Here is a 143,753-nt window from a genome sequence, read left to right on the forward strand (position 1 = left end):
GCTGGACGTGTGGTACGAGCGCTACCTGGACCGCGCCAGCGTGCCGTACGTTTGGGAGTGGTACAAGTCGAACGTACTGGAGCTCGTGCGGTTGGACCATCTACGCCCGGAGCCGGGCGAGGATCCCACCACTGACCCATCCTGGGTGCCCGACCCGGAGCCCGCGGCGACGCCGATCGACTCCTGGGCGCCCGCGTCCGTGCCGTTCATCAGCAAAGCCGAGCTGGAGCGGCAGGAGAACGCCAGCATGAACGTGCTCAAGGCGCCGCTGCAGTACGACCTCGGTGGGCCGCTGGAGCCGCTCGTGTCCGACTCGACGATCTGCGCGCAGCTCAGCTCGGCGCTCAGCCTGCGCGGCGAGGGGAGGCTGGCACCGGAGCGCGAGCTGAGGCGCTGCATGGACGACTACTCGTCCAGCGACCAGAGCATCGTCACGGCCACGGACAGCTGCGACTGGTGGCGCTGGGCGCAGAGCCGCCGCCTGGACCGGCAGCCGTCGCAGGCCACGTCGTCGGGCGAGGAGGCGGCGCGTCGCGTCACCGACGCCGACGCCGAGCCGCTGCAGGGCGACGACGAGCTCGAGCGCGCCTACCGCGAGTACATCCGCTGGGTGGACCTGGTGGAGTCGGACAATGAGGAGGAGGAGGAGGCAGTCGAAGAGCAGGAGCCGTCCTGCTCCTATCAGGCCGGCGCACGCGTGGACTATGACGGCGAAAGCGTCTGGGAGAAGCCAGCACACGGCGAGCCAGAGACGGAGCCCGATCCGGAGACGGAGTCGGAACCGAAACCGCCACCGGCTGAGCCGTCGCCGCCGCCAACACCGTCGACAGTCATGTCCGAGTGCGGCAGTTGCTGCCGAGCGGCCGACGCTGAGGCGGCCGCGCCACCGGCTGAGCCGGCTGGGTCGGCCGAGCCGCCCGCTCGCTGCCAGCTGCCCGCCATCAAGCAGCTGAACGCGCTGCGGATGTCGCGCTGCTCCGGTCTGCTTGTGCCGCCGTCCTCGTCCTCTCGCTCCTCCGGCGGCGGGGACCAGAGTCTGCCGGCTATTAGCCGTCAGGCGGCGCCGGCCAAGCGCCGTTCGGCCGGCGTGGGGCGCGTGCCCGACGTCGGCCACTACGAGCAGGTGGAGGTAGAATGCTCTGTAGCGGAGCCCGTGAGGCCCGTCGGGAAGAAGACGCTCGCTAGGGGGCGCGTCGGCAGACCGCCCCGCCGTCGGTCGCGGCCGCCGGCGCCAAACAAGCAGTAAGTGCTATGCTGCAGCAGTTGGGAAAGCGGGGTGAAAGAGGAAGAGAAAGAGGAAAGGAGAACGATGAACAGTGTGTTGGACGGGAAAAGCACCAAAGGACGAGGGAAAAGAAGAAACGAGGGAGAGAGGAGCGACAAAAGGGACGAAAGAGAGAGAGAGAGAAAGAGAGAGGCGCATGGCGGAGAGTGCGGGAGAGAGCGAGAGGGAGAGAGTGGAGGAGATGCCTTCGGCCGCACGCTGCGAGTCGGTCGGTTACCGGCAATGTTGCGGTGACGTGGGTGGCAGCAGCGGCCGCGGGGCGCCGCGCTGATGAGTCACGGGCGAGGGCGTGGGACGGCTCCGCAGCCGAGAGGAGCCCGTAGGTATGTGGACCGCCGGCCGCGAGAGGCGTGCCTTAGAACGAACCTACACGGGCTCACAACTTGTCTGGCACGGACGCTGTCCGGCCAGGGCGAGGCAGGGCGAAGATCCGCTGGCGGGCCGGGGAAGACGCTGCGCAATGCTCGGTTTGGGGCTGAAGTGCCACTTGGTGGCGCCCATGACTGGTTGCCAGCTTCTTCAGCTGTAAACTGGCATCCTACTAGACATTAGGCTATCGCCTTTGCCTGCATGACGTGAGAGGAAGTACCACTAGAGCTGGTGAGACGCTCATAAATGTACTGATGTGTTCCGTCGTGACTTATTCTTTGTCGGTCTCTGGTTCAGCATCAGACGCTCCCAAGAAGACCGGATATGGGTTCAGGGTAAGGTGTTAAGCTGCTGTTGGCGACTGGCAAGTCTTCTGTATGTCTGTGTGTCATTTCCGGGCCCAGGCAGGAGTCTGTGGGAGTGCCCATTGCCACCTGGCACCTGAGTTTTGGAGGAGAGCTGAAATTTCAATGTCGGTGTCTATGAATAAAACAGTTCTGTTTGTTATGTGCAGATAGTAGTCAGTGAGCTCACTGGCGTCTGTTGAGCTGATGGACCATGTGTATATATAAATGTTAACAATGACATTTGAGAATCAAATTGTTTACAAGAGGTCTGTGCGAGAGTCCGATGGTTTTTATCCTGTATGGCTGAACGACTATCGTACCAAATGATCACAGACGTGACATCTTCAACGGACGTGTCAATCGGACAGATGCGGAAATGTTTTAAAACAGGAGTTAAACCTGCGAAAGATTTCGAGAGGCTTCTATGCGCAGCCTGGCCTGTATAGACCGTGGCTCTGGCGAGCTGCCCAAATTTTAAGAGCTAACAAACACTGCCTTCATCCCAACAATATGTGCCAGAGCACCGTCCAGCATAGGTATCGATTTAAAAGATGACAATGCTATTTTTCGACAGCCTACTATGCCAAATATATGTTCGTTGATATGTAAAATCGCGGTGTTGTATGCGCAACAGTCTCACCTAGTTTCAATGCCGCTTACGGTAGACTGAATACCGATTTAAGTATCTGTGTTATTCTCCTCAGCAAATCGATCCATCACGCCAAGCAAATGTGGCGAGGGTGCATTTACATATCTGCATACGGTACGGACGCCGCCACTGGGGCTGAGCCGTCAGCATCTCCGACAGGTCGGCCGCGGGATAGCCGCGGGTGACGGGAAGGGAAAGTGTTCGGTCAACCTGGAGGACAAAAGGGAAGGGCATGGTACTTCAGAGGACAATGAAGGCAGTGCGAATCGATAGGTAGCCTTCTTCAGCGTTAAACAGCATTCGTTGGGGATGAAGAAAAAGGATGGCTTCGGTCGTTGTCTCCAAGGCTCTGTGCACCTGCAGCTCTTCCCGCTCCACGACCTCATGCCAAAATCACGGGCATCCTCAAGCTGAAATGGTCCTCGGAGGACCGCTCAAAACAGCAATGCAATCACAACAAAGGCGGCTTTAAGGCACCTTCACGATCTGTTGTTGCAGACTTAATGACTTTTCTCTTCACAGTCATGAACAGTTCGCCCAGAATAACAGCATCCAGCCTCGAGGCAGTTTCCTGCACCCTGTCATTGACGTCAGTTGGAAGTATCCACGCTCCGTCATCACCATTAGTTGAAAGCATCTACACCCCATCACCGCCATCAGCTGTAAGTATCTGCGGTCGTCATCGCCATCAGCTGTAAGCATCTACGCCACATCGCCGCCATCAGCTGTAAGTATCTACGCCCCATCACCGCCACCAGCTGTAAGTATCTACGCCCCATCACCGCCATCAGCTGTAAGTATCTGCGCCCGTCATCGCCATCAGTTGAAAGTATCTACCGTCATCGCCATCAGTTGAAAGCATCTACGCCCCGTCATCGCCATCAGTTGAAAGCATCTACGCCCCGTCATCACCATTAGCTGTGTCTGCGCCCCGTCGTTGCCATCGGTCTATGAAGCGTATGATGTGCTCCGTCACCTCGCCGTTTTCGGCGCAGGCGGCGTGCTCTGTCGTGGCGCGGTGGCGCAATTTGTCCCATTAATGTCATCCGTCTCAGCGCCAGAGATGTGGTCGACTCGAGCTGAATCATCAATCGGCTCGTGAGTCGATCGCTTTGGCGTCAGTTGAGAGCTGAGTCAGCTCGCTAGGAAAAATGCCGCTTTGAGTCATGAGCTGCATTACATTTTCTTTAGTCAATTTCATGGGCTGAATCGTGAGCCGATCATTTCTAACAATGCTGTGCCAGTGAGTCAAATGGCTCAAATGAAAATGCTAGCATGAGGCAGCACAGCACGCCACCGAGACAAATTAACAGGCCATTTCAGAATATTAGAATGAACAGCATGTAACATCAAATGTAAGGCTTTTTACAAAATCAGCATGAAGTTCGTTATTGAAATTTGTATGTTGCAAACACAATATTGTTGATCCTGAACTAAAATTTGCCAAATCTTAGCCAGGAGCCAGAGGATATTGCATGGTACATATATCCTACATTCCAACATCCTATGCTAAAAGCAGTAAAAGATTGTCCGCTGCCTATAAAATGCAAGGGTTGGACACATTTTTCATTGTCAGTCGTCACAATTACGAACTAACCCATTCCCTTTCGATCGCTTCTTCATTACTACTTGATCTGTTGTAAATATGCTATTGTTGAGGCTGTATGAAAACAGTGGCAATGCTGTCCCGTCTCATATACGGATTGCATGTCGCGGAATGTGACCCCCTTGGGATTACATCAAGGGCTATCTCCACGCACCTTGTAGGGGAAAAGTTGGCCTCCAAATTTAGTAGTGTTGGAATGCAGGTAAAGTGGCGCACAACACTCTAATCTCTGCGCTGCGCGGGAGCCTGTTTTGACTTCTAACTCATCATAGAGTGACCTGACGAGATGAGTTTAAAGTATCGTGGTGGAACGATTGTCGGCGCCTGCGTCAGCCTATTTCTAGTTCAGTTGCTCAGCTCGCTTCAGGGGGTGCCGGTGGCTTAGTGGTTAACGTCCGTGCGTTAGCCGCTGCGCGTTTGGGAAACCAGAGGTACGGGGTTTGATTCCGATTACGCCCGTGATATTCGTTAGGTCAGTTGTGTTTTTGATGAAGTTTCGGTCGCAGGCCTTGCTCAGAGAGTTCAAAAAATTTGAATTTTTGACTCTGAGCAAGGCCCGTGACCAAAAATTTATCAAAAATATAACTTACTTAACGAATGTCGCGTATGTGATTTTTGTAAGGACCTCATCTTGGTTTCCTTCTGATGCCAATTAAGTTCAGTTTAATCCTCGCTGACTGGAAGATGTGGGTCAAAAGAATGAATTTCTGCTGGGCTTGTTTGAGAGAAATGCAATTGGAATTCGTAATGCTTATCAGTTAAGTAAGATAAGTTCATGATAAGGATATCTCTCATGATAGTAAATTGCCATTGCAAGAGCTGCAGTCCGATGTTGAATTGTTGACATGCCAGATATGCACGTCAGGCTTAGTGCAGTCTGGTCCACATTACACGCTATATAACTAATGGGTCTGGGTCGTAGGGGAGAGACCTGGCTGGTAACTGACTGCAGGAGAGCTGTTTGCTGCATTGTATTCGCTAGTTTCAAACTGCAAACTTGATGCTAGACTTCTGAGCTACTTTCCATGGTATGTACACACACACACACACACACACACACACACATATATATATATATATATATATATATATATATATATATATATATATATATATATATAAGGCAGCGAGCCAGAACTCAATCAGATCTTTGATTTTGCAAGCCGCGTGCATCAGGAGCGAAATTGCTTAATGCGAGCACTGAGCCTGAACTGTGCTAAATCAATAAATTTGAAACAGTTATGAGTCACGAGCTGAATCGGCTCCCAAAATGTGTGAGCTGGTCCTGGGACAGCTAAAAAAATCGGGTCGAATGCAGGTCTGCTCAGGGCTGTCCACTTCCTCCTTGCTACTCTTTGTCTCAGCGCTGTACTCCGTCTCACCGCTGGTGTGCTTGTCTTACAGCTGGGTCCCGTTTTTGTGGTGTGCTTTGCCTCGGTGCTGCGCTCTGTGCGTAGAGCTCTACCTCAGTGGTGCCCTGAGTATTTGCTGTTTTCTGTCCCCGTGCTGCGCCCTGTCTTTGTGAGATGCCCCTTCTCGGTATTACGCTCTGTGTCCGCAACGCGCTTTATCTCAGTATTACGCCTAGGTGTGCACTGTGCTCTGCCTCAGCGCTGGACTTAACCTCAGCGCTCCACCTCACCTCAGCGCTGAGCTCTACGTTAACGCCGAGCTCTGCCTCAATGCGAGCTTTGCCTCGGCGCCGAGCTCTACCTCAGTGCCGGGCTCTACCTCAACGCCGAGCTTCACCTCAGCGCTGAGCTCTACCTTAATGCCGAGCTCTACTTCAACGCCAAGCTTTGCCTCAGCGCCGAGCTTTACCTCAGTGCCGGGCTCTACCTCAGAGCCGAGCTTTACCTCAGCGCCGGGCTCTACCTCAGCGCTGAGCTCTGACTCAGCGTCGAGTCCTACTTCAGCGCTGAGCCCTACCTCAGCGCCGAGCTCTAACTCAGCGCTAATCTCTGCCTCAGCTCTGAGCACTACCTCGGCGCTGAGCTCTACCACAGCGCTGAGCTCTACCTCGGCGCTGCTACGCTCTGTCGCGTCGCCGGGCGTTGTCGCCGGGCGGTGTCGCCGGGCAGTGTCGCCGGGCGGTGTCGCTGCAGCTCCGATGTCGGGGCGGTCGCACGTCTCCGCCGCGTACCCGCCTGATGGACCGAGATAGCGCCACGATAACAATGGAATCCACTTATTGCCGCTGACACAACATGCGCCCTTTGTTTTCAGATTAAAATACGGCTGAGGGCTTGGCGCCGTCGGCGCGCCGCGCCAAGAATGCCGCTTCGAATTCTATGGGTCGATTTCGAGCAAAACTATGCAGAGACGTCGGGTTTGACTAATTACCTTTTTAGGTTCTGGTGTTGTAGCACAGAGATCGGAAGCGATTGTTCTGGTCACGCATGTCAAAAATGTCATGTGCGAAGGTTTTGTGTATTTAGATAGTTCTAAAAGGTTAAAGCTCGGCCGTAGGCTTTCTCTCAAATGAGTGCATTGTCAAGTGGCTACAGAGTTGGAAGGAAGCACGGTTGACAGAGATGGTGGTAGGATTAAACACTTATCTGTTAATTTATACCATTGCCGTTTTCACGGAGGAATACGGTGCAAACTTTTTAAGCTTTTTGGAAACCTTCCAGCGTTTATTTTCGATCCACACACCTCTCATCAGCAAGTTTCGGCTAGAAATATTTCGCAGGGACTAAAAAGCATGTCAATAATAAGGCATATTTTGATACTATTGCGGTTGGCTTGCTGTAGGCAAGATCATGCTTTTATGGACAGGTTTGATGCCAGATATCTTCCTACCGAAATTTTTCAAAGCGTATTAAAAATATTCGGTGGTGCCCCTGACGCGGACGTGGCAAAACAAACTCATATCCTCGTAGCATCCCAGTACATTGGTATGCAGTACTTACAGAGCTTACATACAGTGCTTACAGAGCTTGCTTACCGTACACGCAGCGCTTACAGGGCATACATGCCTTAACATGATCCAAGATAAATGATCCTTGAATGAAATGACCCTCAAAATCCGCCTTGCTCCACACGGTACCGATGCAAACAACGATTTCGCAGCCGGCATCCAGCACCCTCGACCGATTCACACTGGCGATTGTCAGGCTTAGTATTTTCCTACAGTTTGGTTGAACTGAAGGCATGGGTTATCACATGTCTATATAGCATGGGTTATCACATGTCACATATACACATCACAAAATGTCTATATCGGTTCTGTTTAATATAGCGAGGTCACGCTTCCCTGGATGCACGTCTGTCGCCTATTACGTGTTAACGGAATTGCATGGAAATGACCTTTTCTGGGTCAGAGTGTTAAATATATACTGATGCTTGAAAGCAACGTTCAAAAAACTTTTGGTGCATTCATCTATTGTAAAACAGCTAAAATGTGCAAGGGGTGGGCCATTGGCGCACGTAAAAAATGTTGCCTTTTGTTGTTTATCCCAACGGTCTAGTTATTGCTTTGGCTAATTATTGGTTACTGGTATCGCACTGGTATCATAACCTCTCTAAATTGTTCTCGTTTTGCCCCACACACATGGTAAGCGGATATTAAAATGGGGGTACACGGGCATGGTGGGCGGGTTTCCATGCCCCGAAACGGCGCACATCGCTTCCCAAAGTTATTGCTCTCTCGCAGGTTTTCACTAAAATCTCGTCTACTGTAGCAATTGGGTCTACCGAGAGGAAGGTTTCCAGTGTGTTGGAGTTATGATTCCATTAAAACCACCGCTCCCTCGTTATGCTCAGTGAGGAGGTTCAGACCAGATATGCAGCCGAGTTAACCCATAAACATGTCAGAGCTCACGAGTGGACCATGCCTCGCTAAATGGAGCCAGGGAAGCACCGGTTATGGAATAACGGTGAAACTCTGCTTGTTCAGAGTATCTGTCCGGTCCCTACTTTGGCATTACGAATTCAGAGTGCTAATGGTGACGGCGATCAACCTTCAGGCATCAATATGTCAGGAGGCGCCGACAAGCGATATTATCAAGCAAACATTGGTGGCATTGTCAGCACTCCATGTTTCAAGCTGTGCTCATGTTCGTCATTAATTCTTGGCATATTGAAGGTCGATAAATGTCAGTTTAAGAACTCTGATCTCGTGATGCCGAAAAACAGGATCTTAAGTCCTTTCTTGTTCATATGAAGGGTTTGCTCGGACCTCCATTATTCACGAAAGGACACGGGCCAGGAGAGCGTCTCTCCATTGCGTTTGGTTTATCACAGCATGATGTTTACGTCTCAAAAACATCAATCCAATCTTCCATTGCCGCAAAAGAGCATCACACCCGGAGGTTTATTGACATTCACAGTTATGTTCGTTGTCAGCCAGGGTTTGTGACTGGACCGAGGAAGAACAAGGAGCACTACCAGGACTTGCAACGAGAGGCTAGAGTGTTTTTAGGACCGAGTTTCGGCCCGTTACGCACTTACGCATTGCGAACATACTTAAGACACCATAAATGCTAACAGATTCATAGCAGCATTTAAACATCAATGGTGCACCAATGTTGGTTAATGGTAGTTTCCGCAGGCTGTCTCATAGACGCAAACCTGGTTACAATGTTGGAACGAAATAAGTTTGCTTCTCCAGACTCGGCGTGGCATTGAAAGTTTGCTTCGGCTTTGAGAACAAGGCACTTGAGACTCAAAGTAGGTGGTGAGCGTGGCGACAACACACGTGGAGTTTTACGGTGTTATTTTACAATATTTTCCAGGAGTTATTCAGCTGTTTGGAAGTTTTCACACAGAAAGTTCGGTAAAAGGCAACATAATCTTCTGACTTGCGTTTGTCGCAAAGATATACTTTTTGAGGTGTCTGCACGAATCCCAGTCGAATTCGTAATCTTACTGAGATTCACCTGAAAAGCAAGGAAGTTAGAAATATAAATAACTAGCTAACAATCTACAGAATAATCGCCATTTTCGGGGTATTACTATGCATATTATACAATACATTCGGGGTATTATTATATATATGGTAACGCATTTCAGCAACCAGCCATAGCCATCCAAAGAAATCAGAACTGCATTCATTTTCGCTAGAAGAATTCGGGAAGCTAAGCAGGCGCACTGACCAGCGTTAGCCAGCCTTGAATGGGACGATTTGCTTATATAACGTATACTTTCAGCACACCCACGTCATTTCCAATTCTAAAAATTACATAAAATAATTTAAAAATATATAATTAGAAGCATCTTCTTAACAACAGCTCAGTCACCAGTTGTACCCACAGGCAGTGATAAAACCATCAGCAAGTAATAAATACACCGCGATAGTGATGATAATCACAGCCATGGCGAAAAACCAATGAGCGGTAATAAACGAAGAGTGAAGAAAACAATCAGTACCCTGGCCGCACAGACACTCACTCGTTCCTCGCAAGCTCTGCAAGGTACAAGTCTGAAAATAAAACGTCTGTACGCGCTCCACAACATCACGTCTAAAGCAACTAATCAGCAATGATTGCCTTCAAATTTCCTGTGACGTGGTCGGAGACGCCGCACAGATGGCCGACGTCTCACAGCGTAAAAGAACAGGCAGTTACATGCATAGCTTCGGCATTTGGGCGTTAATGGTAGCAAAATTGATACGGTGTCGCCGGCATTTTTCGAGCTTGATCAACAATAATCTCGTTGCGATATTTGGTGCCAATTTTGTATAGTAGTCGCCAAGAAAAAATAACAGCGATTTATGTTCGCGACTACCGATTCACGAAGACAGAATGCTTGAAACCCCGCCAAACGCCTCGTCCAGACAGCCAGATCAACAATTGTCGACCAAGTTGCCGATCATGCGACTCAAGATTTCACGCAAACTACACTTAACACAGTCACGTTCAACACACCAACCAAACAGATGCAAAACCGGCGAGTCCTGGGCCATCCGGGTTCACCAAGCGCACGTAGAGAACAGCCTGTTCAGGCTTGCAAAAACGTGCAAAAGCTACCACGATAGGCAAAGATAAAGAACACAGTACCTCATGGTTACAGACATAAAAGTGCCAGGTGCCACACATTATTTAAGAGCATTATTCGACATTATCCAGTAGCACGATGCTATCATTCCTTGGTCACGACGGCACGTTTTCCACCGACGACTTCGAGAAAGCCTCCACACTTAAGCGCCACTTTGCATCCCAATCAGACATTGAAGGCGAAGAAACTCCCACAGCACGTGTATGCCACTTGCCCCAATACCTTGCGGGGAACGCATTTGTAACAGCACGGAAGGTTCTTGGAGTATTAAAGCACCTAGACCCAAATCAGTTATGTGCACTTGCAATGCTACTGACCATGAAGGCTGAACTGACTGTCCTACATCGTGTTGAATTGTTCGCTAAGTCAATCTAACATGCGTCTGCTGCCTTAGTGGTCATGTAAAACATCTGTCATAAAACTAACAAAAAGTAAAGTTTCAGCCCAAGCGACCTGGCCTATCCATCACGCGTTTTGAAGGCACCTAGTGTGTTTTTAAGAACAGATGGACGTTCGTGGAACCTTCAGCAACAGACAGCGCACTCATTTAAAAGTTGTGCTATGTAGATCGTTAGGCACTTGCACGCAAACTGTTTGGTCAGGCAGGCTTTCCTGCAACATTGCGAGATCTACGTGATTCCGCGGCCCTTATTTCATGGACATGTAAAATACCAATTTTAAATGCCTAAAACGTTAAAGCACACGAATCGAAACCGGGCGCAGAGCTCGGTAGCTCGGTGTTGCAGCCATTTATCACGGAATAAAAAAAAACGGACGATTATTCTGGCAGTGGTCGATGCGTGCAGACAGACACGCGATCTCGAGCACAAACCATGGACCCACGTGCTTTGATGCGTGTTTTAGTAGTGACGTCAGATCTCAGCAGCCAAATCAGGTGGACGGCTTGGCCGCGCCCCGCGACTACGTACCCTTTCGGCCGGGCCGGAGGCGGACGTTGCTTAGTCGCGCCGCCTGGCGTCGGGATTACGCCTAGAAGTCTCGGGCGTGCGTGTTCTTGATACATGTTCTTACGCGCGAATAAATAAATAAATATATATATATATATATATATATATATATATATATATATATATATATATATGTGTGTGTGTATATATGTATATAAAGAAATATAAATCGCTTTGTAAATAACAATGAGCTGAAGGCAAAAATCGCAAGAACATTTTACGTTGGACGGTGTACAGTAAACAGTGTATAGGTGAATATACTGGCTACAACTCATAAGCAGACGCCAAAGTCGTCTGACCCATAAGTGTGCAGGAAATCAACCGGAAATCGGCCGCCACCTTTCCAAACCCAATCACCAACGCAAGACGCCACAATCTAAGCCGAAAGATATTGGTTCATGCATACTACACGGACATTAAGTCACGCTAATTTTGAATAATAGCCACCTAAGATATCTGCGTTTGCAGCGATACTTTGATCGCGATCGCCAGATCAGTACGCCATTGCAAATTTCGTACACTCGCCGATTTCGTCGAACAGCAATGTAACGTCTGACCAGACGTATGACATGCCATTTTCCAAGCAATGCTTTTTGTGAATAGGCGTGATGATACATCAGTGGGACTTTACCAGTCAAACTGTCTTGCAGCGTATCATCTGCGGAAAATGTGCGGCTACGTTGGCTTAACGTTTGGCACCATCGACTCGATGACAAAACTTTAACATCCGTTATGGTCTTTCTTGTCCCACGCAGCACTAGGTGTTTCACTGATAAGTAGGAGGAAATGCGACGAAGTATATTTGTCTTGAAAAAACGCCGAAGTGCACGCGATTTAAAAAACAAAGGTGAATCGTCAATTAGTACCAGGCATCACCTTTTCAATTCCGTGTATGCCTAGCTGTTCCTTTCAGAAAAATGAACGTCATTCTCATTTGTACATACACGCCATGCAACGTCCCGCTCTCGTGGATGAACAGGAATTAGACGCCACCACATAACTGCAGCTTATACACTAAACTGATAGCCTTTACAAACGTCTCAGAGTAGAGACGACGTTACCGCCATCTGCCTACCCATTTTTAACTACTTCGGAGAGTTATTGCACAAAAAGACCTCACGACAAAACGTGAACATGACTTTGACATTAGAGGCACATTATCGGAATGGTTATTTCAGGCGAAGTTACTGGTCGAGATAATCTTGACGTGGGCTAACCGGACATTGTGGAATGTCCGCACCCCGGTCAGTTACTCCTCTCAAGGGCTAAAATCTTTACAACCACTGGTCTTAACAGCATGAGGTTTTCAGCCACAAATGGCCCGATTCTTGGGACACTGTTGCAAAATTATTAAAGGGAATGTTTCATACTTGAATATGTCGAAGCAAGCATCAGACATGATGGACAAAGCTCACTCATGACTGTCGGTATGCCTTTTTGAAAAAACTCTCTAGAAAGCACAATTCTCTGTCTAGTAAATATGTCATTCAGTGCGTCATGGTTTATTATGTCATCGTACTTCGCACATCATTGCTTGACAGCCAATTGACGGCCGTTATATCTGGAAATCGCCGCTCACGAAGGCCACATGTGCATGCCTCGTCAATTTTCTTTTTTTGCGAGGGGGAGTCCTCATCGCCGTATGGTTTATGGAATGGCAGGATTTGGATAACCTTATTATTATGTCATAAATGCCAGGTGACTTTGAAATACTCTCCCCATTGACGCGTGGGTGGAGCTCACAAAATAGAGGGGTCAAGATTTTGAGAAGGGTTGCGCTGTGAACTGCACCGAATATTCTTCAAGATAGCTATTTCAGTTCAAAACCTCATACAAATGGGGAGTGTTTCCTTTAACGTGCACGGTGCGGCCTGCTTTCTGGCGCCAGCTGACCTTCAGCGTGATCACTGTCACCGGCTGCTGGCCATCCCAGGCACGGCAAACAGCCAGCACCCGAAGATGCAGAGATACCTGAAGACTCTTCAGTGCAGGCTGGATTACTGGGGAGAGCATTTCAGTAAAGTTGCATTGTTACCATAATGCAACTTAAGCGATTTAATTAGTCCATCATGATTTCACCTTCGGCTTTGGTTAGCATGTCAACATAAAGAAATAAGTTAACAAAAAACAAGGCTGTTCGGAAATAGCTCCAGGTTGCGGCGAACAGGCACTGTGACAACATAAGCCTAACTCACAATGATGGAAAAGAACACAAGGGGTAGTGATAGTGTAGTGGTTAAGCTGCGCGCCCTGGGGGGGGGGGGGGGGGCAGGCGACGCCATTTAGTATAGGCACTTAGTACGTCGTAAAACCCCAATGGCAACAACAGAGGAAAACGCGCGCTCTTACCGGTTAAAGCGTGGCTTTACGTGGACAGAATATCACGCGTCATTGTGCGCAAACTACGGATTTGTCTGTTTTGATTTCAGCAACCAGAGTAGAAGATGTGAAAGCAAGTACATAGGTGAGGCAAAAGTGTCGGCTACAACCTAACTGCAGACAAAAAACTGGCCGATGCATAAGTGCACCAGCAATCGACGTGAACGAGGTCACAGATGATAGATGCATCACTCTTACGTAAACTGTTACACATATCACCTTTTATCTATATATTCTATATATTTGCATCCCTGTGTCATTTTTTTACGAAGCCGATCTCGAACATCTGCCAGACGCTGTGACATAAACCTAAAAATGGTTTGTATCACAACCACCAGGCGACTAGCCTTGTACATTGCAATCAATATCAACTGAAGCTTGTGTATTTCGTAACACTATCACAACTGGTAAAACTACATAAGTGCAGCGTTATTTATTTCCCCGATTGAGATTGTCATGTTTGCCGAGGCCGATGTCCAGCCGGTTTAAGGCAACGACGTTCGGGACTTTGTGCGGGGAGCTTAACATCAGTGTGCCCTCGCCTGATGAACTGATGAGATACATTGCAATCATCTGATAATTCTGATCCGCATCGGTTTCCAAAGGGCACATCTTCTTGTCAGCGCGAGGGGCAGGCGACAGGCAGGCGGCGGACAGCTTCGCTCCCTCACGTTTATATACCATCTCCATGGTTGGTGTCAGCAGCAATCATGCCTGTCATCACCCCGCTCGTCACGTGACGCGAAAGGCGTCTCCCTGGTGATACCTCACGGACAGAGCATGACCGGTTACGATACAACGCTCTTCTGACAGAACAAAAGTTGGAAGCTGGATGCCCCCAGCGATCCATGAAGCTGTTGGCTATATATATATATATATATATATATATATATATATATATATATATATATATATATATATGATGTTGTTCACTGGATATGCTGCCGACGGACTGGCATGTGTGATACCCAATGGTGTATTTTTCTTTGCTGACGGCACCTTACCATACTCTCCAGGCCGAAAAAGACAATCTGACAGTTGCAGAGAGACCTTGGCGCTGTTTACAAATTTGTGCACGATTAGGGAATCACACTTAGCGCAACAAAAACAGCCAGCAAATCTTCTGCACCACCGAGTGCGCACACAGCTCAGCTTACACTTCAGGGCCAGCCCTCTCCTGCCAGACTGACACACAAGCGTTTGGTTCCAACTCGTGTACACACGAACCACGCGGTTTCAGAGGTGAGCGAGGCACTCAGTCAGTTATATTCCGCTGCTAATGACGCACTTAGAACATATTTTTGCTCAATTATGTAGGAGGTGCGTGCGCTAATTTCTCGACGATTAGGCTCGATATACATAAAAACAAAGCATTGCATGGTTCGTTGTTTTCATCCTATCAATGATTCCTATTGATATCTGATGGCAGCAGGTTTCCAATTAGTTTAGTGCGATGTGCATCAGGTTATAATATGTTCGATCGTGATAAGACATCGTGATATCGATCGTGATAGGTATTTGCCCAGAGCTTCCAGTGGTGTAGGCAAAAGTTCTATCGTATTTTTACGTCATATATTGGAAAAGAAACATCGCATGTTGAAGGGAATATGCAACATTTGAACAACATAATGAATAAATGAGTGAGAAATGATGAAATAAGCTCACTTCTATCTACTGGCATACTTTTAAGCGGAAAAATGCTCTAGGCGGCGCAATTTCTCTGTTAAGTATACATGCTCTTCAAGCATTCATTGATTTCATTACCGTACCTTGCGCAACGTTAATTAAAAGGCAATTGACGGCTGTTTTATCTAGAGGTCGTGCACACAAACACCGAGTATGAACGACTCGACAGTTATATCTTTCTTGGCCTTGATTCTCCCATGGCTTAAGGAATGTCAGAATTTGAATGACGTCAATATGGCGTCATGGAGGCCTGAGTAACCTTAAAATAGTTTTTCGATAAAGTTTGCACGCCTTTGCGGGCGTGTAGCTCAGAAACTAGAGAGTTGGGTCTTTAAAATGGGCAAGGCTGTGAACTGCACCGAATAATCTTCAAGATGGCAATTTCAGTTCAAACCCCATACAAATGTGGAACAGTCCCTTTAAGGATGGCAGTTGAACTATCTTGGGAACCATCCTTTAAAATTTAGCGCCTGTGTAAGGAATTGAAATTCGACGCCAAACATCAAATTACACTGATAACGGTTAACTTGGTCTCGCAAGCGTACATATCGCCTGTGCAAGGAATGAAATATGGGGCTGCTAAGGTAAGAATTATAGTGCTGTTTCGGAATGCTGAGGGATTAAATTAAAACAAAAGTTAAATCAAATAAAGCTGCTTTTTAATCACATCGGTTCTGCAGTTTCACTGTTCAGTGCTTCAACGAAAAATGGCTTGCCCCGAGTGTCTACCCGAGTGCATTCTTAAAATATGGTACAAATGTCACACACCCCTGGCAGCTGGTATTCCAAACAACTGCCATAAAAGGGCATAAATGTGACAACTGAATGAGAAAGTGAGCTTTTGGTGACATTGAAATGTGACAGGAAGGCACAGCATAATGAAGGAGGTTGCAGGCTTTGTCGATATTACAGCGTAAGTTAGCTGTTGCAATGCTCTAGTTGTTGCAGACATGTTTTAAGACAAAACATGGTCACACCCTTGCCAAAACGCTTTCTAGGAGTATACCAGACGCCAACTGTTTTGTCATTTCCTCCCATCTGTTTGTGTTCGACATAGATAGTTTGGACACAAGACTGACGAAAAGTACTGCAACTGTCAAAGCGTGCAGTAATAGTGCCTTAGATGCATGCCATCAGCCACAGCCAAATAAAAAACACATTACAAGACAATTACCCAATCAGGAAATTGCAACAATTTACCGCGGCAGCGGACTATGCGCTTTCATTAAAACTACGGTAGCATTTCGTGCAATATTTTGGGCATTCCTGATTACGAGCCATAACGCTGGCAGAGGGGGGTCATAAAGTCAATTAACCGGAAATTGTGTTCTTTTAGTGGGCCGGCTCGCCAGCCACGCATTCGACGAGCTTGGCGGGCATCATGTCCTTGAAGAAGTTATGGTAACGACATCGATTTTCGGCCAAAAAGCTTGTTTCGCAATATTTTTCAAATCCTCCAATTGCAAGCTTATGGATCCGACTGATCGGATTGATCGATCAGCTGATTTTCTAGAACGAAAGGTGTCAAACTAATTTGACTTTTACAGCTCGGTTGCCACGAATGGTAAAATTATCGATGGCGATAAAACTGATTAACGCAGCCTGGTCCACACCCTAAAGACGTGCTTTCGTAACAATACAAAGCCGGCACATTTTGACGGATGAAAGAACGAAATGTCGTGATGGCGAACACGTATGTCGATAAGTGCAGCATTTCACACACTTTCAAATGCAGGCTATTGATCGCTTCACGTCAATCTGCCGTCTACAAATCACCGAGCGATCTAAACACCGGTCGAACCAAAGATAAACCGGTAATGGGCCGGGAAGCGGTCAATGTCATCTTTTCCGAAACCGGTCTCGTATGTGAAATGGCATAACGTAAGCCGACGTAGACTGGGCCGTTAACACCGCACGGGCGTAATGCCCGTTGTATTTAACCAACATCCCCCACAATAGCCGTTTTTTCAGTAGCCGTTCCATGGTCGTTGGAGCGAAAAATGGCAAGGATTCATCCGGGGCTTCCTACCACTGAGAGGAACAGCGGCTTTGAAGTAAGAGGCCGAAAGTCACTGTTGTGGGCCTCTCACATTGTCCGTCGCCCCTCGGAGTTAGCGTACTGATCGGTGGACGGGCGAGAGATAAAACGCCTTTGGTTGCCATATTGCATATGAAGCTAAATATAGGTGCTAGAGGTGTTCAAAATGTTGTTTGCATGTGTTGATATCAATATCGTATGGGATTTACTCTAAATGATTGGGATCATGTGAGGAAGTGCGAGTTTTGCGCCGGTAATGATTATGCGAAGATGATGAAGGCCGCCAACGTTTTCAACTGATTATACGATGACGTCACGAAACCAAAAGTGATATTGTTTCAGGTGCTTGTAGAACCATGTTATCGGCAAATGTAGGGCTATATAGGTGCAGTTTTGCACAATGTGTAGAGATGAGGGATGAAAGGGGAGGAGTTGCAGGAAGAGAAATGGCTGAGCCTGCCCCTGAAATGTAATTGAAACATTTTCCTCCCAGATGTGACGCATTTTTCGCAGTTGAGAGCATGGGTGTAGTTTTTCATAGTTAGTTTAGGAGGGCAGAACCCCCCCCCCCCCCTCCCCAAAATATGATGAATGGAAAAATGGATGAAAACCATCATTGAAAACGGAAACTGCATTACTGGCTAGGAGGCACATCCCACCCCTCCCCGTCCAGCTGAACGTTAAATGTGTCTTTATCTCACAATTCTTTTCGGTAAGGGGCGCAGGGAGAAAAGATGGCTTAGCCTGCCTCCGAAATGCACTTAAAAGTTTTCTTCGAAGCTCTGATGCACTTTTCACAGTTGGGAGCAGGGGTGTAGTCTTTAAAATTTGTTTTAGGGGGACAAGCGCAAATATTATTAGGAATGAAAAATAACGGATACAAATGATGCCCAAAAATATGCAAATGCATCCCTGGTTAGGAGGCACAATCCCGCCTCGCCTCCCCCCCCCCCCCCCCCCAACTGAATGGTAAATTACATACGTTTAGGCTGGTTACGTCAGTATGCCTTAATACGATAATTCTATTACTTTAGCCTCAACCATCATTCATTGTTTGATGTCCAGCAAATGAAGCTTAAGTGCAAGTCAGCTCTCGGAACGAAAATGTTTCGTGGTTATACCGCATTGCATATCATATGTCTTTGATGGTTTATCGCCTTTATATATATATTGCAACGGTTTCTGAAAGGTTTGACTCCAGGTGACAACCAAGACGGTTCCAAATTTCGTCAGCGACAAAAAGGGCACTTTTTCATTCCTGCAGACAACATCCTTCGTGAAAAACACCCTAGAAAGCATAAAAAATCGCGTAACTTCGTTTCAAAAAAATTAGAAATTGTTTCTGGCTTCCAGAGGGCTTTTCAAGAACAACTCGGAATGAGTCTTGGACCCTGGAAGATTTTAGGTCCAGGAATAAGAGATCCGAGCCTGGGTCCTCTTTTGAGGTCTGTAGAATAGGCGCAGCTTGTTGGCCAGGCGCATTTTATCTGCAAAAGTATGTAAGCCTTTTGCCAAGTTGTGGTGTAGGCTGTCTGGGCTTTTGGACCGACATGCTCAACCCAAAAACATGTTGGATCAAGTTCATCATCCATTAACGTACTTGATCAAGCAGGTATCCAGTAGGTACTTCAATAAAAGCTCAAAATGGATCCTGAACCCCAAAAGGTCTTTCAACATATTTTCCAACTGGGCACTGGATTCATAGCTCACAGTGCGATCCGGGGATGAACTTCTAGAATTCAAGCACGTTTCGGATGCCTCCAATAAGTGACATTCAACATTTTGCGCACAAGTGTTTGACATCAGGGCATCTTTCCCTGTTAAGTTCATGGAAGATGGACATGCCGATCTTATTTACAAAAAATAATTGTAAAGATCCTTAAAGCTGGCGAGTCATCCATTAGTATGCATAGCAGCACTCCTATGGGCATCAGCTCGCTCGTCTCACGTCGCTTAGCGGCGTCTGCCTGGTTTGGTCTGGAAACGGCCCTTGAGCCGAAAGACCGCATATCAGACCCGCTTCACACAGCAAGCCGGTGTCTTTCTGAACGCAAATGGCCAGGATGATGATCCCGAAGCCTGCAGCAACTCTGCCCAGTTCTTTTCTGCGCCGCAGAGGGCCTTTCGCGAGAGATTTTACAAGCAAACTCCATTGGGAGGCGAAACACTTCTTCAGCTGCGGTGGTGCTCAGGCATGCTCAGCTGAAGCATCAGCGGTAATTTTACAGCCTTCTGTAGAAGCCCATTTATCTAACACATATATCTTGGCAGAACGACGATGGCTCCACTAATGGGTTGGCGTACTTCGTCATAAGCCGCTCTACCGTCTGGGATGGTGCGTCGCCTTGTCTTTATCAAATCGCGCCGCAGTTTGACGTCCGATGTCATTGTTTCAAGCCCTTTTGCGGGAAGCATAGTGCAGACCATTCCCGAAGGCGATATTTTTCGTAGAACCAAAGGGCGGCTTAGATAGGCACAAGCAAAAATACAGCGCCAGTTACTTGCGTCGGGGCTCTCATCAGGAAAGTACACTCTCCCGGGCAAATGGCGGCTATCCGCCCCATCTATGGACAGCATAGCGCGGCAGCTTTGGTGGCATGCAAAGTGCATGCGATGCCGCCAGATGGAGGCGCCGAATCTTACCTCCGCAGACGCTCGTGACGGAAGGCCAGCGAGGCGAGAGCTGCGATCCAAGATGGCCGCCGCCCAGCTGACGACGCCCGCCAGCTGATCGCGTCACGCGAGACAGCAGCGCCTCATCCGGCGGCTAAACGGCCACGATGGCGCGAATTGTTTAGGAACGCCGCGGCTGAGCCGGCAGCGTGATGGCCGTGGAGGCGCGTTCGGCGGCTCCGCGTCACGCGACGGCTAATCTTGCGGGGAGGTGGCGCAGTGGTCAGCAGCGGGGAGCCTGGCCACTCTCCGACTGCGGGGAGCCGACCCTCGCCTCCGCCGAGGGTGGTGTTTGCTCTGGACACCATGAACACGACCGACGGACGGACTGTCGTGTGGGAGTGTTTAGCAACAACCTCGCACTTAGTGTTAAGCAACAGTGGAGAGATGGAGACGAGATCGCATCGAACCATGGTAATACCTTTGAATTCGTTCGAAGACAGAGCGGTGCTTAGCGCTGTGAAAAGGGTGGATGCAGAGTTGTGTTTAGGTGGAGTGGCTCAAGACCCATCTTAAAAGCAAGCACTCTCAACAAAGCAAATTATTTTCATGAAAATATTAAAGCACCACAAGCAGTAAATGATTTAACATAGAAAATTTGAAGTAATTTGAAAGGACACTTTCGAATTTGTGCTTCGATTGGTACCCTCACATCAGTCAAGTAAGCACATTAGAATGTACAGTACATATATTACATAATGTTCGGACTGCCTCTGCTTCGCAAAATAAACGCATCCAAAATAAACCACGTGCTGGGACACACAACCGATTTGGCGAAACTTCACCGCTACTGAGAGACAAAACCACATAAGCCAGCTGCGGAGGGATTGGCGAATGAGACTGAGTTTGATTACTTGGCCTTTTCCTTTTCCTTTCTACAAAAGCGTGAAAGTGCGTTTTGGGACATGTAGGACAGTGAAGCAGGCAGGAACAGTGATGCTTTACATTCTGTCAGGAGTATTCAAGATTGTAAGTGGTCTCGGCAAGTCAAGTTCAGTTGTGTAGCCAGAAATTAAATGCCTGGCATCGGAGGACAGCTGGCGGCCAGCGAGATCCCAGGTATCAACGTTGCATTGCTAACTGATCGGAAATATTGACGCTTCATTGACATTGTCCGCCAGGTCCGGCCTGTTATACATTTGAACAAGCTTATATATTTGCAAGCACGGATCGTACCAGTGTGTACTAGTCATCAACAAGAGGCAAGTTTCTTTAATAGCAATGCCTTAATGCTTCCAACCTATTTGTGTGCAAGCCCTTCGATCAGGGCTGGTTTTCGCACGGCATCGCCACACTACCAAAATGTTAACTCCCCATTTGATTAACATAGGAGATAATCTGTTTGTGGGCTGCAAAAAAACTTGTGAACACTGGTGAAGACTGAGTTAAGAGTATGCTTACTTGGCGACACAGCAACACCAGACCGCGTCGTGGATGGAAGACGGAACGTTTCGTGGATCCGGCATAATCGTTGGTAGAATTGCCCGGTTTGTCAACGGCTCGAACGTGGAAAAAAATGGGTACGTGAGTTTGGGGCTCTTGAGGGAGTAGCATCAGGTCTCCGTATCCAAAGCAGACAGGCGAACGGCTTTCATCAAATTTGTGAGTGCTTGGAGCATAGTTGAACCGATGTACGCGCCAGCAGACAGGGGGGGGGGGGGGGGGCAGGGATGAAAGAGTGCCTTTTTCTGGCACCGACAAAGTTTGAAACCGTCTAAATTTTCACCTGGAGCAATTTTTTTTACAACCATTGCAATATAACTCTGGAGGAAATAAACCACAAAAACGAAGACAAATTAAACGCAATACAGCATGGTCACCAAACCTTTTCTTTTCGGAGCTCACTTTCATTAAAGCATAATTTTCTAGTCATCAAACAGTGAAAGATGATTAAGGCCAAACTAAAAAAATTTCAGATAAAGGGATAACTTAACATAAAGGCATAACTGGCCTAGAGGCGCATAGTTCCCTGTTCACTTGGTGGGGGAGGCTTATACCTCCTAAGCAGGGATGTAGTTTCCTTTGCTTAGGAAATATGTTTACAACGGAAATTTTTAGGAGTTGAGGAGTTTAGGAAATGTGTTTCCCATGTTTATGTAACGTAATCCGTCACTTTTCGTTTGTCATAGGTTTTGGGGTTGTCACCACAAATTAATTGTAAAACTGCATCCGTGTTCTGAACCCTGGAAAGAAAGTGCGTCAAATCTGGGCAGAAACCTGTTTAAAGTGCATCTCGGAGGCAGGCTCAGCCATTTTTCCTTCCTGCCCCCCCCCCCCCCCCCGTCCTCTCCACCTTCCCTCCCTCATCCCAACGTACTTTGCATGCCCGCACGCACCCCTGTAGCCCTACATTTAGCGATAACATGGTTCTACAAGCACCTCAAAACAAGGACACTTTGGGTTTATGAAGTCATGGTACAACCAGCTGGAAGCATTGGCGACCTTCGCTATCTTCGCATAATTGCTACCGGTGCAGAACTCGCACTTCCTAATGTGATCTCAATTATTTAGGACAAAACCCAGCAATATTGGGACCAAAAGATTCAAAAGACATTTTTGAATATCTCTAGCATCTTCATTTAGCTTCATATGCGTTGCGATGGCAATTAAACACGTTTTATCTCACGCCTGTCCGCCAATCGGTGCACTGAGTCTGAAAGGCAACGTGCAATGTAAGAGGCCTACATGAGCGATGATCGGTCTCTTACCTCAAAGCCGCTGCTCCTATGAGCAGCGGGAAGCCCCGGATGAATCCCTGACATGTGTCAAGGATTCCCTTTGTTTACATCTGAAGCTGCAGCTCAGGTATCCACAAACGAAAATCCTCCTAGATCGGCAGGGCCTTTCAACGCTAAAGCCCTTAAAAAAGGACTGGCGATCAGCTACTTTCTTCTAGCCAGTCAGTTTCCCACGACATGAACACAGCCAACAGCATCCCACAGCCTTGCACTGAACCCGACGCATTACCGCATGGGGGGCACACGGGCCCATCTCTCTAACATGGCACGACACCTTAAAACGCCTCATAGCAAACTGATCACGTTCGTCCCAAGATGTCGTGGCCAGCCACGGTTCTTACGACTAGTAATGAGCCTAGTTGTTTGGTATTGTACACTGCTTAGTATGTGAAGGGCATCTTGGCTGAAAAATCTGCGTAAAACACTGACCTGAGGATTATTGGAAAGACATTGTGTCACCACTGATCTGTGACGTCAGCACTGATATAGTATAGTTAATTGTATATTTCTGTCACCTATTGAAAACTATTCTGACCGAAGCTATTACGTTTGGCAGCATCTTCTGGTTCAGTTTGCTCATACAGCGAAACGTCAACGTTTCGACATGTGCTCCGCACATGCTCACACTGCAAGCGTTAGCGAGCACAGAACAATACAAAGTTTTGTCTGGCTAGAGTTTCATCTAGCGGAAATGGCCTGTTGAAATATGATCTGGTCTGTTAAAAATTGTTTTCATCTTCGCAACGTTGTCCTCAGTTGGTCAGGAAAAGTGCCAGTTTTTGCCACCAATCACTTCTGGTAAATCAGAATCTTATTCGCCGCTGGGGGGGGGGGGGGGGAGGGGAGCTGTCCGCTCCCTTTGGAAACGCGCTCCAAGCCACCCGGTGATATGAACTGAGTGCTCTGCGCGCGATCGCAAACATCAAGCATTCAGCCAACTGAACAATATCCACCCGAAAAGATGCGTTGTTTCAAGAGTGCATTGGTCTCATCCATGATCAACATACCTAAAACAAAGCTTATCGATCTCCTCCGCTGAAATGGCGACTCCTGGTCACGTTCATTGTCACACGATTTGAAGCCGCGTTTGCCGTGAAAAAGCACTTGTACAAATACGTCTTGGTACAAAACGTGAATCCAGGGGGAAGGACAACATTGGCAATACCCTCCCCAACTAAATGAAAAGAGATACAATTAGCGTTTTTGTCTACCCTCCCAGTATTATAAAAGTGCCTAAACATTCATGTTACGTCTGCCAAAGAAGGTTTCTTAATTTCCTGCTTATTATTGTTTTCGCCAACATCTTTCCAAGCTGCCAGTTCCATTCTCGTTTGCAGTGGTCACTGCTTCATTGGTTGATCGATGCCGCGCAGTGATCATTTTAAGTATATAACTAGCACATTGGATCCAGCAGCTGGCCCCATTCGTTCCTTCTCCCCATCCCCCAATCCCCACCCCACCCCGCGATCTGGACAACTAGATTCGCCCCTGCTTCGGTAACCCTCTTTGCCTGCTTAAGGACCTCCGAAGGACAAACGTTTCAATACATGGTCAAGGGCCATTAATATGGGTCTCGATACGCATCGCTGTACTGGGCTTTGATATAATATACATAATAATAACTCCAACATCCGTGGTCATCCACCCGTTCGACTCTGTGGCGTCTTATTATTGCTCGTCAATGGGAGTGGCGCACCTTTGGAGCATATTTCAAAAACATGCTCTATTGAAATTTCTGGATTAGTTATGTCAATATTAGCACCTATAGCGCCACTGTGGTACCGTCAAGTTGTAATAAGGATATTGATATTGATTGTTTTGGAGCCCAAATTTCTGTCAACTCTTGGCGACAGCACTACGCTTCTTCCCAGCAGCCGCGACTACCGTCGTCATAACAACTGTGCGCACCTCTGCTGGTGCGAAAAATAAAACGTTTGCAGCTGGCCCAGCGGGCAAGGGCCTGTTACCGAGAGGCTGTTTAGTTGAAGCTTGAGCCAGTACGTCTCGTGGATCATGTGAGATCACGGGGCATGTGAGAGAAGAATTTTGAGAAAACCAGCAGAGATGATCAAACCGTACGTGTCTGATGTAACAATGAGTGGAAAGTACAAAAAGGTGGCACGCTCACTCTAATCCAAGATAACGTTAAAGGCCTTTGGACTGCCCGTGTTGTGCGGCCGCGCTGGGTGGAGGTGCCCGGCGCGTGGAGGCACGAGAGCCGCACGAGCTGCGCAGCACGAGATGTATTGTTGCCGGTGCTGACGGCGGCGGCGGCGGCGGCGGCGGCCGGCTGGATGGCGCGAAGGAGCTCGGGCGCGGGCCGGCTGTTTAGCCCCGTCGATTCCGCAACGTTTGATTGTATCGTCGCACTGTACCGTAGCATTAAGTATTCGAATCGCAATGCGAGTACACTGCCGATGGTTAATTTTTTCCCCATATTTAGACGTGAGAGCTTTTCTGTCTTTTCGCAGGCACATGCATCAAATTCAAGATAGCCAGATATACATATAGGCGCACATGAACACAGAACATCATTTTTCTCTGTTCTTGAAAAAGAAAAGTTATTTTGGTGGGACCAATACCCTTACATGGCTAAATCTAACCCCGGTGGTACCTTCCTCAGTGCCTGCTCTTGCAGTAAACGTATGAGCGTAACGAAGCTGTAAAAATCCCTACGGAGCATGCATAGTGATCACTGACGGAAACTATACACTTATATGGTGTACCACTACATGAAAGCGTGCAGTAAGCAGAAGGGTAAGGTGGCTCGAGAGCATTTGCCATGATTGGGAGGGCGGTAGATACGATATCCTTCCACCATCATCCAAGGTTTCGTTGGTAGCTGTCAGTTGCTCTCAGTGAGGCTGCAAACTGGATGAGTCTTACTAAACTATTAATAATTGTCAACTTCAGCAGGTAGACCTGCTGGAGTCAGCCGTTGCGCTTTTACACGCGGACATCTTCGCATCACCGACTGTCATCCTCATCTGGAGATAATGATGAACGTCATTTGAATAGCTGTAAGAAAAGCATGAACATTTCTGGCTCGATGTAAGAAAAGCATTAACATTTTTGGCTCGAATGGAACGCTCGCAGTGGAAAACGGGACCACATAGCATCGGAATGTTTACTCTTACGTTTGGACAAAGCTATCAGACGCCAAAAACGTTGGATGCGAAGTACATTAAGCGCTGAGAGAAAAGGCAACCCGCATATCCCCGTGTGTGATTTCATTTCACGTGAGCTATCTCCGCACCACACAAAGCTTTCAAGTGTTATCATTGGATATGATCATTCATATTGCTTGGTCCAGAAACGGGCCCTAACAGCACCGTACGAAAACAGATGCGTGCGTTTTTGCAGTGGACAGATGCGTCCATTTGTACGATAGTTTATCAGTTCATTAGACGCCGGAAAACGATGGTGACATCAATTGTTAGGGCTTTATCTCAACACGTCCGATGAATTTGGAACAGCTGGTGAGCGGGCTGGGGGATTAAGCAAGGCAAAGAGGAGGAGCGGGGGAACCGCCCGCACCTTCAGTGATGTTACGCATTGACCTTGCGGCGTTGCATGGAAAGGCGATGCTGACTGGTGATCAACAAAAACAGCTGCTGATGAATTCGGAATCACCTGCATATTATTCAAACCCTGGCTGGGGTTGTTTGAGAAAAATTTGTTATTTGTGAAGTACGAGCGATGTGTGTAGGATACGGATGTTTTAAATCTATAACGAGGACGGGGATCCACTCCTCCCAAAACCCCTGGTCGCGGAATCAACGTGTTGTGTGTCGAGAGAAGACGGATGAATGTTTTCGGAATGTAAAATGGGGCGTGGATGTGAAATTAAACATAATCACAGCGGCGGCACCAAGTCAGTGCAGTTCGATGTTCGTTGTCTTACGCTGGATTTCATGTCTTGTGGTAGGATATGATGAATTTCCGCTCAACCCGATCCAGTTCAGAGTATTTCGCCGACCGCGACTGCATGGGGGGGGGGGGCTATAAGTGCCCCCCCCCCCGCCACACTAAGATCTAATGGTCTAAGCAGCATAAGTCAATGGGCAATCTGTGGCGCCAGCCAATCTCTACCAAATCCAGGAGTCATCTAGGTAACACATAGCATGTGGCTCGCGACCTCGTGGGTCACGCCCAGTGCCTCGAAAGTGACTTCAGGCCTCGGACGAAGCTGGGTTTGTAGAGCATCTCTGGCATACTGATTTATAGCTTCGTAACAGGCACCATACGAAAGTGCACACCATTCCGCTTTCAAATAATTTCTTGTTATTAGCAAAGAGCAAGGGGGAAGTATGAGCGACAATATCTAAGTTGTTCACAGTTTCTTGTGGATGGAAAACTGCTGCTTTGAACTAGACTTTAATTATTGTCAGGAAATTTATAACAAACAAAAATTTTGCAGGTTATTTTTGGGAAAAGCCACAACCAGAATATGTCGGTGATGTCTTTCCCCACGTCTTGAACAATATCTTAACGCGGTGAATTTCTCTCGAAAGCCACGTGAGAGAACCAATTCCCCCGCCCCCTGATGTGTCAAAAGATATCAAACTGATTTTAGCTGTTACATGTCAAACAAAAACTTGCTCTCTGACCTAACTTTTCTTTACACAAAGAGGGTTTGAAGAGCGTGAGTGGTGAACTCATGAATTTAAATAAAGCTAAACTTATTGAACCATCTAAACCAGGCATTCTAAAGACCTGGGTTCTGTGGTGTGCCTGTTAAAAAATGACTCAGGGCGCCAAAGACTGAGCGGGGATGGAGACCACTCAAAGACGTACTGTGGGGAGTGGCATACAGTACATAAGTTAAAATTTTGCGTCACAGTTAGGTAATATTTTGTGACAAAATATACCTGGAATACGCCTTCTACGTAACTGAGGTAAGACACGCCCTAAGCGGTGATGGGAGAGTGGGATGTGGGGTGCCAAGACAGTGACAGTGGAGATATGCACATGAAACCACATTCATAGATTCCACATTCATGAACTTGATACGGCACGACATCCTTGCGGGCATACTTAAACGACTGATTATTAATAAAGTTGACAATTATCTATGTTGACCTGGCATGACATAGGTTCGCCTGTTACGACCTCATGTAACGATTCTGAACCCATGCCACGAGAGGATCGTGGGAGATCGATCATCATCGGGAAGACCAACAAGCGTCCGAATTTGAACATTTCGGTGGTTGCGATAACACTAATGACACCATTTAGCATAACCTAGCATGACCCGGTCCGCCAGGACGTGACAAAAGATAGGTTTGGCGCTTGTTGAGGAAACCGAGAGCTTTCAGGTCGCCGTTACAATTGGTTTCAGCGCTGTGCCAGGAAACCAGTAGTGGAAGAGCATGTCTCCCAGTATCTCGCGGGTTAACCTTCATAATGCTTGAAGAGCCACGTAGTGATGTGGCGTCATACCACTGCTCACCAACGTAACGTTTTGTTTTTTAGAGGATTTTATGACCAACATGTCTGCTATGACCGCCTCGGACTGGTAACGCCTCTGCGCCGCCCTTCGCCAGACGCACCTCTACGCACGGTGGTGTTCCACAACATCCCAAACACTAAAAACTGGCGAGAGGTCAGATGCGACCAGGCCGGGCTCTGGGGCGAAGGTCATCTTACGCACGCCTAGAAGTGGATGAAAGCTGGAACCTGACGGGCAAATGTAGTGTGCGTGGCATGCTCGTTCGGCCGTTTTTACCAGGACTTTTTGGTTTAAGCTGTGCTAACATTAATAAAGATTTGAATGACTTCTGAAGCGTGTTTTGACATAAAAAAACAAATGATGTTGCAAAATCAGCCTCCGAAAAATTGTTGGGAGACTGGGTGCTAGGCCGCAGGCGTTGTTGTCTGGCGATATAGACATCTCCGCAACCCGAGCGTGCCTATTGCACCCGTCTCTGATCCTAGACATTATTTTTCCGATAACAAACTCACCATTTGCCACTGGGAGCAGGCATTCATCATTTGATGTTAATTTTGCGACCTTGAGTCACCCTGATAAAGTCTCCAATGAAAAGGCAGGTACGAAATAATCGTACTGCTCCGCTCTTCAATCATAGAGGTTACCTTAGTTTGGTCATAGCTTTATTGGCGTCAAATGAACTGTACACACTTTTCTTTTGTTCCTCTCGGAGTTTTTTAAACGTCGTTAAAAGACTCCTATGAGTGGTAATAAGAGACAAGGATAGGTAATTTTGCAACGTGCATGACGTAGATTGGTTCCAAAACATAATGGCATGTGCATTAAACAGGAAGAACACTCGAAGAAGCTTCCAGAGCCTCAAACTGCGCGATAGAATGCACGTAGAACGCTGGCTTTCAGTTGATCGAGTCAATAGATGTTCGAATCTAAATGCGTTTATTCCGTCATCATGATAAGATACTTAGCTGCTGCCCTCCGAAAGCGTTATGTCAACATGGTATTTACATCAATCTCGACCAATTTAGCATGCCGTACGGTATACCCCCATCACATGCATCTGTCTCATACCATTATCACCCATTGGACGACGCAAGCGCGCAGCCCTCGTTTATAATCGGGGCGATATAAAAGGGAAGTCATAAAGTTTAAATTGGCACCATAGGCTAAAAAGCGAGCTAATCTGGAATGTGCAATTGGGCTCGGCAGGCAGCCGACAATCATCTATTGTTTATTGCCCTTGGCCTCTTCGTTGCGGGATCCAAGGTGAGCATAATGAGCAGGCCAAATGGGCCCAGTTAAATAGACTACTATCACGGCACTCAGGAGTGCTCTGTGGTGTAATAAAAATATTCTTCTGGACGCCTTTTGTTTGTATATGGTTGCGCAGTGGCTTGAAGGTCATCGCCGTGGCCTTACGTACGCAAAGTCATGCATTATAATGGCACTGAACTTTTGTTTGTAAAGTTATTTCACTTCGGACTTGGACTTGTGTTTCAGGGTGTGAATGTGATGTGAGAACTCCTCGGCCTCACAGTGCATAATGTAAGGGAGGAATGGGTGTTGCGACGTTCACAAACCCCGCGGCGACAACAGCCTCTGCGCAGCAACGCATTATTTTGACCCTGTATCACTTGCGCTTGCGTAAGGAACCGAGTCCACGGTGCTGTGGTGTATCTGTCGTGAGTTCGGCTGGTCGCACGGCCGTCCCGCCCTGACCGGACCAGACCTCGGCCACCTCCACGCGTCCCGTGTGACTGGATGGCCGCGAGCCGGGCAGCTGCGACCGTCCTCGGTCGCAGCAGCATCGGTCGTCCTCCGCCTGCCTCATCGTATACCCATGACGAGGAGTGGGCTAAATAGTTCGTATGGTCAATCAAGATGGAACAGGCACAGCATATCTCAGTCAAGATAACGCTACCAAACACTCGTGCGCATGTGCGTTGTATGCGTGTCTGTCTACGTCGGCATGTGTCCACGCGCGGGCTCACGCGAGCGCGCGGAAGGACGGCCAGGTGCGGACTGCGGTCACCATGAGTTCCGTTGGAGCTTGGGAACGTCAGCGACGCCAGGGCCAGCCGTGCGATACACATATCGGCTCTGGCGACGCCAGATCAACGCCGCATCTGAAGTTCAGCTATTTGAGGACTCTTTCAGCAGACAGATCGCAGCATTGATCAAAGGTCTCGACTTGTGAAGTTCTAAATGTCGTGAAGCCTCACTTCCAGGCCGTCCATCCACGAGAGAACGCGTACCGATGCGAAATGAGAAACTCATTTCGTCTCAGTTTGTGACCATCTTTCAACAGCTCGGCTGCTAAATAGCCTTCGCGATGGTTAACACAGCAATCTAATTTTAGTGACGTATTTCCAAGGCGGACCAAGTGGAATATGCATGGAACGCTTCACGCACGAAATTCACACTAATTGCCAATTTACCGCCATGCATGTAAACGTCGTACCCACTGCTTGTTAAAGAACAAAGCCGCTTCGCACGCCTCGGCGAAGCAGCTGAACTGAACGCATCAATAAAACAGCTCTGGCACCTCATTTTCTTCGGTGGGGCGTGACAGTTACACTTGCGAGCCCCGGATGGGCGGCGGCGACGTCGTGACGCACGGCGCAAGGGGCGGAGTCAACTCCAGCGGGCAAAAGTTAATTGGTCGAGCGCCTTATCAGGCCCGGATTGCAGTCATAATGGCGTGAATTGAGGAAATCCGGCAGGTGGTGTCCGTCGGCGACGGTGCTGGCGCCCGGCGGCGGGCGCGCGCACTAGCGCGGCGCCAGCTCCAGTAGCCGCGCGGTAAATGTCAAAGCTGCGCCAATCCAGAACGGATGGGCCGCGCCGGTCGCAGCAGCCGAGGACGCCCCCCTGATTGGTGGTCCCGCGTCGCCGTAAATTCGCCCGTCGCGGCTGTACGTGCTACCTAACACAGCCGGAGGCCGCCGGCCGGCACCGCTGAGGGCAGGGGCGAGTGATCGACTGGCGACAGGCGGCTTTCGACTACGAGACACAGGCCGGGGCGAAGCCGTAGATCGACGTCAGGGGACTCCCGACGCTGAGAACGGCGCTGAGGTCACAGACCGGCGGCACGGCACATCCGCGACATCCGACGAGGTCAGAATTTGCTGCGCCGGAGCCGCAATACCTTGATGCCAGGCCTTGATGAGCAGGAGTCCCGTGGATCAGTGGCTTTGGTGGGTTTAAAGCGTCCGGTAGCTGATAGATCAGTGGCTGCTGCTGAACTGCCGCGAATGTTGCTCAGTGAGACGAAGTGTTTGCGTCCAAGTTATGCTTGGAAGTGCAGCCAGTCGTACTTGATTCTGGGCTGCCTGTATTTAAATGGCACGGGTTTTAATCAACGACGTTAACACCAATTGACCAATGAATTCAAAATCGAAGCCAATCCTCCGCCAGAACCTGCCGACCTTTAGTTGTGATTACCTGTTGTGACTGAAGAACAGCGACCCAACATTTAATTTTCTGGGTGGCGACCCCACCGGCTTTGTGTCGACATCGCGATTAGTACCCAACATGTGTAGCCAAACGCCCATAGGCTAATTAGATGCGAGCCTATCACCATAATTAATTGTTCCTCTGGGTCGTCATTAACGCGCACGAATTACGCTTCGACTTTATTTACATTTTATAAATATCATTTTGTACAAAATCAATGCACAATACAAGAAAACATTGCAGCGTATAACATATCGATCCTGCACGGCTTACAAAATATAAAATGCCTAGACTTAAGTACACCGGCGCGCGGCGCGAACGCACGCGATAAGGACTAGTTGCGGCGCTCGCCGCCAGGGTTCGGCGGCGCACTCTGTCGTGGGTCGCCTCCGTGCCGCACACTGAGCAGATACCACAGAAGCCACCAGCAGGGACGCCGGCAGCGCGGTCGGCCGGCGAGCCACCCGCTAGCTGCGACGGTCAGGCGGTCCCGAGCATTGTGCGGGTCGCAAAGAACTGAGCTTCGCTGGATGGACAACAAACAATAGGCCACTAACACGCTTTGGACGCTGCCCCCACGATCTCGGCGCATTTGGCATTGCAGTTGGCAAGAGAACACGAGACAGACAACCGCGGAGCGCCGGCGCATTCCACCGCGACAGAGCAGCACGGACGCGCCCCATCCCTTCCTCAATGAAATATATCACAGCTTATAAAATCTGTACACGGTTCATTTTGGCGATTCTGCAATTGGAATAGCGCGCCGCGAGAGCACTCCGTGACTAACGCTCAGTGACTAACGCCCCAACGACACCCAGGCACTACGAGAACCGAAACCGCGCGGCGGACCTCCGAGAGAGTGCACGACTGGGACGAGGCGACGGGCCAGCGCCCGATCCGGCGTCCCGACATCACACCCGTGCCTCGAACGGTCCGCGCGCCCGACCCCGACCCCTGGACGAAGGCGCGGCGCCGCCGCCGCCGCTCACAGCGCGCGCCACTAGCACATGGAGGTCTCCTCCCCCTCCATGGTGCTCTGCACGTTCTCCAGTTTGTGCGGCAGGTGGAGGCGGCGGCAGTGCTCGTCCGACTCCAGCGCCTTCATCACATCGTCAAAGTACTTGGTCACGTATATGTAGAGCTCCTTGAGCGCGGCGATCACGTCGAACTGGCCGAGGTGCGCCACTGACAGCCGCTGCATGTGCGAGTTCAGTTCCTGGTCCGTCACCGTCGGCAGCTCGTTGACGTCGCGGTAGAAACGCTCAACTTGCGACCGGTAGTGCGGTAGGTCCTTGGCGAACAGCAGCTTGTTGGACGGCGAGTCTTTACCGAGCCGGTGCTCGGACGTTGAGCACGCGTCCATGAAGGTCTGCGCGATCACCGTCAGGCACGAGTCGACCGTCACCGACTTGTCGATGTCGAACAGGAAGTCGGGGTTCTTGATGAAGTTGACCCAGAAGCGCAGCGGCAGCGAGTTTGATTTCCAGGCGTAGGTCACCTCCTCGCCGTTGGGCACGGCGTGGACCCGCGCCGCCTCGTCGAACAGATCGAACAGCCACTTGATGGCCGGCGGCAGCGTCTCGCCCGCGTCCAGGATCGTCGTGAGCAGGTCGTCGACGAACTTCTGGATGGTGCCCTTGGTGGAGAGCAGGCGCGTGAGGAAGATCTCGGGGATGGCCTTGTGGGAGCGCTCGCTCCGCTGGCTGGCGTACTCACAGGCCGGCCGCACCAGGTGGTACATGTTCACCTTGCGCAGCGTGCCGTTCTGTGACGGCGACACCGATGTCGGGATCGAGTAGACGCTCGAGTCTGTCGGCGGAGAGTGGTGGTCAACAGGGGGCCGGCAGGCTGCACCAGGGGACGCGTGGATGGTGACGCCGCAAGCATGCTCGATGCGAGCCTCGCATTGAAACGACGTTTGCGATGTTGTAACGTTAGCAAACGCCACATGCCGAGTTTTAACAGCTCAGATTCTTACGTAAGTAGTTCATTTGTTTCAGCTCTTTCCAAATCAGACTGTGCCGCAAAATTGTAGCGTTATGAGAAGAAACTCCTCATTTCATGGGAACGCTTGCACAAACATCACGCGCACATGTGCGTATGCGCACGAGGCGACACCCTCTGATCTCAAGCGCAGGTCGCAGACGGCAGAAAACAGCTGAGCGACACAGCCGCCTTAACCAGAACAAAGGCTGTCGTGAATCGCTCGCCTCTCGCTCGCCCTCGCCCCATCTCAGTCTGGCCCCGCGGCTGCCGACCCGGCGACCCCTGGAGCACTCACAGGGACTCCTGGTGGCGGGCGAGACCTGGGAGGCCTGCCGGGGCACCAGCGACATCACGGCAGAGTCCTTGACGCCGTAGTGAGCCAGTGTGTTGAGACGGCGCCACCCGTCCACCATCTTGCTCGTCAGATCTTCATCGGCCAGCGTCAGGTGGCCGCCGCGCCCGTGGCGCCACTCTGCGACCGAAAACGACAGTTCAGCTTTCTCGCCCGCGGCTGGGTGGCGGAATAAGAAACGGTTCGGTGCTAATGAGCATCAAATATTGACATGCCCACACATAGTATATTCATGGGGGCGAGCCGCGTCTGCCGTTTCGTAGCCAGGCTGAGACTTACCCAAGTCGACCTCGTGAATCGAAGGCCGCAGCGTGTGTGGGGTGTTTTTGTAGAGTGCGTCCAGGATTTTCGACTTGACCTGGTTGATGGTGTCGCAGTCCAGCACGCGACACTGAACTTTCTCCTCCAGCTCCTCAGGAGCGATTTGAAGGGTCTGAAAGGGCAGCATTCGTCAGTGCTGGCGGTGCTCTAGGTCGCATAATAAGCCAAGAGATAAAAACGTAATACCACTAACGCAAGCCTATCATAAAACCAAAAACATGTTACAGCTGTGATGCAACACTAAAAAGCTGGAAACATTCCCCAATACAGGACAAATTTTGACACCTTAGAAAGTAAAATCGCCTAGTCATCCCAGCACACCTCATGCACTTGGGCTAACTAGAGTGTCTCAGAGAGTCAACCGACCGTGCTATCGTCGGAGGCTGGTGCTGCCGTAAATCGGAAGAGAGCGTGACGGCGGACGCGCCGAAACTAAAACACGGGAAGCCCGTACGATAGACCAGCTCGTAAAATTTAAAGGGGTTAGGTCAAGAGGTTATCAAAGAGTGTAGAATCCCAGGCAAGTTCAGACAAAAAGCATAAAACTTGACAGCACGTTGCCAACTATTTTCAGCCGTTCATTGTTGTTTTGCTGACAAACGTTATCTTCTCGCTACCTGAATCGAACACTTTCCGCCATGCATCACGTCCTGTTACCCAGCTTTTCAACAATTTTACCTGGTACATCTGGTACGGAATCTTTTCATAATGAGGATCCTCTTGAACCAAGTGTATCGTCTGTAAAGATCGGCAGATCGGTTAATACAATCCAACCAAATCTTCACGATTTTACTTGCCAACAGAACAAGATAGGGCAAATGGCACGCTACCAAAAACTAACGGTCCAATGTTATTCATGACCCATCTGTGTCGAGATTATCAAACTCCGTACGACAGACATACCTCATAAGCAATATCTCTAATCCCTACAACTGCCTCGAACCTCGATGTAGGGATATAAAATGGATACGAATGTTTCGAGTGCATAGTCGAGTCGACGCCAGTTAGCTGACGGCCACGTGCATGGAACGTGCAGCTGGCCGGTTCCCAAAGGGCAATTACCAATTCAGACCTAATCCATCCAAACTAGCGGAGGGACACGGGTCCACACGAGCATTGATTCGGCTGGCGACGAAGGCGGCTTCTTCCCGACAGAAAACCCGCACACAAACGCACCGCCAGTCGCGCAGGAGCGTTGTCAGCGGCCGCGCGGGAGGGGGCGCTACTCACCACGGTGCTGTGCGGGATCTGCTCGCGCAGCAGGCGCTCCTCGGAGAGCGAGTAGCGCGCGTCGTGCGTGAGCGCGTCCACCGGACCTTTCTCCACCTGGTGCTTGATGGCGGCCGTCAGCAGGAAGAGGCTGGCGGCCGAGTCGCTGCGCAGGTGCTCGTACAGGCAGAGCGCCATCCAGTTGGTGAGGAACTTCTCCACCACCGACTCGGTGCGCCGCAGCATCAGCTGCGGGTACTTGGAGCTGATGGACTTGTCGATGAGGCGCAGCAGGAGCAGGCGCAGGATCTCGGTCGCGTACTCCATCTTGGACATCAGGATCACCATCAGCAGCGACGCCACGTTCACCTTGTCGCGGATGCTGAAGGACTTCTGCGACTCGAGGACCTCGATGAACGTCAGCAGGAAGTAGCGGTTGTTGATGAGCTGCTCGAACTGCACCATGGCCGTGTCGAAGTTGGTGCGCGTGCCGTTCACGCGCAGCTGAAAAGAGCCGCTTCGTGAGACGCTGGCGCGCAGTCGGCCACCAAACAAGACGACACGCCATTCAGAACCGGCCACGTGATCATTACTCTCGCAGTGCCGATCAAAGCACGCTCTATGACGGATTATCCGTGGCACCGGCCGGCGCGGCACCGTTCGGGGGAGCGCTCACCTTCGGATCGGCCAGGATCGGGTGGTCGGTTACGCCGGGGAAGAACACCTTCATCACGAACGTGCGATGGTCGAAGATCGGGATGCCGGTCGACTCGAGGTCCGCCGTGAGGTCCGTGATGTCCGTCTGCAGCTCGGCGAATGCTGGAAACGCGTGATGCCGTCAGCCAGAGCGCAGCACACGCTTGCCGAAACACGCCGAGTGAGACCCCGGCGGTGGTGCCTCCCACATGGCAAACTTGAGGCTCCATAGGTCGTCAGCTGATCTGATAACGCCCTGAGGACCAACCAAGCAACAGCCCCAACGACACCGCAGGCGCCATCAAGGAGCAAATATTGGCCAGCGGCAAACGAAACCCTCGCCTGTTCGGCTCTTTACCCTGGGCTAAGCTTAAACATTAAAGAAATGTCGACTTCCAGTGTTGCCGTCCTTACACCAAGTCAACAAAGAGAGTTATCTCAGCGCGAGTGCGTTCGTGTGAGCGCGTGTCGAAGTCGACGCACCTTGCTTGCACTCCATGCGCACGTTGCTCTCGAGCGTGTCCATCTGGATCTGGATGCGCTTGTACTCTCGCTCGGCCTGGGTCGACTTGCGCCGGTAGACGGCCAGGATCACCACCGACAGCAGCACCAGGATCACGCCCGAGACGGCGATGCCGCCCACCACCTCCGGCGGGAACGTGTACGGCTTAATCATCTCGTAGCGCAGCAGGCCGAGCGGGAAGCGGAGGTTCTCGCCGACGCGCACGACCACGAGCGGCACCTGCTCGGGCGTCGGCCGGCCCAGGTCGTCCGTGCCCGGCGGCTGCACCGCCGGCGGCGTGCACACCAGCTGGCTGAGCGCCAGCGAGGTGACGTTGCACGAGTGCGTGCCGATCAGCACCCGCATGTCCGACTCGTCGGCAGCCAGGTTCAGGTTCTGGCCCTCGATCACCAGCGTGTCGCCCTTGTACAGCTTCACGCGACCGGGGAAGGGCATCACGACCGGATCCTGCACGTACAGCAGCGTGCTCCGCATCAGCGCGCTGTGCTGCTTCAGGTTGCGCACGCCGGCCACGCTGTCCATGATGAAGCCGATGTTGAGGCTGAGCACGTCGTCGTGCGGCGGCCGCGGCGAGCGGGCGTACTTGGACGGCTTGCCGCGGATCTCGCGGCGCCAGCCCGCGCCCCGCACGGCGCGCGGGTCCACCGGCGGCGACGGACACTGCATCTGGGAGCTGCTCAGCACCCGACACACCTGGCGGCCAGAGGTCACTTCAGGTCAGCTCAGGTCGGGGGCGGGCCGACAGATCGGACGACGGGGACGAACGACCCCGAACAGCGATAATGCAAGCCGACGAGGAGAGGACTCGTTTAAAATACAACAACCGTGCTGCTCTGATCAGGCAATGACGATCATCTGAGTACGATCCCACGCCAGGCCGACCGCCGGGAGGGCCGGCCGCTAGCTAGCAGCCTGCAAAGCTGCCGGGCTGCGCACTTCCCAGATGTTGGGCCCGATATACCACAAGACAAATGGCAGCGTAAGACTCCATCACACAGCTCACTGCTCATCAGCGGAGCTTCTTAAGCCGCGCTCCGTTCATCTCGGCGATGAATATAAATCGTACGGCGGTTGGAGCTAATCACGCCGAGCGAGCGCATCCGATGATTAGCAGTGCTCTAATCCGGTCGGCGCGCCGCCATAAATCACCGACGCGCCGCGCTCACCGTGGCGTTGAGCACTTTCTGCTGGTCGTCGAGGAAGACAGTCATCTGCGGCTCCTGGATCGAGTCCAGGTTGGTGCCGTGCACCATGATAAGTCGGCCGCCGGACTCGGGCGACCGCAGCGGCTTGATCTCCAGCACGCTCGGGTCGCTCGTGTAGTTGAACGGGTTGCCGACGAGAGTACGGTTGGCCGCGTCGATCTGCAGCGTGAGGGTGCGCACGGAGCGCGTGCCGTCCGACGGCGCCGTCACGCAGCTCAGCTGGCCGGGGCCCTGCGTCACCGCGCACGGCAGGTGGTCCAGCCAGACGCGCACGCGCGAACCCACCGTCAGGTGACCGCCGGAGAGCGTGAGGCGAGTGCCGCCGCTCTCCGGCCCCGTGCGCGGGTGCACGTCGAACAGCTGGATGTCGTGGTAGCTGTACTTGACGGCCGACTCGGCGAAGCCGGCGTGGTTGCCGACGGCGACGGCCACGTTCATGGGGTGCGCGGTGGCGCCCGTGCGGCACACGATGCGCACGGACACCTGGTACTCGACCAGCGCGCACGGCACGTCGCCGACGAGGATGCGGTCGCGCACGTCCGCCGCGCGCCGCCCCAGGTTCGAGCCCTCAATGGTGAGCAGCGTGCCGCCCTCCACCGGCCCGCTCAGCGGGTAGATCTGCCAAGGACAGAGTCGGGTCAGAAGGGTCGGGTCACGGGTCGCTGACGCACGAGCGAGGTCACAGAAGCACGCGCGGCCTCCGCCGATCCGCGCTGCGGCCATACCTGGGGAGATACGCACCGGATCAGCGCGGTTGGGTCACAAGGTCAAAGACAGACAGGCAAGGTCACAAAGGGAGGGAGGACCGCGATGGCGGGCGCGCAGACGTCACGGTACGACAGCGCGATGTCGCGCCGACGACAGCTGTCCGATGGAAACGCTGCTATCGATCGATCACCGACAAAGGCTGGTACGAGCAAGGGCATGTTGATACAAAAACCGGCATGGGTTCTGCGGAAAAAGGCGCTCATTGTCACATACCGCGCGTGATCGCGAGCTGACATGCGCTAACCGCGCCCACGATTCGATCTGACCCGATGCGGCCGTTCACACTTCAAACGGCGCGGAGACGTCGGCCGGGCTCGTTTTCAGGACAAACACATCGGGCTTGACGTCTATTGACTAAACAAGTGGCCCCGGGGGAGGCCGCCCGTCAATATAATGGAAATAGCCGGATAGACCAGACGCCAATGCTGGAAGGGGCGAGGCCGGTCTAGACGCTATTGAGGCCACTCCGATGTGACAAAATAATGCGAAACGCGGCTACTTCCGCCAGTGGAAGTTCCGTGCGCAAACAACCCAGTAAACATCCACGCCAAAGCTTGTCACGTTAAACGAACGCCAACTGCCCCCTCTTACCGTACTTGGCACGGCTGAGGCCCACCAGTCGAACAACAACGGCACCGGCGAGGCTCACGCAAGAGTCACGCTGCGTGGTGAACAAAGAACATGCGCGAACACCAGGCGCGCTGAGCACCAGCTGCGTGGCAGAACGGGACGGGCACTCCGGCACTCCGGCACTCACCAGGTCGATGCGTGGCTTGGGGCACTCGAGCGCGGCGCCCTGGCCGCAGTCGGCGCGGTGCGAGCAGGCGTCGCCGCACCAGGCGCACTCGTAGCGCGATGGTCGCGTCACGCAGAGCGAGCAGTCGGCGTGGCCGCGGTGGCTGCCGAGCACGCCGCACTTGTACAGCGTCACGTTGGTGGCGTCCACCAGCCGGTCGCCGTCCCAGACGACCGTCAGCCGCGCCGTCAGCTCACTCTCGGCCGCCTGGTACGAGTACGAGGTCTTCTCGCAGATAACTCGCTCGCCGCGCTCTACGCGGGCGGGCACGCGCATCTTGGCGCCCTCGATTTCGACGATGCAGTGGAAGACGGCGGCGCCGCCCGGCTCGGGGCGCGGCAGGTTCTCTGCCTGCACCGCCACCTCGCTGCGGCGGCCGTTGGCGAGCAGGATCGGCGTCGGCGACGGCTTGAAGCGCGGGCAGAACGCGCCGCCGTGGGTGACGAGCGGCGACGGGTTCTGCCGAGAGAGGCACCGGGTCAGCGGTGGCGGCGCGCGGTGCGGGTGTGGGTGTGGGGCCACGTCGGGAGACGGTCTGTCGGCCGAGACTGCACGTGACGAGAGTGCAGAGTCCTTCCGACGGGGGTGAGCGTAGAGGGGACGGCCGGCGATGGTGGTGTAGCGTTCCGCCGAGAGGGGTTAGTTAAGCTACCGGGGACGGCACGTGATGACCGTGTGAGGTTCTGCTGAGAGGTGGGTCCGTTCGTACGGTCGGCACGTGATGAGGGTGTAGGGTTCGTCAGAGACAGGGGTTGCGTTAGCGACGGGCACGTGATGCGGGGCTCGACCTGTCAGCGGGGAGACCAGGAAAATGCCTGCCCTGAGCCCCCGAAGCGGCAACAAATACCGACGGCTCACGGGCGTGCGAGATATTTCGACACAGCTGATCAATGCAAAACACAGATTTTAAAGGGCGCGCCGACGGACGAGTGTTTGCCGTCTTCACGCGGATCGCCCGCGCCGCGGCCCTGCTGTCACATGTCACGCGGCGACATGGCCGGCTGACAGCCGACACACCAGCCGGCGCCGGACACCTCGCAGGCGCCCCCTAACCGGACAGCTCGACGGCGAGCAGCCGCCGGCCACCCGACGGCGCCCGGCGCTGCACGCCCGCCGCGCTGTAACCGGGCCGCCGCTGCGGAGCCTCAGGCTGCGGCGCCGTCGAGAGGCGAGGCGTCGCAGCACAGCCGACGCGTGATTTGGCGCGAGTATAGCATCGAGTTCGGGCGCATTTCTCCCGCGTGGCGGCGGAGACATTTCGCATGACGCCTGGCATTTTTCTGCAGGCTTCAAACTACAGGTGGGAGAGAGTCTCGCTTGTGTGAGAAAACGCTTCGCTGAGGTGGTGCTTCGCTGTCAGTCTGACCCAAACTCGACCGCGTTTGAGGCAAAACGGCGGCGTGCAGCCCGGTGGGGCCAACCCCCAACGGTTCGCGGCCATTCGTCGTCGCCGCTTTCGTTGGCCATAATCGCCTTTTTACGAGCGGCCGTGTCACCGATAAGCGAATTTATCGCCAAAACGGAGCAAAATCTGCCGGCGCCCATGAATACCGCGATGTGCCCTGGCAACCCCGCTTCGACGCGTCTGTGGCGTCGGCAACCGTGCCACCGACGGTCGCCGCGGGGAGGCGGCGAGGACGCTCGCAGGCGCCTGGCGTCAGGTAACGTCCCGCTGGCCGAGGTCAGGCACGCTGACGCCGTCTGCCGCGGCGCCGCAGCAGCCGGTCGGTCGGGCGAGCGGCGGCCGGGCCCAGGGCGCTGTTCGGCCTGCCGGCGCCACTGGCACGGCATCGGCGGGAGTCCGCTCCCCTCTCCGGAAACACGGTGCCATTATACGCCCGGAGCAGCAGGCAGCCACCCCCGGGCGGCCGCGGTGGGCGGCCGCCGGGACAGCAGCCGACCACGGACCGAGGAGGGGCGGGGACGGAGGGGATGGGGGGGGGGGGGGAGGCGGCGGACCGCGCTGCCGGCCGAAGCACCCTCGCGCTGCTGCCACTGGGGAAATGCGATGATTGAAAGAGTTCATTTTTCAGCGCTTTTCAGCTCCGTTTCGATGTGTCCGCCCAAACAGAGAGAGTCACGCGAACGGAAGGTTTTCCGGCTGGGCGTGCTGTTTGTTCGTACGTTGAAAATGCCCGTGAGTTATCGCTTGGGTCCGCTTTGGATGGCATTCATGCGCGTTTAGACGGCTCGCGTGTAGCCGGGTCAGGTTTCAAAAACGCCAGAGTAATCTACATAAATTACGCGGTTCATGAGCGCAATCAATAAACATGACCCTTTCTGTCACTGTTTCACAAATCATCCGAACTTTTACAGTTTGCAAACAGTGGCCCCGCCGGCAGAGCATCGTGCGGTCAATCGTTTCTGGTGCGCGCACTTCGCCACAGTTTATCGATCGAACTTTTACTGTCGGCCGCACCAGCGACGTATACGGACTGTTCTATTAATCTGCCGGGGCTAATGAAATCATTGCTGTTCCCTCGTCTCTGGTTGCATGCGATTCGTCGGTAAATCTTCCCCCGCCACTCTGTCTTCGTTAAGTTTTCATGGGGAGGGCCGGGCAGAGCAGACGGCGACGCCTGGCGAAATGCAGTCCTCTTTGGAGCGTGATAATTCGCCAATTTGGTGACAAATGTTCCGCGAAACTTGCCCGACAAACGGGTGGAAAATACGCCGAAAATATTCAACTCCACTTCACAGCCAATTCGCGGCCGCGCCGAAGCGCACGATGCAAATGAACAGGGCTCTTCAGAATGGGGAATTCGAGGGGCGGCGCGCCGGCCAGCTTTCTCCTCGCCGCCAGGCGGGTCACGTCGCGCCCCTCTCGGCGGCGCCGGGCGGCGGCCGGCGCCGTCTGCACGGCGAGGGGCGCCGGCCGACTGTCAGCGGTGATCGACACTTGCAGCCGCGTCGGGCCCGACGGCCCAGCCCCAGCCAATCAGACCATCTTAATCCAGCGGCAATTTATCAGAGCGGTGAGCTCGGCCCGGCGCCCCGTCGGCCGGCGCCGGCGCCGGCGCCGGAAAAACGGCTGCCGGCCCTGGCAGCGGTCGGACGGCAGGAAACGGGCGAACACTCACCGCAGCAGCACGGGAAGATGATTGGGAAGAGGTGGGAGATGACAAGACAGAGCAAGAAAAGCAGAGTGGCGAGAAGAGCAGGGGGACGAGTGGCCTGGGAGAAGACGGGGAGGTGACGAAGAGGGAGAGAAAGAGGGGGGAACGCGTGGAATAAAAATGGAGAATCCGGGGAAGTGTAGGTTTCCCTCACACCCTCATGCAAATGCATAGCAGTGCCAGGGGTGCCAACACCCAGGGCGAAACAAACAGAGAAATACAGAAGGGCGGGAGCTGCGGGTGCCAGAACGACACTGTATTCACCCTAATGACCATTTTCGCCCGCGGCGATGATTAATCGCGAAGGGTAGTGTTTTCCGACGGACCAGGACGAATGGTGCATTCCGTGCTCCCGATCCACCCGAGGGGAGGACACAGGGGCGGGCGAGATCCATCAGCTGGGCGCAGATAGGGATCCCGGGGAGATTAGAGAGAGCCCTGCAGATGTTAATGAATCGGTTCACGAGATGCTATGGGGACTCTGCTGTGTTAAACCCAGCCTTGAGAGCACGGAACTGAAGGGGAGATAAGCGTTTCGCACTTCTACGCAGCTTGAGAACTAAGAGGTGTTTAGGCTCTAGAAATTCAGTTGCTGAGTGCTTTCTCTTGTGGTATCGCTCGACAGGTTTTTAGACATATTTTCCAGCAAACAATTTTAAGACTGAAACTTGCCGATGAAAAAAATGCAACGAGGATAGTGTTTTGGCACTGGCGGCTTGCCGGAGGTTTACCAAACATCAAACTAAACGTTTAGAACTGGCCAGCCCATTGTTCATATCCAAACCCTATCAGCAGACTACTGAGGCGGGAAGCGGGTGGCCGGGGAACGGTGCGCCCCTCCACCAAGCTTCAGGCGTAAGGGATAGTAACTTATTTGGGCCTGCAGCCTTTTTTGCCGCTAGGAGTGAAAAAGAAACAGACTCAACGTCGCAAGGAGAACAAGCTTTGGAAATCCTCATCACTTAAGTGTCCAAAATCTGACCAAAAGGCGCGGTTTTCGAACAGGTTTCGCTTCACCCGGGTACCCCCCCCCCCCCCCCCAAAGAACCAGCATAGTTTCCACGTCCAAGTCGCGGGCTCGTTGTCACATATGCTCGCCTCTTGAGCAGTTTAATTTTCAGAATCGCGAGCGACTCATGTTGAAGCCTCGAGAAAGCAAACGTTCCACTGACGTCCGGAGAGCGCGTGCCAACGCCGTGACAGGCGGCGGCCCATCTCGGTCAACAGCGGCGGACACGGCGTCTGACACCAACATGAAGGGGCGCGACGCGTCGGCCAAATTGAAACCGCCCCGTGCAAGTGCCGGCGGCGGCGGCGGCGGGCCGAGCCCATCCGACACGCCCTGTAATCACGCCCGCGCCGGTCGGCATGCAGACTCAATACTGGATCGGGTAAACAGGCGGTGCTGGGCGGCCGCCGGCAAATGAGACGTGTCCGACGCACGGCCGGCGAGGCCGACCGATGGGAGGCGGCGCCGGCCGCCGCACGCGATCAGGCGGGGGAGGGGGCGGGGGGGGGGGGGTGCACTGGGGAGCAGGGAATAACGGGAGAGATGCACAGGGAGGAGTAAGTATCAACATGAACACGCAATGCAATGTTAGCGCAACTTTGCCCGGCAAAATACAAAGTATGTGAAATTCCAGCGAGTCCAGGTTCCACTGGGCACAACACACGGTGGAGATAGCAGAGGCTACTCACGTGCTCCCCGGAGACGACGGTGCGGCGGCAGACGGTGGCGTTGTGCGTGCACACATTGTCGTACACGCACCAGTTGCACGCCCAGGCCGAGCTGGCGCAGGCGGCGCACGTGGCGTGCCGAGAGCAGTCGTAGTAGGAGAACTGGCGCGACACGAAGTCCTTGTTGGTCTCGGAGGAGCGCACCGAGAGCGGCACGGCCACGTGGTCGGCGCCGGCGGGCACGGCCGGCCGCAGCGCCGGCGGCGGCGTTCGGCACGACAGCCCCGAGGCGGTGACCAGCGCGTCCGAGGGCGCCGTCTCGCCGAACACGCACTGGTACTTGGCGCCCGGCGGCAGCGCCGGCAGCGTGCGGATCGTCAGCTGAACCTGGCGGCACGAGACGACGTCGGTCAGCGCCGATGGCGACCTCCCGCTCCCCCCGGGCCCGCGGGCGGCTGACGCGGCTGGAGAGCGGCGTCGGTCAGCGCCGATGGCGACCTCCCGCTCCCTCCGGGCCCGCGGGCGGCTGGCGCGGCTGACGCGGCTGGAGAGCGGCGTCGGTCAGCGCCGATGGCGACCTCCCGCTCCCTCCGGACCCGCGGGCGGCTGGCGCGGCTGGCGCGGCTGGAGAGCGGCGTCGGTCAGCGCCGATGGCGACCTCCCGCTCCCTCCGGACCCGCGGGCGGCTGACGCGGCTGGCGCGGCTGGCGCGGCTGGAGAGCGGCGTCGGTCAGCGCCGATGGCGACCTCCCGCTCCCCCCGGACCCGCGGGCGGCTGGCGCGGCTGGCGCGGCTGACGCGGCTGACGCGGCTGGCGCGGCTGGAGAGCGGCGTCGGTCAGCGCCGATGGTGACCTCCCGCTCCCCCCGGACCCGCGGGCGGCTGGCGCGGCTGGCGCGGCTGGAGAGCGGCGTCGGTCAGCGCCGATGGTGACCTCCCGCTCCCCCCGGACCCGCGGGCGGCTGGCGCGGCTGGCGCGGCTGGAGAGCGGCGTCGGTCAGCGCCGATGGCGACCTCCCGCTCCCTCCGGACCCGCGGGCGGCTGGCGCGGCTGGCGCGGCTGACGCGGCTGACGCGGCTGGAGAGCCAGCCGCCGGCGTCGGCGCCGACGCGGATGCGGACTCGGGGTCGGGTGGCAACGCCGGCGGGGTGACGTAACCGCCGGTGCACGGGCTGTCGCGGAGGTGCCGGCTGGAGCGTGCGGCGCGCGGTTCTGACGAGAAGCGGCTGTTTTTGCAGCGGCGAGAGCAAAGCGCCGCGCCGAGGGCCGTGGCGCGACCCGCCCGAGCCAAACAAAGAGTGAGTGAGGAGGGAAGAGTGGGCAGAGGGGCACGAGTAGCCGGACAGAGCACGGTCGCCGGTCGACGACAAAAGAAAGGAAAATAGCAGGAGTGCAGAGCAGAAATCGAGATGAATGGTTGGCGGCGGGACGGAGGGCGAGGGAGAGGACCGCTGGGTGAATGAGGAATCAGCAGATGCAAGTACAAAAACGGAGAAACTGAAAGACCCGTGGAGGGGAGCGTGGACAGAATGAAGGCGATGTTCCCATTCGGCGTCTCCAGAGTAATGCTCGCTTTCCGCGAAGTCGGTGACGAGCGAGCGCGTGAGAGAAGGATGCTACTGGGGGCGAGCCATCTATGCGTGATGGAAGTTTGCAGCACATAGATATAAACGACAAGCTGGAGATAATGAGGCGTTTTTAAATGCCGGTAACACACGCAAAATCGCATTGATATAACGTAATAATATGGGGAACGTTAGGGCATTTCCTTCCGACAATCACCGTATAAGCTATAATGTTTCAGGTTTTAGTTCAAATAAATCCAGGCAGTTGCCCGCTGGACGCCGTTGATAGGGCGAATGGCACAGTTTGGACGCTAACCTGAAATCCCGCCACCCGTTAGCTGTGCAATCTCTTCCTGGGATGGCAAATTTCCAACATCCCGGCCGACAGCTAGGAGCATAATGAGGGTATATCGCCTGCCCGATGCCTTTTCGGAAAGCGGTGAAAAGCGACCGCAGCACCGAAACTAGCCGGAGCTGCGCCAACACCGCCCACACCAGCGGCAGCACCAGCACAAGGGCCGGCGCCACAGCACCAGCGCCAGCACCACCAGCGGCAGCGGCGCCACCGGCGCCCAGCTCCGGCCAGCGATGCCCCGTGTCCAGCGCCCGGACGGCAGCGCCGCCGGCGGCAGCAGCGCCACCGGCGCCCAGCTCCGGCCCGCGATACCCGTGTCCAGGGCCCGGACGGCAGCGCCGGCGGCAGTCCGCGTCCTATCGCCGTTTGTCACCGGGCCGCGCTTCAGACGGCGTGCTCAGATGCATTTAAACACCAGCCTGCAGAGTCAGCGACCAGTTCGACGCGACGACCGCATTTGCATGCTCCTCACGTAACAATACATTGCAGGGCGTCACGCCAACCGAGCTGATGGGTTAAATGAAACCCGAAATGCCCTCATAAATCGGGCCAGCAGTTAACGGCGGGAATTTATCTCGCCTCGTAATCTAGAGAGGTGATGCGACCGAATCGCTACGGGCCTTGAAGGTCACCTGGCGATTATGCGACTCTTGCTCGTTTATCGCAGGCGCGGTATTTGACAGCTCCGATGAAAACATTGGAACGATGAAGACTAGGGTTTGGTAAAATGACCAACGCATCAAGCACTGTTCTGGCTCAATCTTAAAGACGGAGGGAAGAATTTTGTAACTGATTGGCCAACAAGCATGAGAAGCACGCACGCAAACTTACAGACAGATATGCACGCAAACTTACGTCGCATTTATTTCGTGTCCCTTCGTCACAGCACATATTGCCAAACTGTTTCCAAATTTGCACCATTTCAGCTTTCATCTCATTCCAGTCACCCATACTTTTACGTTTGGGTGCTCCAGCAAATGACGAACACCAATAGGACAGAAAATTCGCGAGAAAAGCAATCTGACAACAAATCTCAGGGAAGTGGCGATAGGCCAATGATAAGAATCTGTCGAGCCGAATGCACGCCACTGGTGCTGAGCAATATGCGAATTCTTTCCATTTCTTTAAGCCATGTGACTTTATACTGCCGTTGCGCTCTTCGGTGTAGCGTATTTCAATACTAAAAAAGCATAGGTAAAACGCTACTTATTTTGATATACAACCTTGTGACACGAACACGGGCAACTGACCTCACAACATAAATGATTGGCTGAAGTACTGTGTATTGAAATAGTCAATACTTGATACGGACATGACACACGTAGGTGAGCTAGCCTAGCTTGTATGCGTTCCATGTCACACACTGCTCTGCATGTGTTCCATGATTTGTTCATTTACTCCCCTTCCGGAGGCAGCGTCGCACCAGATTGCCGCGAGGGTGACAGGCGCAATGTGGAGGGCAGAAGACAATTTCCGGGAATTGGCTGTCATGCCGCACCGCCCTCCGAGCAGTCGCACGCCCCTATTTCCTCGAATGCGCATGGAGGAAATTGCTCGAGAATCGCACACTGTCCTAGCGTAGTTCCACTGCGTCTAAAACTCCAAGCGTGCACTTCCGGGAAACCGGACCGGTACGTGTAGCTCCTCCGGGAAACGGGACCGGTACGTGTAGCTCTTCCGGGAAACGGGACCGGTACGCATAGCCCTTCGAGGCGCAGCTATGCTGAGACCTACTCGCCTGTACTTTGATCTCCTGTGTCAAGGAATTCTGGGAAAGATGCCGATGAGCCCGCGTCCCTTTGTACGGGGTACGGGTCAGGTACTTCCGGGGCGTAGACGGAAAGCGCGTGGGTCCCCCGGCGCGGCTCTCCAACCCCAGTCTCGGTGTTTCAGTTCCTGGTCGCGGCTCTCCCGGTCGCCGTTTCAGTGTTTCAGTCTGGTCTGGTCTGGTCTGGTCTGGTCTGGTCCGGTTCGGACCGGGAGTCAGGCTCAGCTCCCGGACCGCGGGCCGGCAGACCTCAGGTGACCTGACCCCAGACCTCACGTGATCTGACCCCCAGACCTCGCGTGGCCTGACCCCCAAACCCCACGTGACCTGAACCCCAGACCTCGCGTGTCCTGCTCGCCGGCCTGCCGGGCCGCCGGCGCGTCGCAGGACGTCCGGCGCACACCGCGCCGGCGGATTGGAAAACGCTCCGCCTTTATTCGCGCCCAGATAAACTTGGCCCGGCTTGTATTGAAAGTGGCCCGGCATTCAGGCAATAAGCGCCCGTAATTGAGTTCGGCTCGCGCGATCTAATGTGAATTTGTCAAACAGATGGTCGGCTGTCGGCCGATTCGACGAAGCGCCGCTGCCGGGTTTGCAGCGGGAGAGCTCGCTTACGACCGCGTTACGGCCGGAGTGAGGAGGGGGGCGGGGGTGGGGGCGAGGGCGAATTCGGAGTCGGTGACGGGGCGGCATCCAGCGTTCTGGCACAACAAATCATAGGAGACGTGGACAAACGATAGCGCCTGGGAGCCCGGCGCTGAGAGGCACGAGCTTTGTGTGGAGCGCCGGAACCAGACGCAGAAACGCAAGAATGCGGAAGAAAGTGGTTTATAAAAAGAGCGAGTGAGGGGCGCGCTGGCAGGCTGAGGAAAAATGGAAATCGTGAGAAATGAAACGAGAAGTTGCATCAAACTAATACTTCTCGTGAGCGAGGAAAGATAGTTTAAAAGAGTAGCGAAGAAAGCAATATATCAGTTGTAAATCAATCACGCGAACAGTTCAATGCCTTAAGACCCGGCTTGGGGAGTATTAATACGTCAATATCACAAAAATTCGCATTTTTAAACTCGTAAATCACAAAAACCGGAGCGGCAGTAAATCCGCACCCGTTTTCCTTGACAACAGCCCGCTCGCCGTAAACACCGCGCTGCACCCCACCACGGCCTAGGCAGCCTTTACTTCTCGACCCCAGCGCCGGGTGTCACCCCGTCCCTGACGGCTGGGAGGGGGAGGGGGGCAGCGCCCCCGGCACCGGGGTCGTCCGCTCGCACCGCCGACGCCGGCCGGTAATTTGTGACCGACGTGCGGTATTGATTGGAGGCGTTGTCCGGTGTCGCCGGCCCGTAACGCAGAGCCGCCGGCGCCTGCCTGCGCCGATCCTCGCGGCGCGTGCCTGACGCCTGCGCCTGACCGTATACGCACCGCGCGGCAGGCGGCGCGGCAGGCGGCGCACCGCGCCGCGTCGCTCCGGCCCGGAATGGGCAGCGGATGGTGTGACGCGCCTGTTGGCATGACGCGTCACACAGCCCGGTTTTTTATGCGCTCGGCGCAGCGAGCTGCGAACAGGCACGGGCGCGGGCCGCGGCGTGCGGGAGGCCGCCGGCCACGGCGACCGGTTATTTGTGAGTGATCACTTCGGTAGCCATGGCTGAAGTACGTGACTGGGCGTGCGAGCCGGTCGGTAGCTGTAGCTGAAGCACGTGACTGGGTGTGTGCGCCGGTTGTATATGAAGTGTGTTCCCCTACAAGGCTTGTATGTCATATGTTAGCTGACAGGTCGTTGCTGACTCGAGCGATGTTTTTTCTAAGCCTTACAAGCTTCACAAGGACATTTTATGGCTACAAAACGAAATAAACCAAAGGCTGCAGGTGACTGGTGCTTCATGGGCGCCATCGGCCGCAATTTCGCGACTGACACAAGTACTGACATCCACAGCTTTGTGGAGACGTTAAGACACACACTTGCATGCAAACTGGCGTTTACATTAGGGGAAAATATTGCGCGAACGTGCCACCAATTGCGTGCAATCTTGCATGGACGTAACGTCATTTTTGGAGTGAGTTACGGCGTCGTTCGTCTAACGGTCGCCAGAGTGAGTGCGCGGTGTCGTCGAGACCAGGTCGCCAGATGCGTCGCTGGCTGCGGCCACACGCCACGCGACGCACCAGACGCTCGAGCTCGCGACGAGGCACGGATCCGTAGAGGTGACTCCGGATCGAAACAACGACGGACATTTTAGGTGCGCATCAAACCATACCAAGCGCCCATCAGCCTCGAACTCGGGTCCCATCAGAGACGGTCCAGTGCCCGCTTCCGAAGACACTAAACGGCGCCAAACCGCCCAATGCCCGTCGACTGCGAACATCGGCTGCGCGTCCAGCCCATACAGCATCACCCTGCGCCGCACCCTAGCTTCGCTTCCCGCTTCGGCCCTGAGAAGGGGGGCAAAGCGCGACGATCTCGCTCGGCGGTCCCCGCGGTGGCGCAGCCCGTTCTCCCGGCTAGACAGCGGTCTCCGGAGGGAGGGGGATGGGGAGGGGGGGGGGGGGGCGCCGATTGCGGCAATTATTTCGGCTGCGCCGGGCGCGGAGGTCGATGATGGCTGTCGCGCTCGCCGCCCCATTGAGCGCGCTCCCCGCCGGAAGGCCCGCTCCCCTCGCGGCGCCCACGCGCCCCGCCGCCGCCGATTCGGAGCCCCCGAGGCGAATAATGGCGCTGATTGCGCCGCATTCGCAGACATAATGCGTTTAGCAGTTGCAGAGGTTGCAAGTTTGTACAGTGTAGTTGACTAACGAACCGTACCGGAGGCCGCAAATCGCCAGGCGGTGCCAGCTCAGCGTGAACTAACTCCCAGGGAACTGCCGGCCGGCGGCGCGCCGGCCGTCGCCAGAGTCGGACCTAAAACATCGATATGGCAATCCGAGCAGAAAATTCGGGGAGCCCAGGCTCGCCGGAGGCCCTCGCCATGGGCGTGACTGGTGGAGTGAGCCGTGGCTGAGATGGCTCTTAGCTGGTTCCACTCGGCGATGCGTTCTGGCCCATAGCAGCGTTACAGCGCACGTACGGGAGTGCAGCGTTAGGGTAACGGTGTGTAATGAGCTGACCGCACCGCAGCGAGCGGCCGTCGTCTGTCTACCGCGATGGTGCCGACCAGCATGAGGAGCCGTCACCGGTCAACAGCGTCTATTTAGGGATCTACAGCGGGACCTGCAGTGACCACCATGCCGGCCGGAGCTGGGGAGCCACAGTGACGACACCGGCGCAGGGGAGTCAGTGACGACGCCGGCGCGGGAGCCACAGTGGCGGCGCCGGCGCGGGGAGCCACAGTGACGACATCGGCGCGGGGAAACAACAGTGACGACGCCGGCGCGGGGAGCCACAGTGACGACACCGACGCGGGGGAGCTACAGTGACGACACCGACGCGGGGAGCTACAGTGATGACACCGGCACGGGGGAGCCACAGTGACGACACCGGCGCGGGGGAGCCACAGTCACGACACCGGCGCGGGGGAGCCACAGTCACGACACCGGCGCGGGGGAGCCACAGTGGCCGGCGCGGGGGAGACGAGCTCGTCATTAGCGGTGGGGAGGAGCCGGTCGCTCGACGCCGGGCGCCGCACAAAAGCGGCCGGGCCCGACACGCCGCGGCGCGCCGATATCTTTTCATGGGGAGGCCGTGTCGGCGGCTCCGTGATTAGGCTCATTATCGAGCGGCCGCGCCGGAACGACAAATGAAGCAATATCAGCCGGCGCCGGGTCATTGACGGCCCGGCCTGATGGCCGATGGGTCGGTCGCGGCGGCCGCCGCCACCGCACGCACCGCCGCCGCCCGCCGCCCGCCGCCCGCCGGCGGGAGGTGCGACGGTGGATAGCGGACCGGCGCGGCGGTGCCTGACGGACGGCGGCGGTGGTGTGTGGCGGGTTCGTGTGCTGCTGCGTGACGGGCCGGTGTCGCACTGCGGGAGATGCTGGTGTAGCTCTGTCCGGTGCCGACAGTGCGGCACTGTCTGGGAGACTGATGCTGCACTGCATGAGAGGCGGACACACCATGGCTGGCAGACAGGTGGCCACGCATCAGTCTGCACGCTGGCGCCGGCCCTCTGCTGCGCGGACGAGCCGGCGCCCCCCCCCCCCCCCTCCCCGTCCGCTCGGGCCGCCACTCGACTCCCCACTTGGCGTCAGACGGCGGCGTGAGGCGGCGGCGCCCTCCTCCCCCGGTCATGTTTAATGGATGCGTGCGGGCGCGCCGCTTGTCGCCGCGGCAGACGATCCCGACGCGAGACAATATCCGCACCGCCGACACTGGCGCTCGCGAGATCCCCTCCCCCCGCTCTCTCTCTCTCCCCCCCCCCCGGCATGCGGTCGCCTGGGGCTTTTAGGGGGCTCACCGCAGCACTTCTGCGGCGGACGTCACGGACGAGGCTACGAATCTGAAGAGAGAACACTAAAACAGCAGCAAATACTGGAGGAGGTATTCGGTGGATAGGAATCACACAAAGATCACAAATGTTCATCACCATGGTATTTACACCGCCGCGTATAACTGGTTTTTACAATCCGTACAAATGCATGCAATACTGAAAAGTGCTCGTCGTCCCAAAACGCCAAAAGTTGTACCCAAACTGGTAGCTTTGTCGCTGCAATGACCACTGTAACTGAAAATTTCACTAATGTGGGTGATGCAACACCAAAGAGCAGACTTCCTACTGATTGAGACTGGAAAGGATTTCGACAAAGTAAACTCGTTTAGTTCCATCAATTACAGTTTTTATACCTTGCCACATTTTTTTCGATCCCCAGTTTCACAACTGGCAAACATGAGCTCGTGCTGAATGATTGGTGTGCATGTCTCCCGCCAGTCAGTCTGATGCTCTCCGATGCTTGCTAATTTGTTATTATAGCACTGCTCGTCGTTCCGATTTCCACGGGCGCATGCTCGTGCGTCATTTAGTCGAGTAACACCCAACACGTGTCGGAAGCGCGCACATGGGTGCTTCGTTTCTCCCCTCCCGAAATTTGACACTGGGCGGGGGCGTCGTCCGGACATTGCCGACAAGGGACAATTAATTACTCCGAATAAACCCTGGGGACCGGGCGCCATGGTGGCGAAAATCAAACTAAAATGGAGAGGTCACAGACGGTCACAGGGATCGCGTATGGAGAGCTTTCATCGCCGGCACCTCCAGTTCAGCGATCACCCAAAACGAAACAAAGACCGTGGCCAGAAAACTGCCGTCGAGGCCGGCGTTTGGACTTTGCACTCGACTGCGCCAATTTTTCCCAAACGACGCCTTTAAATGCTGGCTCGCTTCGCACCTGGGCGCGTGGCCTCCAGAGCGGCGGTCAGCCGGCTCCCCGTCCGGTGACCCTCTCCTGGCGTCCGTGCCGGCCACCAGGCATGACCTCCGCGACGCCCGACGCGTCTCTGCTCTCCAGTGACACGGCCCACCAGATGGCGCTTCGAGCTCGCCGAGCGAAGCCCCGACGAGCTTTCAGCGCGTGTACTTAGGAGTGCCAGAATAGGGGTGGTGATGCGGGGTAAGAGCCCTCTTAGTCGTCGGTCCTTATGGAACGACTAGGATGAACGACCAGAGGCGACGACTAGAGGCGATCAACAAAAACGTGCCGCGGCGACGGCGTCGTCTGCCGACGCGCCGCCGGCGACCAACGCAGGTCCACCAGGACCCGGCGTCAGGTGACCAGGACCCGGCGTCAGGTGACCAGGACCCGGCGTCCATCAGGACCCGGCGTCAGGTGACGCGGACAGATCTCGCGGCAGGCGCCGCCGACAGTCCGCGGGACCGTGGCCGGCCGCGGCAGACGACGTACCGTGACGGTCTGGTCGACGGGGATGCGGTCGGGCAGCACCTGCTCGAAGTCGATGCACTGCTGGCCGGCGCCGAACGTCAGCCAGCGCGGAGAGCTCTGCTGCGCCTTCTGACACTCGGAGCGGATCGTGCACCTGGAACGGACGGTGTCCGGTGAGGGAGGCGGCGATGCTGGGGCTGCAGGTGGCGGGGGCGACGAGGGAGCGGCCATTGCGCCGGCGGAGCGATGGCCGCACGTCAGTCGTTAGACCGATACACGGGGGCAGCGTCGCCTGTCATGGAAACATCGTGTCCGGGTCACATTTCGAGGTGACCCTGGTAGGCCTCACATGTCATGGGAAGTAATGAGCGCATCTGCACAGCAGCGACAAGCGGCTATCACGCTCCGAAAAAGGAGGCCACGCACACACACGCGCACACGCATAGGTCAATATCAACCCAGGACCGCATGACCGGAGCGCACGACAGCGGCGGGTCACGCGCAGCGCGGACCCCCGTCCGCGCGCACGCCACGCCGGCCGCGGCACGCACGGCTGACGTGTCGCCGCATCTCCAGCACACACCGCCGATGCAGCGGCGGCGGACGCACGCGTCCCTGCAACAAGGTCACGTCGCTGCGATCGTGCTGCGCCCTCGCAGCACCGGTAAATACGGGCTGAGCTCACGGCCGGCGCCGCCGCCGCCGCCGCCACTGGGTCAGAGCGTGCCGCCGCAGCCGGCGCCGCTGATGCACGAGGCCGCTGAGCCCGTCACGGCCGGACGAAGGCCGACAAAAACCGCCGGGCCGGCTGGAGCGCCGCGACGCGGCCCGCCGCCACGCCGTTCGGCGGCACCAGCGAAGCGCTGAACGAGTGCAGAGCCGCCCGGCGGAGGCCCCCGTCAGACACGCGCTCCACTCCGCGCTGGTGTGCGGTGAGGTCGCTCGAGGCGCGCGGCTCGGTGTCGGGCGCTGATCGGGCGCAGGACGACGCCATAGCTGGACATCGCGACCGGAGCGATGCAAATTCAACAAATTCGTGATGCATGCATAGCCCATGACCCGTGACGCGGTCGCGTGACGGGCTGTGTCCGGAACCAGCACGCCACGAAGAGTTCCACGTAACGATGCGTTTCATTCGGCAGCCAGTCTCTCCTGATCTGTCACGGCGCCGTCGGTGGCCGGCGCGCAGTTCGACCTGCAGGTCACTCCCGACACTCACACGTGAGTGTGGGGGTTCGCCCGGCGCCGGTGTGAACACGTGCGGCGAGCGGGAGCCGACCACGCCAACATGCCAAAGCAGTCGGAGCGGCCGTGCGTCATCGCGTGTGTCATGCGGTTGCCAACTCACAAGGTTTAGCTCAGCATAAGCTCACTTCCGTGCCGAAGTCTCACCAAACCGTCAATCCTCAGCACCTTCCCCCGAAACAGCTCAGCCGACGGCGCTGCGGCCGGTGGCCATGCTTAACGAGCGCTACTTCAAGCTCGTTATCACGTTTGCTTTTCTTTATCCTCAGCCCGGTCTTGTTACTACGTTTACCCGCATTTCATTATGAGAGAGCCCCTTTGAGACCGTCACTTGACGTTCATTTTGATACGGCCGTTTGCAGGACGTCGCTCTTGAAGCCAATTCCATGCACGCATTTTCGAAAGGACCCGAAGAAGTCATTTCAAGCAGCCATTTTGACAGCGCCATTTTGAGCGCGTCAAAGCCGTGTTTTTTGACGCGAGACGTTGGCCGTGAGTCACGGCCGAGCCGGTGTCGCGTCACGTCACGTCACACCGCGTCACGGTCCGGCCGTTACGACGCGGTTACGACAGCGGCGGCGCGCCGACTCCAGCGGCGACCCGACGCCGGGTACGCCGTGCAGCATGCGATATGAATCATACACGGTTTGCACGTTTGCATTGAATAGATTGCCCCGTGACAAAGGTGCTGTCCAGCGCCCCACACACACAGACACACACACACACACACATGCAGCGGCGGGGACGGAGGCCGGCCGGCCCGTCCTGCCTGTCACGTGATGGATCGCGACACCCAACGGCGCGCCCACGGGGCACCCAGGCCCGGCCGGCACGTCACGTGGCCAGGCGGGCCAGGCGGTGGGCCGGCAGGCGGACAGGACGCATTGCCGGACGAAACGCCGGGCAGCATACAAAGGCGGAGGAACGTGCAGGACGACAATAGCAGCGCACCAGCTTGGCCACGCACTGAACTGCAGTAATTGCAGCAGGCGCTGGTATCGCACGATCTCTGCTCGGAATCAATACGGAGCAAAGGGCGGGCTTTGAAGAACATTTAAGCACGTACCTTTGTGATACCCACACAGGGGAGGCTTTCCAACTGGCCTAACTTCTGCAGAGCCGTTAGCGGCGCCGTTGGGAGCCATCAGTTTGGCTCCACGCGGAGATAGCATCAGCAATCTGCTTTCCGTGTTTGTCGGGAGTTTTACAATTTAATGGGGACTTTGAGCGCTAGTTTTGAAGCCCAGCCGGGACGCCACAAACTTACACAGCCTGAACCGACCACGCTCTTATACTGAGAATGGCTGAGCAATTACCGACGGATCGGCGGAGCGAAGGCAGCTGGCTCCCAGACGCCCCAGCTCTCCGCGGCCCGCAGAAGCCAGGATCGCGACGGCGGAGGTCACCCGCGCGGCTGAGAGCGCGCGCAGGTCCCCGTAAGCCCCGCAGGCCCCCCCCCCCCTCTTGTAGGCCCCGCAGGCCCCGTAGGCCCCCGTGGGCCCCGCAGGCCCCCGCGGGGCCCCGCAGGCCGTGACTGCCAGCCGTGCGTCCGAGCCACGCTGACTCGGACTCGGGGTCGAGTACACTGAGTCATTCTACGGAGGACTTGGACACACGCCCAGACGCACCGGTAACAAATGCTACAAACTACAACTAACGCTGAAATTGAAAACACCGGGACCCAGTCTCGGACTGGGGCTTAACATATATCCAAACCTAGGATTTCGGCCAAACTGTGATCCTTGTTCAAGTTTGAATCCAAGCGGGAGGGCACATTCTGATGCCAAAATACAATATCCTAGACAGTTTAATGTGAAGCATATGGGTAGCTATTTGCGTATCCAATCGCTTGCATTGGGGGAGCAGATCAGGTTCGCTTTGGTTGGTTTCGGCTGGGTTTGTTTAGGCTGGGATGAGTTCAGCTCAGTTGAATTAGTTTTGGCTGGGTTAAGCGCCATGTTATATCGGCCATCAAAGTTTCGTGAAGGCGGCAAAACACGAAAACTGTCTTCAGGTGCCCCATATTTCCGTATGCACTGCAACGGCTTCCAGATAAGACGTTTAATAAGCCACTGGTTATTTTAAGTTAAGGTAAGATTAGGTCGGCGCGAGGTTATCTTGCTGCACCTAATCCTCGGCGATCTCTATTTCTGAGTTTTTCTTTTCTTTTCTTGCCTTATGCAATACTGTTCCAGACCGATGGTCTCCGACCCAAACTTCGCACTCGACCCCAACTCTGACCCGACATCTGACCCAGCATCTGACACGAACGGTCCGAACTCGCAGTCGCACTTATGAGCCGTGGAACCGACCGCGCCCGGATCCGGACCCCAGCGATAGGAGAGTGTGGGACCCCGGGATCGGACCCAAGCCTCGGCCTCGGACCCGAACTCAAGGTCCTTGAACTCGGACACAAGCCCGGTCACTTCTCAGATTAACCGACGTCACAGTCCAAGGAGCCGATCTGGCTCAGTGCGGACATGGGCCAAACTGTCAAAAATTGTCACTCAACAGCCCATCCACTTGGCTGGTCCACAAGTTTCGGCGTCGAGGGACCGCCCACGCCGCCATCGTCGGACCGACAGCCGGCGACAGGCAAGCTGGGCAGTGCCACGGCGCCGGCCGCGCCCGCGGCGAGGACGCCACCACCGAGCCCCTGCACCCGCCCCTGCCCCTGCCCGGGCAGCAAACCGCACCTGCCCCACCACACCCCACTGCGGCGGGCAGGGGCGGGCGGGCCACCCATCACCCATCAGTCGCGCTCCAGCCGCTAAACTAGATCGCACGCGCCGCGAGCGGCCGGTATTGATTGTGCCGGCTCTGTTGAAAAGTAATGACGTTATGCAAATGGCCCGCGCCGGGATCCGAGGCGACACGCAGCGGCGCGTCGGCGACGACGACGCTCCGTCCGCCGACGAATCACCGCGCCACGGCCGTAAAACCGCACCAGCCAAGGCTATGGCCCGCCGCGGCGCCGCCCGCTGGAGCGGCGCCGCGGCGCGGGGTCGGCGCGGGCCCGGGCGGCGCGGGGTCACCGCGGGCCCGGGCGGCGCGGGGTCGCCGCGGGCCCAGGCAGCGCTATGCGGTGCTCTGCTGCAGGTCCGTCCGGAAAGCTAAGGCTCCCAGAAGGCGCAAGCTCCCTTCCCGAGCTCGACGCGCCGACAGACGCCAGACGAAGGCGACGGCCGCACCGCCGGCCCAATTGGGGAAGCGCCGACAGCAGCGCCAGCACCCGCTTTCGGCCAGCAAATAGACGCCGCATAAAACGAATCCCCCCGCACATAAATCCAGATTGCACGACACTTAGGCGCAGAGCGCGGATGAAATTTGTTTACCATTAATGTCATTTGCATTTCCCAGCTCGGCGCATAATCCGCCAAGTTCGTCGGTAATTTGAGCTGTAGGTTTAGGGAGGAGATTTCGGCCGTAGCCACGGTGGCGGCGGCGGCGGCGGCGGTGGCGGCGGCGGAGAGGGAGAGAGGGGACGGCGCCGGCCGTCGGCCAAATGCCCAGCGCCGGCGCACCCAAGCGAGGACAGCTAAGCCCGAGTCATCCAGATCGTTATCACCAACCTTGTGCTGCGTGACTCGCCGGTCGCGGCGGCCCGGCGCCTTTCGAGATCTGGCCCCAGCGAGAGTGCGCGAGGCGCGGCGCTCCGCCGGGCTGGGGAGTGGGGAGGGGGTGAGCGGGTCCAGGTGGCGCCCGGCCCGCCGCCCATCTTTCGCGATGGTCTGGCACCCGCCCCGTTGTCGCGATGATGGCTTCTCGCGCTGTTTCCATCAGAGCGGAACAGCGGCTGGAAAATGGCGGCGTGCAGCGGGCTCAGCGTCGTGAGAGAAAAATCGCCGGCAAAGCTACGCAGATGATCGGCGGCGGGCTCGATTGCTCCGCTCTGCACGCCAAAGCAGTGAAGCGCATCGGGCCGCGAAATGAAGAGCGCCACGAGAGCGTTGCGCTACGGCGCTACGACGTGACACAAGCAAGACTCGCCTCTACGTGATGATGGTACGAGGGATGACGTTAAGCCTGCGCGACATGAATATCCAGCTACTCTTCCGGGAGAAAATGACCGGCTGCGTCTGTAACGCGAGCCAGGGTACCCATGCTCCCCTTCTGCGGTCGCGTTAACCACAGGTCGGGCCATGCCCATCTCCGGTCATCAGGGGAGGCGGGAGGACAGGTGACTGCAGCCCGGCCGGTCCGACAGGTGGTTAGTACTAATTTAATAATAGGGGAGCGGCTAATTCGGCCTGCTCATTGAAAAAGCGGCCGGCCGGCTCTTTGTTCCGTCCGACATCTGCTGACCACCACGCATTAATGACGCGAGGAATCCGCGCACGCCGACGCCGGCCGCTTCGAGAGCGCGTGCCGGCGCGGGCCGCGCGCAGGAATCCGCGAGACGCGCCCTGCCCCGCGGCCGGTCCGATAATCTACCACCGATTGGAACGAAGCCGGCAGTGGCACATTGGTCCAACAGCGGATCGAGGGCCGAAGCCCCCGACGCCCGGCGGCCGGGTGGGACGACGCGGGCGGTGGCGCCGTCGCCGGCAAGATTCGGAACTAGCGGAGGCGGGCTAGCCGCCGGGGACAGCCGGCTTACGCGGCCCGAAGCCACACGGCGGGAGGGGCGGCCATCTCGGCCCGGAGTCTTCCGCAGGGACGGCGAAGCTCCACCCGACCCCAGCAGTTTCCGACTGGGCACCGACGGTCGAACCCGACTTCGAGTCACCTGAAAGGCCGACCGCCATCGACAGCAGGAGCCGCCTGCTGTGGGAGCAAACCTGCAGGCAGCAGCAGCCCCCTCCCCCACCCCGGACATTGAGCATCAACGGCCGAACCGACTTGGAAGTCGTCGCAGTCGACGGCAACGCTGCAAAAGGACTCAGGCTGATCAAACGCCGCTCACGCCGTGCCTACTCGAGTGCGGCTGCCCCCCCCCCCCCCCCCCCTGTCTCCGGGCCCACGGTAGCGTCGTCCATTGGCGGCGGAGGCGGCTGGCAGCGATCAGGTCTGACGTCACCGATTGCGACGGCTCGTTTGAGACCGCCGGCCGTGCGTGACTCTGAGCGGAATCGGGCCATGTATGGCCACAGGGCGCTGTGCGATGATTTAGGTGGCACGAGGCATGTGACATGGCTGGCTGGTTGTCAATCTTCGTCTGATAACTTACTGGACGCCACACTGCGCAGGAATGGTAACAGGTTCAACGGCGTGGCGCGCTCTGCGTGCACCACACAGCATTCGTAATCCTCGGGTACTACAGAAGTCACTTAAGAACCAGTTTCCGCCCGCCTGATCTGCCCGTCCGCATTTCCACCGGTCACAAAATCCGCGAGCCCTTGCAGCGGCGCTCACTGCTCCTTCGGACCATGCAATCGGTCGGCGGATCGGCTCCAGCCCCGCCCGGGTCGGCTCGCAGGGCGCGTGCCGCTCGTCTGGACTCCCAGCGAACCGTCTCCGTCCGAGCAGCCGTATATCACCGCCGCCCTGTCAACGTCTCGCCTATATGAAATCATCGCTTGGCGCTGATGCCAGTTTCATTTCTCCCCATTGAAACGGCGCCGCTGCTAATTGAATCGCCCGCTCGAGTGCGGCGCGCGCGAGGCGCGGTCATTCCCCAGCGTAACGGGTGAAAGTTGGCCGCCCCCCCCCCCCCCCCTGCGGCCGCTCGGGGCCGGTCTATATGTCAGAGGAGGCCGGCGCGCTCGGCTGACCGGCCCGATGAGGAACGACCCGACCGCAGCGCCGACCGACAACCCGAGCGCCCCATTTCTCCAGCCGGCACAATTTGTCACCGGCTGTCAGGCGGGCGCGCGGCCGATGCGTCGGCATCGGCGGCGCATCGGCGGCGATGCACGGCGGGCGACGCCCGGACGAGGTGCGCGGGGACATGGCGGCCGATGGAAATGCGTATCTCCCTAGGACGTCGGCCCATTTCCCTACATGCATCAGGCGCCATGACGGGTGTACTAATGACCACCAGCACGGATCAACTGGAAAAGACACACTTGACCCGCCAGATCTCCACGTGTTACTGAACATTAAGAGCAATGCAATGTTTAAGATTCGCACTTCACGGCAATGACAACATACTTTATGTGCATGTACAGCATTGATGTAACATAAGAAAATATTTGTAAAAATATGGATTATATTTAAACTAATATCTGCTGATTGGCATGCCGGATCATCGCAATAGCACGCTACACCTCCTCTGGCTGGATCCCTCACTGGTCGTGACGCGGCGAGAAGCGTGTTGACATTTTGGGAACAGTTGCGACTCTGGCATCAACGCATCAGCTGGTAAATACGCATGTAGACAGGATATGGTCCGCGGAGGGCCGCTGGGGCGGGGCACCAGCACGCCGCTCAGCCGTGAAGGATGCGTTCGGAGCGACACGTCGCGTCGGTGGCTTTCCACCGCTGTCTCACGCCGCGCCCGGAGCGGATGTCGCGACCAATCAGGGCGAAAGTTCCCCGGCCGATCCGCCGCCGCGCGCGCGGCGTCAAACACGACCGACCGCGTTCTGATGCCGTCCCAGGCTGCCCGAGCAGCGGCTGATGGAAGCCGGCTGGTGCGGCTGCTCCCATGGTGGTCCCTGTCATCGCCCTGCACACAGTCACGACATCACGCGGATGTGTGGGGCCGACTCCAGGATCAGTCTGTCTGTCAGTGTCAGCGATCTACCGGCGATCCTGTGCACTGAGGCATGCACTGTCCCCGGCGCCGGCGTGAGGCGTCCGTGCACGGCGCCCGGTCGGGAACCCGCGGACACCTTGCAGGTGGTCCTGCAGAGTGTCTAATCGCATCACCTCTCGGCGCCGACGTCGGCGCCGGCGCCGGGCCGCTTTGTTCCGTCGGATTACCGGGAAGGCCGCCGCCTCCGCCGCGCGGCTCGCTTCCGGCGGTGAGCACCTACCTCTTCTCGAGTGAGCACCAGCCGCAGTACGGGTCGCCCGAGCCCAGGCACGCCGTGCAGTCCGTGTACATCTCGCACGTCTGCACGCGCACCTTCGACACCTGGAACCAAAGCGGGGCGATGAGCTGACCGGGTGGCGTGAGATGGCGGGTGAGGAGAGGTGAGGTGAGGTGAGATGAGGTGAGGCGGGGCGAGGTCAGGTGAGGTGAGATGAGGTGAGGTGCGTGAGGTGAGGAGAGGTGAAAAGGGGCGGGTTGAGCCGACGCGATTAAACTGACGGGCGGGTGAGGTGACGGGGGCGAGCTGGCGGGGGAGCTGGCGGGTGAGCTGGCTGGGGAGCTGACGGGCGAGGCGACTCCGACGGCCTGGCGTGACTGACCCAATACGTTACGAGGCGCCGGCGAGGCCGTCCGCGGCGCCGCCACGCGCCCAAGCCGGACGCCCAGCGGCGCCGGCCGCGGCGCTGGGGCCGCAGCGCGGCACGCGCCTGACCCCCGACCTGGCCGGGCGGCCGGCGGCGCGGCCTCGGCGGCGTTGCCTCACAGGTCAGCTCTGACAAATTAGTCGGCCGACTTGGCATTCACTTTCTGTGGAGCAATGCGCGCGCCGCGCCGGTCACGCCGCGCTCCGGCTGATGCTGATTCATCCTCGGCTCCCATTGACCGCTGGCCCGCGGCGGCCGGTGGCAGGAGCACGGAGGGCAGCGGGCGGGCCAGCGGGCGGGTCGGCTGGCCGCGACCCCTAGCTCGGGCCTGTCGACCCGGCCCGCGCCGGCCGCGCGCCCCGCGGAGCACGGGATTTTCCCGCTACAAATTAGCTTTTAGAGCCTGGCCCGTGCACGCGCTTTCCCCGGCGCCGAAAGTGAAAACACGACGCGAGGCAATCACCGATTCATAAACAAATTAGTCGGCCACCATCTGGGCCGGGCGGGGTGGGGCGGCAGGAAGTGGAGACTCGGCGGCTTCCTCCCGGTCGCTTAGCCGCGACCGCGGCGAGCCAGGCATGGGAACCCGCGCAAAAACAATGCCGTCTCGGCCCCGCCGCTTAACCAATGTGAAAAATCAAACGGGCCAGCCTGAGCGGCGGTAAAAAGCGGCCTCTTTGCGGCCGCCCGCGGCGATCAGGCGGTCGTTTTTCCTGCGGATCGCGACCGATTCAGCTGGCGGGTCGCCGCACGTTGACGGCCCAGCTCGTTCTGAAGCGCCGACAGCTGTCACCGCCGGGCCGTCCGGGATTCCGCCGCATCGCAGCACGTCCGGTCCGGTCCGGTCCGGTCCGGTCCCGTCTGAGCTCGCCGCCGTGCGTCCGACGCGGCCCTGAGCAACGCCCGACAAAGGCGGCATACGGCGCTAGTGAGGCGTGTTTTTCCACCTCCAGCTGGGCGCGCGCAGGGATCCCTTTCAGGACGACGCGCCCGAGTAAAAACGGAGCACCAGACGGGGACCGATTTACCGCCCCCCCCCCCTGCCCCCGCGCCTTCTTCACCAGATGGAATCAGGACGGAGCCTATCATACGTGACGAGGAACCGGAGCTCCTACGCGTCCCGATTTACGCTCGCTCCAGGCTTTCCAAACCCATACCCATAAGCTACCCCTCACTGGCCAGTGCCACTCGAATGGCCCTCGTCCCTCCCCTCCCCGGGAAACGCCAGAGCGGCGCGACAGACAGGGTCAGAGGTCCCATCCAGTCAATCTTCATGACACGAACTGGCTGTCACTCGCCATAACAAGGCGCAGCCAGGGCCGAAGGCTCGGGGGGCGACCACGGGCCACCGGTGCCGACCCTCACGCCGTGACGTCATGCCCCTGGCAGTGGCGTCGGTCAGCAGCCGTCACAGCCAATGGTAGCCAACACCGATCACGTCGAATCAATCCCGCGGATGAATTGCGCCGTGACCGGCTGCGGCTCCGGTTCGCAGCTCCGACTCTGGCTTCGGTCCGGCCGGGCCGGCCGGGCAGGGCCACGCCGGCGGCGGCAGCGGCGGGTGGCGGCGGGCGGGCCGGCCGGCGGGCCGTCTAGCGCCGGCGGCCCGCCCGCCCGGCCGGCCGCGCCGCGGGAACACAGCCACCCCTCGGCCCACCTGGCTCGCGCTTCTAAACTATTGGACAGCCCAACGTGCAGGTCGGGTAATGGAGCTCTTAGTTACACGTTCAGCCGGACTAATTTATACCTAAACGCGGCCCGCACCCCAGGTATGGACGGAGGAATGCTGCCGGCGAGAAAACACCAAAGGAACGTAACAAGGGTCGAATGGGCGATAAATAAGTCGGTGCCGACCCGGCATAATGGGACGAATGGGACTCCGGGCACAGTCCGTATCTGCCTTTGTGCCCCGAACCGCCCCGAAACTAATCAAATTTCAATGTGGGTGTCGCAGCACGCGTGCGAATCTCAACAAAGCGGCGGAAACTCGGCGTCCGTTCAGGCCTGATTTCTCGCCAATCGAGGGTCGGCGTCGGCGAGGAGTCTCAATGCCAGCCGCCCGGCCGGCACCGGCTGTATGGCGCGGCCTCGGCTGGCGGCGGAGACGGGGTTTGTTTGCCGAGCAGGCAGCGGCGGCCCGGCCGGCCAGACCGCCAATTATGCCGGCGTCTGGCTATGGGAGCGCGCTTATTTCAGTCTCGTGCAGCCTGACCGGGCGCATAAAAGGCTCATTGTGAGCGCTCGGCGAATTTATCATGTGAACAAGGGTGGAGGGATAGGCCCGGCAGACAGGCGGCCGCGGTGTGCAGGCGGCGAAGACGCGGGCCCTGCGACGGGCGTGCAGCGCGCCCGGACAGAGGCGCCCTTCATGGCGGACTGTCCAGCTGCGGCGAGCCTGAACCGAACACACTCCCGAACAGACCACGGTGCCGGGACCCTTACCGCTAACAGGCCCCGGGCCGCGCACGCACTCCCCGCTAACAGCAGCGGCCACGTTTACGGCCGTCGCGTCTGTGATAAACCCTCACCCTCGCGCTCCCCGCGGCCGCTCGCGCCGTCCCCGGAGGCGATATGAGGAGGCCTGCTTGAAATAACAAGCGCGGCTCTGTGCGGTGGATTACGTGGCGCGCGCCGCCGGCCGCCGCCGAGCCGACGGCTCGGAAAACAGACGGATGCGGCGGACGGCATCCGCCACGAGACTGCGGACCACTTGGTCGGACAGTTCATCACGGCGCCGCACGAGCAGCGAATCCGCTGCAGCGGCTGCACGGCTAAATCACCGGCCTGGTGCACGGCATCAGGCAGGATGCGCCAGCCGCGCCGGTGTCTGCCGCACGGAACCTGGCGGGGTGCAGCGGCCGACCGGCAGCACCCAGCCGGCGGGTGCGTGTCGGCCGCCTCGCCGCGTCTCGAGCGGCCCGGACGGCGGCGCCCCACCCGCCCGCCGTCGCGCCGTCATCAGTGGCGCGGCCGTCATCAGTGCCGTGGCGCCCGCTATCGGCCGATCCGACGCGGCGGCGCATGCAGAGTGCTGGCCGCGATCAGACCGACCCGATCGGCGACCGCCGCTCATTGCTATGCAGCGGCGGCGCATCCGCGCTGATGCCAGAACGGCGGACAACGCGGCTGCGGCGGCCGGCCGGCGCCGCGCGCCAGTGCTGGCGCCTCGTCGCGCCGCCGCGCCGCCGCGGGCCCTCGCCGCCGCCGCCGGCGCCACGTGCGCTGCCCCTGAGGCGGGCTGGCGGCGGCGCGGTGCACGCTGGTGCAGAGCGCACGGGGTCTCTGAGCAGAGGGACACGGTGGCTGCCGCAGGCCGTGAGGAGCAGGTGTGCCGACGTCATCGCCCGGCTGCCGGACAGGGACAGAGAGGCCTGGACACACGGCAGGCTCCTGCTCACGCGGCTCCCCGCAGTCGAAGGCAGTGCACATCGCGGGCATGATGCAGACGCTACGGGCCCGGCGCCCGCGAACGCCCACGCCACGTCTGCCAGGGGGCTCCGCCGCCGCGCCCGAGCTCCGCCGTTTTTACGACCGCGTCGCGTCATGAGATGCGGTAAGCCTCGTCGGCCTGTTGACGGGAAGTGGCCGGACGGGGCGGCCGCAGACCAGACGTGGTTTCCCGCGACTCGCGATAATGCCGCCGGGTTCCCGGCCGCGGAGCGCGGGTCGGGGACTCCTCTAACGGGGCTGGGCTGCCCAGCTTCGGACGTGCCCCGAGCAGGGTCGAGTGAATTAAGGCGCGGCCTTGCGCGTGCCACGGGCACGCCCGCAGAAATCACGCCAAGCCGCCGCGGCCGCCCGACCGTGCAAAATGCAAATTTGACCGCTCCGGCTCACCGGCCCTCGCCGCCGAGAACCGAGACAGCTGCAACACGAGGCGACCGAATGTCCAACTCGGCCGGGCGGGCGAGCCAGTGACACGCCCAGCGGTCCGCCGTGCGCCCCCTTCACACAGCGTACAGCGCCGCCGGCTCGCGGCGGCCGGCTCGCCATATGGCGGGGCTCGGCGTCCGCCGTGGCATGCCTGGCCGCCGTAAGGCCCGACGAGGCGACGCCTCCTCTACAGCCAGTTGAGGCGGCTGCATGGAGGGCGTACGCCGGCAAGTGCTGGGTGCGGGGGGGGGGGGGCAGGGCTCGGGGCTGGGTGCGGGGGGGGGCTCGGGGGGGGGGGCTCGGGGCTGGGTGCGGGGGGAGGGGGGCAGGGCTCGGATGTGACACGTCAGCGGGCTGGAGGAGAGGGAGAGTGAGAGGAGAGGAGAGGGAGAGTGCGGCAGTACGGCGCCGTCCAGGTGCTGGTGCTGGAGGCTGGCACAGCTGGCGGGCTGACGAGAGGCGGCTAGACGTTCGCTGCCCGGCGGGTCTGTCTGCGGTGCGGGAGACTGGTGGGCGCGTGGGGGGGGGGGGGGGGTGATGATAGGGAGCAGCGGTGTGAGGGTGACTGGATGGGAGACGACACTGGGCGGCAGAGGTAAGATTCGCTCAAAATATTGAGGGCGCACGAAAGACTTTGAGGTTCCTCATTTCCACACGGCACCCAAATGCAGACATTTCAGTACTCAAACATTGGGAGCCTTCACATATGTAGAAGCTCCACCAATGATGGGAAGTGATGGATGCAACATCATCAAGGTTGTGAAGACAAACTCCAGTTGTTCATGACGCACACCTGGACTTCTTGCAAATTGGGCCGCCTTAACGACATACACTTCAGCAATGATACGGGTCAAAAGACTACACGTCATAAAGGCAAGATCATAAGTTGCACATCACTGAAGCCGGCATGTCACCGAAGTGGATTACCTTCTGTGTGGAGAGCACGTAGACGAAGTCTCCTCCGGGCGCCATGCGCAGGTCAGCGCCGATCGGACTGCCGGGGTCCACGGGGATCGACTCGTACTGCCGCCCCAGCTCCGGAGACACCACCAGCGCCTGCCAACAGGGACGACGCGCGTCACGACAGCCACGCAGGCACCAGCGGTCGTCAGCCAACGAGAGGGGAACGCGGCTCAACCGGCGCCGGCACGCACAGTAAGTGGCGCAGCGTCGGGCGAAGCCGACATTCGGCGTGGGATGGCGCCTCTCCGGCACCTGCACGCAGGAAAACAGACCGAAAGACAACCGTACTGGTGCTTGCATCGCAAAGTGCATTCCGGCAGACAAATCCCAGCCGTTGTTGACTTCTGAACCATCCAGCAGATTTGGGTTATGCACGTCTCGCTGCCAAGAAGCGTGCCCTTCATCGCCGGCAGGCTGCGGATCGGTCGCGTACGCTGGCAAACGCTGGTGGTCCGCTGTAAAGGTGCCCCGTGACTATGTCCCAGGCTAACTTGGGCCCCGGTCACGGCTTCAGTCTGATTGCTTCCCATTTCATCTGCCATGTATCGCGTGCCGGGATTGGCCGAGCGGTGCCAACGAAAATTTTATGACGATGTGTTTGGACAAAACTGGAGAGAACCGGATGCTGGTTTGCTCCACCTGGGTTTGACAAATTGAACTGCCCAGGGAACGACAAGCGCGCGCACTTTGTAACGAATGGTTGCTCGGAATCTCTGACAGCTTAACTGGTCAATCAGACCGTTGAGTCGTGATCAGAAAAACGCGCACATCAGCAATATGAACACATGAGCTCGCTTCAAAGTCTCGCTCAGTGCACAATACCGTATTCCGTACAAGCGAACGCTAAGAAAATTACCGGAATCGACGCATCCGCAAATGAGCGCCGGCAGCGCCTACTCGACCACGCTCACTTGAGACGCAACCGCCACTAATGTAGCAAACGACATCCTCTGGCGCCCGGGGCCAGCTATTCGCCTCCGGACTTGTCCACCCATTTCGCCTCCCTCCCTCCGCTTCCCAACAAGGCGGGCGGCCGGCTCGCGTGCAATGAGCGGCCATAAAAGCCGGGTGCGACTGTCGCCGGGCCGGCCGGCGGCGGCGGGCTGACTGGCCGCCGCCGCCGGCTGCCGGCTAACCGCCGCCGCCGGTCACCGGCTCATCTCCATAATATCATTAGCGGTGTGTAATTTGCGCCGGCTTCCCGCGCCCGCCGGCGGCCGCGGCGGTGTGAGGCCGGCCGGCCGGCGACCCGCGCGGCGCGGCGTCCTGCAGCTCGCGCCGCTCGACGGCCGGCTAATTACAGAGCCGGCCGCGCGCGGCGGCGCGCTGCAGCCGCGCGCCCTCGGCTGACCCCGCCGGGCCGGCGGCCGGGTCGCCGCCGCCGGCGTGCGGCTGTCCAGGTCGCCTCCGCTCCGGTCCAGTCCGCGCCTGTCCGGCCAGCAGCCGTCCGAGCAGACGTCCACACAGGAGGGGAGAAACTGTTCCGGTGCGTGTTCGCTGTGGACGCTTCCGGGTCCAGTCAGCTGTTATTGGGGGCACGTCGAAGACAGCTGATTACACCCTGGCGCTGCTGGAACCGTCACACCGCTGGACAGTGTCACCTCAGCTGCAGGTGAGCGGCCGCAGTCGCGCCGTCGACGCGGCCGGCCCGGGGCTGTCGCGGTCCATCGTCCGTCCTCTCACTTTGTTTATCCGCGCCTCGGCCGCGTTTCCGCCCTCGCCGCCGACAAACACGCCGTCCACAGTCCCCGGGGACGGCGCGCCGGCGATCCGCGGTGGCAGGTGGTACTTGAGGCGGCGGCCGCGGCGGCCGTGCGGCACCTGGGCCGCCGCCGGCGCCGCGCTCGGCGCGCGCCTTGAGAGCGGCCGCGCAGGTCTAATGACGCCTCTCTGGGAGGCGTCGGCGCGAGGATGCGCCGCGGCGGCACCCCCGGCCGGCTGTTACTTTCGCTCGCCGCTCGCCGCTCGCCGGCGGTCTACCGGCAGTCTGGCGGCGGTCCGGCGGCGGTCCGGCGTGTTCCGGACCGCCGGCGGTCAGCTGCCGGCCACTCCCCGAGATGGCGCTGCCTGCCGGACCGCCCAGGCGAGACTTTGCCGCCACTGGCGAGCGATCCACTCCTCTCGCACGCCGAACCGGTTCGCGCCGCGTCGTCCGTGGTTATCCCCAGATCTGCCGCCATTTTTTGCCGGCGGTATTTTTCATCTTACCGTGACCGGTTTCATAGCAGCCGTAAATTGGGTAATTTCAATTGATGTGTAATTTAATGGATACGACCGCAGTTTACGACAGCCGATGGCCAGTTTATACTAGTGGGGCTGGACGTGTCATAAACCACCGCGGCCTTGCTCTCAACGCACAGCGAAGAAAGGCTTAATCAAGCGCCGAACACTTGAGACCCACGCAGGACTCATCAACGCCTGGCCGTGGTGGAAGTCACACTCTGCAGGCTCGACAATAAATCACCGAGTAACGGGGCGAAAAAAGAACGCCCACGACGCCGTCCAGAGACCGGTGGTCACGGCTGCAAGGCTGATGGCAGCAACCCTTTGACAGCATGGCATTTACGGCCCTCGAATGGTCTGCCCACACAGCGGGATCTTCAAGCACGTCCGTGCACCACACCAGGAGATTCCCAATGCTGCCGATCGCTGCAGCTTGAAAATAGGTTCGATGTGCTCAAATCGTTTCGAATGTACATAAGCAAAACTCACAGAGTCTGGATGGCGATGATTTGAGGTTTTAGGGCGCGCCGACATCAAAGGTCATATTGCACCCATAATGGATGTGTCACGCTGCCTTATGTTTTAAAAGGAATGTTCTGCATTTGAAGATGATGAAGCAGGCATCAGCTATGATGAAATAAGCTCACTTATAGCCTTTGGTATACTTTTAAATGGAAAAGACTGCTCTAGACAGCGTAACTTCTCTGTTTAGTATATTCACAATGTCTCTGTTTAGTAAATATGCTCCTCAGTTCATTATTGTTTGATTATGTCATCACACCATGCACAACATTGATTGATAGCCAGTTGGAGGCTGTTATGTCGGGAAATCGTGCACACGAACGTCGCATATGAACGATTCGATAATTATATTGTCTTGGCCTTAGTCGCCGCCTGACTAAATAGAACGACAAAATTTGAATGATGTCATTCTGGCGTCATGGATGCCTGGGTGATCTTGAAACAGTCTTCCCAAAATAGCCTGTACATCTTCGCGGGCGTAAAGCTTAGAAACTAAAGCGGTTTAGGTCTTAAGAAGATAGGGCTGTTAATCGCACTAAATGACCTTCAAGATGGCTGTTTCAGTTCAAAACCCCACGCAAATGTGAAACACTCCCTTGAACGCACAATGGGTAAAAAAGTGAAAAATGTATGTCTCTTAGAATAAAAACAACTGGCTTGGGTGTAACAATGAAAAGACGTTTTCCACCATGCTATGATAAGTCAAACACGGAGCTTGTCACCTGCAATGACGCAATCGTTCTTGCTTTATTTGTTGAGTCCCCTGGTCCATATTTGTTACGGTTTTGTTTTGTCAACCATACGTTACTTTGGCTGAAGTATTTCTACAGTGTTTGTAATTCAGCATGGGCATAACTGGTCAATTGTGTCATAAACGCTAGACTTATGAGAGTAGCCTCCCAGTGGCGTTATAGCACCATAAGCTGACCGGAAAACTGCGGAAGTGACACACTATTGCTTGTCTGCATAACCTCGACAGAAAACCTACCTCTGAATCAGCTTTTGACTCGTGAAAAAAGCTTAAAAAACGGCAGGCTCCACTCAACGTGATCGCCACTGCATCGGACCAAAGACTGTGCAAATATCACACACTGTCGTCCCCACCTGCTCCCGAGACGCACCGCACACACCCCGCCTTGCGCGGCATCAGACAATGCGACTTCCCACCACACGCCCCCGCAGAACACAACGCGTCGCCGCAGCGCTTGGGAGATAAGCCGCGCGCCGACGGTGGCACGCGCATTCCCTGCCAATGAGGCCCACTAATTGGACAGACGGTGCGTCCCCCCGCCCCTCCCCCTCCCACGTGTCCCGACAGGAGAAGGGAGGGGCAGGAGGCACACCGTCTCGCGCCGTGACCGGGAGAACAGAAGGCACGTGCGGACTCCGTACCGTCGCCGCCGCCGGGGGCGCCCGAGCGGACGGGGAGGGGCGGGCAGGACGGATGGCGGGACGGCTCGACGCAGCTCGAGGTACGCCGCGTATGTCATCAGAGCGGCCCACATCCCGTGCGTCGGCGACCGCCTTGATCCGCCAGATCCGCCATCAAAAGATGACTTCAAAAGCAGGCGCCGTCTCCAGACGAGTGCGAACCGAGTTCTCCCAGTGCGGAGTCGGCCGAGCCGCGCCAAATCACTTCCAGAAGCCCCACTTTGCATGCTCTGGGAGTTGAAGAACCGGGATAATTAGGTGCAGCGAGGAGGAGCGGATCGACCCGGGTCCGAACTCGGCTCCGACCTTTGTCCGCACAGAGGACACGCGCGCTGACCGATATTCCCGGCGGGCCATACCGCGAACGCTGGTATCAGCCTGGCTGCTTGCCAGGCCGGATCGGGAGGCGCACGACAGGCTGACAGGCGCCATTGTCCCGTGACGTCACCCTCAGCCTGACTGCGGCCTGCGCCCACGGCGGCCGGCCCGCCGCCCGGGGGCGAGCGCGGGCGGGCGACGCGCCATTATCCGATTGCGCCGTGACCGTCGTGGCGATCCGGTTGCCGCGCGGCCGGATACGCGGCCATTAAATCATCGTTAGCGCGCAGATGACCGGCGCTGCTCCAATCAGGCGCCGCGGCAGCCGGGCTGTCGCCGCGCGGCGGGCCGTGGATCACTGCCGCGCCGCCTGACCTGGCTCGTTATCGCGCAGGCCGACCCGGCCCGGCGCAGGGGCGGGGCCGGCCGCCGCGGCCGCCGCGCGGCGTCAGCTGCTGGCGGCCGACGCGGCGCTGCAGCGGCCGCCCGAGGCAGGTCTGGCGCGCCCGGCCGCTGAGCAATGGCGCTACACTTGACAGATACGGCAGGGTGGTCCGATGAATAACGACAAATTAAACCAGGACGCGGCCGTATATTATCAGCTGGAACACCGGGGGGCGCCGGGGAGATGATGGTGCCGTCCGGGCAGGGCCGGCCCGAGAAAAGGCGGTGTCACTGTGGCTACCTGGATCGGTCGGTCGAAACGGTGGATTCGGCACTCAGGCTGGAAAAGCGGGAGAGGAGCAGCTCTTGGGAGAGGGTCGCGGAGTGAGGCTTTGCGGTTACCTTTGGGTGGAAATGTGGCTAGAATGCCAAAAATGAACCCTGAATGAATTAAACACAAACACAAATGCAGCGACCGATGCAAGTAATGCTGACAGCGCAGCGGCTCCACCGCGATCAGGGTGTTGCGTCTTGCGCAGTCCTCGCCGATCGTACACAAGGTCCAGATACGACCCGAGGTGGCACGTGCTATAGTGCGGATTGCTAGAATGCGTCTTCATTTACACCTGGCGCGTGGAGACAGAGGGCTAGCGTAGTGGCGAGAGGAGATGTAAACGGCCTGGCTTCACCCCATTCCCTCCCCTCAACCCCAACGCGGCGGCCCCCGTCCTGGTGGAGGAGCGTCGGGACCGCTGCTGAGTCAGAGGTCGACCTCAGGTCAGGTGAAAGTGGCGTGGTACATGCTGAGCGTGGGTGCTCTTCCGGAGGCGAACGTGCGCAGCCTATACCACGAGCAGCCGCAGGGACAAACGGTTAGATTTATTGCCCAAGCGTAATTTGATTAAGTACCGAAAAGCATATGACTGATCGCACAAATTAGCGAAGGGATCACGGTCGACAGGGGTGGTTACTTTGGCTAACTCAACGTTCGCCATGTAGGTATGAGTTGTTTTACGAGCAGTAGGTATAACTTTTGAGTCCTGTTGTAAACTTTTCCATGTGTGGAGCAGAAGTATGAGAGATGAGGTAGTTGCAAAATTAAAAGAATAACAAATCGTATCACTTACATCTTTACGAGTCTCTCTCTCTCTAGTTCTACTTGCTCTTCTCTACGCCTTGAACGGAGTATCAGGCCAGCTTTTCAACACCACGTGTGCGAAAGCCCCGAAAACAGTTTCGTTGGGACAATCTCATCGCGATTGAGCTTAATAAGAATGACAAGTTACAGCGTCAAACTTCAGCTATTTCCCTGACATAAGGAGCATCGACCGTTTTTCGTCATTTTATCTCAGCAACGATCAAGCCCAGTAAAACCCCACGACAGGCGATCCGTCCCTTTAAACATTCCTTCCGTGCGCCGTTTCCGGCGATTCTCCGACGTTCGCGGCGCGACGCACGTTTCCGGCGCGGCCCGCGCCGTCAGCGGCGTTTCCGGCGCGCGCGGTTTGCGTCGGCCTCGGGACGGACCGACGCCAAGGTCGCCACGGCACCGCGAGGGTCGGGCTGGGCTATCAGGGAGTGTCGGCAGCGTTGCCGGCGCGGGGGAGCGGCCGCCCGCGACCGGCCTCGACCGGCGCGTCTCGCATCGATCCGCCGCGAATGCCAGACGGCTCCTCAGGGAGCCCTGCACGATCCTTTTCCATTTATTACACTGTTTTTGCGTCTCACGTGCGAAACCCTCCACCGCACCTCCCGCCATGCATCGCATTCCGCGGCTGGTGACGCGTTTGATTTAATTCCGCTATCTCCTCGCTGGCTGTCCGCCTCCCCTTGCCTGCTCTCCGCGTCCCCGCCCGCGGCCGCCCGCGCTTCCCTCATCCGTCAATCTGAAAAAGCGCGCGCCGGACGGGCGCCCCGCACGCGGTCCGCGCGGAAATTCATTAGCAAGCTAACGGTGCGCCGCCAGAGCGTCGCGCCGGCGCGCCGCCCGTGCGCTCTGTCAATAAGGCGCGCAATGGGAGGCGACCGATGGCAAATCGCACCATCTAACGGATGGCGCCGTATCTGACCCCGCATCGGGTGGGCGCGCCGCGGGCCGGCCGAGCCCGCCGTCCTCCCCTGTCCTCCTGGGCGGCGCGCGCGCGCGGGTCATGCGAGGACCGCGAACGCGAGCGCTGCTGAAAGGAGCGTCGACCGTCAATGGACGCGCGTGAGCGATGAGGTTCTGATCAAATGTCACGCCCTCGAGTACAGTTAGTCCGCAGGGAGGCCGGGTCCCCAACACAACGCGAGATGGCACACCGCACAAATGAAGCATCGATGCCGTATTTAACGCAGAGGTGGGTGAAACGGGCGAGACGATTGCGTTGCATCACGTTTCCTCAGAATGGTTGTGCATCAGTTGCCTCGGAGCACTGGCTCTGGGGGACAGTTGAGGCTTCACCCAAGGGCAGGGACCAATTCATTAAAAAGTGAAGATCATTTCACGGCATTGACCCAGGGTCTAAAAGGCCTCCAATCGCCTTTCTCTACCCAGTCTTTGTCCTATTCATAAAGTTAATTTATTTTTCGACTCAGCTCCCATTCAGTTCATTTATGACAGACGCAACAAGTCATGCAAATCTCATTTACGACAGCCGCAACAGGTCATGCAAATGCTATGTTGAGAGAGACGGGCACTAAACAGTAGAAGATTGCGAGCGTTTTGTGGCCGCTTTCACATTTCCATTTCAGGCCAATATGTATCCTGTATGTCATTTCCTGATTAAATCCTGCGGAAGCAAAAACTTCGACCGGCAATCTGAACGACCGTGCCCGACCGCTGCCGCCAGACAAAGGAAAGTCGATCTGAGATTTGACGTAGCAATCATTCTTAGCGGGAATTCAATTTACAACTGGTGTCATTCTGTCCCGTCAGTCCGACTTTGCGGCAATTAACATTCGGCCGAGAAGCCCCGAAATTGGCTTTGGGTCACCTCGCGTCCTGATCGGTTTCAGGTCAGTCTTTCGGTCTCACCACGGCGACCCTCAATCGGTCAGCGGGCGCCGTTCCGTCGCAGGTCAACGTTCGTGCTCCGCGCGCGACACTTTGGGTCAGAAGCCGCCCGCGGACAGACCAAAATGTCGCCGTGCCGGCAGCGTTTGACGGCGGCATTCGCGGTGCAAATTGCCGGGGCGGAAGTCAACAGCACCGCAGCGCGACCCGAAGGTCGCACATGACCCCGTAGTCACGGGGGCGCGGGCAACGCCCCTACCGGCCACGCCACCGGACCCAGGTATGTGGCCCGCACATTACTTCGCGCGCGGAGCTCGCACGCCCCGCCGAAGATGCCGGATGTAACAGCGTCCAGCAGCGCCCCCGGCGCTCTGGAACGCATGTCGTGTTGACGGGACGGACGACGCCCAGGCGAGAGGCGTTTCGGGCGTCCCGACAGATAATTGCTACCTAGATGAGGTTATTGTTATTGGCGTACGTGACAGTGTGAGAAGGAGGCAGGCGGGCGCGGTGATGGTAATTGTGGACCTTGGTGACGTGCCTTCACCGGTGCTGACACCCCGTAGGATGGGCTGGTGGCCGCTCGGCCAGACGTGAAATCTGTGTGTAGCAGCTGTCCGTTCATGATGTCCGAAGGCATCGGGTGTGACTGGTCCCATTCACGGAACGAGTGCTTTTGCACTGACGATATTTATTAAATTCAGCCTAGGGTCTAATGTGGAAAGCAAGTGCTCTCAAAACCCTGACTTTAACTCTTTCTTCCCAATTATCTTCGAAAAGTTTCACGCTTGAATGCAGGTACCAGCATGCGGGCTCTGCCTCTCTTTGGCGGCAGCCCGTCACCACCCCGCTGCATGCTCCGCTATATTCATGGCTTATGTTTGTAAGTCTATGCAGCCGCTTTGGCGCAAACTGGCCACGGTCTTTGTTAAGCGTGTCCCGTCTACTGACCCCGACATATTTGTGGCGGCGTCTGCGGCGCCTGATTCCACAAACTCTTGTGTATGTCCCCCAGCTCCTTCGAACCTCGTGCAGCTGCAGGTATCGATGATGGTAGACCCCGGCCCTGTCGCAGTCGCAGCATCCGCTTGCTCTAGCGCTCACCTTGATGACGCTGCCGTTATTGGTGCCGAGAAAGGCGACCGTGTGGGAGGAGGTGGTGGCCAGCGCCAGCCCCGTCAGCCCAGTGGTCGGCAGCTCCAGCGCCGGTGTCCCCATCAGCGGCGAGACGCCCGAGATCTTCAGCCCCACCTCGCAGAAGTCCGGAATGTTCCGGCCGGCGCTCTGAAAACGCAGAAATACCGTCAGACCGCGGCCGGCCCGAAACCGCGCCCGGACAGCCACGCGTGGGTTCCGGCTCATGTTCGGAAACCGCAGAAATGCGGCCCGCAATCAGTGGGGCGCATGCGCCGAAACCCCACCATTACGGACAGACGTGAGAGACAGGAGCATGGGATCGGGCTGAATCCGAGATATCCCGTTGCCTAGCTGGCGAATCCCCGTGATATAAAACCATTCAGAACGGTAGAGTCTGCACCGCAATGCTGGGGTGCGTCTTTAAATGTTGATTGGATTACGTTTAAGTCACAGAAAATCGCCAACAGCATCTCAATATTTCTGCCATGTTTCAAAACTTTGAAAGGAGAATTGAACATCATCTGAGCTACCATATGATGTGACTGGCTCGCATGAAAGGGTGCAGTGATATTGCCACTCAAATCTGTCTCCCAGCCTTGTTGCATGATTATCCTCTGCGTCAGCTATTTGGACCTAATTTTGGATCATCGAATTTGGGGCATTTTCTTACATTCTTCCCAAAACGTTTGTGGCTATGGTTGTTTATATCGACCCTCTTTTAGATTAGGTTCAAACCTTTTTAATTGAATGGATTTCTGGGAATAGCGCCCAAAGTAAGCAGGCTGTTGTGTGACCTCTGCCCCACCATGCGATCATGGGATTCTGGATCAATGGCGGAATTTTTCGGCGAAAGCTCAACGTGGCGCAATGCTCGGCACGGTTCTTCTCGCCGTCTGATGTCACCTGACCTTTAGCGTGGCCGCTGCGACTGGTCACAGCCCATTCCAGCCAGGCGAAAATAGCGCCTGAGGCGACTCAAACTCACCTAGCCACGGGTGAGCGAATCGGAAGCCTCTAACCACCTGAACGTCCGGAACGAACACAGGCGCTTTGTGGACTGGGCGACCCCATGTAAACTAACGGCGGTTGAGACAGTCCGGCAGCCGCCCGGTGTTTGCAATCTTCACCTCAGTCGTGATGCTCTCGGTCGCAAAATAAGGACGCTCCAGGCGACCTTGTCCCCCCGTCAGGAAGTCCAGCCACGTCCGCCGAGCCGACCGTGGTAAGCCGGGCCTCGTGCCGGGCTTCGCAACACGCACGGCCCTTACGTCACAACATATTTTGCCCGCCGCCGGCAAAGTAGAGCACGGTCTCATTTGGCTCTCTTCACGAGGCGGCCGCGCCCGCGACACGTCGGCCGGGTGGCGGCAGAAGAACGGGGCCGGTCCGCGCCCGGTCCCGCCCGGTTCAGCTCATCAAGCGCCGTGATGTCGAGCAGTGCCGAAGGCCCGTCAGAGGCTGACCGGAATCAGGTCAGCTCCGGTCAGGAAGCGGGAGGACTGAACGCCAGCACCCTTTCAAATCTTTCCAACTGGAGCGGTGGTCCGCATCCGCTCTCACTCCGAAGTGGATGAATGAGTCTGAATGGGCGCAATGGACGGCGTGGCGGCCAGTGGCGGGGTACGTGGTCATGGAGGGCGCTGTCGAAAGCTCAGCGGCTGCCCTCGTCGCCGGCTCCCACCTGGCGAGCAGCCGCTGACAACAGAGCCACGTGTCAGTCGCCCCGAGAGCCGCATTATGGCCGGACTTGACGAGTCGGTCCCATTAAAGCACGGCTGAGATTACAGCCGCGTCCGTATCGAGCTGATGAGCTGGCCGAGAATAATCAGCCTGCTGCCGGCGAGGCCTGCATTTGGATTAACGACGCCGTACTTCGCGGCCCGAACGGACAAAAATATCGGTCTGACGAACCGCTGCTAATCTCGGGCTCGTGGCTCACTCAGCGACCGATGCCAGCCAGGAGAGCGTCACCGGAAGCAAACTTCCGGGCCCCGAGCTCTTCCGCCCGGTGACGATAAGGCCCCGTGAGCCGGCGGGTCGTGTCGCGCCGATTAAACGACTCTGGCCGCCCGCAGGCCTCGCTCATGCAAAGTTCCAGTTGGTTCACGGAAACGGCGACAACAGTGTACGGATGGACGGACGTCAAAGTCAACAGGCCGCTCGCGCGTGGCTTCGTGGACTCAGAGGGCTTGACGCCGCGTAACATTGATGGATCCTGGAAAACGCTACTTAAAGGCTGCACAATCGCTGGTGTAGGCCGTTGGGTGTCGGCTGGAAGAGCCTGTAGGAGGCCACTAACTGCTTGCAAAACCACCGGCAACAGGGAGTGTGCACAGGTCATAATGAGCTTCAATGGCCTGGCGGCCACTCTATATTTGGGAATAAGCTGGGGCGTTTTCGCAGGTTTGTGAAATGCACCACGATCATGGTAATTACAATCGCATAAGATGAACATTAAGGGAGGGGCAATCGCTTGGAACAAGGCACCGTCAGTGGGCTGTAATGTCCTCAGTCTCATGAATATTGATGAGACGGATGGCAAATTAATATGCCCATTCAATAGCATGGTTCATTGATACCGGGATAATCAGTGCTACTCGAGAGGGCCGCTTAAATAACTCAAGTGGCAGTTTGTAACGGGGCAGACACCCGAGTTAAACACCGTCATTACGCTGCAGTCTCGCGGGGTTGACCATGAGGCGCACGGAGGTCGGAAGGGTGCCACCCCCGACATCCGCTGCTGAAGGTCACAACAGAGCCCTCCGGCGCCCATCGCCGGTCACGCAGAAGAGAGCCCGGCCTTCTGAAGCTGGCTCTCCACACTTCACCACTCATCTCCCGTCGCCATGGTGCCGTTTTCGCCATTCACTATCCGACGGGAAGTGCCTCGCACGTCGAGCCGAGCGCCCACGAACGTACGCCGAGATCACTCAGCAAGCGCACGTCGGGCCCACGGCCCCGCGGCGCGGGGCGGCGCGGCTGGAGTCGGTGGGTACCGAAGCTCGGACCGCGGTCTATGAAAGCCGCAGCTCCGCTCGCGAGCCAGTCGGCCTCCGAGCCCGCCTGTCGATCGATGGCGAGCGGCCGGCGGCGCGCCGTGTCGTGTCGGGGTCAGGTGCGACGGCCCGCCCCGCGCCGCCGTCCGTCAACACGGCCCGGGCACGCGCCGGCGCCGCCGGGAAGCGATTCCAGACCGGGCGCCGCCGGGAAGCGGCTCGAGACCGGGGTGCCGCCGGGAAGCGGCTCCAGACCAGGCGCCGCCGGGAAGCGGCTCCAGACCGGGGTGCCGCCGGGAAACGGCTCGAGACCGGGGTGCCGCCGGGAAACGGCTCCAGACCGGGGTGCCGCCGGGAAGCGGCTCCAGACCGGGGTGCCGCCGGGAAACGGCTCCAGACCGGGGCGCCGCCGGGAAGCGGCTCCAGACCGAGGTGCCGCGTCTCCGCGCCACTGCCGCCCGGGGAGAGGCGCTGATCAGAGATAATATCGCACCCCTCCCGGCCGGCGGCGGCCCGGGCAGACCGCTGATCCCGGACGCAAATTACACGAGGTGACGCGTGACAGGCTGCCGGGCGTTCCGGCTCCGGTGGCGGCCCGCCTCCGATCCCCATCTGGGCCGATCTTTCTGAATGTCATCGCGCGTAACGATCTGCGGCCGCGGTGCGACGCCGAGAATTCGGCCGATTCGAGGTGACTAAACGAGCCGGCACCGATCGAAACACGAGTAGCGTCCCCCAAACGGTCGCGATTGGGTCTGGAGGAGTTCCACGGGACACGATTGGCTTTTAGCAGCCGAGCTGCCGAAGTTGGAGCCCTCGAATGCAAGTACTTGCTGTATCCACAGCACACGCAGTGCAGTTCTGAGCCGCTGCTGATCAAACGTCTCGGAAAGCGACTGACGCGATCAGTTTGGTCGAACACATAACGCTAAGTAATAACGAGGAAAAATTCGTCGCAGTCCTTCGAGTCTTCCACAGCTGCCAGGAAGTGTTCACGCTGAGTGTATGCCTTCGCAGCATCATATCTCAGCTTCTGTTATCATGAATCAACACAGAGATTATCACCGGACCCCATGGTTGTACATCGCTGTTGTCACATCCTAGGAAAACCGGACATACCGATCATCCACAAAGGCCAGTCACCCGCGTCAGTTGGTGCCCCGTGCAAGCCTTTGTAATGAAGCCGATTGGTGCGTTATGCAAACACCGGCACGACACGGCATATCGTAGCATTAAAATACGTTCGACGAGCGACACACTCACTTACGCCCATCAGGAAGCAGTCCTGCGGAGACCAGGCACAGCCGGATGTTCTCTGAACTGAGCCGACACCGGCGAGGAGATCCATTGAGACCACTTGGACACCCACGCCAATCACCGGGCCGTGAAAGGTTCCACCGACCAGAAACGAGGAGGGCAGATTGAGAGCAAAATCCTGACTGAACTTCGCTGGCGTTCAGGGCGCTGGTGTGAGTGGTAAGAGGCCGCATGCATGGGTAATGACCGACCGATTTCAAGCTTCTGACGTGAGACGGCGACGAAGGCCGGACCGCGGTGTGCTTTGAGCAGCTCAGACCGCCAACTGCAAATGTGCCGCCCGGAACAGCCAGTTAACCAGGGGTTAACTGGCGTTCGCTCCAGCACGATATCATGGATTTATCCGGGGATTTCGTTGGGTCACTTCATTTCACGGCTGGTTGCCGAACTGGAGACAGGACTAGTGACAAGACGAAGCTCCCCAGCAGCGGCTCTTGGGCCCACAGACACCCCTGCCCCATTCTCGGCGACACCCCTAGCTTGCCCCCTCCCCCTCTCCCCCACTTCCCCAGCTCTCCCATCCCCACTTCCATTACCGCCGCAGCCGAAAACGACACGACACACCTGGATGGGGCGGCGATGGGGCGGATCTCATATCACCACGCTAGTGCCAGCCCCACGCACCTATCTGATGCCGGTGATGACCCGTCACAGAACATGACGAGACGACACCGGCAGCGACGACGATCAGCTACCAGCAACGCGGACACGGTGTGTCCCGCCGGGAGACATCGGACCTCGGTGCGTGGCAATGACATTCACGCCAGGGTTGCGGCCTGTCCAGAGTGACCCGGCTCGGCGTGGGCGGCCTTGCCCCGGTCACGCACGTTGCCGAACGCACCCACCGCGGAGCCACGCCGCCGTCCCCAGCACGCCAATGCATACAGGGCGCGTTAGCCTTCGCGGCGCTGCCACTTGGCTCATTGATTAGCCGTCAGCTAAAACGTACGATTGGGCCGCTGTCGGCAGCGCCTGCGCGCCTGTTCCTGGCGGGGGGAGGGGTGGCGACGCCTGTCAGGCGCAGGCGACGGCCGGCGCGGCGCGCGCGTCGCCGGCTCGGATGAGCTGTATATTGCTGGCGCCGACGGGCGCCTCCAGTAAATCTGGGCAAACTGCCGGCGGCGATAGCCTCACGCATCCCACAGCCGGTAACGGCTGGCCAGCGCTCGTGCGGGACGGGCAGTCAAGCCACCGCCGGCGGTAAGGAGCGCGGCCAATGGGGTGAAGAAAAGTGAGAAGCAGGAAAAATGAGCGAGAAAGAGGGGGTGATGAGCGTCGCGTAAGTCAGCGAGGAAAAGAGTCGAGAAGGGAGGGGATGAAGTGAAGGGGTCTGTGGACAAAGGAGCACGGTGGGAGAGGGAGAACTGAAAAGTCGTGAGGGAGTGAGAGTGAGGGAGCGACATAGAACCGGCACGTGAAAAAGAGCCGAGAAGACTACGAAAAAGTCTCGGAGAGAGTGGATGCCTCGAGGTCACCGCTCTGGATGGACAGGTACGCGTCTCTGTCCGCAAGACATGAGGCATCGTCCCTCACCCGTACTTTCTCTGCGCTCAGACAAACGTGGTAAACTTCAGCAGCGTCGTCACTTTCTATAGGCGGCGTGCTTGCGCCCGTTCAGCCGGCAGGCGGTCAGGAGATGTGAAACAGTATGCATGGCGGACTTCAAGTCCTCAGGAGACTGAAAATCAACTAGCGTACCACAAGACTTCAAAACTTCGACAATTTGTTTTATGCCGCGCATACTAGATAGTTTGGCCAAACGGTTCTCTGGGTACGTGATCTTACAAGATATATAACGCCTGGCAACCGCAAATTCTGGGGTACAGGAGAGATCAAGCATAAAGCGGGCAGCGAACTTAACGGATCAACCAATCAACGGGCCAGTTAGCCAGGTCAGCAGAGCTAGGTCGGTGCAGCCAGGTGAGCACAGCCAACAGCCCAGTCAGGAAGTCACCCCAGTCACCCCAGTCACCCCCGCCTGGTCTGCGTGTTTGCAAAAGGGCCCTTTCGGTCATTCATGCCCACTTCAGGGCTATGGGATGAAGGAGGGTGTATAACGGTGGTGCAGATCTTTGCGCACCTGGAGCTCTCTTCATCGAGTATATATGTGCTGGGCGCTTGTCCCCCCCCCCCCCCCCGTGCCCCGATGGGCAATGACGTTCACTCATGGCCAGTGCGTGTTAGCCTGCTCCGGACAAACGGGGCGTCGCGAGAATGCAGGATAAAGCGAGCAAGAAAAGAACACAAGAAGAAGATAACAGGAAGATAACAAGAAGATAAGATGGGTGCCAGTAGTGGTGCGTTAGAACGTATAGGTCAGTGCAGCCGGGGCGGTCCAGTCAAGTCAATTTTTCGCGAGGACACCGTTGCCAGGCCGGTACCACTAAGTCGGCGCAGACGGGTCAGCACCGCCAGAGCAGCAGTCATGTCCGGGTCACCAGGCCAGCACATCCAGGTCAGAATACAGCCGGAGCAGTGCAGCCGGGTCAGTGCAGTCGAGCCCGTGCAGGCAGGTCAGTGCCGCCAGGTCAGCTCCAGGTCCACGCAGACAGGTCAGTGGTGGCGCAGCACCACAGACGGGCCACCATCTCGGCCAGCTAATGCCGGGCCCGGTGCGTTTTTATTACGGGCTCTCAGCGCTGCGCCCGTCCGTTAAGTGGTTATTATTAATGACCGGCGGCGACCCGGCGACCCAGCGCAGCCAGGCCGCGCGGGCGCCACTTAAAATGGGCCTTATTCGCATGTCATTACCGTCGCCGGGGAAGCTATCAAAGTAAGCGGCGCGCCGCGAGTGACAAATACGCCGCATTAGGGCGCGGCGCGGCGAGCGGCGCGACGCACGCGTCATTTACATGAGCGGCGCGGTCGGGCGCGCCCGGCGCGACGCGTTCGCCCAGCCAGCCGCCCGCGTCGCGCGCGGAAAGTTAAGACGGAGCGGGTAAGTTCAGTGCCGGACCATCGCCGCGGGCGCAGACGCGGGGGCCAACTCGTGGTGGGCGGCAGCGTTCGCGGCGGGGATTGGCGGAAATCGGAGGCTGCAGTCGGACCGGCTCCCGAGAGGAAAACGCTAGAAGTTCGCCCCTGCGGGGGCAATTAAAACTAGATAAACAAGCTACTGGCGGGCTTGTTTGCGACGGGGACGGCGGACTCTTAGCAAGTTACTCATCTTCCTGGCCAGAATGACAACAATTTACGAAAGAGCTTAGCCACAGATATCCAACGGACCGAACAACAGCCCCGTCCAGATCAGTCCTGCGTGCAAAAGAGCAGAGCAGCTACCCTGTTGTGGTAGGCGCGAGCTTGTTTATCCCCTGACCGCAAACAGATCCCTGTTTTCGACGGAGTACCGGCGCGCTGAGCCTCGCTAATCGTCCAAACAATGGCCAAGTAACCTGCTGGGCCGGCGGCGGGTTGGTGGGGGAGACACCACGCTCTCGGATGAGCCTGTGGCCTGGGCGGGCACGCAGGCGGGGGCGAAGAAGACAACGCGCGGTCACATAGGCTCCTGGCAGACCCGGGACGGGGACGGGGGCACCGGGCAGACGAGTGACGGACGAGGTTACCACCACCACCCCCCCCCCCTCCCCTCCCCCCCCCCCCAGTCTTAGAAATGTCGGCAGCAAGTGTCGGGATCACTGAGACCTGGGGTGTCGAAATGAACCGCCCACTTTCCTGCTAGCTGAAGTAGCCTGCATCCTGAATGACATACGAAGTTTTATTTCAGAAGCTATAGACAAATGTAGGGGCCGTGCGAAAGCCATCGAACCACCGCACGAAAGCCTCGCATGTATTGCTTACCTTACCCTACAATCTCCGCTGTCCTACATATTTGCTTTCAGTACCGAAGTTCTCAGTGATAATGAAACTGCTGCACACTGCGCCCGCGCACCAATCCAAAACAAACCTGTTCGCAGAAATTGGCCAGGGCCGCGGAAAAGTACCAAAGATGATGCAAGAACCTTCAAATTCGACTAGCACACAAACACGCATCAAACTCATCAGGTTATTGTTCAGCCGTCATCAGGAGTAATGAGGGGGCGTTGCAGCTCCTCCTCAATGCGTTGGACGCCGGGTTCGGCAGTGGCCACGCCGGGGTACTCACTCGAGTCTCGGGGCACTTGCCGTCCAGGATCTTGCCCGAGATGTAGTCCATGTTGCGGTACCGCATGGTGCCGTTGAAGCACATGTGGATGTTCTCGTTGAATTTGTAGTCTACCTCGGCCAGCGGGAAAACACAGACGGCCGACTTGTTCTGGTACACCATCGTGTTGCCGTCACTGGGCGAGAACACTGCCACCAGCACCGGGTCGCCGGTCTTGACCCCGGCCGCGGCGGCCAGATCGGCGCCGGCCGAGGTCAAACGGGCCGACCGCACAAGGTTGTACGCGCCGCACTCCACTGTCACCTCCGTGTAGCTGTTGTAGTTGGGGTCCGTCACACAGACGCGCGCTATCCGCGAAATGTACCCCACCTCGTCCTGGCCGGGCAGGTGCGACTTCTTCTGCACCGCCACGAAGTACACGTGGTCCCCGGCCGCGAAACCGGCCTTGTACTGCACCAGAAAGTGGTCGCGGTACTTGACATCGATCCGCAGCAGCGACTGCTGCGAGAACGAGTACTCGGCCAGCTCCAGTCCAGGCAGGCGGCGCGAGGCGATGGCCGGCACGCTGTGCCGATACGGTCCCACGTTCGTGAACGTGGTGCCGACGTAGAGCACCTGCGAGCCGCTCCACGGGTGGTACCGCTCGGGCCCGACGAAGCCGACCGTCGAGGCGTGCTCGTCGTTGGCCGCTACCTCGACGTCGACGAACTGCGAGCGCGATATGTTGGCGCGCTGGTGGAGGCGGCAGGCGCCCTGGCGCACCGAGCCGCAGCTGAGCAGCCGCCCCTCCACCGGCAGCAGCAGCTTGTTAACGTTGTCAGTGGGCTGGGCGTCGACCGCCGGCGGGCAGCCAGAGGCCGGGCAGTCGGGCGCGTCGGCCACCGGGCCCGTCACCGCGCGCGCCGTCACCTGCAGGTCGGCGCTCAGCTCCAGCAGACGGTTGACGCCGGCCACGTACAGCCGGTCCGAGTCGGAGTCGACGACCAGGTGCGCGAGCCGCCGCGTCTCGTCGCGCAGGTCCAGCTGCGCCACCAGTGGGCGCGGCGGCTGCGCCACGGCCGCCGCCGCCAGCGCCAGAAGCCAGGCCAGCCGGCCCAGAGACGCCATCGTCGCGACGGCGCCCGCCGCTGAAACCGCAGACAGACACACACGCGTCAGCGACAGGTCCCCGCGCGTGACGTCACCCGACGGCAACCAATTAGTCGGCGACCTCGCCCCGCCGGCGGCAACAGGCGGCGCCGGAAAAACGCCGGCGCCGGTACGATCGGGCCCGGTCGATACGGCCAGCGGTGCGTCCCACGGCGGTGACATCGCACGCCGCGCGAACCAATAAACAGCGCCCGAGATCTGCCGGGCACACGCCGGCCGCCGCTGCAGGCTGATCCGGGCCGGTCGCGGCGCCGGCGGCGGCGGCGGCGGCAGCTCTCAGCGTCACCGGCCGTAAAGCCGACACGGGACGGACGGACAATCGCCGGCAACGGCCGCCGCGCCGTGACGAGAATGGCCGACGGCGGGCGGCGGGCTGTTGTCAGGGGTCAGCGGGGGTCAGCAGTCAGGCCGCCGCCGTCGGCCGCTCCTCCGGGCGGCGCAACCCCCGCGCGGCGCATAAAGAGGTCGCCCGTCGGCCGGCCGGCGCGCGCGGCCAAAGCGCCGGCGACCCCGGCGGCCGCTGAAAGGCGCGGCCGGGCGGCGCGCGCGACCCCCGCCGCGCCGCGCCATTGTCCGGCCGCCAGGTGAGAGAGCCGCCATAATACGCGGCCGGCGCCCTAATGGCCGGCGGGCGCCGCGCGGGCGCCTAATACCATCAGGCGGCGGCCACGGACGCCGCGCAGGTCACACTTCGCACCTGCGCGCCGGGATGAGGCGGGTCGCGTGCTGACCGCCGCTCGATACGACCGTCGCCGGGCCGGGGACCCGTCCGCCCGCGTCCCCGGCCCACATGGACGCCCCGCTGCAGCGACGCGTCGTGAGAGCCGGCGAGCGTACGCGCCGCCCGGCCGGCCGCCCGGCCGCAGAAAAAGCCGGCTGCCTGTGCATGGCTGCAGGCCGCTCATCTGCATGCGGCACACGCCGCTGCCGCGCCGCGGGCAGCGCCGTCCAGAGTGCTTAGTTCAAATGATTTTTATTGAATATTAATAGGGCGTACGAGGCAGGGAAGATGGCGTGGTGGCAGCGGCGGGCTCATTGCACGTCTGCGAATGCCATGGGCGCCATCCGTGGTCACCACACGAGATCGGCACCGGCCGCCCATCGTCAGCGCACAGCACCGGTGACCAGAGCGGCTGCTCTCTGGGCCCAAGCCCGCTGTCCATGCCTTCACCGCCCGTGCCCACCGTCCATGCCTTCACCACCCGTGCCCACCGTCCATGCCTTCACCACCCGTGCCCACCGTCCATGCCTTCACCCCGTGCCACCGGCCATGCCTTCACCTCTCGTGCCCACCGTCCATGCCTTCACCACCCGTGCCCACCGTCCATGCCTTCACCGGCCATGCCTTCACCTCCCGTGCCCACCGTCCATGCCTTCACCATCCATGCCCTCACCTCTCGTGCCCACCGTCCATGCCTTCACCTCTCGTGCGGCCCCCGTGACTGGCGGACGTGCTGATTGCGCCGCGCGCGATATAATTTGTGTAAGGAAGCCTCGAGTGTGCGGTTCTGCTATTGTTTTTGATTACCTGTCCACCGCTAATTTGGTCTAATGACAGCCCGGCGGCTGTTTGGTGAGCTACCCGGGCGGCCGGCGGCGCCTGCCGAGACTGGGGATAACGGCGTCCCGGCTGGGCCGGGCCGGGCCGGGCAGGTCAGTAGCGCACGGCTGCCGCGCTTCCCCGGACCTCCAGGTCGGCGGAGACCCGCAGGCAAAGGTCGGCGCGGGGAGAGCACGCGGAGGCACCGGCGGCCGAGACAGGCGGCGGCGATCGGCAGCGGTGGCCCGAGCTTCCTCACGGGACGGGCGGTGACCGGCGGACAGCGATCAAAAAACGGTGGTGGACCGCGGGCCGGACAGTAAAGAGTGAGATCGCCATGGCAGGACACTGGAGAAGCGCGTAGACAAAGCGACCGGCGAGTTAACCGAGTCAGCGGGCGTCCATCACAGAGACAGCTACAGTTACAGCGCCAAATGGGAGAGACAAATGGATGGCGAGGCGGTCCAGCTGACACCTGCCCCGTTAGCGGGGCGGCGACCGTCCGGTGGAACTGTCAGGCTGATCAGGCGGACCAACGGGCTGATCAGGCGGACGAATGGACTGATCAGGCGGACGAACGGACTGATCAGGTGGACGAACAGCAGACTGAGGAGACTGTCCAGAAGACCGGGCGGATCCACCAACACAGCAGCCTGACATACAACACAGCAGGCTGGCGAACGGGGTGAGCAGGTGGATCAGCAGGCTAATTAGCGCGATGGGTGAGCTGATCAGACTGAACGGGCTGACCAGGAGGGCGATCAGGCCAACGAACGCAGAGGCAGGGGAACGGAGGTGTCGTCACACCAAGCGAAGAAGGCGGGATCAATGAATACCACAACAGTTAACGTGAGGCATCACGAAATCACGGGTGGAACGAAAAACAGACGCGCCGATAATTGAACAGTTTGATGATAGGGGTCACAGGTCGGGCGTCTGGCGCAGGCCCGCCGCTTGGCTATGAGACAACGCCCCCGGAATGTCAGGCCCCTCGCCTCCGCCTCGAGAGCGGTTGGGATGCGGGCGACTGCGCGTTACGTCACGTGACAAGTCACAGCCTTGATGCGGGCACCGTGGAGGCCAATCATCAGGTGACATCTCCCGATCTCTATGACCGGGGAGGCGCGGAGAGCGGCGGACGGCCGCGAGGTCACAGCTCGGCGACCGCAGCAGGCGGCGAGCTCGGGGGACCGCCACCGGGCGGCCGGGAAGGGGTGCGGGGTCAGGTGACCGGCAGCGCTCGCGGGGACGGCGGCCGGTCGTCCGGACCGCCAGCTGGCGTTCGACAAGCCCGGCCGGCTCCCGCCCGCTGCAGAGAGTCGTCAGCACAGTGTAAATAAACAGGCGGGCTGGGCTGCCGGGTCGGCCGGCCGGCGCGGCCGCCGCGTGGGAGGCGGCGGGACGCGCGCGCCAGTCGTCCGGCACGACTCGGTCCCGGCGGAGGCCTGGCGTTCAACACTGCCCAGGGGAATCGTGGCGGGTGATCGAGTTTGTTTTACGTCGCCCGCTGTCCTTGCTATCGCATTCTGCACTGCGCGGTCGCATTTCGCGGAATGAATCAGACAAAGGGCAGCCAAAACAAATGGCCTAGGCGCAGGACCGGACCGCCCGGATCCATACCTTACCTTTGCCATTCAACCAGTGCACCCAAAACACCAACGCCGCTTGTCGCTCGGAACGACACCGTCACGACCCCAGGTTCCTCGGTCCGCCGCGGTGTTCCGATAGCATCACTCGCACCGGTGCCCCGCACACCCGCCGTGCCGAAATTCGCCGGAAGTTCGCCCGACGGCCGGCCCAGCAGCCGGCCAGCGGCCCGCGGCGCACGCACCCCAGGTCGCCACAAAGAAGCGGAGCGGCCGGCGGCGCGGCCGTCCGGTCACGTCCGCCGCCGCCCGGCGCACTCATTGGCATTCGCCTCGGCGGTGCGGCCCGGCCCGGGCGGCGCCGGTCCGGCCTGGACCGCGTGGGTCCGAGCCGGACCTCGTCGGCGCCCCCCCCCCCGCGCCGACGCCGGGACCCGTCGACGCGGCCAGTCCGCCCCGGGTCCGGCGCGGCTGCGACGTGACGCGCCGGACACCCTTCGGCTGGCCCAACGGCGGCTACAAGCTGGGCGGACGGAGCGGTGCGTTACGCGGCCTCGGTGAGTTACGCGCCGGGCCGGGCGCCAGCTCACACGCCCCGCCGCGTCGGCGCTTCCCAAAAGGTGGACCGGTGCGCTTCTCGGAAGCGGGCAGGGCCGTGGCTGTGCTCGCCGGCGGCCAACATGGCGCCGTTTGAAGTGGGGCCGTGCACAGTTCGCATCCGGCGGGCAGCGCGCGGACGTTCTCAGCCGGCCGACCGCAAGCAGCGCACTCCCAGGCGGAGCCACCCGCAAAAACCCGCCCTGATAACAGTCGACAATAATTATATCCGGTAATTAGGTAATTGTACGGGCCAGAACAAGAATGCTCTCTGCTTACACGCCAACCGACCGGGTTCAAGGCCTGATTAATGCCGCTAAAATGGCAACCTGCAGTCGAGAGGCGCTGCAGCGGGACCGGGCGCTGCACGTCGCGGCGACCTCTGGCGCGGTGGCGGCGAGCCCGGCGCGGCGGCGGCGAGGAGGCGCGTCTGAGGCGGACGCAGCAGTGCGACCGGCGTCCGTATCGGCTCATCTGCGGACCGACTGACCCTAGCCGAATCTGAGTCATTCGGGCGAGGCCGGCAGCCCGATGTCAGCCGGCATCCGTCCCCGCTCGCTCGGCGCCCGCTCGGCGCCCGCTCGGCGCCCTCCCGGCGCCCTCCCAGCACCCTTCTGGCCCCGCTCGACGCCCTCCCGGCGCCCTCCCGGCGCCTTCCCAGCACCCTTCTGGCCCCGCTCGGCGCCCTCCCGGCGCCCTCACAGCGCCCTGCCGGCGCCCTGCCGGTCACCAAGACACGTAAAAAGCCGGACACGCGGCGTCGCCGCGGTGCGACGTGCCACGGGCGCCGATAGCATCGGCGGAAAAACGGCAGATAACTTGTAAAGATGGCCTAATGGCGATGCTATCGACGCCCGGCGGCGGCGCGCGCCACTCGCGAAGCCAACAAAAGCCGCCGAGAGAGGAGGCGCCCGGCGACCGAAGAGCTACAAACAACTGGCTAATCGATACGCCAAGAGCCGCTTGTCCGAGTGCGACGGGCGCCGTCGCCGTCGGCTCCGTCGAACTGGACCGTCGTCGTCGACGGAGCGGCGCTGCGGCCGCCGCCGGCCGGCGCGCGACCTAATGGAACGCGTATCGACAGGGCCGTCCGGCGGGAGCGGCGTACCCTTCCGTCGGCGACTTGGCAGGCGGGCGCGCGGCGGCGGCGCCGTCCCCCGGGAGCGGGAGCGGCGACCGGCGCGCCGGGGCACGCACCGGCCGGCGCACCAGCCGGCGGTGCTGACGGCGGTGCTGACGGCCGGCGGCCGGCCCACGGCCCGCGCCGCGCCGGCGAGGCGATGACGTGGATGGCGGACATGCGGTGTCGGGGTGGTAGCCAGCTCGTAGGCGTTGACGCGTTCGGGGAAGACTGCGATTCGGTGGTCGGGGACAATTTACGACTTCTATGCTCTCGGTGTTTTGGAGATAACAATCCGGGCTGTCCGCTTCGTCAACGGAAGACAGGGCGTCGGATGATGAAATAACGTGGCTTAATTATCCGCCACTTTGCTATCAATCTAGGGCGGCATGTAAGACAACGGTATTAGCAATTATCTGGCATTTCGGCTGACCTGCCGATTCTGCAAAATGAGCTTAGTATATATATATATATATATATATATATATATATATATATATATATATATATATATATATATTTAGATGTGTAAGCTTTCCTTGGTGCATCTTCCTTCCAGTGCACTTCAATGCGCCCCCTACGTTACTCCTTAGTGCTGTGACAAGGAAATAATACGTTTTTTATGCACACCCTATAGTGCTGTAAATTTACCTCTGTGTTTCTATGAACCACTGGGGTGTAATCCTTTGCATTTGGGCGTGGTTCAAGGGCGTTGAAAGATTCTTAAGTGTGAGTTAGTGAAACGTTTTTCACTCGATTCTCCTCACGGTCTCAAAAAACCGAATCTTCTTAAACTACTACGGAAAACTAAAAATGTCGGTGCCTTGCCAACTTGCAACTCCGACGCCGGTGACCACCCCCAAGACAAGGTGAGAAGTGAATTATTCCTCCGCAAAGTTCACGAGCACGGCGCTTAAATTCACAACATGGGGCTGGATGTATTCCAAATAGTTGGAGCTGTTCGCCAATGATTAACATTGTTTTTCTCTACTCTGAACCAACGCTCGTGTTGAAGTAAACCGTTGCGTGACGACGCTGACGCGTCAAAACTCAGCTGTTGAGACTAGCTCTCAGCACCCGTCGGACCACTCCTCCAGAATGTCATTCGGGCGCGACTAAAGCACAACGCAAGCAGCCGAAAGCGTGCGTCTCCACCGGACAATGACCTCTAACTCGGCCATGTTTGCACACGTTGAAACCCCGAGACGGCTACAGAGCACCCACTGGGCAGCCGACTGCCCCATCTGGGCAGTACGCGCCATTTGACTCGCGACTCGCGCGCGCCCCGCTTCGTGAGCATTGTCCGAACGGTCCGGCTCGATAAGCGACGAGACACCCGGCCGGTGCCGGCCCCCGCAGCGCGGACGCGGCGGCGGCGCCCTTTTACGCTCCCCCGGAGGCTTCTCCGCTTGATTGTATCGATTGTACGTATCCGCCGGTCGGCAAGTGAGGGGCGGCGCCTGGGGCGGTGTTGGCGGTCGCGCTGGACGGCTTTGGGGGGAGGGGGTACGGCGACGCTCCCCGCCCCTGACCGGAGACGGGCCTGGTGGGTCGGAGCAGTCAGCTCGCCTGATATTCACCGCGCGAAGGATCATGCACCCGGTTTGGTGCGCTTTGGGGTGAGCGCAGGCCCAGGAAAACATAATGTCCACGAAAGGCACGAGCCCATTCAAACATTCGAGGCGCTTTTATGGCGTCTGTGGAAGGTATCACACCATCACGTTGGTCAAATACATGCCCGGATTATAAAGTATCATCAGCACGGGACCAGCGCTCCTTCACACACGAGGTCCAGACATCCAAAGAGGCGCGGTCGTCAGCACCCACTGCACGTTCTCATCAATCAAAGGAGCTATATCCACCCCAGCCGTCTCTCCAGCCACCGAAGTTTCCCAACCTGTTCCTGATCCGATTCTGAGGTTCTCAACTTGGCGAAACAGCTCGACAGCATCGTACCGAGGTGGCTTTAAAGCGAGGCGTAAATCCGGGGAGAAAAAAAGCAATAATTCGGAATCGAATCTGGCAGTAATGCGCCCACACCAAGCAAGCAGGGGTGAAAAACAGTGATAATGGGTGACGCGAACGAACACGTATTTCAGCAAGTTTGGGGGAAAAAGAACGTGCGTCACAAAAAAGAGTGGGTTCTAAAACATTTCAAAATAGCATTGACAAGGCGCTCCATCCCGGAGTATTCAAAAACATTCGACCTTTGTAACGCGCTGGCAGCCTTTGGCCTTGAGCATGCTCACGCATGACGGCGGGATCATGACAAAACCTGTTTTCAGAAGAAAAAAGTTCACAGCAGTGACAACAGCGCCAAGGCAATGCTGTCTATCATTTTTTTAAAGTCTGAACATGCGGATTATGTAGTCATCATTCGCGAGGCTCTTGGGTCGTTTTGGGACTGCGAAACACGTCCGAGACGGTCCTCTGAGGTCGTATGGGGCGCTCTCTCGGACCATTCCGGACCTTGTACCGGCCGTCCGAGACGGTCCTCTGAGGTCGTATGGGGCGCTCTCTCGGACCATTCAGGACCTTGTACCGGCCGTCCGAGACGGTCCTCTAAGGTCGTATGGGGCGCTCTCTCGGACCATTCTGGACCTTGTACCGGCCGGCCGCCGTAGGATTCCAGCAATGCCTTTAGCTTTCGGATGTAACAGTGCTATCACATGTCACTAGTCACTGGAATATAAAGTGGTCAAATATCGTCACTGGAAGGTTCCCATCTTCCAGCACAGCATGCTGGAATACGAAAGTTGCACTTTTGTCAATGAGGGTCATATCCTCAATATACCCATCATTCGAGAAAATTTCACGTTGTGGGTATTTGTGAGAAACCCTCTGTCAAATGAGCGTTGTGCTTTTGTTACTTATTGCTTTTTACTTGTTATTTATTGATATTGTTACTGTCACTTGTTACTTATTTGTCTTTTGTTCACTCCATCTTACAGGGACGATCTTCAGTGGCGCGGGGCCCCTGTTTACATGTGAAAGTGATGGCAATGAACCAGGGAGCTGCTGATCACGAACGGAGCCAGCGAAGCATGACCACCGATCATGCGCGAAGCAGTCGTTATTTATGAGTGGCGTGCCAGATTCAGTTTTTCATAATTAGATCGGTCACCGGCAAAGATCATGGAAGGCTGTCATTAACCGCGCCCACAAGCGGCCATGCGGCATTGACCGCACACAAATGCAACGCTCCTTTCCTCGGACCGAGGCGTCTTAAAACGTCTCCAGGGACAGATGGTTCCTCTGGTGACTACGTGATTCGTGCCTCCTGTCACATCAAAGTTTGAACTAGATTTAGCGATGAACTGCAAAAGATTACTCAGAAGATACCCTAAAATACACAAATCGGTCCATATACAGATGACGCTGGCACGCCGGCGCCGTCTCATCAACAGTCGCTTAAAATCATGACATAATGGTGTACTGGGTGGGTAAGTGCTGGCCTCTGACTCAGGCTCAGGCTCAGGCTCAGGCTCAGGCTCAGGCTCAGGCTCAGGCTCAGGCTCAGGCTCAGGCTCAGGCCCAGGCCCAGGCCCAGGCCCAGGCCCAGGCCCAGGCCCAGGCCCAGGCCCAGGCCCCGGCCCAGGCCCAGGCCCAGGCCCAGGCCCAGGCCCAGGCCCAGGCCCAGGCCCATGCCCAGGCCCAGGCCCAGGCCCAGTCAGTCTGAAGTTCAAGCTCAGACTTGGGCTCAGATTCAGTCTGAAGCCCAAGCTCAGGCTCAGATTCAGCATCAAGGCCAGGCCTAGGCTTAGTCCGAAGCTTAGACTTGGGCTCAGACTCACTCAGACTCAGACTCAGACTCAGGCTCTGTCGGAAGCTCAGCTCAGGCGCAGGCTTTTGGCCGCGCGCCGGCCGCGTGGTGACTGACACCGGCGCCGGCCGTACGGTCGCTTACACTGGCGCCGGCCGTGCGACGTGACGTGCCTCGCTGTTCTGAGCCTGAGCCGAAGAAGGCTCCTCTGCTTTCTGGATTGCGATGCATCCTTTATGTGGTTTCTCGAGCCCCGTTTAGCACTTCGATTCATCCTTTATCAATGTCTCCACAAAGCCAAGAAGTTTCAATCGTCCTTTATGAGTCATTCATGAGAACTAGGAGTGGATTCGACAAGCGTTACTCAGATAATATGTATCATCAGGCAGTGCACGTGCCGCAGGAGCTGCGTAAACGGATTATTCGGCTCATAAAAATGCCAAAACACATTTGGGCACATCAGAACGAACATTTTTTAAGGCAGCAAGCACTGTCACACAATCGACGGATTCACACAAACACTCCTCAACGCACATTTCACACGGGCGCAACGACAGCAGCGAGCTGAGTGAGGAGAATGGCCGGGACCCGTCTCAACTGGAAAATACATCGAACTGGCAAAATATTGTGCACAACGCGGAACGTTTATACCATTCACAGGAGCAAGTACTCACGGAATATCCCGGCTTCTTCTCATATACTGCGCAACTGACGGCTTCTCGTGATCTCCGTACGCAAAGTGCAGACTGTTCGCACCCTATTCAGCTCACTGTGAGATCGCCAAGTGCTAGCACGCGCCCGGGCCACGTACCGCCCCTCCCCTCTCCGTACCCGGCAGTCGACTGCGGCCGCCGCGGCCGGCGTGGCCGGTTTCGCGGCGCGCCCGCCAGGCGGCTCTGCGCGCGCCGGCCGGCCAGCGCCGGGCGACGAGCGCAGTCAAAATCTAATTCCTGTGGTAAGCGGCCGAAGCTGACAGCGGAACAGGCGCACCGGGACGGTCCGGCATCGCGCAGGCCGCCCCGCGCCGGGGACGCCGGGCTGCAGAAGCGAGGCGGCGTCACAGCAGGCGTCAGGGGCCGACCCTGGAGGCACGGGACACAGTACGGTGTGAGGAGCAGTCGGCGTATGGTGCGGAGAGGTTGGTGTACGGACCGGGCGGTTTGAGAGGTGGCCCGTATGAGGCATAGAAGGCAAGAGGCACAGTGCGCATGGGGTAAAGCAGTTCTATCGACGTCGGTCGTCTTTGACAAATCCAATATTTACGCACCAGATACGACTGAAAGATATTGTTGGTCAAGGCAATACGCGGCCGACAGGGCGTGTCTCTCTCAGTATATCAATTCCGGGTAAATTCCACTCGCGGACAGCACGGCGTATTTCACAGGGCAGACTCGTGGCTGACAGTCTCGATTTATATCACCGCTGACGAATGCATCACCGAGTTAATGGTTGACATACTACCCGAAAGTTGGCGTAATAAATGTTTAATGTCCCTCCAGCGCCCATTTCATTGCAAACCATCCCCCGGCCGCAGAGGCAGGCTATGAGTGCCGAACTGTACCCCAGACCCCAGACCTGCCAAACTCAAGCTGGTGGGACGTTTTAATAGAAGCTTTAGTGCTGTGGCGGAAGCGTCACGATGAAGGCGGCTGTGTTGCGTACCGCTTCCGCGTGATCGTGAAACCTCGATCGCTTCCTTTTATATTTTTGCAAATTGTACCCTGAAAGCATACGCTTTTGACAGCGAGGCGTCTTTGGGTTTGACAGCTAAAGAAAAACTGCTCCCCTTTGCCAGAAGCAATCGAAAGCATCTGATATAGAAACGTGATATTTTCGGTCAAAGCAAAGACATACCTGAATGAGTGTCGTTGTCGTTGTCGTTGTCGAATGTCGAACCATCAAGCTCTGCCTTGATGCATCGAGCTGTACCCGAACTGAAGATACCCCCTTAACTTATAAACGGATGTTCGGAGTAAGCTTCGTTATAATATAACTAAGCCTCGTATCAACTAAGCAACATGTAGCACGAAGTCATTGAACAGAAACGTATACCGTCTGTCACTTTCTTGTCTGCATTTCAGCTACTGTAGCTGTCCTCCGAGTCAATGAAGTGTTGGTCCGTAACAAGATCCAACAGTGGGGTGTTAAATTTCCAAGTGTATCGTCTTTCATTCGAATCCGAGATAAGTGCCCAGACTGGCTAGAAGAGGTCCGCTATTTGGGAAAAAGCGCATTTCATCGGAACTATGCCATCATTCGGTTATCTATGCCGACATTCAGAAAACCTATGACACTTCACCGTAATATTGGATCCTGGAGTATCGTGATGGGACTTTTAAAGCCCCAGCATATAACTCTGAGGTGCTGTCGCATTTCATTTAGCCCAGTGAACCTCCCTTCCGATGAAACTTTAAGGACGGCGGCCCTTGGCGAGACGAAAAACTATTCGCACTCTTCAAAACAACAGGGCTTCGCACAAACAAAACGCTCCGAAAACACTATCTCTCCCTCAGGAAAACACGAGTGGGATCTCTTTCTGCGTCCTAAATCACACTAGACAGCTAGCATTTTATTTGGGCGCCAGCCGCTATTGTCGGGTGGCCTGCGTGTGCGCCCAGCCTTCCGCGGCCGCCGCCGCCTTTCTCTATCTTTCCACCGGCCGGCCGATCGCACGCGGCGTGCCAGACGCCGCCTCGCGATAAGGACTCAACTTCTCGCGGAGGCGTCGCTGTGAAGATGTCGGAAATTGGCGGCCTTGTTCCCCGGGGACGGCGGCGAAGCGGCGACAGACGCGCCGGCCCCGTCCGCTAAACGGAGGCGAAGGGCGAGCCGCGCCGGTTCGCGAATCCGCAGCTGCCAGCGGACGGGCCAGCGCGGAGCACCGGCCCCCAGATTGTCTTCAATGAGAAAATGACCGCCTCTGCTGCACAGGGAGAAATATCAATCAACCGCCCGATCCCCGGAGCCGATTTTCCCCGCGATAAAAGCGCCTGCTGGATATTCCATCACACAATCTCGCTTAGGAACGGTCCATTAAGTCTGCCCAAATTGTTTCCGTCGTTAGAGTCGTCGTTAGAGTGGCTCGTCTCGCGACCCACCGGTCCACTGCCCTCCGCGGCGGGTATCTCTCGAATCGGATCGCCATAGCGTTCGACCGCTACATTAAAACTGCATTAGACCAAAACAAAAAGTCAACAACAGAGTCGTGGAGGATGAAATGACCATTAGATGGGACGGCGGGTCCGTACCGGACCGGTCTGGAGACCCGGTCCCGGTCGAGGCGGCACCTTTGTCCCCGGCCAGTAACACTCAGCGCCTGAACACACACGTGGCGAGAGGGACGACCGCGATGGCACCGGCAGTGGCGCGTGACGGAACGCGCTGGAAGGCGACGAGAGCGTGGAGGGACGTGGCGGGCGCAGGCACGACGTGGTAGGGGACGTGGTGGATTCATGGCCGGTGGACGTGCCGAGACAGGGAAAACGTAAGTGACGTGGTGGGATGCGTTGGGAGGGATGAAGGGGATGAAGGACATCGTTCAAGCACAACAGAAGCACGATGGGGTGTGAGGGGGAGTTCGTGGAAACGTGAAGAGAACGAGCTGGGATCATGGGGCACATGATGGAAACATTGGGACGGTGAGGCGTGGCACAGACTAGAGCGATGTGCCGCGACACGCGGGAGGGGACGAAAATCGGCGACACTGGACGTGGACGCTGCAATTCCAGGCTGGGACGTGCTAGGATCTAGAGCGCGATGGGACGAGGTGAGACGAGGTGAATGGGGTGCGATGGGACGAGACGAGACGAGGTCACCATGGTGCGACACGACGGGACGAGATGGGATGAGTGAAGACGTGGCAGTTATGCGACCTGGTCAGATCCTATCAGGATGGCTGGGTCGGGTCAACACAACCTTGACGTGACGCCTCCCGCCAGACCCATCGGCGACCCAGACCCAGACCCATCGGCTCCCCAGACCCAGACGCATCGGTGACCCAGACCCAGACCCAGACGCATCGGTGACTCAGACTCAGACCTAGACTCAGACCCAGACCCAGCGTCGATCGGATCGGCGAGGCCGGATTGCGTCAGCCAAACTCGGTCAGCTGCTCGCTGAGGTGACCTCCGCCAGCAGCTGACAGCTGTCACCGGCCTGCTGAGCTGGTGTCTGGCGGCCGCACAGCGACTGGCTGCAATCGCCTCTCGCTCCACGCGGTCTGACACGTGATTGACATTCGGGTCATCGAGCGTCTTGACCGCAGGGCCGAGCATGGAGCGGTGATCAGCATGGCTCGTCGCACCGGGCCTTTTTATCGACTCGGGATGGCGCATGCCCGGGTTTTAATATCCGAGTCATGTCGGCTCTCTCGGCGACGCGGGATCCAGCGTAATGGACGCACGCATCGTGACGGGACGTTCTTGCGCCATGCCTCAAAATATTCTCCACAGAAATGGTGCCATCGATATGCCCGACGTGTAGGTTCAGAAATATAGCCCATCTCTCAGCTGTCGGTAAAAATCCTGCTTTCTCTGGCCCGTACGGGAAGGCGCCTGTTTGGATACTGATCGGCCAACGGTCGTGCCGATTTTGACAGAAGCAATTTAACGATAGGTCGATTGCTGTTTAGTCAGCTTCCTAATTTTACAAATGCTATCTTGTGTTCATCTGCCGGGCGAGGTTCCAAAATAATGTCAAACAGTGTCGCCATGTTTGGTAGGCGATCAGTTAGCGCTCACGGGTCCGTCGAGATTCTTTTGTGTCGTATCGGTTGCATCTGCTCAGACGCTCCAAGTAATTACAGCAGAGCAGGTGGGGCCACGAAAAATAACGAGGAGACGCTCGCTGCGAGATGGTCATGTAACGTGCCTCTTCATTGAATAGCTGAAATGCTGATCCAAATTCCTGGACATTTAGATGTGTGGGTTCTTTGAGCGGTAGACTTGTTATTGGTTCTTGAATAGAGAAAAATGTCGTATGTAACGTTTGTTATCGGCGTCTTTTTGATGCTTAATCCCTAAATAATTTCATGAAGATGTTTTCAACCACAGAAGATGTTTTCAACCACAACCACTTTTAAATATCGGTTGCATGAAAAATTCTGTTAACAAGCAGGGAAATTAAAGAGTCTCTTAGAAATACGAGTCTGCATCGCCTTAACAAAAATGCAACATTTGTTCCTTGACACATTTGTAAAGGAGCAGCCATAACATTAAATAATTCCGCGGTTAAAAGTGCTCAAAGCTGTTCTGTTTGAGCCGGATCGCATTTCAGATTCGAGGAGTCAGAAGGAATTTGGCCAGGAGATGGCCAATCTGGCAGCCCGGCCTGGCAGCCAGCTGGCCGAGCCGGGGGCTGTCCGTCGACGGGCGTCCCACCCCATAATGGTATTGGTATTCAGGAAACGCGGCCCAGCGCCGAAACGTTATCCAGAATTCAGCAGGAAACACAACCCGATGGCTTCTGTAAATGGCGATGAACTCGGCCAGGCCTAACTGGCGTTCACCTGGTCCGCACACTTAGCGAGAATTGAGATTCGCAGAAGCGAGCTTTGGCTGCGAGCTCGCCTGAGGGGCCGAGCGGCCGGCTGATTGGACGCCTGTACCGCCCGTGGCGGCTGACGCACGTGCTAGCTGTCGGGTCGTCGGCTTCAGGGCTGAGCTTCTTGCCCGGAACGCTCGCGCAGCTTCCGGTTAGCTCCGGCGCCAGCGAACGGTGAGGGGCACCATCTGGATGTAGCTACTCACCAGACGCCCGCTGCGTTACCGCTGAGTCACGCCTTGCTAAAGGTCTGGCGATCTGGGAGCTATTGTTATCTTCTGAAACTCACTAATGGGCTCAGACAACAGCTTACAGCGACTGGTCGGTTCGCCAGCGTTTTGGTTAGCCCGCTCGGTGGAATGAGTTCTTCTCCTGACGAAAAAAATGAGTTCGTACCCGTCTGAGTTTCGAAAAGGTTCGCTGACGCGTGCTTCCACAGGGGGAAGCTGGAAGCTGGAGGGGACCGATGCCAATAACCAAAAGGGATGTAGGGTGAAGAAAGAGTTCCCTGATTCATGCTCTCCTATGTGGCACGTTTCTGGTTCATCTTTGGATGTCCGAAATGTGGGTAGGGTTGGGGTGACGGCGCCGGCCGACTGGTGGTGAAGACATTTAAGGCCTCTGCTTTCTTTGTAGCGTTGCAGACGTGGCATTCAATTTCAAATTTAAAAACACTCAGCTTCAGAATTAGTTTCGGGGCGCGTCATACCCCTCCTCCTTCCTTTCCGTATCATGCTACCGCCTCTGGGTAGCACTACTAACGGGCTTGATGTACGTTACGAGTGAAGGACATTTCGGTGTGGTATATGGATCAAAGTCAATATCTTCTGTGAACCTGCCATGTTTTGAATTGTTCCATGAGCGTATTTCTAGCCCTCTCAGGCTTGCTATTCCGGCCGTGCGCGACTCCCATTTCGTATTACAATCAGTACATTACAGCTACCATTTGTCCAAAGGTCATTGGCCCTGACCCAGACCAAGACCCTGCATCCACGGTCATCTTCTCCCCTCGCTGAAGCAAGCATGAGCATGGTAAGCATGGTGAAGTGAAACTGCCGCATCGGCACTTCCCTGCATTCGTAAGCCCTTCTATTAACTCGATGGCGGACCATGGGCAGAGTTCAACTAGACGCGATGATTGCAGCCAGACATGTTTCCAGCCCAGGAAGAGCATCCAGCCACCCGGCGCGCTGGGCAAAAACACTCATCAAGAAAGCAGCCGGTCCGGTCTACCTTTCCCGTCAGACTGCCTCCAGTGCATGCAACAAATCATGTTTTTACGTTGTTATACGCTGCAGCGGCGGGAGGGCCTCATTACATTACATTTTGGAATAAATCCTGTCCGAGAGGTGCCTCATTAAGCAGCGATGTGCCGATCTCACGAATACCTAAATTGCCATGACTCCGGCCCGATTTGTTGCCGAGCAATCAGCCCAGGTCGTGCGCTGCCCACCCCGGCCACGTCCTCCACGCGGCCGGCTCTCCGCGCCGTCGAAGACGCCGCATGCATAGGGGCACTAAGAGCCCTCGTTACCGTGGTGGCCGCCGTCAAATTGGGCGACCGGTGGTCCGTGCTTCCTCACAATGGCGGCAGCGCGTCCCGCGAGGGGAGCGAACGGCGCGCCGCCGCCAGAGTCGATACGGTCGGCTCTCCCGACCGGCGCCGCTCGAGTGTTTGGCCACGCCGCGCTGCCCGGCCGCCCGTGTTTGGACGGCCTCCGTTATTGGCGGCGTGCGGACGCGACCAAAAACAAGCGTCGGTGCCGACACGCCGACGACGTCGGGCCCGATTAATCGGAGCCGACGGGGCGGGCCTCTGGGGACGCTGCGGTGGGCAGGAGTGGCGACCTGAGGTTGTGACGTGTCATCTGGGGGTGCAGAGGTGGTACGGTCCCCGGAGGCGGCGCTCTGGGTTGGCCGCGACGGCTACACTGGCTCAGTGGCCAGACGTTGTGGCGGCTTGAGTATGTATAGGTGTGCATTTGGGACAGACACATGGGACGTGGACTCCAACGGCGCGACTGTCCATGGAGCTGAGCACAGAAGGGACACATTATGTCCTGCAGATGTGACATGACATCCGGAAACGTGGAAGCGGATGCAGTCCTCAGGAATGGACTTCAGCCTGATGAGATGTCTTGACATCGGACTGAGGTGTGCATCACGTAGCACTCAGTCAGAGGTCTCGTCATCTCCCGTCAGGGCTTTGGCGCAGCGGCCGGCGTCAAATGCCCGAGCAGCAGCACTGAATCAGACATGCAGGGATGACGTCAGACGTGCGGGGATGACGTCAGACGTGCGGGAATGACGTGGATCGAAATTGGGCACCACCGCAGGCTTTTTGTGTAGGTGTTCCAGAGGAATACGTGTGCATGGCATGGCTCGGTCTGCCGGCTGCCAATTTTCTCGGAACCCACCGCAGTACGCCACTGACTGTTTCCTTGGAATGAGCTGCTGCACTAGCGAGCGGGTGTTTTCGCGGTTGCTGACAGCAGAGTGGTGCGGAGGGAGCGATTACACTAAACGAGGTTTCTGTTGAGTGGCGTTACGAGACAAGACACCAGAACTCGTGCTTTTACCGCGTCTGATAATTAAATATGTTAAACGAGCTGGAAACGCCGGTTTTCGGCCGGCTTGTTCCACGCAGCCCTCTCCACGGTCGGACAATGGCATCATTCGTGCCCCACATGCCTCGTTTCGCTTGGCTCGATGTGTCATCACCGCTTCTGCGGAGTACGCACGAACCGCGTATGGACCATTTGTACAAACTGGAACTGCTGAACTTCCGCCAGCGCTGTTTCAGTGAAGTCCTCCCGCTACAACGTCGGACAATGGTACAATTCGCGGTGCAAATCGTTTCGCTCCGCCCGGCGCCACCGTGACGTCGCAACGACCGTGGAATGTCGTTGCGACGACAAATGCTAGCGCGTAAGGTGGCGGAGCCTCGGCGAAAACACACGCCGACAGAATTGTTCGCGGACCGTACTCGCCAGCTCCAAATGCGACGCCTGAATTGGTGTCACGAGCAGGATGACGAGCTCAGGAAAACGGCGACACTTGCGGCAGTGACAATAGTGTGCGAACGCTCCCGAAGTTTCGAAGGTTCTGCGCGCTGTGTGTCAGAGTGTCATGCGCGGCATTTTTTGTGAAAATCTGTGGCATGCACACAAGCTCAGCAGGTCACCGAACAGACCCGGATTCGGGGTTTTAACAGCGCTTCGGCTGCCTCAGCCATTTCGCGACCAAACGGACCAGGTGAAGTGCAGGAGTGAATGGGGTGTACCCCAGCACGGATAGTGGAAGAGCGGTGCCACTCGCAGCGATGGTGATAGTGAGAACACTCCAGAGGCTGCGATGCGCCTTTAGGCCAATGGCAAAGTGCTGTGTGTAAAACTGTCTCCGAGTCAAGTTGACGCACGTACACAGACAGGCAGACAGACAGACAGACAGACAAACGAAAAGGACTGCGTCATCTTCACTAACAAGTCATGTGTCCCGTCAGTCTGTCAGTACCTGTGCATGTCGGTCCATTATCTCAGAAACGGCTATGACGTCCACACACGGCTCGTTGCCGTTTGACACAGGTGCAATACAACATCCGTGGTGCCCTTTTGACTACAGCCACCGCTCATCCCTGTAGGCAAATGTGTCACCAACGCTCTGTGTGTAACAACGACTCCGAGATTCGGAAGCCAGACTGAAAGCTGCTTAGTACGCGCCCCGAAGACGCTGCTATGTGCACGAATCATGAAAAACGTGCACAATGTGCATTTGTCCCGAATATTACTGTTCTACAGACGACATCAAAGTGGACACAAATGTAATTCTGCAAAACCGTGAGCTGCATGTCGCCACCAGCCTTCAGTGGTTACACTCAGCCGAATCTAAAATGTGCACGTGACCACGCTTTGAATAGTACCTGGCTTTATTTCTGTTTCGGCGTTTTATACGTGATCAAAACACAAACACAAAACAACCCAATTTTATTCAAAATATCCTGCCGTCCGGACAAAACCGACGCCAGTACAGTGGTGGTCACGTGCATGGCTATAAGCTCACCACTCTCCTGCGGTGAGTGCCAGAGGCCCTCTTTCCACCGCTTCGCGTCACTGCTTCTTCACGCCATGCTTGAGCCACCGACAGATTGCAGCGAGGATTTTGGTAATGTGGCGCGTGCAGCTCGACCGTTCTTCGCCGCTGAAGAGCTGGGATTTGCAAAAGATCGATGCAGCGTTTAGCACGGTGGATTTGAAACGTAAAATGTCATTGTCAGCCCAAGTACCGCTGCACGACCGAGTGCGCTAATTCAGTGTCGGCAATAAAGGCGGCAATGTTTAGTGTGCACCAGCAGTGGCGGCGGCTTCCAACACATGCAGCGTGGACGGCACTTGCCGGCACTACGGGCCGGGACAATGCGGGGCAATACGTGCAGAGACGCAGGTCATCGTCTGAACGTGTAGAGGGACGACTTGGCAGGAACAAACCGACCGAATGCCGGCAGTTCTCGGCAGTTATAACTGATATTATTTCATTTTGTAAGTGAATGGCCTGTCTTTATGTGTATTCCATGACTTACAGATTTTTCGCAATATTAAATAACTGAGCATGTCTGGAGGCGATAGCATTGTCAGTTTCTGGCGGAGATGACACGAAGCTCTGTGCATTAAGCACGCGTTACCAACGCGCGTCAGCTCCGCCGCCTGCTCTCATTTCACCGCGGAATCCGTCTCCATGACAACAGTGCAACACGGCGACGCATGACGGCTCTGCCGAGCCTACGGGCGCGTCGGCGGGTCGCTGACACGCAGCGGTCGCCGCGGCTCGGCCGCTGCGGCCGGGCAGCCATCACCACCGGGCTCATATGCATACATCACCTTTGTCTCAGGCACTCAGAGGCGGCGGCGCCATGCCTCTGCATTCGGGCGCGGCGTGGCCGACCATAAAAGTCCGCGCCGGATTACCGGGGCCGAGACAGCGGTGGCTAAGTGGGGCCGACCGCCGCGGCGGCGGCGGCGGCGGCGGCCGCGAGCCGGGCGCCGGCCGACTGCCAGCCGGTGCCGCCTGTGATTGCCACGCTCGGCCGGGGGGGGGGGGGGGGGGCGCGAGAGGTACGGCCGCGCGCTTCCCCGTTGCCGGCGATGGGACGGTGGGCGGCGGCGTGCTGCAGAGCCCGCCGCCGCTGCATGACGGCGTGCGGCTGCGAAGGTAGCGGAGGCTGCTGTTTGGTTCGCGCTGGAGGTGACTGGCCGTTGAGGCACGTCAAGGAGAGGCGATGTCGCTGAAGCCAACGCTCGCGATCAGCTGAGCGGCCCGTACTCTTACCACCAGCGATCGCGACCACTGACGAGCGGCCACGCTGGCTCGACCGCCGCCGTTCGAGCCAATGTTCGCCGGACGCAGTGGCGGCCCAGTTTTGTCGTCGCAGCCCGCCCGCTGGACTCGGCGAAAGCGAGTTCGCGCTTCCTCCGCGCCGCAGCGGCGGTCGCTGATGGGATCGCGGGAGGTCGGGCGGCCCCTTCCGGACCGGCCGGCCGCCTGCTGGCCGGACTGTGGGCCGGGACTCCCGCGAGGCCGCACAATGGCCGGCGGCGCAGCCCTTTCATCACCGTCACTGAGATGCCACGCTCCCTTACACCGCAAACCGCGGCTTATTAGAGGCAATATTCGAGCGCCGGCGCGGACATTAACTCCCAAAGGCCTCTCGTGCGTCCACAATGGGCTGGTCAGTCAACAGTCGGGCGCCGAGCAGGGGAGCCCGCCGGGGGAAACAATGGACAGATGGCGGCAGCGGCTATCATCGGGGCCCGGCGGCGGCGCCGCGGCGCCCGGTTAGCCGCCGTGCGCGTTGCTGTTGTTTCGGTGCACGTGCCGCGCGGGGAGCGTGCCCACGCTCGTGCGTCATCAACCCGATCCATCTGGGCGCCACGTTTGCCCCCGGGGCGGCCGGCGCGGTTTCCGAACACGGTCGGAGCACGGCCGCCGGCTCGAATTGGCCGCAGCCGAATTCAGCATGAAATACGGGTGACCCCGCTCCGGTATTAACAAAGTTGAGTTCGTAACAGCTGACTTTACCTTCGAGTCGCTCAAAAATGGCGTCGCCTGGCCGAACTTCCGTGACGTAATCAGACGTTTTGTTGTTTCGTTGGTGCGTGAGCGGCTCTCAAACGGACCCGCCCGGCAGCCGCGCCCAGATTGCTTCTGGCAAGGGTCCGGCGCGGCGCGGCTTTCTCGAGTGTCTGCGGGCCGCGCCAGCCGCCTCATTCCTTTCGAGATTAGCGCTAATACCGAGCACGCGCCGCGAGCGTCCGGCTCCCAATAAAGGGCCGATGCCCGCACCTCCCGCCGCTCGTAATCGAACAAATGCCTCGGCTCTCACTGCCGCGAATGTAAACAGGGGCAGACGTCCATTTCCGGACACGGGCTCTGCGCCACAGGCGCTCGCAAGAGTTGTCGCTTGCACCTGCCCCACCTCGAGGCTGAGAATGCGCGGCGATGCTGACTTAATATTCCAATCGGACGAGCTCCCAGCGGCTGACCGTGCGTCCCCCCCCCCCCCATCCAAGCCAACCCTGAGCGCGCCCCTGCCGTGCGACAACCTCCGCTCGTCCAATCTCCAGTCGTTTTCGGAGGATTGTGCCGGAGGCGATCCGGCCCGGGGGCGGCGCGCCCCTGCCGGAGGCGGCCGCCGAGCCGATTCCGCCCCAGCGCCATCCGAGAGGCCGCTGGTCCACCGGGACGGCCCTCGTCAGCCGCCGACGGCGACGAAACAAGATCAGGCGCCGCACGTCGACTGCCGACGGGGGACACGATTACTTTCACGCAGAGGATCAGTCCCCCTCTCAGCCGCCAGACGGGGTGTGGGAGCTGGGATGGTCGAGGGTTGGGCAGACGCTGATACAGCGATGCTTGGGCTCGGCTTTTCAAGCGACAGCACGACTTTAAACATTGAGTTATGAAGCGTTTGTGCCACCATTGTGTTCTGCCTTCGTGCGCTTGCCGTCATATGACCAAGTACAACCGCGAGGGAACTTCTAGCAGTTTTCCGAAGCCAATACACAAGGGTATATCGACTTCGCTGTAAACTAAGCAAATTTGGTGATGGCTTTCTTCGTATCTAAGAAATCTGTCGGATCTCATTAGGACGCATTGCGAAAAGACACCCGCAGCAGTGGTTTTCGTTTCATAAGCCAGTCCAATTTCAGTTTTTGCATAGCGGTCACCTAGCCAGGTCTTGGCATCGGGTTCTAGGCTCCACGGCGTTTGGATGACCTCGGAATGCTTGACACGACATTTTTTTCATTTCACCAGATGTATGCAAAAATTTGTACGCATAAGCACTGACAAAGAACCCACATTAGCTAATCCATGCACACTGCAGTGCGTGATAACGGAGTGGTGCACCGCTCTGTTATCAGTGGAGCCGCTCTGATGTCGACCGCTCGTGCCGCGGTATCAAAATCTGAAGTCTCTAAGTGCAAAATCGTGTCTAAGCGGATATAGGTAAGAGGCCTCGTTGCCTTTGTGACTTTGCAATGTTTTTTGTCGTCAAAGCACGACCTTTGGGAATCGGTACCGCGCATTTTTCAACACACGGCACGCTGCACCCTTGCATTGTGTGTTAAGATGCATGTACCTTGATATTGGCAAACCATGACCGTTGCTTTCTCAGATGTACCGCTGGTCCAACATTGAGGTTTAACATTCCTGTAATAACCGACAGTCAGTTCTTCGCACAAGCGCATCGCTTCGAAATTTGAATGGTACGCACACCGATGTGGCGAACTGCATTCCAAACTTGTCCTTCCCCACACCACACGTAACTAATAACCGGTACCGAAGGACCTCAAAACGCACGCAACCTCTGGATTGCTGAACCGAAAGCCGCCACCTCTCTGCCGGCTGCCCCTGCCCGATGTGTGCCTGGTGCCTTAGTGGGTGCCGCTCCCGGGCGCCGGCCCGCCATTCTAGTGACCGAATTCCGCACCATTTCTAATCCGACGGCATGAAATAATAAATCATAAGGCCTCAATGTGCTTACATTCTTGATAAATCCCTCGTCATTCAGCTGGTATACATTGTCGGACCGGGTCACAAAGGCAACGGCGACGAGCAGGGGACACAGGGGGGCGGGGAGAGGTTGGTCGGGAAAACAACCTCATCCCGCCAGGCCGCTGGCAACAGGCACCGCTCAGCCCGTCAGGAATCCAACTCAGTCTGTCACGACTCCAGCTCAGCCTGTCACGAATCCAGCTCAGCCTGTCACGAATCCAGCTCAGCCTGTCAGAATCCAGCTCAGCCTGTCATGAGCGTCGCGCAGCCTGTCACGAATCTAGCTCAGCCCGTCACCTGCGCCGCTCATCCTAATCGAGGATGTCATCACGATGATGGCTCATCATGTCACGAGCGCAGCTCAGCGTATCACGAATAATGTTCGGCGTATAACAAGAACAGGCTGACTTGCCACGAACGCAGCTCAGTCTGACACGAGCACTGCCCACTTTGCTTCGAACCCCGTTCGGCCTGTCACGAACAAAACCCAGCTGTCTCGACATATGTCGCCAAGACGTACGTGAGCCACGACCTGGACGTGTCCGTCGGCGGTTCGCCGTCGGCCGTCCGTGTCCGTTGCCATCCGTGACTCGGTCCTCCATCGACAGCGTTCGTCAGCCGGTATCTGCCGTGTCCGGACCGCCTCGACTTTGGCCGTTGGCCTGGTCACTGGCCGTTCCAGAGAGTGGCGCGCCGGCGAAACAAAAACGGCGCGGGCCGGCGGCGCCCACCACCGTGGGGCTCGTTATCCGGCAAGTGCCGTGTCGGCCGCAGAGGATGCCAGGCGGCAGCCCAGGCTTCGAGGATGGCGCCAGAAGACCGCTGCGGACGAGACGGTGCTGGAGAGAGAAGCACGGGAAAAACCTTGAGTGCAGTCGGTCTTGGATTATCCTCCGCCCCTGCGTTCCAGGCTGCCCCAGCAGTCCCGCAGCTTTAGTCCTGGAGCCGCCCCTGCGCCGGCGATGACACCGAAATGTTTAGGACGGGCGGTGAATGAGCACCGGCCGTGGAGTCACTTATTCCTGGGCCGCGCACGACCGACCAAATCGAATTGATTTTCGCCCGGATTCAATCATCAGCCCGGGCATCAAATTTCTGATGCTCCGAAAACGGCGAGATAATCAAGACAAATAGCCGTGGATTAGGGATCATAACAGCGGCGGGCGCGGAGCCTGGGAGCGGCGGACGACCAGGCCGAGCGCAGCTGATGAGATACCCGCCGCTCCACTGCCGGTGATGTGCACCGCCACTGGTCCACGGTGGAAGGCGGGGGGGGGGGGGGGGCGGGCGGTGGGCGCTCGTCAGAGCCACACGACCGGGCGCGTGAGAGATGATCTCACTGCGCCCCTCTGGCGTACCGATGATGTATTCGCCGCCGCTGCCAAGGGCGGCACTGGCTGCATCATACGGCGCGGTCAGCAGCGGCGCGCCCAGGGAGGGGCCAAGGACGAGCGATTTCTTTGGAGATGCATGCATGGAGACAGGCCATTTCGATGCTCAGTAGAGAATTGCGTGCCGTGGCTCTATCTGGGATGCCTGCACCTACGTATACGAAAAAATGCGAGATGATTCCGTCATAAAACTTAAGTCTCTGAGGACCAAGAAGTGGTTTTTAGATAAGTCAACAGAAATGCGCGTCTAATGGTAATCGGGAACTTGATTGGAAAGGGATTGCAGGGTGGTCTCTTGACGGAGCCGCGGCGCGGGGCGTTCCGTTCTCTGAGGTAGCCCGCTGCGTCCAGCGGTCTCTGACGGGGACGTTCAGCGCCTGTCGCGCCGTCGCGCGCCGGCCACGGCCCGCTCGCCGGGCTGGCCGACCGGCCGGCCGCCGCCCGGCGACGAATTCCTGGCGCGGCGGCGGCCTTTGTGGCGCGGCGGCCGGGAATGGGCCGCGGGCGGCGGCCGCCGCCGCGTGTCCATCTCAGGACTGTGTAATGGTGCGGAACGCTGGCTCGACCAGTGGCCAGCAGCCAGCGGCGAGGGGGGAGAGGCGGCCAGCGGCCAGCGACGGGAGAGAGAGAGACGGCCGCGGGTGCGACGCGGGGTGGTACGGGGCAGAACCGCCGACCGTTCCTCCGCTGGTGCTTGAGGTCACCGTTTCAGCGCAGCGGAGCCGCGCATAAATCTGGCCTGCAGAGATTATTGCGTTTAGTGGTTGCGTTCAGTGGCCTGTGGGGAATTAGGCGCCGGATGGAACGGCCAGATAGTCGGGCATATTACCGACGTGGTGCGCATCAGCACCCCGCTGAGTGCATTGTTCACACGCGGATTAAAACGGAAGCGGCAAGGAGGACGTGACCTTGCGCCGCGCGGGGCTGCTCAGGCGCTTGTGGCTTTGGGGCGGACGTGGCGGCGGTCCCGGCGGCCGCACGTGATGGCGTCTGGTCACCGGTCAGGCGGATGTTATGCCCGCAGAATCGCTAGACCGCGAACGAACGGCGCTCGCTAATCGCCGAGCTACATGTTCGATGACGAAGCTTGTAACCCGTGTGTTTGCGCTCTTGCAGTCCGAGGTTCGCAAGCGCTCGCTGCGACGGATCGGGTGTCAAAGCTCAAGCTTGCGATTGAAAGCCAGCACCCAGTACGGCAGCTAGCAGCGGTGCGCTGGTTCATCGCTCAGCAGCGCTGGGCGATACCAATGATCGGCTCCCAGCACGGCAGCTAGCAGCGGTGCGCTGGTTCATCGCTCAGCAGCGCTGGGCGATACCAATGATCGGCTCCCAGCACGGCAGCTAGCAGCGGTGTGCTGGCTCATCGCTCAGCAGCGCTGGGCGACACCAATGATCGCCTCCGCGAACTGCAAGCCGAGCCGTGAGACTGCCAGCCAGCGCACCGGCTGGCTGGGCCGGGATCGTGCAATACTATACGGGTTCGCGAGACTCGACTAACCGATGCCCCGCATCGCTGTTAAAGGGTATGTTCCAGAATTAAAGATATTAAAGCAAGCATGCATTATGATGAAAAAAGCTTATTTATGGTAATAAGTGTACTTTTATATGAAAGGTATCCGCTTTAGACAACACAACTTTTCCGTTTATTGGATTTGCTCCTAATATGTTATTGTTTAATTACGTCATCGCACCTTGCACAACATCGATTGAGAGCAAATTGGCGGTCGTTATATCTGGATGTCGTGCTCACGAACTCATATGCGAACAGCTCGATAATGATGTTTTTATTGGCCCTGATCACAGCATGGTTAATAGAATGGCAGAGTTTGAATAGCATTATGGCGTCATGAATGCATGGGTTACCTTGAAATACTCTCCCCGAAAAAGTCACACATCTTCGCAGGCGTGTAGCTAAAAAACTAGAGGAGCTTAGATCTAAAGAAGGTTAGGGCTATGAACTGCACCGAATGATCTTCAAAATGACTGTTTCAGTTCAAAACTCCATACAAATGTGGAACACTCCCTTTAATACGCGTTCGCCCAAATCTTGCAATATCTGCACTCACCACAGCAATGTGACGTCTGCCAGTCACTTGTGGCACAGCAAATAGATCTCTACCGTGGGGAAGCACCAAGCACCCGTGTCCCCGCCCCCCACCGTACCCGTCGGAGCCCTCTGGAATTCAGCTGGCGTGACGTCGCCCGCGGCCGTGCTGCTCTGTGTGAAGAGTCGGTCCTGTGTCAACACATGTCAAACGACGCGGCAAGCCCCGATTGAAACGTCGTTATTGCGGTCAGGAAATAATGGATTAGATTACTGCAGGCGGGAAATTGGTCTGTCAGTACTGCCATGCCGTGGAAATGAACAGGTCAAAACGCTTAACACGGACGGTCGGCCGTGCCGCCCATCGCACGAGTTTTGAGGACATGTTTTAATGTTTTACGGGTCTGGGAAGGAGCGTGAGCCGTGTAGAACAATAAATACATAATATTCATGTACTGATATGCATAGATGAGCAAGCACATAGTCGTGTGCTATATGTCTCATGAGCATAAAACTAGTCATTGACATAGTTAAGTTACTTGCAGCTGAGTTCTGACATTATGCTGTTTAGAGATGGGTGTGTGTCCAGCAGTAAATATTTTATTCGAAATATATTCACTTCCCTCTCGAATTCTTCAGAAGCCCCGCTGTTTTCCGCCATAAACTAGACGCTCCAGCGCCGCCCCGTCAGCAAATTATGAACATTTTCATTTCATTATGTCACGGCTGTCGTCCCGTCTTTATGCCAGACAGCGTCTCTGCTGTCACCCCTCCCCCCGCGTGCCTCGAGGAGGTGGGAACGACGTCGGCCGACGCCGGCACCCCGTCCGTCGCCGCGCCGGTCGTGATTACAGCGCGCCTAATTAGAACAGCGCGCCACGAGCGTCGCGAGCGCCGCGACAAAAATAGTTGACAGCCGTGACGGCACGCCGGATAAAGCGCCGCACGAGCGGCGGGATTTACGGCGAATTTGGCGGCGGTGATGTGCGCAGGGGAGGCTGGGTCATATGAAGCGTACAGCCGCTCAGTGAGGGGTGTCGAGCCGGCCGAGCTGAACGCGCTGGTCAGAAGTACGCGGCGACTTGCGGTGAATGAACAATGCGGGATTTGCCGACCGTTCCGCCGAGTGAGGGCCAAGTGGCCGGCAAACAGAGAAACGCCTCCCATTGGGGGAGGCCGGTCGGAGCATGCCAGCAAATACGGCGCCGGGTCACGCTGGCTTAGTTCGGACGGCTCGGCACTCCCTCTCGGGTGGCAGCAAACATGCCAGCCATGCCGGCGGCCAAAAAACAGCAGCTAGCGGGACTGGCGTTTTGTACGTTTTGACGTTTTGCGCTGCATTCTCGAGGCGAAAATTCACAGTTGAAACATTTTGGGCATGGGAATTTATAGCTGGTACACTGCAGTACTGGGATATCTTGTACCCTAGCGTGACTGCTACGGAGCGTGACTACTATAAAAAAATGTTGTGCGATTGCTGCAACACATTGCAGCCAACACCCGACACTGTCGAACTTTAACACACACAATGTTCATTTTCATTACCATGCGTCGCTAACGCAGTGCAGCAAGGAAAAGACAGAGAGAGAGAGAGAGAGAGAGAGAGAGAGAGAGAGAGAGAGAGAGAGAGAGAGAGAGAGAGAGAGAGAGAGAGAGAGAGAGAGAGAGAGAGAGAGAGAGAGAGAGGAGGGGAGGGGAGGCAGACCAGAGAGTAGATTGTTATTGTGATTGCGAGTTCATGTGACGTCGTTGTTACCGCGATATCAGATGTCACATGTCTCAGCCAGATCAAATATTTGTCCTTGCCTCCCGTTCGGCGGCGAGCGCGCGAGCACGTGTAGCCATGACAGCCGACACCGGATTCGGCGCACTGGCCGGACGCGAACGCCAGCCGGCCGGCAGCAGGCCTCTCCGACACCGGACCCCGCGCGCTCGGCGCACCGGTCAGCGAGAGGACCCGCGAGGACCACCGCGAGGCACGCCTGGTCCGGTGCCGGACCCCACCGCATGACGCGGCCGGCGCGGCTTCCCCTGCGGCGCCAGCTGGCCGCGCTGGGTCGGACATCACGGGCTGGCCCATGACCTGCGCCCGAGACGGACGCCAAGTGTGCTCAGACATGGTGTGATATACGGCAGGGGAGGGGGCAGCCACGTACTAAGAAGTCAGCGTAAGGACCACAATCTAAACAAGTTGGTCTTTCATGGCATTGCCGCGGTGGGGACCAATGTTGAGTTTTACGAAAAGTGAAGGCATGGGCTCCAGCCTCCCATGTTCTCGCAGCGACGACACGTAGCGATTCAATCCTGTATCTGTCCTCTCTAAAGTGACACCGTCGGATCAAGCTCTCTCCACACAGAGCCCGCAGTCATACTGGCGGTCATGAAGACCTTTGAACGCGCCGACTGCAAGCAGATACGGAGTGCGGACCGTGCCGGGGCATGCGACGGCGCGCTTGTGAGCCCAAACGTCAGATGTCTGTCACTCTTCCGGACGTCCACTCCCTCGGACGTCCCACTTGAACCGCGGTCAAGCACGGCTGCCGTGGTTAGTCCGGTGTATCTTGCAAGCGGCCGCTCAGTCGGATATCCCCGCCGTCTGTGGTGAGTCACGCAGCGGCCAGTCTGGCAGCCGCTGCCGTCTGTGGTCAGCCCTGTCGCCTCCGGCGCGTCACGCGGCCGGTCCCGGAGCCCCCAGTCGTCAGTGGTCAGTCCAGCGGGCACGTGATGGCTCCCGAGACGCCGCTGCCCCGCCCACACGCGCACCGCCGCCGCCGCACAAATATGCCCGCTGCATATATGCATGGCCCGGGCGGCGCCGGTGGGCCGCTGCCGGGTCTGGCTGGCGCCGGGCCACCACCTCTCCGGCACCCGGTCGTCAACCGCTCCGGGTGGCTCAAACCATCGGCGGCGTGCTGGGATCGTCGCGCCACCCGCCCTAAAAACCACCGGCTCTGACGCCTGATGAGTCAGGAGGCGCCGAGCAGGGGCTCCGCCGCGCTCGCCGCGCTCGCCTGCGCGCTGCGCCGAAGCGCAGGGGCGTGATCTTCGCCGCGGTGGAGAGGGAGAGGCAGCAAACAAGCTTCCGCTGATGGTCCGTCTAAGCCAGACCGCTTAGATTTGGGCTCGGCTCGATGCGACTCCACTTCCCCGGTCCGACACAATCAACACGATAATTAACGCCGGCGAAAGCTAGAGAGCGTGCCGACTTTTTCTCAGCGCCTCCGAGGGGCGCTCCTTTTTAATCTGGCCCGCTGACTGGTCGAACAAAGGCGGCGTAGAGGCGCGCCGCGCTGGCCATTATGAGAGATTGCACTTGTGCCGCGCCGCGGTCGCTTATTGAGCGATCGGCTCAGCTGACGATATCGCGCCACTTCACACCGCGTGCGTCGTAAGCGACAGCGTGCGGCGCACCGCCCTGGGCCCGCCGCGTCTTTATGTTTACGGCATGGTCGGATGGGGAGTCGTAAGGGACGATTAGAGAAACACCATCTGGCGGGATAGCCATAATCTCCTTATCGTTGATAACGAATGGCTGGGGCTCGAATCTGAGCCGAGGAACGCACAATAAGCTGAGACACTGTGCAGTCCACGATAGAAACAGCATTGACTACTGTAGTTGTCTGGATGACGTCATATGCTGCTAGGGCGACGATGGATTTATCAGAACATCGATTAAGCCTAATCTAAACTAAGGGTGGGTAAGAGTGGGAGTAATAATGAATACGAATGGATCAGACGTGACGCAGCTGAATAACAGCAGATAAATCAGAACCTCTGGTGACAACGACTCGATGTTTGCCCAGGAAAGGCGTCGTGTTCCCGATTTTCATCAGTTTAAATGCATATGCAGTACCTTCCTTGAATAAGGCAGAAATATTCACCGTGCCAAAGTATACGGCACGGATTAGGATTTGGACTGAGGGAGAAATCGATGCTTCTGCACCCGTCTCTTCTTTAATCCAGCGCAGTACCAAAGCATTGGTCGACGCACGTCACAATAACCGCAAAACATTATACTGCGACAAGCAGAGCCTTCCCCTCCCAAAACAGCATGCGTCTCGCCAACCCTGAGCACGCTGGCAGCGTCCTGCTCTCAGCGGTTGCCAGCAGCGTCGCTCGGCCCGCCACTGCTCCGCCGCTCCGTCCGCCCGCTGGGCCGCTGTCCGCCCCGCTGTTTACCAGCCAGCATTCCGCCGTCCAGCCGCAATTTGGCAGCATTCGGCGGCGGCCAACTCAGCGCGGCGCCGCGTCGCATTCTGAAGAGCCGCGCCGAATTAGGCCGCGGGCCGTTAGCCGCCGCCGCCCATTCAAACCGCGCCTTTACGAGGTGCAAATAGAAAGGAACATTCGTATGCATATTTTCCTAATTAACGTCCCTTGACATCCGAAACGGGTCTTCAGAGAGGCGCCCAAATTATGCGCCGCTAAAGAGCGGAGGCCCGGCGACTGTGCTTCACTCTACGTCGACGTCATCAGCGACGAAACAAGCCGCGGGCGTTCCTCACGCACCGTCGGCAGAAAGTTGAGCAAGCCTTCCTGAAGTTCAAACGTGCGGTCGAGAGCAAAATGCATTGCTGGAATCGTTGTTCCCAAGAATCGTGAGGAAGATCAATGTTGCTGCTGCTGATGATGTTGTTGCTGAAGTTGTCTGTAATTAAGTGCAGTAACCACAAGAAGTTGGTCTGTAAAACCTGTTCATGACTAGCAAGAAAATGTCGAATCAAATAAAATGGACATGCCCATCAAAAATCGTGAGGGAAATCTTTCACGGTCAAACGAGGATTTGAACCAACATTTCCGAATCACAGTAAATGTGCTGCGAGATCTACACATATTTATCTGTGCTATAAGCCGTGATTTTCATTTCCTGAGCCCTTAGGCAGTTAGCCAACGGATCGATCTGCTTCTGGTTTATTCCGAGCGTAACATCACCACATGACATTTGTGTCTTGTGTGGCGTAATGCATCACTGAAATGTAGGCGAAACATGGCATGTTACTGCAAGCAGTATTTTGGAATGGACTCTACGAGCGAATCAATGAGGCGCTGATGCCTGGTTTGCTTTGAAGAGGATGTGATTGATGCCACCCACTAGTCGTAATGTAATCACGACTTGGTATCTGCTAAACTCAGTTTCAGCGCGAGACGTTGCATTATTCAATGAATAACACGATGCAAGTTCCCCACACTGCTGGTGCACGCGTAGCAGATTTTTTATAGATTTATTCCGAATGATTCGCATGAGTGGTGGTGGGTTCAGAGCGCCCGCCATGCATACCTTGTTGCGAGCACCCTGCACCCACCGCACAAGTTGTGCATCCAATTTCAACAGATAAATTGCCTCCGCCCCTGCGCTGAGCAGGACCGTGAAGGGCAATACGTGCAGAGCAATCCTGCAACACGGAGACTGCGTAAACCCTCACCTCGGCCGGTGGAGACTGCGTAAACCCTCACCTCGGCCGGTGGAGACTGCGTAAACCCTCACCTCGGCCGGTCGACAGCTGACTTTTCCACGTTAATCGGGTCAAACAACGCGCCCGCTCTGGGACTCGTACCCAGTGCTGCTCGTACCCAGTGTCCGCGTCCGCATCGCATCAGGGGGTCCGAATCTTTATCCCTGGGCCCGGAGCACGGAACGATGTTGGTACAAGTCTTATAAGAATCCATATTGTGCCACTTGCATCACTTTTCACAGAACACCTTGTATCGCTAATGGCATACCTTCATTTAGGAAGCAGCGTGTAAACATGGAAGACGTGGCTCATTTTCGCTGGGCCAACGTTCCGATGAAAGCAGTTTTCTGCATTTGACATTAGATTATCCCACAACTGGACATAAGAGCAGTGCATCTGATATTTATTAAATGCTCCCACATTAAAGGCAAGTAGCAAGCTATGCGACACTCTTACACAGATCACACTCACCTTTGGTGTGGCGTTATTACGTAATCAACAGGAGTCAAATAAACCAGATGTTTTTATCCGTCCAACTATTTTGGAAAACATGAAACCAATTGTATATACACTTAGTTCTTTAACTTTGCTAGTGGCGGTAGATTTATGATTGATTGATTGGGACGAACTATTAGTATTAAGGATGGAAAAATTGCTTAGATCTTGTGTAAATCACCTGATGTACTAGAATCGTGTAGACACTACCTCGCCAGATCAAGACGAAAGCCCGAGCATTTAATCCATCCGTATGCTAATTGTCTCAGACAACCTTGCACCATGCTTCAAACGTCTTTTTATATTAAGGCAATGCATTCAAAAATGTTGAAGGGATTCCCTCCGCTTTTATAGCTTCACAAGTTGTGCCATCTTTCGAGAAAAGATCAGTAGAGACACTTTGGGAAGCAGGCAACGGCAGCCGAGACCAAATGCGCCAACTGAGTCTCGAATTCCTTTGTCCAACCACAGAGTAACGCCGGAAGCTTGAAGCGAGCGATGTATGATATGGCTGAGCTGATGTCAGCGAACGTAACGCTTTGATGATGAGTAATCGACAAACTCGATAAAGCACTTTATTTAAGCTTCCTGCGCCAAGCCAAAACAGCTGATAACAGGATTAGGTTGTCGTTTAGGCATCGCGATTCGCCTAGTAAAACGACCTGGTGCGATGCGGTTCGGTGAGGGGACAGCAGACCTAAAAGTTATCACGTGCCGCTGACGACATACGCCAGTAGCACAGACACACATGTGGGAGGCATCATCATGTGGTGATGTCAAAGTCTGCTGATGTAGTCAAGCACTCTCTGGAACTCGCACGAATGTGCCTGAACCACTTGACTTCAACTCACTGGAATGCGCTTTCAATGAACATCTGCCGAAGGATTTCCGCCAGCTTTAAGATCCCCCGTAAATTCAAAAAATATTTCCGTCCAAAACAAATATAGCGCTGCATATCTCAAAACAGGAAGCTACGACTCGAACTTGAAAATATTTCAAACCGCAGATTGAGGTAAATAGATGGAGAAGCATTTATATTTTGCAGATGAAGCTCGCCTCTCGCGCATTAACGACAGGCAGGCGATTGGAATGCAGCAGCGCCGAGTTGTACGTGTAGCAAAAGTGAGAATAGTAGAGGGAATGATGAAGAACTGGATAAAGGCGGACTGATAATGACATTTCACAGGGAACTGGGTTCCCGACGCCCTTCTGTTCATGTCGAAATCCTTTCACAATGTGCGTACTGATGAACCCTGGTAGAAACGTGACAGAAATTAGCTGGGAGCGTAGCATAGCATTTTGGCCAGCATTGTACTTCGCGACGTTATAATTGCCTTTTACTAGTACAATATGTTTATTTGTCAGTACCTAGCCAACCAAAACATGGTCCTTGATTCAAACATTACGCATTGAAGACTTTGTGAAACGTTTCCGCTGCGTTGTTCTGATGTGCTGCAAAGCATCGCAAAAAACACCGGCTGTAGTCAAAACTTGTATGATCGGCCTCAGACAACTTCGACATGATCGGCCTCGGACAGCTCCGACACGATCGGCCTCCGACCGCTCCAACATGAGCGGCCTCGGACAGCTCCGACATGATCGGCCTCGGACAGCTCCGACATAGTCGCACTCCGACAGCCGGCTGCATCCGCAGCCGGCCAGGCATCGGACGGCGTCCCTCTTCGTCGGCCGGCCGGCCGGCCGGCTGGCCGATGCTCAGACAGCCGCGTTTTTGCCGACCGGCCGCATCCATCAGTCGATGTTATGACCGCAGCCAGCCGGGGCCCACACCCTGGATCGTGCAGAGTTCTATAATGCCGGGCCGCGGGGTGTCCGTTTTTACCGGGCCTGATTTAACAATGGGCCCGCAACGCTGTGTAATTGATTAGAGGGCCAACAGCGGCCCGCGCCATGCAAGAACTGGAGCGCGAGGGGCGGACGTCCGCTGGCGAGCGCGTCTTGTCACGAGCTCCGCCGCCCCCTGCGCCGCACGCTTCGCCTCACCAGCCGCTCACCCCCGTTCGCCATAAATAAATCATTCCGAGGACATTTATCTCGCTGTTTCCCCTTTCGCTTTCAGCTCTTCTTCAATTATTCATCTTTCTTTGGTTATCTTGCGCGGGAGTGGACGGGCGAGCATTTGACTTGCAGATGCACCCCCGCACAGCGACGGCAGACGCTGGACGTGCGAGCAGCCCCGGGGAGCCGCGGTGGTGTATCGGACTGTCCCGTATCTGGTCCGACGCCACCCCCGCTCTCTCCCCGCGGCCTCCTCGCGCGCTCCCACCACGACATCCTTTGCCAGAGCTCCCCGCAAAAGTAGATTTCTGCCCGCTTCCTGCCACTGTTTTCTGTCCACCCGCGGCGACCCATCCCCCGATGCCCCCTGCGACCTCCCCTTAACCTTTACCAGCGGCGTCCGCTCTTCCCGCTAACATCTCGTTCGTGTGGATAGCCTCAGCGGTGAGTCACCGAGTCATTCAACTTCTCTGCAGTGTTTGCTCGTTGATCTGATGCTGCTCCCCTTCCTCTTTCCGCTAATTTTGGGCGGTCTGCGACGATCGCCAGCGGAGCACACGGGGCGGTGTGGCTGACGGTCTCCTGTGGCAGCCAGCGGAGCACACGGGGCGGTGTGGCTGACGGTCCTCCTGTGGCAGCCAGCGGAGCACACGGGGCGGTGTGGCTGACGGCCTCCTGTGGCGCCAGCGGAGCACACGGGGCGCTGTGGCTGCCGGTCTCCTGCGGCAGCCAGCGGCCGGCACAGCGCGCTGGCTACTGCGCCACTCCTCTCCCCCACCGCCCCGCCCCGCCGGCCGCGTGACCTGTGCAAGGTGACGTCACCGGTGTCGCGACCTTCCGTCGGAGACAGGGGTAGTGACCCCACCGACCGCAAGGACCGCGTGAGCCAGAGGACGTCCGGTCTCGTGGCTGGGCGGCGCGCCCGCCACCGCAATCAGCTTCCGCCTATTTACTGCAAACACGAGTATCAACCAGCGACCGCGGAGGAGTGTGGGGCGGGAGGGAAGTTGGAGAGCATGCATAGACCGGTCTGAATCAGAGAGTGAGGAGCCTCCTCCCTCCTCACTCTGCCCCTCCCAGGGCTGGCGTTCTTGCAATGGCATGCAGGACTTGTCGTATGTCTTCCGGAGCTGACGTACAGCACAGAACGTGCGATCTTGATCACGTGCAGGTATGAAAACCTGACAGGCGCTGGTGCTGCCAAGCGGAATGTATCGAATGGCAACGTAGGTGTCGGCAGTCTGCGCACCGTTTTGCTGTAGTGCACTTGCATACGCTTGTCGCCGTGAGTAGAAGTGTATGTGAACGTGTGCTTGTGCTTGCAGGTGCTCGCTCAACGTTTCCTAGCGACTGAATTTCTGAGGCTATGTTGTGAGCTCATCCCTTATCAGCAGCGACATTCTCATCGTTCACGGCACAGAGCACTTCGCCGAAACGCGATGGAATCTGGGTCGCGGGGCATTTGCCCTGCGCGGCTAAAGCCCATGGTAGAGGATCAGATGTACCTCCTGGCCTCAGCAACCAGGAAGGCCCGTCGGCCGGCTCCAGTGCGTGCAAGCGGAAGCCGTTCGCAGACTCCTGACGCCAGCCTAACCGTGCGCTCAGGAAGCCCGTCACTGTCTGCCCGCCGGCTCTGGCCACCAAGCTGGCTTCGAACGGCGGGGCTCGGCGTGACGCGGCGAGGCTCCGGGCGGTGCGTCACGCCGCGTGCGGCCGGCTGAGACGTGTATCACACCGCACGCCCGTGCGCGGCGTGTCACGCCTCGCGCCCGTGCGTCGTCGCCCGTGATCCTGAGCAAATAATCGGAGCGGCCCGTGCACGTTGTACCGCGTGTGCCGGCTCAGCATGCCTGACTAAACACTGAACCCCGCTTTCCACCGTCGCGGGCGTAAAGTTCACATGTGGCGCGGCGGTAGGTGTGCGAATGTATACATCCGCGTTGGCCTGGTCCGCGCTGGTGGGTACACGTGCCCGTGGCGACTGAGCGGACCTGTGCTGGAGTGCGTCAGTCGTGACGCAGGATGCGAACTTTTCGACGGAAGTATTCAACCGCGCTTGATAAAACATCGAGCGCCTATTCCATCGGCTCTTGTGCAGGACCAACGCTGTCTTTGCAGTGCTGCTATTCAGCACATACTCGGCGTGTACACCATAGGTGGTCCCGAATCGAAGACTCAGCCCCTGTCCCTGCCAGCCCTCGGTGATCCGGACCAGGTGGCAGTCCGGACTCGGCGGCGGTCCGGTCCAGGCGGTAGTCAGGACCATGCGGTGGTCCAGACCAGGTGGCGGTCCGGTCCAGGCGGTGGTCCGGACTAGGCGGTGGTCCGGCCCAGGCGGTGGTCCGGACCAGGCGGCGGTCAGGTCTAGGCGGTGGTCCGGACCAGGCGGCGGTCGGGACCAGGCGGTTGTCCGGACCAGGAGGCGGTCTGGTCCAGGCGGTGGTCCGGTCCAGGTCCTCGCCCTGGCGCCCCGGGGACCTGTCCAGGCGCGGCGCGGTCGCGGCCGAGCCTGGCTGAGTGACAGCGCCCCTGCACGCGCGGCAGGGGTGTTGGCCAGCGGCCACTGACGTTTACGCGCCGCCCGCGCCGGCTCTGATGTACGGCAGTGCCGAAGCGGACACAGCGCCGGCCGGCGACGGCGTGTTGCAGCCGGGCGACGGCGGGCTGTAAATCCAGCGGCAGCCGGCGTGATCACGCCCTGTCCGCCTGCGCTGTCGGCGGCGGCTCCTGCGGCACGGCGGTAAACCGATGTCAGGCGGCGGCAGGCGGCAGGCTGGGGCTGCGCTGAGGCGTGCGACAGGCTGCGGCTGAGACTGAGTTACAGATGAAGCGGTGCTCAGGCTCGGACGGACGCTATGTGGGGGTATGCACCACGCCGATGCGAGGCCAGGCCCGTCACGCGTCGACGACCCGCCGGCTGAGGCAGATGACAGAACGAAGCAGCCATATTCCGACCGAACCCCATAAAACTCGCACATCGTCACTTTGCAACACGGCACACAGAGGCAACCACCGCAGCCATGTCCTCCTCGCACCCATGGCTATCGCAGCCTGCTGTTCGCTGGGCAGAACGAATGTGTGGTCGAGAACCAAAGCTACACCAACCTTCCACAGTTTGTTATGACAGTTTCGCGTTCGTTCCCCAGCCGCTAGATTTCGAGGCCGTAAACATTGAGGCATAACCGACCGGGGGTGGCTCGCCAATCGAAGCGCTGTTCCTCGCACTGTCCTGCCTGCTCCTGGCGCAGGTGTTCCAGCCGCGGCTGCTGGTGTCCGCTGCCTGCTGCTGACGCAGGTGTTCCAGCCGCGGCTGCTGGTGTCTGCTGCCTGCCGTGGGTTGGCGCGGGGGTTACCAGCCGTGGTGCTGGTGTCAGTGTGCCTGACGCTGGCGCGGGTGTTCCAGCCGCGGCTGCTGGTGTCCGCTGCCTGCTGCTGACGCGGATGTTCCAGCCGTGGCTGCTGGTGTCCGCTGCCTGACGCTGGCGCGGGTGTTCCAGCCGCGGCTGCTGGTGTCCGCTGCCTGACGCTGACACAGGTGTTCCAGCCGTGGCTGCTGGTGTCCGCTGCCTGACGCTGACGCGGATGTTCCAGCCGTGGCTGCTGGTGTCCGCTGCCTGCCGCTGACACAGGTGTTCCAGCCGCGGCTGCTGGTGTCCGCTGCCTGCCGCTGACGCGGGTGTTCCAGCCGTGGCTGCTGGTGTCCGTGGCCCATCGCCGCGGCTCCTCCGGCGCCTGCCGCACCACTGGGGAGGCGGGTAGGGCACGCCGCGTCCGAGTCCTGTCGTCAGCACGGAAGCTGCGGAAGTCCTGGTGCTGCGACGCTGAAGTGAGGCGCCGGCTAGGGCGGGGGCCGTGATGGCGGGAGTGAGGGAAGGAGGCCCCGGTCGAAGCGCAGGCCCACTGGGGATGTCATCCACTGACGTAGCCAGGGGTCCGCCCTAGGAGGGGCTGAATCGGTTCATAGGTGGTCTTTTCAGCGAATGATTCGTTACTTACGGCTGTCGCCTGTAATTGGATTCGGGGTTCTTTTCAGGCTATGCTCCCTGTTTTATGTCTGGTGATCCATTTTATGCTTTAAAATATCTACTGTCGTCTGAGACTGCCAACAAGTACTGGAACCAACAGCTCCAGAGGGACACCGTCACCTCCATGAGGGGAGGGGGGGGGGAGGGCATGGTCCCAAAAGCCCTTCAGCTACGCCCCTGCTGTCATGAAAACGTACAAGTACCTTTGGGGGGAGGGGGAGGGGCGAGAAGTTCGGAAAGAGCCGGATTTGACGGTCGTGATAGGAGTCACGAGCCACACTGCTGAAAATCGCGACCTTGTATAGCGAACGCCCCCTATGAAGCATCGTTCGCGCAAGCAATCACATTACGCGACACTGACAAAGCCCAACATTTAGCACGGGGCGACCGGCACGACCTCTCTTCCGCGCGGTCAATCACACAGCACGGCATTGACAGCGCGTGCGGGGCGACAATGGGCCGCGGGCGCGACGGCGGCTCGGTGGCTGGTCGATGGGTGACCGCGTCACAGGATGCCCGCTCCGCTGGCCGTGTAACAGCGGTGACGAGCGGCGGCAGCGGCCGGTGACGGCGCAGGTGACGCGAGACAATTAGCGACGGCCGGGGATGTGACACGCGGGAGTCACCTGGGCCGTCGCGCTGTTCCGCGGGCAGTCATCCGAACCGGTCGGGAAGACCGCTGAAATTATCCGCTCCGCTGCCGCCTCCGCGTCGCTGCCCTGCCCCCCCCCCCCCCCCCCCTCCTCCACGTCCCCCTGCTTCCGTTCCTGTTTGCTCTTCTGGCCTCTGCCCCCGATGCTGCCTTCCTGCCCTTGCTGTTGCCGGAGGTAGCCATCTCGGTCCGACATCTTGCTACACGCATCTGCCTTGCTCCAAAGCGTGGCATACCTGCACAAAAGTTCTAGTTTGCGTTCATAGGCTGTCAAAAATGTGCCAGCTCTCGTCTCTGCGGCGTCGTCTGCCCGTCCACTTCGCCTCAACCCTCTCCGTCGCCGCCTCTGCCCTCTCTGTTGACGCCTCTGCCCGGCATTCTGCTGCACCTGCCTACCGTGTTCCAGAACACAACACATCAGCACAATAGCCGCCATTCACTTCCCTCTGCTCTTCAAAAAAATGCACGAGCCTTGCTTCCCGCCGCCGCGGACCAATCACAGCGCGCTAACGAGCCGACCATCAGCGGCGGCGTTGTCCCCGTACAATATGGCGCCTGTTTCGTGACGGAACTTGCAAAAACTGGCACCGCGGTGGTGTCATCCGCTTATTCAGATAAATGGGACCGGCCGACAGCGGCTTGCAGCCCGGCTGAGGGCATTACTGTCAATTACACCGCCATGATGGATTATCATTAACACAATGGCGATTTAAGCGCCAAACCGGTGTGAAAAGGCGGAGCGTATCAGGATGAATAGCTTGCTGACATGATGGCCTTGCAGGATAGCGCGTTGAAATTGTGTTGGGCCATTGATCTTGTGGCTGATCACTGTGCTGTTCGCGTTAGAGTGTGGCGGCCCACCTACAGGTGGCCGAAAGATGGGAGAACGGATACGGTGTGGCTCAGCCACTCATTACCGGCCGGGAAGCGGCCTAATCCTGTTGTGTTTGCGTGCGCCCGTGTTCCTGTCGCCTCGCGAATGGCCTCCAGTCTGGCCAAATAACCCCGCTTAATGGGTCCCGGTCATTTCCCGGCTTAATCACGGTCACTTCAGTATCTCCCGGACGGGTTTATTGACAATTGGAGCAGGTCGTCGCCGACGGTCCATCTAATCCACGCATAATCGCGGTCATTAGATACGCATCGTACTTACCGGCCGGACCGATTAAACAATCGGAGGCGATCTGAGCTGGCGGCGCGTCGGGGCGGCCAGCCTGCTGCGCTCCCGGCCATCGGCCTGCCGTACAACAGCGCTGGTTCCGCGTAGCGCGCTGAGCGGCGACGGCTCCGAGTTGTGCGAGTCAGGCGCCCGGCTTCCATTTGTTGTCACATCCCGTCGACATGCTCTATCACATCTGCAGTTTGCGATAGTTTGACGGTATCGTCGCGAACTCTCTCCCAAGACGGATGCTCCCCCGACAGCTGATACTGCATCGCAAGCTCTTGCCTCGACTGGGTCAGCATTTCGCGACGCTGAGAAGGATGGCTGCCGTCTGTCTCACGAGCCAGCGCAGAAGAGCGCGCCTTTTATTGCCTTGAAAAGGGTCCGGTCAGCACAAGTTTATCCAGCTTACATTGCCTGTTTTCTCCGAGATGCCATCTGGGAACTAACTGGAGATAGTTCCATGTCTCAAACATGTTACATGCGGAGCAACTGGAGATGATTCCTGATTGACCTGAGAGTTTTTACCGGGCTGCAGGTTACCCTGGGCGATCAATTACACTGTCAGCTTATTTGGATTCTGACGAATGACAAATGCTAGGAATACAAGCGGTAGGAGAGTTCATTCTCCTTTGTGCAGTACGAGCGGACAATCATTTTTATGATTTAATGGAGAATCGCGTATTCATGCAACACGTCTGGGGACATTGCTATATCAGTTTTATTTGTATGCATTATGCACTACGCCTCTATGAAGGAACAACGTAAATACGGTGCCGTACCAACGTTAACATATCTCACTTGGCTAACATACATCGTTAACATACTTAGCTACATAAAACATGTCCATGACAATCCTGGTGTATTTGCGACAAACTAGCCTCTGCGCAGCCTCCGCGGTTAATGGGCGGTCACTCACATCTGAGCTCTATGCCACCCCGTGCTCTCCCTCCCCCAAACAGGAGTCGCCGAACACCCCGTCCAACTCCGCTTGTCGCGGTCATTCCTCTCCCCCTCCCCTCGCCGCCGCCAGAGGAGCGTGACCGACGCCCGTCGGCGGCCGTCGGAGGCCCGGAACGCCCCCGAGTCGCCCCGGGCGCCCGAGCCGCCGGCAGCCTGGCGGGCCCCAGGCGGGTCCGCTCGGCTCAGCGGCCCGAGTCGGCGATGACCATTAGCCCGACCCTGCGGCGCGGCGGCGGCGGTGTCCGCCCGCCAAAATGGCCGCCGTTTGACACAGTGCCGCGGTCGTTAACGCCGTGTCGACGATCGCGCCGCGTCGGCCGGCCGGCGCGGCCCGCGACAATGCACCGGATTAATGGAGTCATTTGGAAATTATGAAATGCTCTAGCCTATTAGAGGCTGTGTGTATGCGAGGGCCTGGCACGCGACCGGCCCCCGGCAAATCGATGCAGGCTGGACGCCCTCGTGCCCCGGCCCATCCCCCCACTGACCCTCGGGGTCGCGATCGACCTTGGCCAGATGCCGCCCTGATGCTGATCAAGCATGAATGTAACCACTAGGGGCCGGTCAGGACGTGCTCCTTCCCCTCCCTCCCCCCCCCCCGCACGCTCCCTAATTTTCCCAAATGGGGTTTTGTATTATCCTGTACTTGCCCTTCGAGTGCACGTTGTTAGCGTTTTCCCTTTTAAGATATCATTTTCAGGTCTATGCTGTCACCCCAGATTCCGTTTTGATTAAATCAATCCTGATGAGTTTCCCAAACTCAAAGACACCATCACGCCCATATGGGCAAGCCAATGCTCAACAAGTCAAGGGACAAGGCCTCAAGGCCGGCGGCGTGCTTGGGCGAGTGGTTGTACGCCGGCGGTCATCCTTGTTCTTCGTTCCCTGACAATGTGACAGCTGCCGGACACGTGCACAATGGCTGCCACCGGCTGGCCTCTGAGCAGTAATCCGCTCAGATCCACGTCCCGCAGCGCCATTCCACTAAACTTTCATCCGATTCCCGATTCCATTCAGAGTCGACAATAAGCCAGCATATCGGAATGCTGCAGCAGCGCGTTGCGACAGACGCATAAGCGAATGCCCCGCGCGATTCGTAGGTGCAACAGCGCGACGGGTCGCGCGGCGCAGTACAACGCTCGCTCGCGTCTCTCGTAACTTTCCGACGCGGCACCTGCTGAAGTCGCAATGCGATGCGTTCATTCGGCGTCTGCTTATCCGGCCGAGATTGATTTGCTGCCGACAGCGAGGGCTTATCGTTCCCCACTACCTGACTGGACTAGCCGCACCGTTTGCACACGACACGCTAATGCAGCCCAGGAGCACAGGCAAGTGTGCCGCGAATGGCGTTCGGCAGGGCGCGCGTGGTCGTCTGGGCGGTGTCTGCTGTGTGCGAACGCGGGCGTGGTACACCTGCGCCCGCTTGGGAGAAATTGCTTCTGCGCCGATTGGGATACTTGCGTTCCGATCGTAGATGACGGCTCAACGAATTGAAAGATGAAACGTTTCATTCGTAAACCTGCAGTCCTCGTCTTGAACCAAAATACGTCGGATGCTTTGGCACTTAACGGAGGAAGAGGGGGCGGGGGCAGCCAGAGCTCGGAGCATTGGCGGCCAGCCGCCTAGAATTCGGCCGCCGACGAATCGAACAGGGCCGACTGACGTTTGATTCATCTGCGCTGTCGCCGCGGCTGCCGGCTGATGCCAAAGCGATGGCCAGGTCCACCAGCCGCCGTTAAATCCCGCCGCTGCAGGCAGCGCGTCCGGCCCACATCGCGCCCGAGGGATCTGCCCTCAGCTGGGGTCAGTCAGCTACGGGGCACCGAAGGCGAACCAGCGCCCCAGCCTTTACTTACGGACCGCGACCAATCACCCATCGCGTTACAGGCGAGAGAGGCCGCTTGAGTGACCGTAACCACACCCGGACCGCGCTCCCGCGGGTTGGCGACGTTGGGGCGGGCTCGCAGCACCTACAGACGTGACCGAGCCCGAGCGCTGGCGCAACCTTGGTGTCAGGGCCGACGGGGCAGCGGGCGCCCACCACGGCCCAGCACCAGTTTTTGTTTTGGTCGCCGTGATTTGTCACGCTATTGGTGTATTAGAGTTCAGCGGTCATGACGACGGCCGCCGACACCCCTCCCCGCCTTGCGCCGCCGCCTAGGACCACGTGCCCCGCCGCCGGCCCGCAGCCGGCCGGAGGGGAGGGGGGGGGGGGGTGACGCTTGATCGGCAGCTGGCGGAAGCACCGCCTCCGCGGCCCGGCCCAGGGGAGGGGCCGGCGCCGGCCCCAGCCCTCCACCGCCGGGCGTGCGACCGTGCATTAGTCTATCTCATCAGATAATCCACGGCCGTCAGCTGGGCCCCGGCGGCGGCCTGTTTTTCTGACGTCACGCCCGTGACGTGCGCCGAATTTGTCGCCTGTCACGGGGCTGGTCGAACCAACGGGTGGAAGGCGGTGGAGTGGAACGCACATGCAGTTGAATGCAGTTGCGAGGTCTATTATTTACGAGCCAGGGCAAGGAATGCGGCATGGCAGGTACGCCGGTGGCTACGCTGTCATTCATTAAATTAATGGGTTTTTGTTGGGTTGGCCCCTGAAAGGTGCTTGTTGGAAGGCCTTGGCACACCAACATTTCTAAGCGCTCTCCACCTGTGCATGTGGATTGGTCTTCAGCCTGGCCGTCACAAAGCATAGCGATCAAACTCCGTGAATGATGGGAATTTACAACTGGGTTCCGTCAGTGAACGCATTTAAAGCGACTTACGAAAAGGAATACTTCTATCGATTCGGTTCGACCTAACCTAACATTGTGCTCCAAGATTATTGGTTTATTCCCCGCGGCTCCGAGATTATGTTTGACAGGTCAGGGACAGTTTGCAACGATCCCCAGTTGGGCATATTCATAATCCTTTATTAGAATTCTTCCACGCGGCGGTCATTATGATTTCAGTTTAATGGTCACACAACGTTCCAAAACACGAGAATACCCATTCCCGTGAGCACGCCTCCCTCCCCAAGCGCAGTGCGGCGACATCACGCGCGGCTGTCCCCGGCGGCAGGCTCGGAGGCCGTCCGGGATGATGTCGTCCCGTATGCCAACTCCCGCCGTGTTTTGGCGGGTCGACACTGTGGGAGCCGTAACATCCCGGCCGCCCCGGCACGGGTGTCCCGCGACAATGTGCGGGCGCGGCGAACAGACACGTCCGATGCAGCTGGGGGACACTGGGTGCGGTGTAGGACTTTCTGCACCCGTGCACAGTCGGGGCGGCAGACTGTCTTTTCCACCTCCACTGGGTGCTCACACTTCGTCGAGACGAGAAAGGGTGCGCGCATTACGGTGTTGTTTCAAACGCCAAACTTCTGCAATCAAATGCCGCTCACGCTTGCTAACTCTTTCAAAACCCGCCTATGATCATAGTCTCCAACTCCTTTGGAACTTTGTTGTGTGATGCGATGAAGAGGCTCTCGTATATGGATTGACATTACTGCACAAGCAGCATGTAGGCGAAAAGTAATTCACCGAAATTCCCTCAGGCGAATGACTGAAGGCGATAGCAGATACGCCTCTCCAACTACCGGAAATCATAATCGGGCATGCCAATCAAAAGAGCCACTAAAAGCAGCCGTGCTCTCTGCACAGGAATCCATTTCGAGGCACGGAGACTTTTTAACTCAGCTCCGTGCATAAAAACTCGGAACACGTTCATGTCAAATTGACATGGACGCCACCATTATGGAAGAAATTCACGATATGCGCTGACCTTCACATAGGCGCTCGACCCTGGCCTGGCCGTACATAACTCCAAATGGTTTTGTCGTGTTCCCGGAGTAGTTTTATATCTGAGCGGGAGGAGGAATGCGCCGATACTATCGCCGGTGCTGTCCGCAGGGCTTTGTGTAAGTGCGTCCAGCGCTGTCGAGTACAGCTGTCAGACGTGTGCTCTTATGCTCCGCCGCCGTGTTCAAGCGTTCACCTGTAATACGACGCTCCAGCTTATCGCCGCGCATCGAAGTGCACAGACGTTATCAATGTTCCCGTATGGATCCGGCGGATTCGCGTCGTCTCTGGTCTCAGAATTTTACGACGCGGCAAACTGCTGAATGTCCCCGGAACACCGCCGTTCATTGAGGTCATCTCTCCTCGAAATGGCTCGGATCCGCCGGGGCTCCCAGAGACCGGTGCAAAGCCTTTCTTTCGGCGGTGGAGAGCCTCTCATCTGCCCGACACTCAAGGTCCCAGCTCACTGCGCCAGGCCCCGGCGGGCTCTCCCGCCTCGGCAGCCATCTGCCTGTGGTGACCACTGGACCAGGCGTGACAGCTTCAGTGGCGGCGTTCAGATTGAAATTTGAGATTTGGTTTCGTATCCACATGAAAGGCGGCGATTCTGGTGCATTTGCAGTTCGTCCTCTGTCGATGGCAATCGGATGATGTGGCCAAAACAACGAATACAAGAAAGGGAGACAGACGACGGAAGAAGCGGACGAGGGAACAATGGGACCGAAAACAACACGGAGCTGAAGTTCTCATGACGTGGGCGGACATTGTGCTAAACTAAGTGATGACAAACTTTGACGGGGGTTTGGCCGCGCTATGAGTCACGAAACCGCGGGTGTCGGTGTCGCGAATGTGTCAAGTGTCGGTGCCGCCGATACGTCACGGAGCCGCGGGTGTCGGTGCCGCCGATACGTCACGGAGCCGTGGGTGTCGGTGCCGCCAATACGTCATGGAGCCGTGGGTGTCGGTGTCGTGAATGCGTCAGGTGTCGGTTCCGCCGATACGTCACGGAGCCGTGGGTGTCGGTGCCGCCGATACGTCACGGAGCCGTGGGTGTCGGTGCCGCCAATACGTCACGGAGCCGTGGGTGTCGGTGACGCCGATATGTCACGGAACCGCAGGTGTCGGTGCCGCGAACATGTCACGGAACCGTAGGTGTATGTGCCCTGCGGGAAGGGCAATGACACTGATCCTCGCGCCAGCTTTACCGCCCGGGAGCGAGCATCACCAACAGACACCGGAGGTAGAAATAGCAAAAGAGAGCATTTATCGATTTTTGAAGGAATCTGGCATGCGGCCCTGAACAGATTTTACGAAACTTAGTCTTGATTATGTAAACCGGTGTGTAATAATGTACATTACCGATAATCAAACAATGATGATGTGCCTTATTTTATCACACTTCTGACCCAAGATCATGCGTAACAATACACGATAGCAAGCAATACCTAGGGGTTTCCGGGAACGCGCAAGTAGTCTCAGTGTTGCAGAACATTTGACGTCTGATTGCTGTACAACCCGCTGCGAATTTACGAGTCCGACAATGTGCAATAGCGGGAACGGTGGTTTATTTGAACGCTGCAATTCCGACTCGTCAACCTAGCGGTTTATAATGACCATGTCTACACTCAAGAGGGCCGACCCTGCCCCCGTTTCTCTCGCCGTGTGGTCAATGCTTATTTCTCTCACTGAAAACCAAACATTCTGTTGGAGGTCTGCGGTCACGGATGACAACGTAGCTGATGGTAAATGGGGGTAAGGCGACGGGCTTGTGATGTGACATTGGTCAAGTGTTGTTTTAAGAACCAAACGTATTTACAATTAACGTGGCTGACGCGCAAAGAAGCTGTTTGCGCGAGCACAGCGCTTGTCAATGATCATCCAATGGTGTGAAAACGACGTTTTGGTTGCTGTTTAGGCCGAAGTTATCCGTACCGCGCATCAAGCATTGACTCCGGCAGGAGTCGGTCGCCTTGCATGAGTCATGACTCTGCATATGTTATTTGAATGCAAGCGCATAAGCGGTACGTGACAGTGTTTTTGCAGGCCTTGACATGCCAGCCCGCCAGCTGGCGCCGCTCGCGGCCACATCACCACATACGTAACGCGGCAGCCTGCAGTCGGACACCATGGGAGGGATCATTCATCGCGAGAGTGGCACCGCGGAGGGGAGTCAAATCATCCTGTGATTTGACACCAGCCCACGCACAGCAACCACTGCCGCCGCCCGGCCGCCGCAGCCACCGGCGACGGAAGCGGAGGGAGGCAGAACGCGGCATTTCCATTGTGCGCGGCACAATGCTACGAGACGTCCCCAGAGTCGCGACTGCATCTCAATTAAGTTGTATACGGCGACGAGTGTTAATAAAGCTCGTTCTGTGCGTTTCAACCTTGATGAAAACACTCAACACGGAAGACCAAAAGCGACGAAAGGATCTTCTTTTAAACATCTTTTTCGAAGTCTCCCATAGTACCTTAAGCTTCAATCCCCTCCCGTTTAGCCATATCAAAGCATTCACCACTCGGTATTCGACCCACCCAGCCACGACCCAGCAGCAACACAATCGCAACACAACAGCCACACAACACTGCTGCGACGGCCGGGCTGCTCGCGTCCCACAGCCACCTCCGGCTCCGAACCGAGACGGGACGTCAGGGGCGCCCTCTGGCGGTGCCGGGGCGCCCCGCCGCGTCGATGCATCAGCGGCGGCGGCAGCGGTGCTCCGGCGGGGGGCCGGCGGCTGTTGTCGGCCCGACAGCCGCTGAAAGGGGTGGTCGCGGCGGCGTCAATAGCGCTCGTCAGCGCTCTAACGGACCGCGCCGCACCGGTGCCGCTCTCCGGCAGCTGTCAATGGCTTGTCGCCCGGCCGCCGGCGCCGGCCGGCCGCCGCCGGCGCACCATTGTGCCACGAGTGGGGCCGACACATCTGGGGGCGCTGTCCGGGTGTCGCCACACCTCGCGTGGCGTCGACCGGTCTTGTGGGGTGTTCTGACAAGAGGGGGAGGGAGCGAGGGTCGCGGGCGTGACGGCAGGGCTCCGTCGGGCTCTGTGGCAGCCAGCCGATGCAGTGGTCCGTGCGGACGGAGCGTGGAGGAACGGCTTTCTCTCAGTTCCCGAGAAGGCCAATTTTCAGGTCGTTTCAGTTCAGTTTTCAGGCTTTTTCAATAAGGCTTAGTGTTGTGGAATTGCGTGCTCCCAGCGTACGATGCAACGTTTTCTATTGCATACTTCGTCAGTCAGCCAATGCCTAGTCCCAGGGCGGAGCTCTGGCATCTCTGAGACCACTTCGGCACTAAACGAAGGTGGACCGCTCCGTTAAGTCGGATTCTCGGCGCAGAGCACTCAGCGCATGTGACGGCGCTTGTGACGCTGAGTGCGACGCTGAGTGTGACGTTGGCACACCCCGCCGGGGGCGAGCTACGCCGACGGCCGCCGCCGGCGGGAAACGGCCGCCAATAAAAGCCAATCCTTGTAGCGCGCCGTTAGTTTACACATAAACGCCACGGAACGGCAACGCCGGCGGAGATTGACAAACTTGGCACGTTGACGCGACGAAGGCGGCGCGCCGGCCGTACAGCGCTCCCCGGAGCAGGAGGCGAGGGCGGCCTGCGCCTGGCTCTTTCCTCCTGCAGCGCCACCCTCGGCGAGAAGCGAGCAGGACGGCCGTGGTATCAGCCCATCACCGTAGCGTCTCCTGACAAGGGGCCGTGGATTTTGCCGCTTGGCGCGCGCCCTTCCGAGTCACGTTCCTGCACGACCCCTTAGATGCACGCCACGCGAACGGCGGATACGCGGTTGTGGTGGACCTCAGCCATTCGTGAGCATTTGGCACGAGGTGCACGGCAAGTCACGAACGACATGAGCAGCCGACCCGCGGCAGGCGCTCAACAAGGGCTGACTCAAGCGCTCACCTCTGTCGGCGGGTGTGCGTGAGCCGCCTGCAGCGACACGTCAGCCATGCTGTCACGCGTCGGTGTGGTGATTTCATCGCCGCTCTGGCTTTCAAGCGGTGTGTCAGAGCCGTCTCCTATCGCGGGAACCGCAGACAGCACTCAGATAGGGCGCCTGAGTCGGCCTTTGTGCGGCGACCTCTTCGCCAGGGCAAGCGCCCGGCTTACGGGCGTGAGGCGCTGTCACCCCTCGGCTGATATCTCGGCTAAGTGTCGGTGAGACAATGCCGGCTCGGGCCTAATCCTGCAAATGTGTCGTGGCACGACGCCAGTCCAAGGCCTGACACGGCTGCGGTCCGCCCGCGTCGGCCGTGGCGGGCCGTCAGAGTCGTCCACAGGCGTTTGTAGTTCGCCTAGTCCGCCTGGTCCACCCTGGTCCGCCCTGGTCCGCCTGGTCTATGGTGAACTACGTCATGTTGCTCCGTCAGTTTGTCCGTCGGTGGTCCAGTCCGCTTGGTCTGCCCTGGCCGGCCTGGTGCTGGATGGACTGAGGCGGGACGTTCCACCGTTTCGACTCAATTCGGCTGGTCGGCCGGTCGGTCCCTGGCCCGGCCGGTCGGTCTCCGGCCCACCCCGGGCGCGGTTCGCGGTCAGCCGGTCGGTCCCTGGCCCGGCCGGTCGGTCCTCGGCCTGGCCAGTCGGTCTCCGGCCCGGCCGGTCGGTCCCTGGCCCGACCGGTCGCTTCCCGACCCGCCCCGGGCGCGGTCCGCGGTCGCCGCGGCGGCCGGGTGACGGCGGCGCCGTGCGGTGTTTGCACGGCGACCTCACGGTCCGAGCTCCGGCTAATTGGATGATGCAGGGTCTGGGAAGGCGACCCGCCGCCGGTATGCGGTGCACAGGTGGCGCCGCGTCCGGTCGCCGGCCCACGGGCGGCGGCGGCGCGAATTAAGCGCGCCGCTTTGGCCGCGCCGCCACCGCAGCTGGGAATACAGCCGGCAGTAAAATGCACCCCTCAATGCGGCGGCGTGTCTTGAGGGCCACGTTTCGTGCACGGCGGCGGTATATAGCCTTATTCAATTAGCTGTATCTGAGACTGAGACACATTATGTCGGCGTAATCGTATGCGGCTGTGTTGCAGGCGTGTAATTACGGGAGGGCGTGGAATGTCGTCCGGTTCAGCCATGGCGGCAAGATGTGCACCATCAATTACATCAATGACCGCTCCAGCAAACAAACTGCGTCCGGGCCCGGTCAGTCTGAGAAAGGCCGGCCGCTCGCTTGACGATTTCGTATTTTAGCACTCGCTCCCAAAGCGACGCCACTTAGAGCCGCGCATGAAGCACGAAGCGTTACAAAGTGCCGTGCTTTTAGTCCGCTTCGAACTGCTCCTCCGAGCCGCCGACGGGGCTGTTAATCATCGCGTGCTCGGACTCGAGTGCCGGCCAGCCTGCCGCGCTTTGAGTGGGGGAACCGTCCTCACGCGGCTCTCACGACAGCGCCTTCCTCCGCCACCCGGGAGGTGGGGGTGCGGGGATTATTGGCCCCCGGACGCGCCGCTGCAAGCGCGCTCCGGTCGGCCGTCGCAGTACGTTGTCACCGTGGGGAATGGGATTCGCCGGTCGCGACAAGTTTAAAGGATTTCCTGGCGCTCCCGGAGCCGTGCCAGATTGGATCCGATTGGACCGGCTTCGCCCGAAATCGCCCCGCGCGGACAAGCTCCTGAAAGCGTTCTGGACCCTGTCCAATCCTGCCGATCTCCGCCGCCTACGCCGCGCCCGACCAAGACAGTTTCTCCGCGGACGGTTTAATTATGGAACATGTCAACAAACAAGGTGATAACCGTGCCGCGCGTCAGATAGCGGCTTTCAGTCCCGTGGTCTGGCTCGTGCCTCCCATGATCCGGCGCATAGGATCCTGGGGATAAATGTTTGAAGGTCGACATGCACTTTTTACGATAAGCAGATCTTGCTGATGCATCAGGAATCACAGCCGTTTTTCCGAACATTTCGTAGCTTTTGCTTAAGCATAGGCCCGTCAATAGGAGGCCTTCGTTGCGTTTGATGTAGATGTCACAAACTTGATACGTTTGGGTTCATTCCAGCGAAAAGCTTCCACTGAAACCAGGCTTCGTAGCTCAACACCGCGGCGGATCCGGGCTAAACTGCTCCTCCTCACGGTGCAGCTGCACGAATCGTACTTCCGAGCAGCAGTGGTCACACAGGCAGTCCGGTGTCTGGTCACTATGTTCCACAACAGCTCACTGCTACTCGACGCACCGCCTGCGACATACAGGTGATCGCGCTTCAGACTGTCCTCGCGTTCGTCGATCTCCACTACGCGCCCATTGAGTGTATCCTTCTCGGGACGCACGCAGGAAATAGTGTGAGCCTTTCAAGTTTGTGTAAGCCCACCGGTGTGCGATTACCTGTAGCGCTCCGAAAACATCCCGCGTCACTGAAAATACCCACAGAAGGTCTGTAAGGTGACCTGTGGACTCGGGACAATTGTAACGCATTTCACATCGCGGGCTCAAAGGCGACCGTTTGCACTTGGTCGCCAGTTGCGCAAATCGCTCTGAGCTAACCAAATCGTCAGAGTTATGGGATAATTTTGACCTGGCCACCCCATAACCGTCGGCGCATTTGGCCCTACGGCTGCTGGCCGTGAGTTATGGGCGGCGGTGACCGGGGGCTGGCGGCGCCGCCCCGGCGCGGTCACGGGTCCGGGTCGGGGGTCAGCCCAACCCCGCAGGGTTCCGGTCGATAGCGGCGTGAGGAGAGGACAGCCGGAGATCGGCTGGCGGCGCTGGGGACTCCCGGAAAAGCTCGGAGACTCCCCGCAGACGCCTCAGGGTGCTGAAAACGACCGGGGGCTTCCCGAGACGTCAGGAAACGCACGGAAACATACCGGAGACATCCCATGCCCCGGCGAAACCCAGAATCGTTTCGGAGACGGCAGGAGACGCTCCGTAAACATCAGCAAGGCGCCCGCGAGAGACCGAGGAGATTCACTGGAGACTTTCGCACGCTCCCGACACGTCCTGGACACGCCCCGGAGACGCCCCGCAGACGTTCAGACAGCGCACTCCTCCGCCTGGCCTCAAACGAGAACTCATTCAGCGACGGCCACTCCGCGAAACACAATCAGACACAAATTAGATTAATGGTCCATGCCTGAGTGGAGTGTTTGCCCGGGCGTCGGACGCACAATGCCAGCCAAATGGAGTCGCCCGGACCGGGCGGGACGGCCCTCAAAACGTCGAGTTCGTCGCACCTCAGCGAGCGGCCGGCCCAGTTCGGCGCCGGGAACGAGGACACACTGAGCACACCGGCCTACTCAGCCGCGCGCGCCGCGCCCTCCGCCGCGACGGCTGACTCACCCCAGCGGTTCTGTCGTCCCTCCGTGCGGCGACGGTGCTTCCTCTCCACTGTGTTTGCCGTCGTTATCCGCGGTGCCTGTGATCCCCCTGTGATGCTGGTGTCTCCCCCGTGACAGCTGTCGTCTCGCCCGCTGCGGTCGCCGTCTCTCAACGTTGAGGTTGTTTTGTTTTCGGTAGATTGGTCCACTTCCGTCTTTTCTGGCCGCACAAAATGGCACCAAATCAGAGACGAACCCCAGTGGCATTTAAGGCGCGGTCGCATCCATGCTCCACTCATACAACTTTTGGCGCGGACTCAGGGCGAGGAGTATAGTGCTACCACGAACATAAGGGTGTAGCTGGGCAGCTGTACATGACCACTATGCAGTAGCTCACACTTCCTTTTACTTAGGCAATTTAGAACACGCTCACGCACGCACAGTTGTACCAACCACTCAGGGTCTGGAAATGGTGGCAAAATCCCTTCAGAAAACGCGGACTGCCTCAGAATTTGTCGATACATCCCCGTCCTCCCTCGAACTCGCTCAGAGTGAGCTGCGTCACTCGCTGGCCGAGCAGGATTGTTGAAGTCAACGCAGAGTGGCCTAACTGCAGTAAGCTGCTGGGTGTGGAAGCTGGCTCAGGCCCTCGTGGAATTAATTTTGAGCGGGCCTTTCGGCAACCGTGATAATACTGGTTCAAAAAGCACACGAGAGCAACACGTCACAGTTAATCGACAAGTGACCGAAAGCTCACTGAACTCGCAAGCGCTCCCCATAGCAAGAGATGGCCGGTTTACAGGCGTGGGGACCGGATGACTTACAATCTAAAACGGGATCTCAGGCTGTCTGTTGCGCAGGATGCGATTTGGCGAATCGTGGTGACTTTGCCACTTAGATTCATTTATATCAGGAGGCTCTGTTCATGGTGTTAATCAGCAATTTCCATATATAATACCCTATAAATGCGCTGAGGAGCAAAGGGAACCATCTGTCCCACTTGAACAGGCTGTACACATGTTATACTAACCACTGTCGTGGCCGTGTTGGGTGGAGAATAAACATCAATGCCTCAACAGTGTTGAGCAGTTTTTCCTGTCGGCATGTCACAAACTACTTGACGGACAGGTAAAGATAAGTGGTGCCAACGAGTAGGGAGGCACCGAGGCAAGGGCGCTCAGGCAACATTTTCTGGATCAATTTTTACTCCATTGCATTCAATAGTACATGATAAACATCATTTTAAATTAGTGTGCCACCGACACTCCACAGTTCATCAATCAAACGCTGTTTTTGAGCCCTTGAATTCATTTGGTAATGCCTCTAGTGGCCTACCGGCTGCCATACTTCCCTGGCTACATTCAGTCATATGTTGCTAATATATGCTTGCATAGCATTAGTAGCCTGGAAATTCACCACTACTTTAGTTTGCCTAATGCTTAGCAGGTTTCTCAGTTCTTAGCAGGGAGTGCCGTGAGCGTCTAACGCCCGGTTACTAGCTTTGGTAATGATCCTCTCTCTGATTCACCGCTTTCATAACGCCATCTGATAGCGGGGGATACGCACCCTGCCGTTTCCAGACTAAGAAAGATCGGGCCGCGTGGGAAAAAGACCGTTGTTCAAAAGGAAGGAACAGCGGGGGAGACAGGCCATTGATGATATCAAGCATCGTGGACATCGGGCAATACTGATACTGATATTGCTCATGTGGTGTACTCATGCCGTACGCAGGCGATACCGAACATAGACAACGCTAATACCCTAACACGCATTACTGATACTAAACATTGGCGACCCACGGATATTCTACCACAGGGTACTGCTGCTAAAAACCGGCCTGCTTAGGGGACCTATACAGATGACGTTACCAATTCTGGCCATCTTTAGCCCCTCCTCCTGATAAGGCACTGGTAACACTGGACGAAACCCCTTCCCTACGGTAACGCTATGATAAGCACAACGTCCAGAAAGGTTACGTCCGTTTGGCCCTTAATTGAGCCAGAGGTGCAAGAGAAAAACGGACGTGCCGCTTGTCATGATAAAAAGCCAGCGGTGCCCGACACCAAGGTTTCATATCATTTATCTATAATTATTGCAGCATGCACTTCTCGTAAATCTTGGGTTTATTCGGCGACTGCTACTGCTACTTCTGACGGATTTTTACAAGCGCCTTGGGCACATATTACGACGTCATGTATTCCAGCATGGTGACGTTACTGGGCAGGTACATACATTAAATGTGCTTGCAACTCACTGGGGATGACAAATTGCATGCATTTTACGACAGCCGACTGGCACAAATAAGAGCAGCATGTTATCTTTGTCAGCCCCTTTAGTGAATGTTTCAGTTATATAAGCCAGTTCTGTAGGACATGATTTCCAGGAAATTTCCACTGTTTCTGGGCTGTTCTGTACAACAGTAGCGTTTCCAAGGAAAAAATATCAAAAATCATTTTTGCCTTGCAAGTGCTGTTTGTTCACGGCCAACAACAAACAGCAACACCGCAGTTAGTGAACATCTTTTCGACATGCATTCAATTCATAAGTGGATTAGCATAGCGGTCTGCGGTTTATCACTACTGCCGCATAGCCGTACTGCCGCAACGCTAATGTTGTGAACAGTAATTACAGCAGCGGCATTAACGTTAAGAACTCAGCGGCGTGGGAAACCGAACGCGGCCATTCTGGCACCATCGCCATAGAGACGCAAGCCACAAAGGGGGACTGAAGGGCGGACCGCATGCACCATGGGGTGTGCTGCAGTTATCAGCGGTAGTTTCTGCCAACTGTCAACCGTCTGCGGTATTTGCGCGCGTTATTTCGCATTCCGCGCGACAGGTTTGATATGCGATTGGCCATAGCACACATCCACACCCACACGCATGAATTCATTCATGGACACATTTTTCATAGCACAATGGGAGCTGCAGGGCGGGACAAGGACCAAATCCACATCACACTTGGAGGCTTTGTGACCATAGCGGTGTCGCTGCAGCGACGCAGCAGGCGCACCCATGGTCTTATAACTTCAGATGAATGTATCATCATTCGGATCGTATTTGGTCGAAACTAGGCTGATGGAAATGAGCTGCCTAGCTGATCATGATCTATTGATAACAACAGACGGATAAGTGTGCTGAGTGGTACAGATTGCATGAATTTGTAGGCATGTTTTCGCCTTAGTTTGCGTTCAGGTGGCTTGGTATAACCTCTGCGTATAACATTTGCATCGGTGACAGCAGCCGTTTTTTGGAATCATCAATCAATCAATCAGATCAGACAGTAGTAATAGCCTTATTCCTCGGAGGAAAACCAGGAGAATGGAGATATAGCTGGGTTTTGCCTTATCTATGTGAGTAATGTTCCTCGGTAATGCACTGAACAACTTAAGCACTGTTGGCATTAGATCCTTGAACGCGGCCTCAGAAGAATTGTATTTGCCTTAAGATGGAAAAGTATTCCTAGCAACTGTGCAGTTGGCTGCATATCACGAATCAGATCTCTTGAAAGAGCATCCGAACATTTCTCCATCAGATCACACGCGGAGATGCTGTCATTTAAGTGTTGTTATATTCGCTAGAATTATCATTTCACATCGTTTCAGAAGTTTGTGAAGACATACGTGGCAGAGATTATTTTCCAATAAAACAGCAGCAAACTCTTTCGGCGGGCTGACAGTAAAGCTCCTTCCGCCTCGCTCGATGGAGCCTGCGGGCAGTGAACTGTTAATGGAACCTGCGAGTAGCCAACCGAGCTGCAGTTCAGATCCCTCTGGACAATACGCTCGTGACATTATCGCTCTCGTTCGAGCGGGCGCCAGGGACATGTTCACAAGAATGCATTTTCGCTGGCAAACTCCGTACTCTTGCTCTGGACAGCCTGTCCTTCCAACAGCACAAAAATCAGCGTGTTTTTCGTAGCATTCGTCGAAATAACGCAGTTTTTCATCTTTTAGCCCGCAACTTTGGACGTGAACGACGTAGTTGGACTGTAAGAGAAGTAGAACTCTCTTCTCATCACAAACTCGTTTTCGCGACCTTGGAATTTGGTTGGGCATCTGCATCTGGCATCTCCCACACTTTCACGGCGTTAGAGTTGGAGCACTCCTTTCCTTTCTGCAAAAGTCTGCGAAGGCTTCCCTTCCACCATAACGCGTGCGCAACATTCCAACGACTTCTGAGTAGCTCTTTACCGTGTTTGTTGTTTGCCTCTAAAGAATGGAAGCCGGGACACTGCCCTCGCCTTTCCCAGAGCTTATAACGAACGTTGTGCTTTACGACGCGGCTGCCCCTCCACCGATCGGTACATGACACATCACCTCTCATCGCCAGGTGCCCGGCGACACATTTCATTTAGCCACATCCGCTTTTCTGGCATATCGCCGCCGGGCTTCTTCCGTGGCTGGGCGTCCCTATATTGCTCCCAACAGCGGGAGGGATAAGCCAGAGCCGCCTAATAATAGTACGACACGACGCAAAACGTAGCAGACAAGGGGGATCGAAACGGTACGCAGAGTTCGACACCAGCTATAAAATAGACTCATAGCATCGCATATATCCGTGCTGGCTATGTGCATTGTCTTTCCAGTTATTACGCTAAAAACTACCGCTTATATCCAAATCAGGCCTTATCCGCTCGTAGCTGATGAGCTTTAAGCTCGTTAAGATGCAGATGGGTGGGGATTACGAAAAATGTAAGTTAATTCTATTTGCTTCCTAGAGCAAGCGATTTTTTCCCATGAGCAGATGCTTAATCTCAACAACTCCCAAACGACTGAAATATTGCCATATGTGCAGTTCATACTCAGCCCTAAGGCTATTGACGACAAAGTCTGGTACCGTGCATGTGCATGTCATCACCACGCCCCTCCACTCCCCCTTAAGCCAACTGGAAGATTAAACCCAGATAACACGGTAGTTTTACCCCTATTTATTGGAGGAAACCAAGAGAATGGAGACCTAGATGTGTTGATATTTCGGCAACATGTCTTTATCAAAACGAAAAGCAGAAGTAATTTTGCATCAATCATTAATAACTATTTTTTCAGAACTAGATGATTTTCTTCTGCCATTCGTTTAGATGAAGGCTTGTTGCAGAAATATGAATCATCTACATCTCCACTTTCTTGGTGTTCTCCGAGGAATAAGCCTATTGCGACTAATAATGTAATGTTCCTCGCAAATGCACTTAACATCTTACGTAAGGAAGATTAAGCACTTGCAAAGTTGAGGCAATGTAAAGCAAAGGCTCTCGAGAAACACCAAATGAGCTAGATATCACGTAGCCACTTTTTGCATATTTGACTTAAGAAACTCCGAAAGACGGATTCTTCTAGCTTTTAAATTTTTCGATTCAGGGCCATGTAGCCCTGTACCGCGTGACTGACTCATCCAGCAATTGTTCATGTCCCGTTATGTATCAAAACGTGCATTTCTGATATGCTCGGCATTGGCAGTAGATGGTGGTGTCTCCTCTTGCACTCGACCACCGCCTTTCACACTTCTGCCGTCACTGAAACCCACACGGAGTCACTGCAGTGCTGGGGACACACTCGGAGTAGTCTACGAAATCGCGCCTGCTTCACCGTTTAGCTATAGCCCGTAGCTTTGGTGAGTGGAATTTTCTTTCAGCACACCACAACGTGCGCATCATGCGCGGACATCACACGGGTTCCATGCGGCAACCATTCGTCATACCGGCCCTTTTTGTGCAACTCGCCGAAGGGATCTGCTTGATGTGCATCACTTACGGCCGGGTTTTTACGGTCACACATTGTTCGCCCCCATCGCTGCGTGAAGCGAGCGAAAGAATGTGTGACAGTAATCGTTTTTACGTCATTCCTGTCATACTCGAATTATTATTGGGCCATTTGATCCGCTTAGGGGCTAAAATGCCACAACAAAGGTACCGGATGCTCCTTTCTGTTCGGATTATTCTGCCCGAGCGCACGGCCGAACGAACGGCCACTCATCGGCTCCCTATAGTGAACTGCTCACCCGGGGTTCAGGCGGGGCTCTCGTGCGCCTCTCCAGGGTACACGGAACACTCTAGCACACGAACGGCAGCCAGACGTGAACTGAATTTGTGCACAGGCATCTGCTCCCGGTCGGACAAGTGTTATTAGTTCGCAGTCCCGAGCGAAGCCCTTCTTTCTCGCCTTGAATGGGTGTAGGGACCCAGCACTAGAACGCCGCGCAAAAACACTTCTTTGGAGGGTCATTATTCCAAATCTTTTATCATTTTTTGCGCCATTACCGGCGCACGTTGCCAACCCCACTAGGCCATCACTGCCGGACGCAAAAACAACGGGCTCATTTTTGAAGTGCCTTCGTAAAAAGCAGCATGCACGGATGAGTTTCGTCTGAGAGAAAAATGTAGAGGATGTTCACACGAATGCAAAAGCGCGACGCAGTTTTTAGCACTCAAGTTGAGGGCGGTCTCATGATAGAAAACATGAATGTGTTTCGTTGACATCACATACCAAAACACTAGTATGTTGATTCTGTTTGCATGCAGTCCGACATAGACAAATGCTTATTGT

The 143,753-nt window shown here is 57.3% G+C and overlaps 1 protein-coding gene across 1 annotated transcript; it reads right to left on the reverse strand.

The window, feature by feature from the left end:
* Positions 1-31,815: 31,815 nt before the first annotated feature.
* Positions 31,816-95,217, reverse strand: LOC119091334 (plexin-B-like). The gene is made up of 16 exons (XM_037214061.1): positions 95,069-95,217; positions 84,640-85,766; positions 76,192-76,371; positions 67,179-67,307; positions 61,955-62,055; positions 53,811-53,943; positions 44,311-44,676; positions 39,458-39,955; positions 37,894-38,550; positions 36,688-37,420; positions 36,185-36,327; positions 35,530-36,012; positions 34,978-35,037; positions 34,258-34,411; positions 33,922-34,098; positions 31,816-33,449 (listed from the first exon to the last, which is right to left on the reverse strand). Exons 2-16 carry the CDS (start codon positions 85,744-85,746, stop codon positions 32,641-32,643), a joined length of 5,730 nt encoding a protein of 1,909 aa, XP_037069956.1. The 5' UTR covers positions 85,747-85,766; positions 95,069-95,217; the 3' UTR covers positions 31,816-32,640.
* Between the last annotated feature and the right edge of the window lie 48,536 nt (positions 95,218-143,753).

Source organism: Pollicipes pollicipes, unplaced genomic scaffold (assembly GCF_011947565.3).
Source record: "Pollicipes pollicipes isolate AB1234 unplaced genomic scaffold, Ppol_2.1 Scaffold_3447;HRSCAF=4054_pilon_pilon_pilon, whole genome shotgun sequence".
Classification (NCBI taxonomy): domain Eukaryota; kingdom Metazoa; phylum Arthropoda; class Thecostraca; order Pollicipedomorpha; family Pollicipedidae; genus Pollicipes; species Pollicipes pollicipes.

Excerpts from the sequence above, each read along its gene's own strand:
- LOC119091334 (XM_037214061.1), bottom strand. The coding sequence starts at position 85,746 with ATGGCGTCTCTGGGCCGGCTGGCCTGGCTTCTGGCGCTGGCGGCGGCG. Across the intron at positions 39,956-44,310 it reads CCGTCGTCTCCGGGGAGCAC|AACCCGTCGCCGCTCGTCAC; the intron begins GTGAGTAGCCTC and ends CTCTCTCGGCAG. Across the intron at positions 34,099-34,257 it reads GATTCACGAGGTCGACTTGG|AGTGGCGCCACGGGCGCGGC; the intron begins GTAAGTCTCAGC and ends TTTCGGTCGCAG.